Source organism: Gambusia affinis, linkage group LG16 (genome assembly GCF_019740435.1).
Source record: "Gambusia affinis linkage group LG16, SWU_Gaff_1.0, whole genome shotgun sequence".
Classification (NCBI taxonomy): Eukaryota; Metazoa; Chordata; class Actinopteri; order Cyprinodontiformes; family Poeciliidae; genus Gambusia; species Gambusia affinis.
Window position 1 is genome coordinate 3,304,761 of NC_057883.1, and position 144,179 is coordinate 3,448,939.

The window sequence follows — 144,179 nt, forward strand, 5'->3', positions numbered from 1 at the left end:
AAATTCTTCTGGAGAAAGAATTCTTCCTGTATCCTGTTTTTGTATTCGTAGGCGACATGAATACTTTGGAGGAATTATGCACAATTCATCAGAAACTACAACGATTGTCAAATGGCTAAAAAGTCCTGGATGGAAAATGAAACATCATGTGGTGCTCTCTCTGCGATAGTGTCGTAAGCAAAACAAATAAAAGCAGTGGAAAAAATACTTTAATGTCTCCATTTGTCATTCTGTCTCGCAAAGCAGACTGGAGTAAATCATGACATCCCTTTGAACACCAGAGGATTGTAGTCGAAATCATCAAAAATATTAGTTTTTGAGTCCAATATCACATTTTTATTTAATTGTGGTCCTCCCCCAAAATAAAGTATTGAATTGAATGGTGTGATAGTAAAATATTCCCATTGTTAAAGGCAGCCTCAATGTGGATGGCAGAACCCAAAGTGTCCCTCTTCCAGTCCAACCTGGTGCCACGTGTTCCACACACAGTCATTCTTATGGCCTCTGCTCATATCCCGATCCCTAGTGGTCATAATGCTATGCCTGATCAGTGTATATTCTGATATAAACATGACGGCCTATAGTTTTTGCTTCGCTGCATTCTTGCTGCTGTAGGCATGAATTCCTCCTTATCCTCCATCACTCATAGTTCCTAAATCAAAGCGCTCTACCTTGATGTGCGTTCTTTCATCATCGTTTTAATTACACTTCCTGAAGAGTGCTCCGGGTGCCTCTAAACGCCGTGCTTCCATATTGATCGCAGTGAACAATAGGGAAACTGGAAGGGCTTTTAGTCTAGCTCTTAAAAAACGAAGAAGAAAAAAGAATAAGTTCCAAAAAGCGGCACACAGTGCAGAGCTGCCGGACTGAACTGTCACTGCACACTGAGGGGCGTTTAATCTTCACCACGGCTCATCCATCACACGACGACAGCACAGGAGACGGCAGCCATGTTTACATGCACAGAGTGTTCGATTCTAAGTAGCCCAGTTACTCGACCGTGACCAATTTATTATTTTTTTTATTCTCAGGGTAAAAAATACTTCAGAAAATATATGAGCTAAAATATGTAATAAAAATAACCAGGTTGGTTTAACTGGAAGAAGTTAGAGGAGCAGGACGTTTCATTCGGATGCACAGACAACCTGCTGGTTTTGATCAGCAAATATAAAAAGCGTGACTTTGAAGGACCTTCACAAGCTTCTGATTTAATTACGGGTCACAGGTAGATTTGAATGTCAATAAAACGACATGGCAATCCAGAGGTACTGACGATCACAGCTGCCATGGGAACCCTCATTTATAGCCCCCCTGGGGGCAGTTAGAGGAATCCTCTCTCTGGCAGCCAAACCCTTTCATATTTTCTGTGGAGCAGCATGCCGGAAGCTGACGGGAATCTTCTAATAACTTGGTTTTTTTTGTATACAAGGGAAATTCAATCCCAGATGATCAAAGGTTCTTGTCGAGGCCCAGCATTTTAACCTTAATAGTGATTTAAGGACCAAAAAAAGTTCTGTGAATTTATGCCTGAAACATGGGTCTATATGTGCAGTGTTATATTCTGACATTATGACGGTAAAAAAAAAAAAAAATAGTTTCCACTGTTATTTCCCTGTTCATGTATTGAAACATGCTGGTAACAGGACAGATGCCAGTGTTTTATATAAGCTCAGTGTCAGCAGAAGGCATGGATTGCGCACATTTGCCAGGATGCACTCCAATGTCAGCAGCATAAACCAACAGTTTATCATTTTTGTCGAGAAGAATCAGGGTATCTGTGATCAAACCAAAAATGAAACTGACTGACCGTGTCCTTTACGCAACTCCTTGGACTGTTTTAATTATTCCTTGTTCTGCGAACAATTAAATCCAACATTAGCATATTAATGAATGTGCTACTGTTACTATCAGTTTTAACTTGGTCACAATAATAGCTCATCTTACACTCTGGAATCCCTAAACACAAAGCAGCAAGTCTAAATTTAATAAACGTAACCTTACATAATCATAAATATAGAACATGACAGAAAAAAACCAGGGTACAAAAGTGACAGCAAAACTAGAGCGGCAGCTAGCATGCTGGCGTCAAAATGCTAACACGATGTAACAGTATTTTCCTCTCAAAACAGAGTCTTAAGACTGGTTATTATAATAACAAATACACTATTTGATGACAACTTTATGACAATCCTATTTCTGGTGCTAGATAGATGCAAAAGATTTACCCAACTGTCTTGAGGGAACCACTGCCACCCTGTGGTGTTCCTTAGTAGAGCACCTCAGCGACGCTGATCACACATTTGCGTGCATCACAAACTGAAAACCGACATGCCAATGTCTCATATCCTGGTCACCCTTAGCAAGTCAGCAAGGATAAAAAGCTACAATAAAGTTTCAGACTGTTTGAGCATCAGCTGAATGCAAACTAACATGCATGCAATGGGGTTTTTTTATGACGTAAAGCACTTCACACTCCCTTGTTGCTTAAATACGCTACAAAAATAAACGTGGTTGATTGACATGAGAAATAAAATGCCTGCCATCTTGACATATGGAGTTTTAAAAGCAATTAGTAATTTGATTTCAACCAGGGTTGGCCTATTCAAAGAGGAAATCTGTTCTAACATCAGGTCACAGCTGTCTCAGATTGAAAACACAAACAGATCTGTCAAAATCTGTTCTGTTCCATTTCTATTTGGAACAGAAATTACCTTACTTAGCTCAACTGAAAATTGATTTGAACATTTCTTTACCTGCATTTGTTTGATTAAAAAGGGCGCCAAGCAGGGCTGCATATTGTTGCTATTAGTTATTTCATTTTATGCTGTTGGGTTTTTTTCCTGGAGTTTTTGCAGTAGTCCTTCCCTTTAATTGTTGACTCTCTGGATAACAGCCCACATGGATTCTTCCAAGAGTCAGAAGTTTATGTATGAGTTTATTCTGGGATGGATGGGTGGAAAATCTGAACAATGTGTCCGATTTGCCTTTTAGTTTGTAAATCTTTTGCTTCAAAATAATGTTTGATGGAGTTTTTTTTTTCCTTTCCTCCAGTTATTTTACAATTTGCTGTCAAAAATGAAGCCTGCATGGCAATTTCCAACACAGACCTTGAAGTATTTGACTCTCCAGTGTCATTCTGCATCACGTTTCTGGAAGCATCCTCCATCGAAGAGCCTGAAATACGTCAGTGCTTCCTGCTCAGGCCTTCTACCCGTCACGCTCCCTCTGGTGCTGCGTAAACTGACTTCATGATCTCCGTCTTGACCGGGGGCAGCGAAGTTTAGCGGGACCACTCGAAATTCCACACGGGCAGCATAGAGCCACCTTTGTGTGGTGAGTCAAGCTCATTTCGGAAAAAGGAAGAAGTGTTTCTTCGTCCTTGGAGATTAAGAAACATTGTGCAGAAACAAGCAAATATGGGAAACCTGTGGGGGGAAAGGAGGATGCACAGATGGTGCTGTTAGGTTTTTCATTGATGGAACTTTCTAGGTCAGACGTCTGGTGTTGGGGGTGGGTTGGAGGGGATTTGTATTCTCAGCGGGGACTACCTGCAAACAGCTTAAGGTTCTAAAAATAAAAAGGCAGCAGTAAAAGAATTAGCAATAAGGCTCCCTTTCTTCCTTTCTTGGTTGCTTACCTTAAACATTAGAGGGAAGGTGGTTTCTGCATGTGGAACCATTTTCCCCCCAGCCTTAATGACTCCTAATTTCATGGCAAATAAACTAAACAATGATGCCTTTGAGTCTTGCTTCACTTGTAAGCGCTACAAGACAAAATCGCATTCTTTTCCGGTCAAAGTCCAGCTTAAATGTTCCTTTCTTATCTACCAGCCGACCTGTAAATGCACCCCGGACTGTTTGGATTTAGTTTTTTCAGGCAGTGAAAAAATGTCTGATTCCATCAAACTCTTTAAGACCGCAGTGTTTGACTTTTCATTAAAAAAAATAAAATTAAAAAAATTTGTTGTTTTTTACATATTTGACCAAACTGTCATGTCATGACAGTATAATATATGACAGATAATCTGTAGAAAAAAACATCTAACTCCTTGTGGTCCAATTGCTGTCTGCAGAAATGCATCACTCCAAATTAAAAACCACCAATCAGAGCTGGGAGGAGGGGCCTACTGCTGTCAATCATCCTCATGTATATGCTTCTCAACGTGCTAAGTGGATTAGCTATTAGTTAATCTGCTAACAGCAGAGAAACAACTTACCGTTACAGAAAAACAGTTTATCTGCCGTCATCTGTGGCAAAGCTAACTAGCTTAGCATTCACAACAAGGAAACTAGCTGTAGATTATATATGAGAAAAGATGAGTGTATGTCAAGTTCTGCTTTAATGTGTGCAGTTTCCCCCACTTGAACAGGATGGATGCGTCTCCAGTTCTCCACCACTGGATTCCACTCAAAAGACCGAGCACTTACCTTCATTTAGCTCCTATTTATTTATCAGTGTGATGGGAAGTTTTCTTTTACATTTTGTCAAATCCATCGGTTAAAAATTATGATGCAAAACACATTCCAACTATCAAAATCACTCATTAATATGCCAAATATTGACAGGATTTCATAACTACAGTATAATTAAGTTCAGACAGCATACAGGTGTTAATGGGCAACGTCAGTGTATAATCTATCCGGTGGCTAAGCGGAAGCTAATCCATCCAACAGTGATTGTTTACAGTAATAATAAAGTCTCTGTTACCGGCTGCTTCTGTGCTTCTGTGTAGCTTTATCGGGCTCTACGCAGAGCCGCCACAGCAGACCACTGTTGAAAAGTGACACCAAACTCCCAGTTGAGTCGTGTTACCTTTGTCTGGCGCTTCTGATAGTTCCGTCATTGTCCGTCCCTCTTTATGGTCCGTGTAGGTGGACCATTCCTTTTTCTTTTCACTTTATTTATTTTCTTCCTTTTTTTCTTTCTCTGTTTGTCTATCTTCTTCTGATTTGACAGATTATCTGTTTAATATTACACTGTCAGGACCTGGTGACAGTTTTGACAAATGTGTAAAGAAAATCATTTTCATAAAAGTTACATGCTGCCGCTGTAGAAACAGCAAAAAATGTTAATGCTAGATTTTTTTTTCAATTTTTTTCTAAAATAGAAATTTTAAAATTCTATAGCTATGGATAAAAAAAGTTGCTATTTACAAAATGAAATTCTTTTTGTGTCATTCTAACAGTTTAATAGTTAATTTTGGTGTCAGCTATAAAGACTGATGATGTTTCAGGAGTTATTAATCCTTTGCACGACACTATAACAATAAACTCTGAGGCGTTGCTATAGAAGAAAGTATTATGTGATCATTTCCACTCTATGCACTATTAGGAATTCATTTTGCATTACCCGTTTCTTTGCAAGTGCACCGTGCCCAGTTAATGAGATTCCCCGGCAGAAAGCAACCATGACCTCCTTTCCCTTGAGTCGTTCCAGAAATGCAATCGAACCCTGAAAGATTTTGACCTAGAGACGTTTTTTTTTTCCTTTCATGATGGGACCTCATGGTAGAACACGTCAAAATAGCTCAGGAGCGACTCAGCAACCACTGGCTTCCTGTCAACCTCTAATCCAGCAATCACGGGGGCGGGGTGGGGTGACCCAGATGTTCCATAAATGGGAATGGTTGGTGTTGCTGTTCTAATCTGTCCAAGAACAATGACCAAGCAGCCTAAGCTAATTGCTACCATGCTACTGATGCTAATCGTTTGCAGCACCTGGTTTATGAGTCAGGGTTTACCAGGAGGACAGACCTGAATTCTTAGAAAGTGACATTGCTTCAAGTAATAATGCATCTAATAACATTTTAATTAGAGTTCAATTTAGATTATTTATATGGTGGCAATAGTCAATAAATTCTAATCTTGAGGCGCTAAGCAAGGACACCTAACTTATACACAGAAAATCTACAGTAATGTAAGATAAACTTGACTCGGTTGGCAGATTAAGGTTCTTAAAAATAACCTTTAAGCAGATATCAAACATGCTTCTTAATAAGCTTCAATTTCTTCATTAAGATTGTTGTTCATCTGATGTGATTTTCTAATCTAAATCTCCTGCCTTTCATTAGCTGCAAGCAGAAAATCGGATCTGAAGCATCAGAGTCACTTAAAGACAGTTATAAAGTCGGCCTTCTGTCACCTGAAGAACATTTCCAGGATTAGAGGACTAATGAGAAACTCATCCATGTGTTTATCATTTGTCTTATGGATTAGATCAACAGTATCCTCACAGGTCTGCCTAAAAAAAAAAAAAAAATCCATCGCTGCTGCTGCTGTTCTGACTAAACCCAGGAAGATAGAGCGCATTACCCAGTTCTAAAATCCTTCCACTGAGAGAATAGACATTCATTATTACTTTAGTTTGTAAATCACTGAGCGACATAGCACCACAACACATTAAAGATCTGCTACCGTTGCATCGACTAGAACCAGAACCAAACATGGAGCTTCAAAGCACCAACTTCCAGAAAACTGCTGAAACACTGAGCTCCTTTAAATCAAAGCTAACAACTCACCTGCTTAGAGCTGCCTTTGATTAGCAGCAACAGGAACATTGATTATATTTGATGTGTATTTGCTTGATGATTTTGATGATGGTATTTGTAATGTTTATTACTTGTTTCATAATTGATGAGTGTACCATGTTTTCATGACATGAAAGCACTTTGAACAGCCTTGTTGCTGAAATGTGCTACACAAATAAACTTGATTGGACTTTATCTAATCTATTGTAGGGATGTAAGAAGAAGGTTATAATCTGGAGGGATCACTCTACAATCAGAAACCAAAGGGGGAAAAAAATCAAATTATATTTATCTTCAAACTAATCAGATGTTTTAGAGTTGATTTTCTGGAAACAAACAAACTGATCCAGTTGTGACTGACAGGAGAAGAACCTTGATATTTAGGAGGCCAGTGTAACAAACATGCCTCCGCTGGTCTCCAACTATCATCAGGTCTATTCCTGCAGCCGTTCTCCAAGGAGCTCCCAAAACCAGATAGCTTTACACGCACACCTGTTCCTGGATGTCACTCCTCCACACGGCTGTCTCGGTGGAGCGCCGTTAATCGCTGATTTGGCACACTTACAGCGACAACATACCGAGGTCCAGTTTCAGCTGCCCAGCGCCCCACACATAAGAAAACACGCTTTCATTCTTGTCCTCACTCACACACGGCGGGCACATTTCACTTTACAGACAGACTTGCACAAAAACCAGAAATAGCTTCTTTCAGTCGCACTGCAATCGTGCAACGGCCACGGAGGACGGCCACATCTGACTCGCATCTCACTGCTGATTCACCAAGAAAACTGCCTTTTCAAAGCCAGCCTGAAATGTACAATTATTGCAGTCTGGCGACAGCTTGTGTATGCTGGAGCGCTCTGAGTTTTGTGGCTTTTTCCTAAATGGGAAACAATTAAAGAGGCTTTTGGCAGCTCTAGACAGATTAAAGATGGCTGAGCTTTTCAGAGAGAGAGGGAGGGAGAGGTCTGTGTCGAGTCATGGGAATCCGTAAACTTTATACTTCAACGTTCGATCGGTTTGTATTTGTGTGTAGTTAGAGGTTGAGTTTTTCAGGTTGTTTCAATGAGGAGGGCCTTGAAAAAGTGTTTAAACTTGCTCACGTTTTCCCACGTTACAACGAGAAGGAAACTTCCACATGAGCAAAACTGGATTTCAAACTGCTGTCGAACGAAAGACACACAAAATCCAGCAGAAAAAAAAAAAAAGCCTTCAAGATTAAATTCATCTTATATACATGAAAATGTGTATTTAAACAAAGAGATGATATGAGTATCACTGTCAGGATTACAGTTTTAAGATGATTAATTATACTTTGCTGCTAATTGTGAATCCATATCAACTTCCAAAAATAATGACTTAACAATTTTTTTTTTTGCCAAAAATATGAGCAAAAAAGTAAATAAATAACTGAATAAAAATCACCACCTCTTTCTTTCTAAAAGATATTCTGGGCAAAAAAAAAAAAAAAAATCTTTGGCGATTATCTTAGGATTTGTATAAATAATGCTCAGATCTTTTCATTCATTCATTCGCTGATCATTCATGAACTGGCATGTCCCGACACTGAGGGGTCACCTGACACTGAGGGGTCACCCGACACTGAGGGGTCACCCGACACTGAGGGGTCACCCGACACTGAGGGGTCACCCGACACACCCTAACAGAACCGTGAGCGGTAATGATTACGTAACGAGTCGGATGCAGCGATGTGATGCAACGTAAAGACAGCTGCAGGCGCAGCAGGAGGCTGCATGATCCTCCACAGCCAGGAGAGAAGACATGTAGAGGACGACACGCTACAACGATCCTTTATTCGAACAATAAATGGATTTGAAAAGACTGCACCCCGTTTCACACACCTGTGAATGTGTTTCAGGGATTTTAACTGGGTTAAAAATGTGGAATGAATTGCTGAGAACTGAATGCATAACTGCACTGATTACAAAAGGGCCAAACAAAATGAGAACAGAATAATTTAATAGCAGTTTCCCATGGCAACCACTCAGCTGTATAAAATGCCTGGGTGAACCTAGCCCTGCCTCAAAGGACAAAGCTTCTCCTTCAGACTAGCCAGCAGCAATTAGCAAACACCAAGTGGAACTGCATATCAGCTGAGCTTGTCATAAGAGCTACTTCTAAAAGCAACGCTGGTCAGAACTTTTTAAAGGGTTAATAGAGGAGCCATGTTGAGATGGCTTCCTGGAGGCGGAGCTTCAGAAAGAGCAGGTGTCTCTTAAAGGGACAGAGACACAATTTCAAGGTGTTGAATTGTGCAGTAAAATTTCTGTCAAGTCATATTTGATATAAATACCATTTTACTAACAACTGGAGGTAACATAGTTAGCTGATTGTGCTATAAATGGCACTATGTGCCTGGAGACACACGATACTATCTATTTAAGCTGCAGAGGGGAGGTGCAACTCAAAGTGCTAAGAAAAGGGTCAGGGGTCATGGAGACTTTGATGTGACTCACCTTCTTAAGTAACGCCCATATTTTCTCTCCATCACCTCCTCTCAACTCTTTTCAGTTGAGAGGAGGCTACAGCAGATAGCTGCAGCTAGCAGAAAGGGAAGTGGGCAGAAGGAGAACAGAGGAGAAAAGAGGAGGTATGGCGGAGAGTGTGTGTGTGTGTTGGGGGGTCTGGCTGTGTGGAAAGCAGCCACTGCAGCAAACACCTCTAAAACAGAAACAGCCATTTAGCGGAGAAAACAAGCTCCCCTCACAAGACGACCATGAATGGGGCACTTCAGCCGGCCGAGGAAGTTCCATCGAGGGGCAGGATGTTCTCCTCAGGATGCTCTTGAGGCGGGACGCGGGCCAAAAGTATGTTTACATAGACCCGTCTCTCTCTCTCCTTCTGTCACCGTCCAGCTTTGCCCTCCTTCTCTGGCCGAGTAGAAAAGAAGGAAGAGAGAAAGAGAGAGAAAAGGAGCAAACTCTCCCCTGCCTGCTTTGCCCACTCCATCCCCTCCTACCAGACGTTTACAGAGCAGCAGCCAGCGAGGCGGCGAGGGAGGGCGTGGAGCTGTGCTCAGCAGACAAAGACAGAAAGGCAAAGACTCTCTGTGATTAAAGAGCAGTTAAGAAGCTATGAGAGACTAATTTGTTCTCTGTGTGACTGAAAACAAAACAAAATCTGGGGCTTACGCTTCCTGCACTAGCTTAAAGTGAAATGCTAGCTACTTAACACTACAACAAAACTCCTTTCTCTTTCTAAAACCTTTACACAAACTGTGATGTGGAAGCATTTTCTTTATCCGTTCTACATGCTTTTTAGATAGACACACACACGCGCGCATGCACGCACATACACACACACACACACGCACACACACTGAGCTGCTTCTGCTCACCAGCATCATGGAGACTGAAGAGCGCAGCAGACAGGTCAGGGATGAGTTCGTCTGAAGCAGAGCTAGCTTAGGAAATAATATTCAGAGTTGGTGTAAATTTAATTTTTAGCTATTGGAGTTACACTTAAGAGAAATTAATGTAATCATATAATGTCATGGATATGTGTGTAGAGCTGCACCGATTGCAGTTTTCTGGCTAAACCCAGTTACCAATCTTTATAAAGGCTGACCTGCCAATTTTGATTTTGGACGACACCAATTTTTTTGTCTGAAATGTTGCTAAATATAGCAAGAAAGTCACTGAGTTGTCAACAGTGGGGTGAATATTGTTAACTGTAAATGTTCAGACCTGACCTGGTGGGTCGGTCTGTCAGTCAAACGTCTCACTGCAGAGCAGAAGAGGACAGAGGCTGATTTATAAACTTTTGCTGATAAAGATAAGATCAGGGGATAAGATGGGCTTCACATGTAAGTATAGGCTGATCACGATCCCCCAAAATTAAGGAAATCGGCCCCCAGAAATCCACAGGGTGATAAATGTATCCTATATTATATATGCATAGAATATGATGTAAACAGCAAAGGTGCAATAATTTTACAGCAGATGTGTCAGTCATCTAATATTCTAACTGCTGATTCCAGCTGGTCCACATTGTTAGCAGAACTAGAGGGCCCCAAAACCAAATTTCGCTTAGGGCCCCATGGAGTCTCACAGAACACTGTCTCATCATCAGCCTGAACGGTTCGGATCAAAGTATGAGTTTGTTTTAGAACCCCAATTAAGAATTTGTCGAAAAACATCAGTGCCGGTGTTCACGAATAAAGAAAAGATTTGAGACGGAGGTTCACCTTCCAACTGCCACCATCATGCTGCAGTTTTGACCACCATGATGTCTTCTGTTTGCTACTTCACCCCGTCTGTGACCTGTGTTCATAGATATGTCTCTTTTGTTAACCCAACAGTTAAACAAGAGTAAAAAATAAAAATAAAAAATCTTAATCTAGGAAACATCAAAAATGAGTGCATAGTGGTAAAATAAGAGCTATGAAACTGTATTTACTAATACATGTTGAGATATGTCTGCAGTACAGTCAGGTTCAATAAACTAAAATATACATCTCAAATTGTCTCTTTTGTCAGAATAAAAGTACCTTTTGAAAACAATAGCCTTAATTATAAAACAGGCGTTACATATATTTTTCATTAAACTCCTATTTCTGTTTGCAATTATAGTTTTTTATTGGTCTGATGCAATATTCTCATTTCAAATGTTATATTTTCATTAGTTATAAGTGAGAAAATCATCATAGTTAAAAAACCCAAAAACCTGTCAAACATATTTGTCTAGTTAATCTATATGATGTCTTTCACTTAGTGATAAAGTTGCTCAAAGAAATTGAATTTTAAATAATATTCCAATGTATTGACTGGAACAGATATGGAACATGTTGGATTTAGAAATACTGACACATTTTAGAAAACTCAGAGTTTCAGTAAGGATTTACACTCTTTAGGAACACAAAGAAGAAGCTACTGTTTGTTATGCTAACCATGCTAACTGCGTTACTTGCTAATAAAAGCCACTAAGAACTGTTCCAAATGTCAATTCTGTATTTATTTAGCCTTTGCTTTAACATAATTATTCTTCCTTATCTAAATAATTATTAACCACTTACTGCAGGAACACTAGAAAGCAATTTTAAGATGTGGTTGTCGCATTAGCTTATATGTAAAGTCTTAAGCACAAATCAGAACTAGCCAGCATTATTATCAGCAGGACAAATCTTCACAAATAACATCTTCAGTCGCTATAGCAACATGATTCCCCCCAGAATAATGTTGAATTCATACAAAGGCAAACAGAGTCATCTTCTCCAATCAGGACATAAAGGTAAAATCCCAATAAATGAATAAACACATTACATCACCCCATAAATATTAATGTGGAGCGCCACTGAGTTTACGTTTTGAAAGTCTTTTGGAGTTATTTTCTGTTCTCCTCACTGCATCAAAGACTTTGACCAGGAATTTGTCATCCTTTTGTTCTTTTATTATTTTTTTCCATTCATTTTCTTTGTCAATCTGAATGTAAAATCTGAACGCAACAACATATTGTAAATACTCCCCCCCCCCCAAAAAAAAAAAAAGCCCCCAAGCCTTGTAGTGATCCACTTCAACCCAAACAGTTTGTGCGGAGCGAAAACAAATCATGTTACGACACGGCCGAGACGAAACAAACAGGAACAGACCGACTAACATTTGCTCTCTGCGGTGTTTTGGTTCCAGTTCATTTCAAAATTCTTCCAAAGTTCAGGATCGCAAAGTTTGCCAGAGTTTTTTGTTTTGTGCCAACAGAGCAGTTCGTGTTTGCTTTTGCAAATCCGCAGTGACAGAAACAGGGCTGACAGAAAGTTCTGTTGTAACGTGTTTATTCAGAACCGGCTTTGACAGCAGAGAAAGAGAGGGAGACTCAGAGATGTTGTGAAACGGTTCTTTTTTTTTTTTTTTTTTGCTCTCCCATGTGGGGGGAAATGTCTGCCCCAGAGGGGTTGTTGTTGTGGCGGAGTGTTGCATCGTGAGAAAAAAGATGAAGACTGAAGCAAACAAGCCGTGAATGCAGACAGAATAATCAAATAATGCCAGTTAGTTTCACTTTTCTGAGTTAGAAATCTGAATACAAGCGGACAGAAATAATGACCACAAAACTAAACGAGATAAACTGAATCAAAATGACAAAACAGCTCACAGAGACACATGCATATCTCCTCATGCACATAAAAACCGTGTTTCAAACTACAGACCAACACAAACCTGACTGCTGAACTATTTCAACATCACTTAATCACTTGAGGCGCCATGATGGATGTCGGAAGTGAGAGATGGGAGAATTGAACAGCTACTGAAATTGTTTTCCCGAGTTGTTTTTGCCATTTTGTTCGTGGCGTCTACTTGTTCTCGTCGAGTTAACTTGTCTGTGAACGTAACACCTGGTTGGGACTCAGACGGCGGGATTTACAAAACTTTGAAATAGCTAGTTTAAAAATCGATATGACATGACCTCGTGACATGTTGATTAAATTACCGACTGTGCCTGAATTCACACCACATCATTTCTATCACTATGTCATAAACGGCGATTCCCCTCAAACCGGAGCAACTTTAAAACGACTATGGAGGAATCTGAATTACGGCAGAAAAACTCCCCCATAGATGAGACGCTAACCAGTTTTCTTTTCTACATGTTGGTTGGGCACTGTTTCCATGGTTACTGATGATTACACACGTACTTTCGCCATAATGCGACATTTGATACATTTCTACTAACGCTTAATTATAAAGTAGGCCTATATGAACGTTAATCTTCTTACCTTGTAACAAGTGTTCGCTGCAAATCCGCCATTAGACTGAAGGCTGCTAGTCAGAATGATTGACGGCTTCTATCCATCGCCGCCATCTTTCCTCATCAAAGTTTATTAATAAAATGACAAGTTTGGTTTCTATCATTGTCTGTTTGTGCAGCCGACCGCGCAGCAACTTATGACCATTTTTAAAGTGAAACGAACCAGATAAAAGTGATATTAGGCTACCACAGCTGTTGATTTTACAGGAGCGAATAAGATTGTTGACGTCCGTCATGGCGGAGCGGATGGAGACGCGTGCAAAAAGTCAATATAAAATAGACAAAGAGCTGCGTGTAATAAACAGTCAAGTATGTTTAAAAATGTAATAAAAATATAGTTAAAAACATACAAACAAAAATAAAAACCCTTCAAGAATCGTCTTTCAAATTCCCTCTTCCATCCTCCTGATTATTATGTGGATGAAAACAACAGAGGATGAATAAATCAGAACAGAGATCACAGAGCTCTCTGCTGAAAATCTGGGATTTGTCAGTCCAAAAGGAATGAAAAGCTGTTAATTTTTTTAAAAAGCATTTATAGTAAAAAAAAATTCAAAACAAACAAACTAATAATAATAATAATAATAATAATAATAATAATAATAATAATAATAATAATAATAATAATAATAATAATAAACAACTCTACCACATGGGGCTCGTGGCAGAAATTGATGTTTTTCATAAAGAGAGTGTTTGTAGTTTGTAAGTGCGGCTCTGTGGAGAAGTTATGAGCAGTGACTGTCTTCCCAGACCTGACCTGATTTTATTTTATGTTTTTAAACAGAAAAATGTGCTGCAGCCTCCTTGATACAGTGGCAAAAAAATAATAATGAAATTACAAGATTATTCCTATTTGTACGCCAAAAAATATTTACCTGTTACCTTCATTAGGTTTCTGTTAAACTCATACGAAACACATTTTGGCTCATGTTGTTAGCCGACACATTTAGAGACCAGGAACGGTGGGAGATCTTACTTGTGATGCCTTTCATGAGCAGCGGAAAAAGGCAACGTTGACATAAGACATTGGTTCACTTCAGTTTATTTATATAGCACCAGTTCACAACATGTCATATCAAGGCACTTTACAAAAAGTTGATTCGATCCAATATGAATACTGGTTTAGGAAAGGATGGAAATGACCTACTGGACTTCTCCATTTGTAGAAGGGTTACTGACATAGCACACAGCAATACTCTTGTAAATTGGACTTAATGCTCTTGTGGCGCCCCCTGTTGGAGCAGGGGCCAAAGCTGCTGCTTAGTTCACTTGTGCCTCTGGCTGGCTGCAGTTTATGAAACAATTTGCATAAATTACTATGATATTTTTTAAAACACTGGAAACAGTCTGACGTGTTTTAGACGTCAAGAGAGTTCATACAGTTAAGATACTTACTGCTGGTAACTCTCAAGAGAACCCCTCTTGAAAAAGACTTCAACAATGAAGTTTAAACAATTCTTATGAAATACTTGACTTTGATCGGAGCGTCCCTGTTTTAAAGGATTAGAGTAATTCTCCAGAATGAATGTTGTGACGACGAGACAGAGGGAAATATTCTTTTAATTTCATTTTAATGCAGAGAAAACAATGTAAGTCACAAAAAGTACCTTTGATATGTAATGAAATGCATTTGTTTCCAATTCTGCCGCATAAATAAAACTATGTATTTGGAGTCAGTTCTAATGTTAGTAAGCTATGTTAATTCATTTTCATATATATATATATATATATATATATATATATATATATATATATATATATATATATATCACAAAAAATAGAAAGTGAGGCAAGTCTTTAAATTTGCTACCAGAACAGAAAAAAAAATCAATTTCAAAAGAGACCTAAAATAACAATAATAATAATAATAAAAACAAACAAAAAAACAAACATAAATGAAACTAAACCAGAAAGAAAGCTTTTTAAGGACCAAACAAATTTCCCACTCTACATCACAATTCTCTTCTTCTGGCTTTTAATAAAAACACTGAGAAGCAAACAGCTCTGAATAAAATACTCTCACCACAGGGAAAGCTTTTACCCAACATGGAAGAATAAATAAGAACAAAACACCACTTGTTTCATTATATCCATCCGTTCTTTACAGAAGTGCTTTTTTGTCTGTTTGGCTCACTTAATAATATTAATAACATTAGTGAACAAACCAGGTCAATTAGCCCTAGAATGCATCCTTTAAGATCTACATTTTTCAAACATTTTAATTAATAAACAAAAAAACAACAAAAACGCATTTATACATTCATAATGTGATGAAAAAAAAATACTAATCAATCAATTCCCCTTTTGCTAAATCATGTAATCGAGACACAACTGTGATAAGAACACAAAAAGCATCTCTTATAAAAGCTTTCACTGAACTGTTTTTCTTTTTTCCTGACAGAATTTTGGTGCCAATAGCAAAAAAAAAAAAAAAAAAAAATCTAAACAATTTGGACATTGTCGCAAAATTGTAGTCCCCAAATTTGTATTTTATTTGAAGTCCTTCCAATATAAGAACGACTTAAGGAAGTACTGGCGCTGACTTATTTGTGATTCCAGCTGGTTTCTGGTTGCACAGTAACGCGTTCCCACCGGTTCCACTTAGCAGCGAGTAAATCTGCGAACCCTTCAATGCCACGTAAAAGTCCTTTCCCTTCTGTGACTTTGCAAACATTTCAGACTGAATGCTTTTTAACTTTATTGTGAAAAAAAAATTTAGAAAAAAAAAAAATGAGAGAGAAAGCCTCACTACTAAGAAAACCCATTTTGTAATTCTCTTCCTAATACTTCTGGCCACTTACATTCACCGGCGCAGGATTTGGTTCAGAGATCGGATAAAGTCGGGCTTTTAAGACTAAATTTGGCACTTTTCGCAACACAATCGAAGGACATACACAAAACACATGTTTGATTTTATTGCTGTGCGGCCCGAGTCACACAACAAGCCTTCATTTCATTCGGTAATAATAACACTATAGAGAGGCAATAAAATGGGCAGGTTTTGCTCCATCAAAAAAAAATAAAATAAAACATCTATTTAGCCCTTAAGCTAAACCTTTACCAGTGAGTATTAGCAGCGTTGACCTTATGACCTTTGAATGTTCTGTCAAATTGCACTCCCTGGAACTTGGATGCTTTTATGTAATTAGACTGAATGAAAACCTTTTTGAAGAATTGTGAATTACATGAATATTTTATGGTTATTGCTGTAAAAACAGCAGGAAACAGAATTAAGCAACCCACGTCAGTCACTGTATTTGAGTAAACTACATAGAACCTCAACAGACAGTCTGAAGTAAAGAAGTAGTGTGGCCAGAGGTTAGCTGACAGCTAGCCCTGTTAGCTAAACAGGGTTAGCTAAAAAACGCAGGCTAGCTAACAGATTTAGCTAAACAGCCTTAGGTAATGGGTTAGCCAAACCTATTTAACTAACCCTTAAAAAGGTAAACAAAGTCATTTCTTTATTTTAGAGATGCACCGATCATCTAGTGACCGGTATATGTAACAAAAGCCATAAAAACCAGTTTTAGAAATTAAAACTTCCACTTTCAGACCAACTGCACATCAATTTTTGTTTCAGAATTGCTCACAGCTCTTAAGTTGTGATTTGGCTGCATTCAGCATTGACAGGTAAGGTTTCTGAAACAAAACAGGACTGGAAATTGGACCAAAACATTCTGATCGGTGCGTCTCTAATTCCTCTGTCCTTTAAAAACAGATTGAGGTTGTCAGAAGGCTCTTGTGTTTCACAGCTCGGAGTAAAAAGAAAGAACGCCTGCTGTGGATGCTAAAGTTTTCCGTAGTTTACATATGTTGGATTTTGGGAGAGAGAGTTTTTAAGGCCTAGTCCACTTGTAGCCAGATAAACTCAGTTTCATATCACTAAAAACAATTTTAAGAACTCAGACCAGGTCAAATTTGACAAGACAAGAAGTATTTGTGTGTGCATATGGGAAAACGGAAATTTGGGGTTCCGTGAGTTACAGACCGCAACAAATACTGTGCTAAAATATCCACATATATGTTCTGACATGATTCCCAATCGACAACTAATTTAAAACTAATAAAACCTACATACCTGGCAACACAAATGCTTTTTAATTCCAAACAGGGAGTAGTGATCGTTTTGAAGCAATCCGATTGGCTGATATATGTCTTAGCTTTGTGCTACGCTGCCCCCTATGGGTTCGGCATGATGAAAACAACTTTCAGTAGCGAATATGTGCAGGTTCCGGTGGATGAAAACGATCCCAATTGTACAATATTTTTTTTATTGGTCTTCATAAAACACCCGGCTACGTGTGGACAAGGCGTTTGAACAAACCCTAAAACTCTGATCACATCTTTGTTTAATAAATAACTTGATGGAATCTGCAGTGAGTATATTTGCAAAGTCAGATTTACGTACTTTTAAAAGTCAAATTCATGCTTTAAAACTTTAGGATTGACAGAAAGTGCACTTTATTTTGAGAATGACGGTCTGTGTGAAAGGTCTCTGTGATGCGCTGCTATTTCTTGCCCAGCAAGAGTTCATCATTCTTTCCTTAGTGCAAATGCCAACATGTGAAACCAGAAGTAGAACTCGGCAGAACCCAGCAGCACCTCCGGGTGGCGCTCCGGAGTCACAGGTCAACGTCCGGCCGTCGCACTACACTCGCTCTCAGAAACGTCGTCTCCTGCCATACATTCTCATTTCTCTGTTTCGGACAGTAAACAAACCAACAAAAAAAAAAAAAAATGGTGGATCAAAAAAAACAAAACAAAACAAAAAAAAAATCGTCTGCCAGTTTGTGACAAAATCATTTCTGTTGCAAAATAAGTTACAAAAAGTCGAAATAAAAATCTTTGTGTACAGTACTAAAATACCTAAACCTAGAAGTTTTCAAACTTAAGAACCGCATGTTAAGTCTATAAATACCTTTACAAATATACATGTTAATTATTCAAATAAAACCTTTTTCCACTCCCCCCCCCCCAAAAAAAAAATTTAAATCAATGTTTTCAAAGCATAGACAGTGTCTTCCATTCTCAAATAAACTGTGTTTTTTTTAAATGTAATTTTTTTTCTGTTTTTGTCTTTTACATACATGGCTGTGGACAGCGATATGATACATATTTGCATTTATATATTTACAATAAATCACTTTCTAGATATAGAAAAAAACCAAAAACGTCCTCCAAGTGGCGCTGTTCTTATTACTGAAAGGGCCTGACATCCTCCTCGCCAGAAAAAAAAAAAAAAAAAACCAAACTGTTCTTAGGATGAAAAAGCCCCAAAAACGTTAACACTGAGGAAACCCGCTGCGGCTGGAGGGCTTCGCCTCTCACAGCTTCTCCTCTGAGTTCTGCTGGAAAACGTCTTCCTGGATTCTGTTCATGAGGGAGCATTCTGCTGTGATCAGTGCAGATCTAGAGGAGATAGATCCGCACCACTACTTGGTCGCCTTCGAAATGCCCTTCACGTCCTTCGCCTACGATTTCTGAATTCAGTCCCGGGAGGTTTAAATCCCAGGAGGCACGGAATGGTTTCACCACACCACTGTTTGTAGCAAAAGACTGGCCAGAGTATAAAAATAGAATTTCATTCCTGAAAAGAACGCAAACAGCCAAAAAAAAAAGAGAAAAAAAACTAACAAAAAAAATCCTTCAATGTTCGAAGTGTCTTTTTAATCGGAGGAAAAAAGCCTGGAGAGTTTAAGACGAGCTGCAGAAGTATTGCATGAAGTCTTAATTTCCATATCTTGAGGAGTCTTGACTCTATGAGACGTGATTATTTGTCACAGAGTGTGAGCGGAGGTCGTGACCTCCGCGGCCGGGCTCTTATGTCCGTATGACGGCGTTGCTGGGAGGCTGTTTGGGAAGACAGGGCTCGTCGGGCAGCGGGTCGTGGGCGAACACGGAGTCGTCTCCGGAGGAGCAGGTGCTGTTGGAGTCCTGGCAGGTCGGGGAGTACTGCTCGAACGGCACCGACAGGTCCAGGTACTCCTGTCAAAGGAAGGGTCAAAGGTTATCTATGGTCTCTTCTGAGCTCACATAAATACAGGAAAATCACATTCTGCCTGAAGAGAACCGCTCAGATTTCAACACATCTGAATTCCAGTCACTGTGGTTCCACTGACCGTCAAATTGCTCAAGTTGAAATGATGAAAATAAATTGAAAAACGTCAATAAAAAAAAAATAATAAACTCATGTTTTTGAATATGAAGCTTTTACACTAGGATGAAGTGGCTTTTCAGCCGTGTAAAAATAGTTGTATTTTGCGAAAATTGCAATGTTTTCACATCACATGAGTCACATGATCATCAACCGGATGTTACTACTGGCAGAAACAACAAAGACTATGACAGGAAGTACCGGGAGGATGATGGTTTGTTTTTGGATTTTTTTGGACAATCTGCAACGGTATTTATTTATTTATTTTTAACCAACAGTTTGAACACATTTGAAGCATTTTTAAGCCAATATAACAACAGAGTACGGGAGACAATTAGGGCCACTAATTCTGTCCTTCATGTCAAAACTTTAATCTAAGAATTTTGATGTTTTTTCTCAGAAATGAATATATGGGGGCGTGCTGTGGTGGCGCAGGGGGTTAACACGCCCCACGTTTGGAGGCCTTGTCCTTGACTCGGACGTCGCATGTCCTCCCCCCTCTCCTGTCTGCCTACTGTCGCAAAAAAATACGGTCTACTAGTGCCACAAAAACTCTTCAGAGAAAAAAAAGGAAAAAAAAGAAATGAATGTATGAAAGAATGTGAAAAACCTCTTGTCCCAGAAAGTTAGTTCTACTCCTGCACAACTCCCATCTTTGTACCCAAGACTGGTTGATCCTAGTTTACCACCTGCTTTAATGCCTGGATTCTGAGATTAAACTGGGAATTCTGAAAAAAATAAATAAATACAAACTTGGGATGCAAATATCTGGGTCATAATTCGGAGAATAATTTTCGAATTTTCCGATCAAAGTCAGAATTCAGAAGTGAGAGACATAATCCTGTGAGTAAACTCTTAATTCTGAGAAGAAAAAAAAATGGAACTCTGAGGAAAAAGTCATAATTCTAAGAGCAAAGTTGGAATTCTGAGAAAAAATATTTAAATTCAGAAAAAAATAAGCATATAGAGATTAGGGTCATAATTCTGAGATAAAATTAGGAGTGTTGATGGAAGTCATAATTTTGAGACGACAGAAGATATAATTCTGAGACTAAACCCTTAATTCTGAGATAAATAAAATCAGAATCCTGATTTTATTTGTCAGAAATTTAAGGAAAAAAACAAAACAACACATGGCAGCCCTGAAACTCTTCTGTAAGTTCTTTGATGTCAATTCAGTAAAACTTTATGACGAAATGTAAATTTGTTTAGCAGAACAATAACTTCAAAACCAAAACAATCCTGGAGCCATTTTTACTGCTGCCTGCTCAACATGACCACCGTTCATCCTGAAATAAAACCATCACTTTGACTCACATCAGTGGAAGTCATGGACAGAATCCGGTCCAGGTCTTCCACCAGCTGTCTGAAGGTGGGCCTCTGAGACGGGATGGCATGCCAGCACTCCCTCATGATCATGTACCTGAAAGGTCAAAGGTCAAAGCCAGCCCCAGCCCGTTACTCTGCAGCCAATCAATTCAAGTGACCCAAAACGCAGTAAAACGACTAAACGGATCCAGTGTGAGGGTGTGACCGTCGTCGGTTCAGACGCTTACAGCTCATGCGTGCAGTTGGCAGGTTTGTCCATCCGGTGTCCTTCTTTCAACAGCTTGAAGAGTTCCTCCACTGGGATCCCCGGATATGGCGACCCACCCAGGGTGAAGATCTCCCACAACAAAACCCCGTAAGACCACCTGAACAAAAACACACAAACAAAAACCAAACACTGATCAGACGGTGTTTATCGGGTTATTAAAACAACACAGCCAGGCGGAAATGTTTTCCATCAAACTCTCTTCCAGCTGTATAAGTCACAAAGTAATGCAGCGCTACCCCTCCCCCACCTGTTGCTGCCAAGCTTCCTCACAGACATGACATGAATTCAGCCGTTAGGAAATATGTTAGCTTAGGAAACGCATGAGACACGACAGACCAAAACACACGCACACGAAGGGAAACAAGATAGGAATAAGTATTAGTTATTCATAACTCAAGTTTTACTTATTGGATCAATACTAGCATGTTGAAAATAGATGAAAATTATTAATGCTGTACATTGTTAGCAGAAACAGTCAAAGCTCACAAAAGAATAAAAACAGTTTTTCTTTCTCTGTGTGTTTCAGGGAGATGATTAATAATCCTGAATAATCATAACTCAGTTAAATCAGTTATGATTTAACTAATTTAACTGATTTAAATGCTTCTGGTAGCATTTGTGAATGCAAAAGAAGAAAAAAAAATGCAATCAAACAGATCAGAACATAAAACCAAAGATAGTTTGTGTTTGTCCCGTTCTCCAGTTCTCCACAGAAACAGCTAGTTACAAAAATAACTCTAGTCCTCTAGTCAACTAAGAATACAGCAGGTTCAAGAGTTTTTCCCTAAAGTCTCCTGTATATAAAATACTAATCTATAAAAACTCATTAAGTCAGTGACCTATTAGCTGACATTACAGATACCACTCAGTGAAAATGGGTTGTGCTCCAGCTGTGAACTGATCTATCTCTCCACCCAGAGTTTTCTGCCATTTTTTTTTATATGCTATATTATCTTATTCTAAAGAAGAATCAGAGACTTTCTACCAGGAACCAACGCTGACCTGGACTCTACTGTGAAGAGGAGAGTGTGTACTGACAGCCTGAACATTTCCATCCCAGCTGCAGTCCAAACCAAGCCATCATCTCACTCCCTTTCTCTCTCTGTGGCAGCAGCTTCAGAAAACTGCTGATTCACTCCGAAATGGTAAAAAAACAAAAAAAACAAAACAAAACAGGGGATGAGGGGGGTCATCACACAATGGGCAGTCAATTAACCGGGTGGAGCATTGTTGAACGGTTCCTCCTGTGAATCACAATAAGACCCCCTCCTCACTTTAATCTAATTATCTACGCTGCGATCTGCAGGGCGGAGAACGGCCGAGCCGACTGGTCCACCGCCTGAATGAATAAAACATTCAGAAAATGGCTTCCACTGACCCCATCTGTGGGCCTTATCTCATTCTTCTCTCAATTTTGGTTCATTTCTTCAGTTTCAGTTGACTTTTAAAACTGTGGCCACCTTCAAAAAGCTGCAGTGCTTCATTTTTTTATTTTATTTTCAATTCGTTCCAGTCGGAATCAGTCCAAGTCGTCACAGACAAGAAGTCAGGACTGGAACAGTTCATCTCCAGATGCAGACAACATATTCAGCAGCCGCCTTTCGACTGGGCATGAATTACCATAAACAGCAATTTAGAGCGAGGGCTTTCGAGCTAGAATGATTTAGTTTTTCAGTTGTATCAAAATGTTTCTATTTCGCAAAAGTGCAACGGAAACTTTTTCCACATCAAACGAGTCACATGATCAAGAGCTGGATGTGACTGCTGGCAGAAACGTCGAAGAAGACAGGATGATGATGATGATGCGTCATATTTTTCAAATATTGCGTAAAAAGACAACATATTCTGGTGTAATTTTAATTGTGCGTCTTATGCAGCGGTAATGAAATTGAGTGTTTTTGCCATTAAAATATTGACAAAGTTTTGTAATGGACACGTAGGACCAACATCCACAGGAAAAGAGGATCAAGTGTTTACAAATACATCGTAATTATTTTAATTTTATATGCTTTGCAGATGGTGTCAAAAAAGTTTGCCAATTTTTCTTTTTTAATATAAATTTTAAGAAATGTTTTCAGTCAGCGGTTTAAAACCAATAACAGTGCAGGCATAAAATTATGGACCTCCTTTAGAAATATGTGGATGCTGGGGATGTCTGCGCTAGCTGCTACATGTTAGCATTGAGATGCTATTTTAGCCTTGAATAGCTTCACTGACCTTCCTTTTAGCGTATCTGCAACGTGAACATGACCATCGTCCAGCGTCCAATCAGATTATTTTTTGAAGCGGAAATTAAATGAACCCTGACGGGAAAAGAAAATCAACTTTGTTGTCCATAGCTGTTAGCTGAAGTCGCTTGTGTGTCAGATTTACAACCGTACCAGAAACGTAAGAATAGAGAAGTTCCGCTTTGAACCTTCGTACGTACAAAACAAGAAAAAGCAAGTAATTACATTTAAATTTGTTTATAATGAATTGAAATCGATGCGATAAAGTCTTGATCGTACTTTCTGGAAATCAGCAGGTGGAAGCTTCACAAAAACTGGAGATCAGCCACAAATCTCCAAGTGACGGATCTCTGAGTAAAATAATTACTCTCATGGGACTAATAGTGGGAAGAGCTTCCCAAGGATTAAGCACCTTTATCTTGACTTAAAGTCTTACATTTATACAAGCTCATATAAAACATCCTGCAGAGACTGCGCAGCAGTAAAAACTGAAATATGACTAAACATTTTGCAACTGTGATCCTGCCGATCATTTGTTCTTTACCGTTTGGAGTTTTTGACAGCTTAATTTGAATGTTTAGAACCGTCGCCCTAGCAGACCGAAAGCCAAACAGTGGAAGGCCCTCCGCGGTGTGAAGGGGATAAACTGCCTCACAGTGACTACTGTATAAAGGCAGGCGAAGATTTGGAGTCTGTAATCCAGACCTGCTGAAATAACAGAGCAGGCCGGTTCTCCTCTCGGCCCGTTCCCAGTCTGCAGTGATCAGACGGCCCGGCAGCGCTGACAGGGGCCCCTGTTTGGCTTGGACGGCTGTGCTGGGGACACAGCGTCTGGCTGTGGCTGGCTGGGGGAAAGGCTGCTGGAGCTACTGCAAGTTACATCACCTTGGTGACCTCCCCGTCTGACAGGGCCGCCGGCTTTAGATCAGAGGAGGCGCAAACACAGACCGGACGGGGAGAAAGGTGTGAATGTCTCAGAGAAACACACAACCTGAGGGAGCACCTCGGCTTTCTTATCTTTTGGATTGAGCCTCATAAAATAACAATGTTTATTTATGAGAACAGAATTGCACAACTTGAAAACACAAAAGTAAATTTTCTTAATGGAAATACAGCAATTTGGTTTTTTGTACTAGGATGAGGTGGTTTTTCATCCGTATTGAAATGGATGCATTTTGGAAAACTGCAATGGAAACACTTTATTCAGGTCACACGAGTCACATGATCTACAACCGGACGTTGCTACTGGAGGAAATGAGGAAGACGGCGACAGAAAGTAGTTGGAGGATGATGGCACAGCAAGTGACTTATCGCCTGAACCAACTAATATACGTGAGATTTTAATAGTGTTTTGTTATTTAACCTCTAGAACCCGACGGACCCACCGGTGGATCCAGCTGCCATGTGATCTCGGCTCGCTTAGGGTGTAAGAGGTTAATGGAAACACCACACTGCAAATGTGTGTGTCATGAGTCACATGATAAACAGCCGGATGTGACTGCTGGTGGAAACGACAAAGAAGACGACAGGAAGTGGTAGGAGGATGATGGCTTGTTTTGGATTTTTTCCAGACAAAGTGCAGCTGGCTCCACCAGAGCTCTCACATCCTCACAGTTCATAAAAAGTTGTGTGTTAGTCCAACATGTTTAATCCACAACACTTCTGGAAAATCAGCGGCTACAATTTGCCCAAAACTATTTTCCTAATAGCCTCTTCTAAATAGAAAGAGCTTGTTGCTTTATTCTGTTTACATCTGTTGTTGCCATGATTGTTAATGATTTATTATGTGGACAAGCTTATTCATGTGCAATTTTAATTTAATTTTTTATTTAGTGGAAATGTCGTAATTGCAAAATTGTGTATTTTTGAGATAAGCAGCACATCGACTAAGATTTGCACACATGAAAACGGAGCTGCTGGGACTCCAGTGTCGTATTGGGGAGTTAGGAACAAACTCCACCAGAAAAGATTCCCAACTGAGGGCCGGTTGACAGCATACTGGAGATATTTGGTGCGGGAACCCATCGGTTTAAGTCCTGCGCTTGACACTAACAAGCTCAGTCACCACATTTCAACAGCCGCATTCCTCCGCTGTACACATCAGCGGACAGCCGGCATGAGACGGTCAGCCTGCGGAAACTCACACGTCGCTCTGGTGCGTGTAGACCCGGTCGAACAGAGCCTCCGGAGCCATCCATTTCACGGGCAGACGACCCTGGAGCAAAACAAGCACAACAGAACCGCTTTGGTCAGCAGAACTTTTCTGTACGGATCAGACAGGACAAAACTCAACGCCTTCACACAATGTTTAACCACCTCCTGCCTCCGCTCCATCACAGTCAGAGCAGGACAGTGTAGACATTCAGCAGCATGTATTTAGATTCAGATTGTAGTGATTTACTGGTTTTCACAAAATGTTATTTCAATTCTTCATCTTAAAATGATTTGTTTAATATATATGATCACAAAGCTTCATAAATACTGTTAGGATTGATGTGACAGGCCAACACAAAGCAGTGCATAATACTGTGAATGCACCGATTGCAGCTTTCTGGACGAGCACCAATCTTTACAAAGCATGACCTGCTGATTTTGTCTGAAAATGTTGCTGAGTTGCAACAGTAGGGCAACCATTGTCCATAAGATTGATGGATAAGATCAGTTTCACATGAAACTATTGGACAATCTGGTCCAATTAATTGGTGCCCCCTACGTTGTAGTAAAGTAGTGGAAGGAATGTTTTTTTTCTACAAATATATATATATATATATAAAACATACTGTTATTGTATTGTAAATACAAAAACAGTGCAGAAATATATACATGCTACTACATGAAATGAGACCACACATTAAATATTTAGGATTTATTGCTGCGATTAAATAAAAAAAAGCAAACATGTAACATAAATGCACATTTTTCTTACTGTCCTGAGTTTTTCCCCAACATTTCAGACAAAGTACCGATGTCATGAAACTCACATTTGTGGTTTTTTTGTAGTAGTCTATGTTGTGCACGTCTCTGGCGAGACCGAAGTCGGCTATTTTCATGACGTTGTCATCCGTCACCAGAACGTTTCTGGCTGCCAGATCTCTGTGGATACACTGCAGGGGGAAAATATGATGAACTCAGGTTAGCTTTACATTCAGGAATGTGGATAACGAAAAGATTTTTGTTGAAAGTTGACCAAGCAGTACGAATCTAAATGGAGAAGAAATAAGTTTTTCATTTCCTGAAAAATGAAGGTTTTGGGAATATGAGATTTCTGTTTGACAGCAAAAACTTTAGAGTTTTCCACTCTGGTCTGTCATGAAGAGATTGGAGTTAATCTTAGAGTTAAGGTAAAGATCAACATGTGCAAATTGTTAATATAAGGCAACGTTCAACAAAGTGTTGAGCAGGTCTCGACGTTAAGCTTGGATCTTTTTGTTGAAATCCGATGTTTTTGCCCAATTGTTCATGCTACTATCTAATTGTGACTGCAGTCAGATTGCTGTGTGGATGGTTTATAATCTGCATGCGTAGAAGAACGTAGACATCACACAGCAGAGCGTTATTTAGAGGAGTAATAAAGACACAAACATCTTTCAAGTTTATAATTCTAATTTTCAGCCATTGTTTGTCTGGATTGGCTGCTTCCGGCTTCGTCTGGTGCAGAATTTTGACGCATGTCACATCGATGACATAACGGTCGGATAAAATGTGACGTGATTGTCCTAACTGCAGGAAACTTTTGGATAAGTATCCAAATTAGTATGGAAGTGGGACAATCTGGATTATTTTATGGTGAAAGAGTTCAGCTGGATATGGGTTTGCTCTGTGATATCCAAGATACTGAAAACTGTTTAAAACGGCATGTCAAAATCATTCCACCTTCAATTTTAGTAACACAAAGTTTTAAAGCCAAATCAAAAAAGAGCATATTTTGTTATGCAAAAAAATGCAAATAAATTGATGCCGGTTGTTAAAATCTTGGTTACAAATCTTTGATCGATGCCTCTTTACTTCCTGCCTTTAAGAGAAAATACTAAATCGTTAAAAGTCTAAACCTTTTCCTGGTAATTATTTGAAACAATTTAAATTCTAATCACTTCATTCCTATAAAACAAAAACTCGTACATTTACAAAAGAAGATATAGAATCTATCTTTTTATCTGTCTGTCTGTATCCTTGTATATTTAGGTTTTAGGAGGTGTGACCTTCTGTGAAGCCAGGTACTCCATGCCTCGGGCGACCTGATAGGCGCAGGACACCAGGTCTTTAAAGGTCAGCTGCTCGTCAGGGATTTTGCAGGTGTCAAAGGAATAATCCATGCCTGGAGGACGGCGCGCCCTGAGGTACTCCCTCAGGTTCCCTTTGGAGGCGTACTCCACCAGGACGTACAGAGGACCTGGTGAGACAGAGAACATCCCTTTAAAGATTCGTCTTGGTTCGCCTTTAATCTTCTCTTCCTCCTTCTCTGAGGCTCACCGTCCTGAGTGCACGCTCCCAGCAGGTTGATGATGTTTTTGTGTTTGCCTATCATCTTCATCATCTCCATCTCTGACACCAAGTCTGATAGATCTTTATCTGTTGCATCGTCTGGGGAGGGAAGGCAAAGCTAAATCAGAAACGGTGCTGATTTCTTTGGGATTATTAAAAGAGGGAGAATGTAATTTGGATAACCTTTCAGCATCTTCACAGCGACGGTGAGAGGCTTGTTGGGCTTCTCCTTGTCAATGCCGACCGCCTCCGCCATGACCACCTGACCGAAGCAGCCCTCCCCCAGAGGTTTACCCAGGGTCAACCTGAAAACAAAATCGCTTTTAATCTTTAAACTCTCCACTATGGAGGGTTTTAGGAAAACTGATATTGAGGTTGTAACGTGACAAAATACCAAGAAGTTCAAGCGGTCTGAATATTCTGAAGCGGTCACAGTTTGTGCGGACTGCTCCTCTCTTACCTTGTGCGAGGAAACTCCCATTTGGGGTCAGAGGGCAGCTCCAGCTCTGAGACGTTGGCCAGCATGGGCCCGTCGCTGGACGACAGCCGAGCGATCCGAACCAGAGGCGTGTTGGAGTTCATGGAGGAGTTAGAATCCAAGGAAACCTGCTTGGGTGCAAAAAAAAAATGTATCTGTTATAGTCTCTGAAAACAACATGGTGAAATTTGTTTAACAAAGACATAGACGGGAAGGAGAAATATTATATTGTTCACTTTGGATCAAACTAGATTTATTAAAGAAACAGAAATGATTAATCTCATAACCCAAGGACATGACAGCTGAGACTACAAATCTAATCCTCAGAGGCGTAACACTGCCCCTTTAAATTTTAGATACTTGAGTATTGTCTATATTTAAAAGAATCCCTAAACTTTGAATTCAGTGAATTAGATATGGGTCTTTACGTTTTATATAAAGTGCAATGGAAAACACGTATTAATAAAAGAAAAGAAGAAAGTCTGGGCCTTCCAAATAAATTGGCGCCCTGGGCTACTGCCCCGATCAGCACGTTCTAAAGGATGGACATGACTGCTGGACGCGACTTTTGCAGCCTGAGGCTGTGTGCAGGATGAAGCCGTGGCTGAAAGGGTTTCAAGCCTAGACATCCATCCATCAGTGACCTCCAGCTCCAGGTCCGTGGTTCTGCCTCTGAGTGAGGGGGCTGCAGGGGGCCCCACATCCTCCCACCATCTATCTACCCACAGGGCGGAGCCCGGGGCCCACTCCTGCTTTTTTGATGGATATCTTGGTGTCAGTCTGCCGATTCTGGCCCTCTAGGCCTGCAACACCAAGCCTACTTACAATGACTTTAAGAAAACGAGGAGTATGATGTTAAGCATAAAAAAAAAATAAATCTCAAACCCCAATTTGAAAAGCATAAAAGTAATATCTGACAGAACATGCCTGGGGGTTACAGGAGATTTACTTTGAGTTATGAAAGAGAGAGGAGAAAACTGGGAGATTAGCCTCCCAAAATTGAAGATGAGATTATAGAAAAATGCAATAAGAACTTTCCCTCCGCTACCTTATAAGACCATGAAGGTGGAAAGAATTAGAGCAGAATTACAGGCTGCTATATGAGGATCTACTGGACTCAAGCAAGACTTCATTATGTACCAAAAGGACAATGGTTACAGCTAAACTCTCGGCTTTGTTGTTTTCCACGAACTGATTTGTGATGTCCAAGCTTGTGCTCCTAGAAGTACGCAACCTTTCAATTACAAAGCTGGAAGGCTGGAATTGGATCAAAACAGCCTCAGAGTCGACTTTTCCAGCAAACAGAGTCCAGCAGGTAAACGAAGCCGTTGAATTGGGTGTTTGTATGAGTGGAAACGTTCGGATTTTAAAGGTTCTCTTGCCTTCATGAATAGTGAATAAACAACCAAGTTAAATCTGCCAAAACAAATGACGGAAATAACTTCAAGGCTACTCTTCGTTCCACCTTCTTACTCTCATAGCAACCAAAATGTTAAAAGAGTTGCTGCAAATTTGAACTCCATCTTGTTTTCTAAGCAGTTCCAGCAGAAAAAGACAAAAAAAGGAGAGAAAAGGCTTGTCCAACTGCAGGTTGTGGTGAAGCAGCTGCTCCACTTCGTGTTTCTCTAAACAGTTAAGTGTGAGAGGGAGAGTGTGTGTTGTTACACTCACAGTGAAATCTAAAACTGACACTGACAGTCGGAGGAGGGCATGAATATCCCTGCACTGAATCTGCTCCAAGATAAATGTGAACACATGTCAGCAGAGTGATGCCTTACAGGATCCCAGCAGGACAAGAGGAAGATCCATGACAGACAGGTGTGTGATGCCCCTCTCACTTCATTTGTGCCGCATGTAGTATTTTGTACTTTGACTTTTTCGCACTTTGTCATTTGCAATGAACCGATGTGAAAATTAGTGATGACATCACTCGATATTGTCATTAATATCGGACTATTTGTGTTTGTTGGAACGATACTGATGCGTTACAAAAATGACTAATAACGGCCGATGCTAATGTCGTTGCCGATGTATTGTGCTGCATGACCATGCAGAATCACATTACAAACCTAACCTAAGCAAAATAGAGCATCCATCTAACTGTCATGGCGAATATTGAGCAAACTTTTAAAATGTCACAAGGAAGAAGAAAAAAAAGAATAAAGAAAATTAGCCATGTCTCCATCTACTGGTTTAGAGCAAACCAACCAGGCTACGACAAAGGGTAATTTTGTCAGATGATGATGTGATGCATGGCTACAAAAAAAACAGAAAGTATTTGTAAACTAGCATGGACCACACGTCTCGGAACAATGGAGAAAGGTTTTCAGGAATGTGTTGCTATTGGGGAAGTTGTCATCGTTCTCTCAGGTCAGCTAGCATCGGTGATGTCACACGTTGTCTGGAGATGTAGAGAAAGAACGGGAATTCTTATGTTTATAACAGAGGGAACACAGAGATAAATGTTGGTAACGTGAAAACCTATTCAGTTTCAGCTGGAGGAAATGGTTAGCCCCTCTAACCTGGAAGGAATAAAGGTCTTATTCATAGACAAATTGAAACAAATCAATAAGACTTGGCAACCACTTCCACAAGTATTGGTAACTAATCGACGATGGTTTGTCTTGATTGTTGGTGAGGCAAGTCGTTCAATAATACTTTTTGTCAAGAAAAAAAATACTAACTATTATTATTTATGGGTATCAAATAAAATGTGGTGGAACATACATGGATGCCATGTGTTTACTTTTTGTTTTATGTCATATAAAATCTCAATGAAACGTTTGTGGTTAGAGTGTGAATACGTTTGCATGTTGCCATGAAGTGAATCCGGATCAAATCGGCTCAGCTGGGCGTTTTGGCGCCCAAACCGACAAGAGAGAAAAGGAAGGGAAAGCACTGTGCAAATCTTGTATCTACTTTCTGTTACCTGTCTCTTGAGGGGGAACTTTGACAGTTTCTGCACAGGTGGTGTGGGGAGAGTCTTCGGCGTGGTCATTCTCATGCGGCAGAGGAAGACGATGACCACGGCGAAGACGAAGAGCACGCAGCCCGTCAGGTAGATGAGGATGTCGGCGTAGTAGTCGTCTTTGCCCGAGTTCACTGCTTTCGAAGGGAGGAGGCCGAGAAACATCAAAGGCACAGTTTAGCTTTTTATTAGCGGCACAAACACACCAGAAACTTATTTCTGCGCAATAAAGACACATGCATCATTTTAATTTCAGAGCTGCGGCAAGTAATTGTAGCCGTTTCCAAAAATGGAGGCAATTATTGACATCAAGCGTAAGAGATGTTTTACACTGTCTCTTATCCTTAAGATGCCTGAACAGATGATTTAAAGTGATCAAAGAGCAGCAGAGGCGTTTTAATTTCATGCCTCGTCTTTTCAAATGAAGACATAATAACATGTGCTAAAGAAATTCAAATTGTTGGTAATGATCCACTAAAATACACAGTAAGTTACAGACACTGCACCGTATGAATACTCCTGTAAACATTTGCATGAGAGGAAGATGAAAGAGACAAACAAGAGTCAACAAGAGAGCCTGTGTGGTGAAGAGGAATATACCTGGAAGCACCGTCAGCCAGGCGGAGTGGTAAGCAAAGCCGATAGAGTTCCCCGCCAGACAAGTGTACTCGCCCGCATCCTCAAAAGTTACATTGGTCAAGAAGAGAACCTCTAGCTCCTTATCTGTTGTGTTAATACCGGCCGTCTGTGGGGGAGGGAGGGGGGATAGAGATGGAGCAGAAGGATGTAGAGAGGAGATTCCATGAGCCCAAAAGGTTTTATTAAAATAAACACCAAACACCGCCCTGAAGAAGAGGAGAGGGCCGAGGAGTCAGCTTTGCCACCACCAACAGCTGAAAATACCAAAGAAGCACCGTTACCCAGCTGTGCTTATCTCAACAGAATGAAGCTATTTCTTTAATGTGTGTGTGTGTGTGTGTGTGTGTGTGTGTATGAATGTGGGGGGGCTGATGCTAACTTTAAATTAGAAAGACATTTGAAAAAATTTGTATTTCACAGCAGCATTTATTTCTATAAGGCAAGTGGTGGGCACACTTCCACTAATGCGCTAGTAACAGAGCTAATTTTTCATTTAGTGCTTCAGCTAACTTTGGAAACATTCAGTACCCTTAGCATTCCCTAAATTAAAGTGCTAATTTGCTTGGCTGTTTAGTAAACATTTAGTTGAATAAAGTTTGACATTTGTGTTGAAGTTTTGGTCACTGGCACGCATTGTGAGTATCAACATGGTTGAATGTAGCTCATTAGCATTAGTTTCCGCTACATACTGTGTTGCTACAGCACTTTAGCGCTAGCAGAACTAATATTTGTGATTAGTGTTTTAGGGTTCGCACAACTAACTTTTTAATTTGCGCTGCCCACTGCTGGTGTAAGGTAAAGGTGCAAGTATCTGTGACCAGCTGACGACACAACTTTAACGTGATATTTTTAATAAGACAAAGTTGTAATAGCGGCTTGTGATTGTAAACTGAGCCACTAAAAATGCTCTCATTGTCCATTTCCAATTCTGCCAGGACTATGGCTGCACAGAAATCCCCAAATTTGAATCCACGTTTCATTGATATACAGTACAGACCAAAAGTTTGGACACACTTTCTCATTGAATACAATGAAAGTGTGTCCAAACCTTTGGTCTGTACTGTATATGAAATACATTTATTAATATTGTAGAATTTGAAGCAATTATAACAATCATCACTAAAAGGACAGTCCAAGTTTTCGAAGTGCATGAAGGTTATACATCCTCCCTGCTGTGAGACAACTTTTGTTGTTTTCATTTGGTACAAATTTGGATGCAATTTTTGAACCTTTAAAAATGTGTTTTGAACAGACGTTTACATGTAACCTAATGTTTATTTAATGGAAACAGAAACAAGAGAAGGTTTGCCACCATTTATCTGACTTGTAACTTAATACACCATTCCCATGGTGACATATGGTGGTGGCAGCATCATTCTGTGGGGATAAAGCCCACTTGTGAATTAAGTAAGAACTACAGGCAGAAAATGCTGTGCTTTACACAGAAAGATAATCAGTTGTGTACCACTTCATACCTCTCCTGTTTTACTGTCTCAATTTATGTTCAGATATGTATAAGAAAATCAATTTTGTGCTTTTTTTACAAAGAAAACTTCTCTTCAATAATCTTGAAAACTTAGGTTGACACACTGCACTTTTATCAAACTGCATTATGAATACATAAATAAATAAAAAAAACACTTCAATGATGATTTTTCCTACTTTGACTAATGCTACCGCAACAAGGAGCAGTCAAAGTGCCTCAGTGATATCACAGCCCCGTGCCGCATACTCTGATATAAAACGCCATTAATATTGCGGGAGAATGCCCTCCATGGGAAATCAATAGCAATCTGTGTGTTTGAGGGAGGCTTGGTCAGTGAGGTTTTAGATTTATGGCATATTTGTGTGCGAGAGTGAGACTTTTGAATCCATGGCAGCAATTAAGAACGCAATGTTGTGTCTGCTATTGATCAGGGTCAACATGGCGCTCTGAGTTAAAATGAGTGATAGCTACTCACTAGCCAGATGTGATTACTTGAACCCAGTAGAGGAATGTGCGTGCGTTTGTCCTATTAGCAAGTCAAGCAGACCCACAACCAAGAGGAACCCTGCAGGCAGCGGAGAGCGTCAGATCAGGTGAAGGCGGTTCCTGCTAGCAGCTCAGTATTTACCTGGTTTGTGTACCATTAGCCAGAAAGCTTTTTCCGACATGCCTACAAAGTTTGAGGCACGACACCAGTACTTCCCGGCGTCTTTCTCTGTCACGTTGGACAGTTTCAGAATACTGCGAGCCACGGTGTGTTTACTGACATTACTCTGCGAAGGGAAAATTGAGAGGTACGATGAGGCCTGGGAAAGTCTTGTAAGAACACAGTAGCTGCATTATCATTGACCATATAATTGTGCAACTGGACATGTCGAAAATAAATTCACTGGGTGGAAACAGGCTAACTATTTTTTCAATAAAATGTTTTGGTGGAAGGATGAGGTGGTTATTTAATTCACAAAACACTTTTTCTCCATCACACGAGTCACAACAACTGAATGTTGCCACTGGCGCAAACTACAAAGAAGCAGAAGATGGCAGGAAGTAGTTGGTTTTTAATGTTTTTATGAACTGTGATTTAAAAAGACTAATACCATCAACTAATTCACATGCGAGTTCCACAGCATTTCTTATTGAATGGAAACACTGCAATTATGAAATAGTATTTTTTCAAAGTCTGTGGCGCCTTCAGTAGCTGCGTTTGCCTCAACCACAAAATTACACAAACTGAAATTATGAAAATGAATGTACTTTGTGGAAACGCTGCAAATTAGAAAAAGAAACTCTCCTTTTTCAATAAAAAGTTTCGGCAAGCGGTGAGATGGTTTTCAGTCGAAATTGGTTTACTTAGCATAAATGCAATGGAAACACTTTTTTTCTGCATCACACGAGTCACACAATCAACAACTGGATGTTGCCACTGGTAAAAACCACGAAGAAGAAGACAACAGGAAGCAGTTGGAGGATGATGGCCCTGAATGTTTTTCAACTTATTTCAACTTATTCACATGTGATTTTAATTGTGCTTCTTACTTAATGAAAACACCACAATTGCAAAATTGTGTTGTTGTTTTTTTTTGCACACATTTTTAATGGAAATGAAGTTTCTGTAAAAAAAAAAAAAAACCCAACAAAAACAGCAGCAGCTTAAGAAAACCTAGTCTTTTTTTATTCATATGTGAGCTGAGTTGACTAAAGAGTAGAAATAAAAGTGAATTTCACTCGCAGTCTCAAGAACTGATGTGTGAACATCTCTGGTGTTAAATCTCTTATGCATCTGTGAATGCATACCAACTACTGGCTGCCCTAGATGGGATTAAATTATTAAACAGCACATAAAAAGGAAAGCAAATCAGATTTTAATGTAGCTAAATGAACATCCAGTGTTTGACTCCTCTTCTTCGCCTCGACGTTAAGTCTTTTTCCAGGCACTACAGATCATCTCCCCCACCCCCTAAAAACAACAACAAAAAAACAGAGAGAAAGAGAGACACTCCTCCCACCCCGAGCTGTGTTTAAATGCCACACATGAGAGAGAGCATATCATGTCTGAATGAGCTGTGGTGAGTCCTCATAGAGAGGCACACACAAGTTTCTGTAAATACTGTTTCAATTATGCGGCGGTCGAAAATAGAGCCTGGAGCCTCAGTCTGGGCCGATGGAGCCGTTCCCCCCCACTCCTCCTCTTCCTCCCCTTCACACTCCATCTCTCTGCCCATTCATCTCTCCATTTCAGCTTGTTGTTTTTTTTTTTTAAATTAAAGTAATCAGTTTTTCACACACTCTTCCCGAGTCTGCAGGATGATTTATATACTAACATGTCTTCCACAGGATATTTTTTTCTATTAAAATGTAACACAATTAAGTTGCTGTGCTAAAACGGCCGGTGAAAGAATAACCAGCTGCAATCATGGTTGAATAAAGGGAGCATAAAAAGGCCAAGTGGGACAAGCAGCTTGCTAAATAAATGCAGGATGCCAAGCACTTAAAAACTATTAGTGGATATTTATTATCTGTACTTGTTTTCGTACCAAAATCAAAATAGCATCAAGACATAAAACCCTCCTAATTGTAATAACAAATAATTTTAGCTGCTTTAGTTAGAATTGGTAATGTTCCGTTTTAAGTGATAAAATCATGGAACAAGATTTTGCTTAAAATTATAAACATTTGTGTTAATACCATGAAAGAACATCATTTTTAACCAATTTCATCCTGTGAGAACACGTAAAATGCAAAAAACAAAGTATTTTCAATAGTAATAAAAGGTTCAACGATTGCATTTCACTGGCCGATCCCCATTACCGATCTTTAAAAAATTTGACCTCTAAATACCAATTTTGGCCAATTTTTTTTTGCTTGAAATGTTGCTAAATATAACAAGAAAGTTGCTGAGCTGGTAACAGTGGGTTGACTGTTGTTAATTGTGAACCTGGTGGGCCGGTCTGTCAGTCAAACCTCTCACAGCAGAGCAGAAGAAGACAGTGGTTGATTTTTAGACCTTTGATGAGATAGAAAAGATCGGCTTCGCATGTAATTATAGGCCGATCACAGATCTCCTAAAATGAAGAAAATTGGCGCCAATTTGCATTATTTGAACTGTTTCTTTTTTTGTCTCCGTAGAAGCCACATCTGGTCTGACAATCTGGCTGTGATTCCTTCACGGAGCCAACAACTCTCCTGCTGTTAACTTTTCTTTCACATAGAACGTATTCCTCCATCATTTCTTGTTTTTTTTTTTTATGTCTGTGCTCTGTTTTCTCAAACCTCCAGTTGCTCGTAGCAGACGGCGTCTTGTACCAAGTCAGGTTCTGGTTCTGCTGGAGGTTTCTTCCTGTTGAAGGGGAGGTTTTCCTCTCTACTGTCGCCACATGCTCAGTATGAAGGATTGCTGAAAAGCCAGCAACCCAACACAAGTGACTGTTTACTGTCGCTACATCTTCAGCAAAGAGTGAATGTGGAAAGTTTAATTTGAAAAATAAAGTGACTGGATTGAAATGACTTTTTTTTTGGTAAAGCGTCTCGAGACGACATTTTTTGAGAATTGTCGCAATGCAGATAAACTGAATTGATAAAATTTCATCCTGTCTTGTAAAAAAATCCCCCCAAAAATAGTGTTTTGGCGACTTGATGTGCTGCTATGACAAATTCCTTCGTAGGTGAGACAATTTATTTGACACATAAGCAGGATAAGAGATGACTGCAGCCGAAGAAAGTCTTTCCGTCTGTTGCTGTTTTTCTTTTTTTGTGTTGTTGCAGAAAGATGTATGAGGATAGATTCAGGGAAAACAGCCCCATGATCTTCCTTCCCTCTTATTCCTTCCTTCCATTCTCTCCGTTTCTATCTCCAACTCTTTGGTCTTAATATCCCTCTTCTGCCTCCTTTTCTTTTTTTTTTTCACACACAAGCCTTCATCTAACCCCGGCACTCTGTCACACGTTCTCTCTCTCTCTCTCTCTCTCCCTGCTGACTTTGCCCTTCCTTCGGTTCCCTCACTCATTTTTTCCATGGCTTTTTTTGGGTGCCTCTTTGCTCTCTCATTCCCTCCTCCTCCTCCTCAAACCACGCGACGCAGCACATCTGACGGCAGCGGTGGTTAGCTGAGCCCGTCTCCCTCCCTGCGTTTGCCGCCACCACAGCAGTTAACTTAGTCCAAACCAGATGCTTGTTTTTATTCCTTCTCTCCAGAGGGACAAGAAAAGAAAAGAAAAAAAAAAAAAAAGCTGGAGGGTGCAAAAGCCCTGTTGGTTTGCAAAGGGAGTCTTTCCCTCATCAACCAGAAAACATTTGAAAACCCCCCCAAAAAAACAATGTTTATGGTGGAATCCAGGTGAAGTTGCTTCTTTCAGTAGCTGTGTTTTCATTAAGCATAAAATTGTGCAAGTTGAAAGTGGGAAATCAAATTTGCTTAATGGAAACATGCCAATTTTGAAAAAAACGTATGTTTGTGCTAAAAAGAAAAAGTGACACTAAATGAAGTGGGTTTTTTTTTTGGCCATATCAAAATTTGATTACTTCACAAAACTGCAATGGTAACACTTTTTTCAGATGTTGCAACTGGTGGAAACGTTGAAGAAAACCTCAGGAAGTAGCAGGAGGATGATGGTTTGTTTTTGTCTTTTTTTTCCTCACAGCATCACAGTTCATCAAAAGTTGTTGGGCTGATTTATTGGAGCTGGTTTCCTTAATTTCGGCTTACACGCTTACAATCTTATCCACTGATTATCACTTAACAATACTCACTCCACTGTTACCAACTCAGCAACTTTCATGCTATATTTAGCAACATTTCAGACAAAAAAACATGGGTAAACATGGAGTCGGCCATTGGCGGGTCAGGCTTTTTAAAGATCGGTAATCGGCGATTGGTCAGAAAACTGCAATCCCCTAATTCCAACGTATTGAGTCCATAGCTCCTCTGTAAAATGGCCGACAACAATTTTCCCAAAACGCTGCATACGTAGCCGCTCCAAAGTATAAGAGGCTTGTCACTGCAGCACCTGAATGAGACCCCAACATCTCCTCTGATGGCTGAATGATGAGCATCTCATGTAACTGCATGATTTGTAATTCAATTTATTCACATGATTTTAATTTAATTCCTTATTAATGGAATCACTGCAATTGCAAATTTTATTTTATTTTTTTCCAACATCAGCAGAATATAGAGAAGGATTTGCGGACATTTGCAATGGAGATGCAGCTAGTGATGAATTTATTTCATGGGTGGAACAACTCTTCCAAAATAGCAACAAGATGCTTCATCACACGCCACACTCGCAGTAAGAGCAGAAATCTGCTTTGATTTACAGTGATATCATTAGCTTAATGGCTCTACACTTCCACACGCTCCAGTGTGTAGCAACGATGCTTTACCGTTCGAGCAATGAGCTCTTCAATTAAGAGCAGTGAAGGAAACCCCGTGGCCCCCCTTCTGCAAAGGCTCATTAAACACGACATTTAGGAAAGATTAACAACGTGTAAAATTATCTCGCGCTGAGCATGGCTCCAGGCTGGCTCATTAAGACGTAAACCCACCACGGTGTGTGGCTCCAAACCCACCTTCAGGACGTTGACGTAGGGGGCGCCGTCAGGGCCGTAGCGGCTGCCATTCACCTCGATGTGTTTGAGCCACTGGATGTGCGGCTGGGCGTCGCTGTAAACCTTGCAGTGGAACTCCACGTCATTGCCCACCACCACTGTCTGATTGGCTGGCAGGCCCGCCTGGAGGATCGGCCGGTGGGGCGAGCGCTCTGAGGGGGGAAGCGTAGACGGTAAGTAAAAAAAAAAAAATTTTAACCAGATCAGACAGATAAATTATTCCCTGGATATTTAAGTGAGATGCTGCAATTTAAAATGAATTCTGAGCACAACAGGAAAGCAGCGAAACGCAGACGAAGCAGGAGTCGAGTGAGCTCTCTTGTTAGAACGAGCTCATAATCTGGCCGCAGAATTTTAAAGGACTTGTAAATGTTTAAGCGAACGCTTTGTTTAGGCCAGTAAACAAGACTGTAAGCATGAAAAAAACATGAGCAATTTTGTCTAGTTTAATAGACAGCAAAACAGGTCTGAGTTTAGCAACATTCCTCACACTGTAAACAAATGTCAACAAAGTGACATTGAATTTTACAAGTTCCAAAAAGGTTGGACAGACAGATGATATACAGGCTTATGGAGGGTTAAACAGGACAAAGTTTAGTTTAAAAAAACTTTTTTAAATGTAAAATGAAATAAATAAAGGTTTAACTAAATATTTTAATCATTTATTTAATGTAAAATGTATTTATGAAATATGTTATTAAATTATTAAACCTAGAGTTTAGGGAAAAAAATTGTTTGCATAAAATAAATGATAGGAACTACAAAATAAAACATACAAACTTATACCCATCTAATTAGATAATTTAATTATTTCATTGTTCCTGTTCCTGCAGCGTTACAGTGAAGTCATTTTATCTGAAACTCCACCATAGAAATCAAGGGGCGGTGCTGTGGGCGGGGCCAACACCGATCTGTTTTATTTACTTCACATTACTTTACTTAATAATGTACTGATTGATTTTATATTGCTGCTAGTGAAATAGTGATTAATTAAAAAAAAATAATAATTTTGTCCCTTTTAACTCTCCATGTCCGCTTAGTTCATACTGTTGTAGGTGGAGCTACAATCTGTTTCCGTTTTACTGCAACTTTAATAACTGTCGACACAAGAGGCTCACTTTTCAAACTGGTGTTGCTTACAAACACGTTCAACTGAATATCATCGGCATAAAACGTAATAAAAAGACTGAATAACGGGAGCTGAACGTGGGCAACTGAAGGATAACCGTTAGCTTTGGTGAGTTAAAGTGAAAGTAGATGCTTACCCAACACGTCCAGCTGGTAGGTGTGACTGATGGTGCCGTACTTGTTCTGCACCACGCAGGTGTAGTTTCCCCGGTCCGACGGCACGGCGCTTTCCATCACCAAACTCCACTGCTGGTGTCTCAGCTGAAGATAGAAGGAATGTGTCATTACTACCAGGACTGTCATGATAACAAATATTGCTGGACGATACAGGATATCGGTAATAAATATTGCCGATATTCTGTATCGACAGTAATTATTGCGATACAGGATAATATAGTTTTGAGGTCATTTTCAAAAATAAAGATGTAATACTGCAAGTTTGCTCTCCCAAAGACCAGTAAACTCTAATTTTGTAAAGAACACTTCACACTGGAACATATTTTAATTACCCAAAAGTAAAACCAAAAACAATAAATAAAACAGAAATGAAAACCACCACATTAATAAAATGGATTATTAAGTCTTTGTACACCAATTTTCCTTCAAAAAATATTAATCTGGATGGAAATCATCCAGATCATTTAATTTATCATCCAATTAACTGACTAATTGCGACAGGCTTACTTACGACATGTTTAAGTTAGAGAACCAAAGTCCATTTGAAAACATCTAAGGAGATATTGTGGTGATTTTAAGAAGCAATAATAAAACAAGAAGGTGCGAGCGTTACAAACTGAACTCTACAATGCCAGAATTTGTTTGAAGGTATGCATGTGCAACAGAATGTCATCTGCATAAATTGTAATCAAATCACTGAATAACACCAGCTAAGGAACATGCGTAACAGAAAGATATGCGCTGGATTTTTCACTTTACTGTGGATCACTCTAATCCTCAACTTGATAACAAAGCTAAAGTTAATAAACAATGATGGTTAAATTATCATCATTCATCAAGAGAAGCCATTTTCACACCGGGTTACTTTCACAGGTGTTCAGCAAAGCAAATGTCTATGAGGGCTGACAAACTTTTTCTTCTTTTTGCACCTCCAAAATTGGTTCCACTGTACCACTCAAGAGCAATCCATCGCCGGAGACTTGAACGCTAAATTTTGCGCAGTAATTCAAACCAGGTGCGGCTGGAAGACAGATACTAAGTTGACAGCCTCAGAAGGCAAAGGGAAGGGGAGGGAGTTAGCAGAGGAGCGGCTACGGCGTCTCCCCAGGCCGGCGGGGGCGACCTGCGCCGCTTAACGGGGGGAAACGGTGAACTTCACTTGAAGAGGTCAGAGTTTCTAATGAGTGATGTCGACAAGGTGTCTTTTCGGGGTGGACCACTTCACCTCAGCTGCGTAAGAAAAAGGTTTTCACAAACAGGCTTTATGGGGGAACCAAACAGATATACGCGTCACATTTGCAGGCAACAAACCTCTCCCACCACCCTTTCTTCTTCTTCTTCTTCCCTCTGGCGCACACACTTCTTCACCCTCTCTCTTGGAGGTGCATTCGGAAAATAAAGCAACAGTGTAAATATTATGCCTGAGTGTGCTTTTTTTTTCATCTTCTTCTTCTTCTCGCAGTTGCATGGTAACATAAACCAGGCCGCCCGCTCGGTGTTGGCAAATGGTTTTTCTGTGGAATGGCTGGCTCCACCCCGTCTATCCCGTCTCTGAGATGAGGAGTCAAACTCAAGTCAATGGCTGCTCTCATGAGCAGATGAGTGACGCCTTGTGCTGTGGTCGCTGAGGGGAGGGAAAAAAAAGTTGGTGCATGAGAAGGGAGGAGGCTAAAATGTGGTAAAATATGAGCTGGAGCTGATATTCAGTGAAAGCCAGGACCACCAACAGAACCAGGGAGACTATAATCACAGCTATGCCATACATTTACCACTGTCTCTCTACTTCTGGGACTTCAATGTGCAAACGTTTCATTTCAGATGTTACGATTTTGACGGACTTTGTAAAAAATCTGAACTCATGTTTTGTTTCTAAATGTGGCATTTCATGAATGCGTAAAGTCCTGCAAAAGCATCTACACCTTGGTAGCTTTTTGGACATTTTGTGTACTTTGTTGAGATTGTAAGTGATAGAGAAAAATAAATTAGTTGATACTGGGCAGTGGTAGGACACAGTGGGAGGATTTGTTCAAAAGTGTTTACACATAAAAACCTGAAAAGTGTTGCTTCCCCTCTTAAGTGAAACCATCCTGTTACATTCACAAGTTCCAGTGGGAACCTTTTTGTCTGTGCGTTTCTGGTAGGCCTGTAAATCTGACGTACAGGCAATATCCGCAACAATGGACGACAAAGACGCTTCTCTTCATCCACTGCGGGTTCATTTCTCCTTCACAAATTGTTTTGATTGGACATTGGAAAAGACAATTGTTCTGCTCAAGTTGTGCTGAAAGCAGTTGGCCGATCAGCAAAGCCATTTAAGCCTAAAATATCATCTCAATGCTAGACATGTAGCAGCAGCACAGACGTCCCCAGGGCTAATGTCAGCGTCCACATTCCACATTTCTACAGAAATCAATCATCAATAATCAGGAGTTCCTGAAACACTGGAAAGATTGAGTAGAATAACACTTTGCACCAACCTGATGGTTGAATAACCTAAATAACAACAAATATCTGTCTTGTTGAGCTCAAATATCAATTTATTCAATAATCAGGTTGATGGATCTCTAGTAATGACTCAAGTGATTGCCCCACTTTTCAGATATTCATTTGTAAAAAATAAAATAAAATTCAAACTATCCTTGTCCTGGTGTATGACATAAAATTCCCCCCAAAAATGCTAAGAAAGTTTGCCACGGCGAGACACTCTTATCCAGCTCTCGCTTTCTGAAATTGAATTTTTGCTGTTGATTAAATATGAACTTTCAGTGACTTTGAGTGTTAACATTCCTCCGCCTTTCATTGGTCACTTTAATTATTTTCTACAAGCGGGCCGTTGGCTTTTATTAACATGTTACACTGGCCAACCCCTGGTGAACCTGTAGCATTAGTCTCCAAACGTGATAATCCCATCCATTTCAATCATGCCAGATTCCAAGCAGAATTAAATTATTAAGCAGCTTATGTTCCAGTCATACGAGGCTTTAAAGGTTTTAGGGGCTTTGGCCGCGGCTGTACAGAGCAGCGCTAGCTATGGGAATGGTTGGGGGGGTTCACACCGCAAGGAACCGCCTGCATCGAAAGACGACAAAACTAGAGATGCACCGATCCCACATTAACACTTATACCAGTACCGATACTGGAACAAAATTCTAGATCTGGTTTCTATAACTGCAAAATCCATAAGGGCACATCCATTGTAATTCTATGCTTTGTGCTCTGAGCAACGTCCTGGTTTATCATTTATTTTTTATGTTATTTTTAGAATTCCTAATTGAACTTTGTGAACAATTTGAAAGAATGTTGGTTGCAGCTTATTTATTTTTATTTTTATTTTTTACCAAACTAGTCAACTTATTGTTTTTCTCAGTTTCAGTTTCTTTATTATGTATTTTCCATTGGCTATTCTACTCCTAAGTACACTGACTGAACAAATTAAAGCAGTTTTTTCCATGTTTGACCAAGATACATGGAAAAGCTATTGGTGTATTGCAGAGAGCTGTACTGGTCTAGAGTTAGCAGACACATTTGTAATCCAGCACATTAATGTCTGTCTTTTTTAAAAAAAAGAAACATTTGTAATCAGCTCAGTTGAGCTGTTTTCCTGTATGTGATCAGCCGACACTAAATCTCAAACAGGTATCGGTATCGGAAGTGGAAAGAAGTAAATTTGTGCATCATGAGACGAAGGTATTGTTGCTTCTGGTGCAGAGGGAAGACACAGAAGTACACTTTGGTTATCTCATCGCAGCAGCTGGCTATTTCACGCATCTCAACAGACAAAGTGAATTATTCTTGATGGACGTTAAAAGAAATAAAATTGAAAAATAGAAATTTTTTGGTGGTGCAGTAGTTGTTTGAGAAAACACAGGAAGTGCCGTTCCCCTTTATAGTCCAAACCCTCTGTCTTCACCTCGCAAAATAGCCCTGTCAGAACAAGTGGGGCCAGTTAGCAGAATTTATGAGTGTGTCAGAGCGGACCAGCGGCCCGGATCCGCGCTACCGTCTAATTTGACCCGCAGAGAGGGCGGAAGCAGGAAGACGCGGCCCCTACAGGGCTCGCTATTAAAACCGGGAAAGTTTTGTTCGTCTGATGCCCGACTTTGGCTCAGCTTGACACTTGCATCAACGAGGATGAGGTCGTAAAACGGGATGTGTGAAAGCGACAAAATCAAACCCCGTTAACGGCGAGTCCTGCCTTTCAAAACCATAGTGTGTTTTAATTAAAAAAACAAAACAAAAAAACAGGTGAGGAAAGTGAGCGTTGAGGCTACGGGAGGTCTAAAATTAGATGAGGAGTTGAGGGGGAAAAAAAAGGAGTCTAAAAATAATCCTGCAAGCGTATAAATTGTAGAGGAGGCTGTGCTACAAACAGTAGTGGAAACTGGAGGATTTTGAAGTGCTTAAAGTCTTAAAAAGTAACAGTGGAGGCAGATTAAAAGCTCCTGCTTTGGAAAGCTGTCAAAACAGAGGGTGAAAATTCTGAACGGAAGAAGAGAAAAGACCCAACACAATGAAACCCCCGCTTCCGCCAAACAGCAGCTTTATGTGTTGGAAGAGAAAAGATGGCTGAATGGGCTGATGGCACGCCTATCTCCTGCCATGTCCATCTGACAGCTCAATAGAGGGTTAAACTTTGACCTTCAGGCCCTGGCCTTGGAGTGCTCCACAGTTGTCTGGGAAGCAGAGCGGAGATGGAATCTGAGTTTTAATAAATGACGTACACATCTTATTAACAACTTCATGTAGTTTACCGTTTAGTTCTCCATAGTCCCTGAAAGTGCCTGAAAGTAACTTAAATGCCTCAAAAGAGACGGAGATGAATAATAAAATGTATGCTTCAGAGCAAAACGTGGACCTGGTGCATGAGAAACAGCTGATTATGCTGAAGTTATACTTTCTTATTAAACCGGAAAATGACCATTTGACAACAACATTGTCAGCAATTTAAAAAAAAAAAATTCTAGCTTCCAGCGGATCCGTCCAACTCATCAGTAAAGGTTTTGTCAGCAGCTTTTTAACTGTCTCCTGTTTTTGCTTTTGAACATTGCAGCTGAAAAAAAGTAGTGTGGGTATCAAGTTTCTACATTTTCTTTTTGGTTTTTTTTTTTTAGAAGTTCTTATTGACTAAACTTTCCCAATATTTCTTATAGTACATTTTCTTTTCAAATATTTTCAAATTCAGAAATACTTTGATCCCAAAGGGAAATTAGATGTTGTTGTAACTCATATGAATTCAAATTTCTCTAAAGAGTAATTGTACATGGCTTCTCTTCAAGAGGTGCTATCATTGCTGTGTCATGAATTCACAGCCATTCAGGCTCACAATGGAGCTGACGATCTGGCAGTGAGCGAGCTGCTATCTGACTGAAATGATTAAATAACCATCTGATGGACTTACATCGAAAAAGTTTGATTGTTCAAAGCAGGCCCAAATGCCTGACGCATCCAGGAATAAGTCAAATAGAAATGGGTCAATGATTAGAACTACGCCACGGGTCGGTTAGCTGCTCCTTAAACACGCAACTGACGTGAAGAGCAAAGCGGTTCTCAAAACCAACATGGCTGAGATTCATTCAGCTAACATTACACACAGCTGTCAGTACCAAAGATGATGTTGTCAAGTCAGAATGGATGCAGCAGGAAGATGGCTTCACCTTCAGGACCCTGATGGGAATAAAGTCTTTAGAATGTCATTGTTGTGGTGACAGAGCTGAGGCCACACCCCCACGTGAACCATTCACCTCCAAATGGAAGATGGGGTAAGACGGGGTGATACGGGGTGATACGGGGTGACACGGGGTGACACGGGGTGACACGGGGTGACGGAACGCTGTCTGCATCTGTCCATCGCTCACGCTGACGTGGAGACAATTCAATCTGGGGCCGATTTGTTTGAAATACTTCATGTCTTTATTTCTGTGTTTATTCATTCCATTTCCGCAATTGAAAGAAACGGAAGTGTCTAGCTGGCAGAGCTCAGAAGGAAATCCAAGAGAATTTCTTGAGTCAAAGAGAGAAAACTTTCCCGTTATGACGATATGCAAATCTCATCGTTATAATGAGAAACTTTCCCGTTTTTACCAGGTATTTAAAAAACATGCTTTTCTGACAGACTGCGACTTGTTAAAAGGTATAAAGACACCCGGTTTCCTCAAGATGGCTTCTAAAAATCCCAAGAAGTGTTCATGTTTTAATGTGAACAATCTTTCATATTTAAAAGGGGAGATATTTTGATTTTAACGAGATATGAATCTCTGTATAATGTGTTTTGCATCTCATTATGACGAGAAAGTTTTCTCTTTTAAACAAGGCACTGCTCCTGAATTTATTTCCAAACTCTGGCAGTTTAATGCTTCCGTAGGAATCAAATTACACACAGATAGATAATATTTATCACAGATAAATATTATAGATAATATTTACTAATTTGGTGACTTCTGAATGTAATTGGTGGTTTTTATTTAGAGGTACTACAGTAAATTGGGGGAGGAGGGACTGAATCAGGATTTGTTTGTGTAAAAATATGGTTTCACTGATAATTATTGAAACAATTTATAATCAGCATTAATTTATATTTTTAAAAAAGTCTTGAAAAGAAATATTTTTGGACTTTTTGGTTAACAACTTTGATTTGTAAAAGGCTGGAAGATTTAACAAAAAATAAATAATGTTAACCAACCATTTTTATTTCAATTTCTTTGAATTAGACTTTAGATCTAGAGACGACAGACAACGAGATGTTTGCTTAAATATTACGTCACAGTATAATGAGCTGTGCAGCAGAAACACAAAAAAATTAAAATTTTGGATGACAAGAAAAATCAAGTGTTGTTAATATCAAAGACACTAAAGTCCAGAGAAAATAAAGATATTAATGAGGCGGTGATGTGGTCAGAGGTCTGAAATTCGGATGGGTTCAAGCTGTTACGCCTGACGACCCCGAAGCCTGACCGTGTCACACTGGTCTGTCACCCAGTGCCATGACCTTTCCCTTCACCTCTGTGAGGGCAAACATTGCCCGCATGCTGATCACTAACTGGATCCTGAAACAGTTCTGGGACAGAAGGGAGGGGTGGGGAACGTGAATATCACTCAATAAAGACACGTGGGAGAACGTCTTCATTAACCAACACAGACATAAAGGAAGATGTTCCACTTTTTCTGCCATGTTCATCTTAATAAGTCATCAATCACCCCTGAAGGTTTAAATTTAAATTACAGCTAAGGAGAAGTAAAGCAGCTTTAATACACCAGATGGAATAGTAGGTAAGTGAGTAATTAAATGTAAAAATAAACGTGTTTATACGCTAATGTTAGCAAGAAAGAAGAAAAGCACAAGGTGCAATTTCTAGATTACAGATTTTTCAAAAATCTGTAATCTAGAACCAGTTAGGCTTTTCGGAATCAAACTAGAATTTTGACGTCATTTCCAAGTTGTCACCACCTGTTGGAGCAGGGGAGGTATTACAAGGTTGTTACTAAAAAAAAAAACCCCAAAAAAACCCAAAAACGTAATTAATGCAAATTGTTCTTAATTCACAAGAAATACTCAAATATTTTTTTTAAGTAGAACTGATGTAAATTCTTTCCAAAGAAGGACTTTCACAGGCATTTAATGAAGAAGTTGAAGATTGGACAAACAGGTGGAATAAACATGTTGTTCTCAGCAGTCAGTTGGGGATTAATCTGCTGCTAACAACGTGGAACCAACCTTATCATCAGCAAATCATCATGTACACTACAGACGCTAAAAGCTGCTGTCGGGGAGCCTCTTCAGTCCAAGTTAGGGTGTCCTGAGGGCTGCTGACAGGTGTGTGTGAATCTGTGCGGGTTGATGCGTGTGTGTGTGTGAAGTGGGGGGGATAGATAGATAGATAGAAGAACAGAGAGTGGGGACAGAGCGAGGGAGACAACTGCTGCTGGTCTGCTGGGAGCAGATGTTGGAAATCTCTGTAAACTGTTAATAGCTGCAGGATCTCATTACATTTAACTCTTTAAAGGCCAAAGATCCACTTGGGAAGAAACATGTTTCAGTGCTTCTCTGCTGAGACATTAGACGACGCTATAACCACAGTGATGTTTTAGAGCCAGTTTTCCTATGATATTCTTCAAAATATAGATTATTTGGTGTAAAACAAGATTTTTAAAAAAGATCCTATTATAGTATTATTACAGGTGATTAAATAATGTCTCCAACGATCAAAATCTGCTGTAAAGATTATTCAATAGAGAGCAAGGTAAAAGTGACTCGGACCAATTGAAAATGTTTAGCAGGACTTTTCAAACTGAATACCAGTGAGTTCCAGTATTACCGTACATATTTGGTTGTTAGTTATTAGCTAAACAAACCTAAGGCTGTGACAGAGAGCTCAGCTTCAAGTGAGTCTGACGACAAAAGTGAATACTGCAGCTGTTTGCTGCTGTATTCACTATCTGCACTGGACTATCATGTGAGCATGCATGTGTCTGGTTTCAGGACTGCAGTTTGACCCCCCCACCACCACCACTATTAAACTTATTTTGGTCGTTAGGTGGTAGAGTATGCCTCGGTGGCGTCTTTCACAACATTTATACACCGTGAGAAGATCCGCTGGGCACGGCGTTCTTTCACCACTCAACGTTTACGCTCCTTTAATTAGGGAAACTCACGTCAAGGACCAATCCCGGCACTAACCCTATGGATGGATGGACAGCGGTGTAACTATCCTCCCAGGGGGATTAACATGCCTTGCTACGCGACACTCTGGCAGCACCTTAAGGGGTGGAGATTGCGACCTCCGCCTGGCAGAGTTCCGAGTGTGAAAGTTTGGATCTAAAAATCTCATGAACTCCTCTACCCTTTTAGGTGTCAACATGCTCTTCCTCTCACCTTGATGCCTCCCATTCTCTGCTCGCCCTTGAACTCCTTGCCGTTCTTGAGCCAGTGGATGGTTGGCATCGGGTTTCCGTCGGCGGCGCAGCGGAACTTGACGGTGTTGGCTGCAGGGACGGCCAGAAGCTTCTTGTCCATCCGTTCGGGCTTGGTCCAAAAAGGAGCTTCTGTGGGTTCAAACACAAAATATTGTTACAGACAATAAAGGAATTCCCACAGAGTTGAAAGGACTTAAGAGAAAATGCTAAACCGGCCCAGTGGTCATTTTCTGCTCCTGTTTTCTTTAATATTCTTAGATCATATAACATTTTGAGGAAAGACCCTTTGGGAATGTACATATACATGTTCCTATAATTGCAAAAAGATGGCGCAGAGGGGAAAGCTTGCTCTCCTGCCCTGTTCTGAAAGTGATGCAGCTTGGATGAGTTACGCACTCTGCCAGAAACAAATGGGAGATTCTGGATTCCAAAAGATCCTCCGACACAACAATGTAAAGAGCAGGAAACATGAGCTGGCTCTTCTAAGTTTCGGCTTTACTTTTGCAAATTTGGGCACATATTTGTTCATATGTAGTCACACCTAGCCTACAGGCAACCAGTCAATTGTTCTGAGTGTCGCTTCGTCCAGAGAAACTGGACCATCGGCTATTGAGAAACGATTGTTTCCTGGAGGTGTGGAGTCTGTCAAAGTCTGCAACGGTTTTACTCAATCATTAACGTTTAGTTGTGACATATGTAATACGCCAACTTGATGAAGTTTACTGGCAATTGTGTGCGCTGTAAACAACTTAGAGATGGGAATCCAGCGGAATTGTGTAGGACAATGGCCAAACATACAACCACAAACTTTTACTGGGATTTAATGGGATAGAGCAGACGCTCTACCTTCTAACATGTCTGACCTGTGGCTCAGTATGGAAAACGGTCATATATTACTGTTAGAAGCTTACAGGCACCTGCGGACAAAGTTCTAACTCAACCCTGTTTTCATCCAATTTCAAGCCCCGCTTGGTTTACAAAGGGATGTTGTTCAGTTCATAACAGCGTCGCAGAGAAAAACACAGTTTGACAGAAATTGAAAAAGCATTAGAAGTGGAGCCTGAAGCTCTCCGACGGTCCGAACAACACTTATCATCTCCTTCGCCTCCGAAACAATGCGAGGGCTCATCTGAATTGCGCGATCTTGGGAGTTTGAAAACCTGTCAGGGTCGATTTATTGAGTTGTATTGAGGAGACGCTGGACAAAGGGAGTGCAGCCAGTCAGACGAGCTCTTTGTCCCATCTGTGAGGATGAGGAGGGTGAGAGCACCGAGGCATGGTACGCTCATTCTCTTTACTGGTCTCTGTGTGTGTGTTTCCCTGGACAAAAGCTGGGGAGGTGGCTGACCGGTCATCAGATGTCTCTTTTACTTTTCCAAACTCCGGAGGGGAGAGAGGAGCTAATTACCATCTGAATGCCAGGACTTCTGTCCGTGTGTGTGCTCCATCAGGCGTGCATGAGATAATAATTAAAAAGTAATCCGAACCCCCCCAATCCTCCACCCTGCAACAGCCGAAGTAACGCTTTCTTACTTCAGGTGGGACGTCAATCACTGCTGAATTACGATCTCGACGTCAGATCTGCTACATGTGCTTTTATCACGATGCCTGCAGTGTTCCGATGCATTTCTGATACACAGTGTTTTGGCTCCTGCTTTCAAACACTGGCATCAGCTTCACAGAGTAATTGCAACCAGACTGAGGGAGACACTGAGTGTTGAGAGACGCAGACGTATCCTCTGAGAAAGCAAACAGAAGGTTCCTAAAAACCTATCAGACAAACAGTAATTGCGTGGAGCGCAGACTTCCACCGTCGTCAGCTTGCAAAGACAAACACTCTCCCCACATCCAAGCACTCGCACACCATCTCCACTTCCACCTCCAAATGAAGAAACTCTGAGGCTTCCTGACTCCCCCGCTCGCCCCCCGATCTCCCTGTAGCGTTAGCGACTTGTCACTCCCGCTCGGTGTGGGACAACCCTCTAAAGAGTCTGAACACATTGTTTTCTTGGCATTGCAGTAAGCCACACACACACAGTCCAAAAAAAGAAAAGTAACACACACACACCCACGCACACTCAGGGTTTTTAAACAGTCGCTTTCCCAATGTGTGGTCCTTCTGCTTCTGAACTCATCCGAGCCTGAAAACGCTTTCCTGCTGTCGGTCCCTCAGCCACAATGATGTCTCCAACCCCAGAATAGACGGGGACTCAATACGTTGGAGGAGGCACCATGGTTTCCTACCCAAGTTTGGTGGGGTTTTTTTCTCTTCTAACATCTTGTTCAGTCACTGAGATGTCCCTTATTGTAATCGAATTCCAGTCCAAGTACAACATCTGCGAGGAGTTTTCCCAAACAATATCTTGCTCTGATATACAGACAATAAAAACTGTAGAGGTGCACCAAGAATTTGACCAACGTTACCGCAACTGTCAGATTTCCAGCAGGCCTCGCAGACCGATAAATGGACGTCTGAAAACGGATCTTTTTCAGTTAATTGAACACACCATCACAAAGAGCTTCCAGGTCACGTTGACGGCAACATTCATTGGTGTTTACGATGGTACTGAGCACAGAAACTTCAAAGTTAACTATTTCCAGTAAAGGTTTGACCTTCTGGTTGTGATTGTGATCAATCTTGGACTAATGCATACAAAAATGTGTGGTCAGATCTAATAGGTGACAGTTTTGACAGTTTTTGCATTGAATGCATACTTTCCTAGGTTTTAACTTTTAATAAAGTTAATAAGATGCATAAAAGAAGCTGATGCATTTTTAGAGTCCTTTGTCTTTTATTTCTTATTTTTGATGCATTTAATAAAATTGAAAAAGCAGAATCTGATTTTTCAATATTTGAGAAGTGAATAATCTGATTCAAATCTCTTCGTGACTGATTGGCACATCTTTGTTTAAACGAGAACTGTCACATGAACTGTTCATTTAGAGTGAACAAGAGAGCAAGAGTTTCGCCTGATAACAGGAAAGCTGTTCTCTGTTGTCCTGAAATGCTTCCAACCTCTGAGTGTCACCAAACAGTCCAGGACTGATGCGTAAGGGTTCTCTAGAAAATACGGTTTGTTTTGGGAAGTGTGAACCCGTAATCGAACTCTGATGCGGACCCAAAAAGCAAACTGTGGTTTGCCTACAAACGCAGGTCTTGGTTCATCTCTGCTGCTGATATAAATAATTAATGACAACTGCCAGAAGGCAAGAAAACAAATTTCTGTGGTTCTTATATGTTTCTGATAGTGTTGAATTCAGAATCGGATGAAATCGGCATAGACTAAATATGAGAAATTGATCACAGAATAGTGATTAGGGCATCTTAACATGAAAGAAGCCAAAATACAAAAATAAAAGTGAACAGAAGAGATGACAGTTGAAGCTATAAATTCTATCACTACACCAAAATAGTATAGGGTAATTTTTCTGAATTTAGATTCAGAAGATGTAGCAGTAAAAACATAAAGCCTTCCTTCACTTTAAAAGCAGCAAGCAGTAGCTGTTCTGATTGCAACATGACTTTCCTTTCAAACTGCAGTCCGGCTCCATGTGCTCTGCCACACACAGGAATTCAATCCCATGTCTAATTGGCAGGATGGTATTTCCTCAGCAGAGGCGGGATTTTCATGGGGGGGTAGAGGGGGGCACCTCCAAAGAGACACATGGTCCACAGAACCCTTTCCTGCCTGGATATTTGCTGTAGTGGAAACTCTTCCACTGCAACAGAATGATTCAGCCATGCCGCTGCAGAGATGTGTCCGCCTGACAGCTACGGAGTGGGGAAAACGCTCCCAGTGCCTAAAACTACACCACTGGCTTCCAGCGTGTTTGATAACTTATTCCAAAGCGTGATGGAGGAAATCACTGAACACAGAAGGAAGAAAGGCCAGTCAGTGGGAGAAGCAATGATTTACTGCTCCATTACAGGGTCATATTGCTCTGATTTGACAGGAAAGTATAAAAATATTTCACTTTCTTTTGTATAAAATTGCATGATCAAAATACTGCTTTGAAAACAATGGTAAACACAACTCCCTGTGTTGAAACATAAGGATGGCAGATTCATTATGTGGGGACACGTTGCAACATTAAAAAAAAGATGTACATCCTTTTCCTCCTGCATTTGTGCTCGAGTTTCTGTTGGTTTATCAAATAAAATGTAAATAAAAACGTTTATGTTTGTGAGGGATGCATCAATTCACTTTTTCACTTCTGATACAGACTCGGATATCTAAGGTTTAGTATCGGACGATACGATACGATACGATACAGAAAAACAGCTGGGTAGACTTAAAACATTTCCTTTTTCAAATGCAAACATAAATGCGCTTAACTACAAGTGTATTTGCCAACTCTGACCCAGAACAACACACTTTACTACCAGCAGCTTCACTAGCTTGGTCAAACATGTAAAGACAACTTTTATTTGTTCAGTCGGTGTAATTAGGAGTAGAACAGCCGATGGAAAATAAATAATAAATTGACAAAAACAACAGATTGACGATGTTGGTCAAATATCTTAAAATAAACTGCAACAAATCTTTCAAGTAGTTCAAAAAGTGCAAATAGGAATACAATGTAAAATATATGACACATGACATCACTCAGAGCACAAAGCATAGAATTAGACTGAACAGATCTGCCCTTATATATTGGGAACATTGTCACCGATACCTGAGCTAGAATTCTTTTCAATATTGGGACTGATCAGATATTAATATGTAATTTGAACGACATCAAAAGGCGTGTAGATCTTTTGTTTTTTTTCTTCTAATGCTGCTCCACATGCAGATGAGCCGTTTTTACATGAGTAGAAATAAACTACAGAGGTTAGTGGAGCGTGCAGCCCCAGCAGGGTTATGCACTCTGTGGCTGTTTTCCTTTAAGTCCTGCTGTTCCCACTGCTCTACCCTCTCCGACCACAAACCCCTGCTTCCGTGTCTTCACATTCCCTCTGACTTCCGGCTCTGTGCTGCGTGACTGCATTACTTCTGTCTACCAGGCTCGAGCGAGGGGGCAATTAGACGGGGCAGGATGTGGAGGGCGGCCGGCGGCTGGGGCGCGAGGCCCGCCGGTGCCGACACGCTGCACCGGGTGAAGTCGAAGAGGGTGTTTTAATTGCGTAATTGTATAATTTGCCCTCGCTGACGCCTGCGAGCTCACAGGCAGATTTCATTACAGATTACACTGGGGCCCTTTGAACGCGCACTGCGCCGGAGGGCCTGTGGGGACCGAAGGAAAACAGAGCTGGAAGAATGGCGGCTGTGGAGCAGCGTTGCGTGGCCCGGCGTCCGGCTCTCTGCTCTCCTGCCAGGGTAAATACGGAGGCTGCATAGCTCCAGAGCACGGCACAGCACAGATTAGGCTCTGTTAACATTCCACCCTCCAACACACACACACACACACATTGGACTTTTTACTCACCACAAGCTAAGAGAGTGGGCACTGCTTGTCCACTCAAGAAAAAAAAACCTCACTTTCAGATGTCCTGTTCACTGTGAGAGACTGGAAGATAACTGAACGCTTACATTAGTCACTCTGAGATGCCTCAACCACTGAGGCACTTCACAACTTCAAAGGGTGGAAGAAGAACCAGTACATATGGAAACATTGAGTCTTAATCTGCTAAGTAATCTACAGTAAAGATGAAATGATTAATCAAATTAATCGTAATTAATCGATTATTGAAATAATCTGTAACTAACTTAGGAATTGATTCATTGTTAACTGGAGTTTACAAAGTCTATAAAAAGGTAATTTCCTGAAAGAAAGAGGTAGAGATAACTGAGCTTCTCAACTCATGGGACAGCCCAGACACCCTATGGAGGAAACTCATTTCACACACTTGTGTCTGTAATCTCGTTCTTTCGGTCACTAACTGGAGCTTGTGACCATAAGAGAGGGTCGGATTGTAGACCGACCAGTAAATCCTGAGCTTTGCCTTTCAATTCAGCTTGCACAAATTTATCTCTTGTCTTCCCACTCATTTGTGAACCAGACCCCCGAGATACTTGCCCTCCTCCACTTGGGATACGACCTCGTCCGCAACCCAGAGATGGTACTGTACCCTCTTATAGCTTAAGAATCGGAGGTGCTGATTTTCATCCCAGGCCGCTTCACGTTCGGCTGTGAACCGATTCAATGAAGGCAGGAGATCACGGTTTGATGAAGCCAACAGAACCGCATCGTCTGCACTAAGGAGACATTCGATCCCGAGGCCATCAAAACGGATCATCTTACCACGATGGTCTCATACTCCAGTCCCCAAGGTCCGGTGTCCTGCAACTTTTAGATGTCTCTCTGATTCATCTCATTAGGATCCAATATTAGCCTGTTAGCAGAGCTTGTCTGCATGCTATTGAGGCAGTTTAGCCATTCAACTAAAGTGTGTTGGATGAGGGACACATCTAAAAGTTGCAGGACTCTGACCCTCAAGGATTGCAGTTTGAAACTGCCTTAACAACTTTGCATTGACTAGAAATTCTTTCTGTGAAATTCTTAAAATTATTTGATTAATTTACATTTTTGATCTGCATGAGTGAAAATCCCCCTGCAACCGCCCAACCAGTTTGACCAAGCAATACTTCCAACTCGTATTTTCTTCCTTGACAATTCTGGACGACTGGGTGATGTCATTAGAAAATGTTCACACTAAAAACACATTGAAATTTGTGTTTTCAGCTCAATATATTTTAACGTTCAACTTGAAATCATGCCAGCCCATATTTGCACTCCACTTGCACTAAGAAATGTCGACTCTTTTGCTTTTCGCTCACAACAATTTGCTGCTTCTTTTTTTTCTCTTGTGCTTCCAAGGTAAAAAGTCTTTCGTTCACTCCGCTCCCTCTTCCTGGAACTTGCTACAAGAAACTCTGAGACTGACTGAATTCATCTCATTTAGTCATTCTGCATCCAAACGACATGACATGTACTGGTTTTTATATTTTATTTGAGTTGCATTTGTTGCTGCCTCCTGGTCGGGGCTCCCTTGAAAAAATCAAATAAAATAAAAGTAAAAGGGGGTATGAATAAGTTTGGAGACCACTGCTGTTGTTAAGCTCAATTCCTTATCTGTTTCCTTTTAGCTGTATTTTCTGATTTGGTTGAAGGCATTCACACGGAACTAAGTTTACAAAGTCAAATCTTCAGAATGCCTTCCTACAGATTCTTCCACCAGGTGTGTTAATGAGTCACATCCCTGGTAGAGTCCTCTCTGTGTGTAGATGTTCTTCCGCTCACCATCAGGGACTCTCCGGCTGGCCGTGTGGCTCGTCACATGGCTCCTTCCTGCTGCAGCCCCGCTAATTAGCAGTGGCTTAGTGGACATTAAGCTGTGATAGGGGTTTAATGTTTCTGAGCTAATCCCTCTCCTTTTGGCCGGGAAATCGGAGCCTCGTATGTCATGAGGTAGACTTACACCCAGAGATTAAGTCTGGCAGTCAGAGGGTATTTACCGGAGTGCAGGATGTCTGCCGAAAGCTGTTGCCTTTGCTGCCACTTATGTCCGCTTGGAACACGGTCCAGGCTTTTCCTGCTGAGCAAAGGCTGTGCATTCAACATGTTCGGGTTTAACACTGAAGGTGTTCCGCTTATCCAGTCGGACATGTGGCAGAGAGACAATGACAGGAGGGTTTCTGCAGGGCTTTGGGGATAAAGGCTTCTGGTCCAGTGAGATCAGACTGAAAAGATGAAATATTTTCACCCAGACGCTGCATGTTGACGGGCTGTCCTGTCTTCATAACATGAGAGTGCCTAAACAAATTCAGTTTTTTAAATTGAATTTAAAATTAAAGTCTGAACAAAGAAAGTGTTTGATACATGTTGAGGTTGATCCGCAGGTTGTCAACATAATAAGCTGATAACGCACGTTGGAGTGGAATTGGTTGCTGAATGACAAACATTGAATGTACAAAAACAGAGCAAATATGTTGAGACTACGGCTGATATAAGCTTTTCTTATCTATAGATTTTGATCATTCTTGATTAGTTTTTTGTTTTAAAAATATGTGAAATTTCTCTCATTTTTCTCCACACCATTACTTCTTATTTTTCAGCAGTTAGGAGGCACAGTGGCAAAACCTGAAACCCAACAAGTTGTTGCTAGGTAACGAAAGAGTGAGTGAATGAGTTGATGCCACCAAGCTTGCTTAAGGACTAAAGTCTTGCCTCTGCCTACATCCCCCAGAATGCAGTACGGTTCTGAATCAGAGTTCAATGAATGGTCCATATATTGAATATTATCTTTTGACAGTGTTTTATATCAATATTGCGATATATGTTATGATTTATTGTCCTGCCGTAGCTGAGACATGGCTGAGTTTAGTTCAGGCTGCAGGAGAGCAAGACTTCAAATATTTTGTTGTTCTTACATTGTCTTAATTTTTAAAGAAAAATTTCAATCAGCTAAAATTGGAATAGCCAAAGAAAACTATGCCTATCATGTAGAATTACAGCATGTATAATTCTATGTGGCAATGCACCATCTTTCCAAAACAATGAAATGTTAAGACATTTTCTAACAGAAGCTTCCCTTGCTCCATCAACATCTGTCTCTCCCCATATAATGATTATAATTAAAAGACGATAGGCTGTATGAAATATTAATGACGACCATGAGGAAAACAGGCTTTTCTTAACGTCACAGTCTTGCTGTTTTAGTTTGATCTGTGTGTGACGGTGTCGTCGGGAGGTCTGAACAGCCTGGAATGGAAATCTGATTTCAGATCGCTGTCCGCCCTTGGCTTTGTCATCAGAACAGTTCCACGTTTTTGCTTCTGGCACCAAAATTATTCATTTTTCAAGCAGTGGGTTGTTTTCCAGTTGTTTAGTATGAAAACGGCGCATAAAAATATTCCCATTTTGACCTACACCCAGGGTCAACAATGCACTGATGCACTCATGTCTTACTTTTGTCTACTGTCTCTCTCCGTCCTGCTTCCTGTCTCCCTTTATTTCTCTCTGTCTGCCTCTCATCCTTCACAGTATTTCCATAATGTCAATTCCCTCTTCTGAGTCCCCTACACCTGTCTGCGCCTCACCTTCCTGCTGTCTCCCTCCATATGGTACGATAAAAGCAGCGCAGTGTGTCTTCTGGCTGGTCGAGGGCTGTCAGAGCAGAGGAGACGCTCTCAGTCTCTCTGCAGCCGTGCTGGCTGACAGAACGGAGTGTGTGAAGTCTGTGAAGTCGGCAGAAGCCGTCCTTCATTGTTCTTTGTTACCCTACACCTGAACTCGGCACGCTCCTGAATGCCAAATCAGCTCTCGTCCCGACAGAGCACTTAGAGGGCTGTTACCTGCTGGAAAACCTCGGAGCTTTTTGATCTGTGCACCGGTGGTATTTAGCTAAGTGCTGTGGGGTAAAGGTTTATCTGAGCCCAGCAAGATAGTTAGAGATTATTACAGCCACATAATGATAAAACTCAACTAACAGACAAGTCATGGACCAGAAAAAAACTCTCACTAAACACAACCTTGCTCCTGCACAAAAGACACTAATTAGGTAATTAGGTCCTGAAATATAATGGAATAAACAAATAAGTAAGGATGTAAGTCTAAATAGCTGCATTTCCATAAGAAATGAGAGCAAATCTTTGTGTTTATTTGGCTAATGTAAGAAACAACACAATTTTACAACTGCGGTGTTTCCATTAAAAAAAGAGACAAAATTCAAATCACATGTGAATAAGCTTGTTCACATGAATCATTAAAAATTATGGCAGCGACTGATGTAAACAGTTCCATGAGATATAATTCATAATTCAGCCATGGTGCTAACGTTCATCATCTATCAGCCAATCAGAGGAGACGTCAGCGTCTCGTTCAAGCGTTGGAGCGAAAAGCCTCTCATACTTTGGAGCGGCTAAATATGCACGTTTTTTTTTTAAACATTTTAAAAAATGGTAGTCAGTGATTTTACAGAAGAGCTATGGATTCAACACGTTGGAATGACACACAACCTTTTATGAAATCTTGGGAGCGGTAAAAACGTACAACTTGAATGTATTTTAAAAACTAATTTTGAGCATTTGGAGTCAATTCAGAATCCCCAGCACTAAATAAATACCAGGAATTTTTTAGAGAAACATTGTTTGCCCTGCACCTCTGATAATATTTAAACAGAACTGACACATTACAATTTGTTTTGAAAGAGACCAAATCATGGAACATTTTCAGTTTGTCACCATTATTTAGATTCTGCCTGGATAAGAAATACATTCACAACTGTGAACCTGAATTATCAAAACTTCTTTAACGGATATTTCACGTCAAACAAAGCAAAACAAAAAAAGTCTCTTCTCAAACCCAAAATGTTTGACATTTGTGACCATAAAAAACATCTACATTACACCAGCTATTACTACACATGTATTAAACAGAAGAGTAGAAAATAATTCACCATTTCCATTACCTGCATCTTCTGGATCTTCATCATAGTCTTCATCATCACCAGATGACAGAGAATCTGAAAAATCAGAAACACCAGAACTTCAGAATGACACCGGTCACATAAACTTTTGACTCAACGATTCCTACGTGCTTTGGACCGTTACCTAAACACACAAACAACTCACCGATCACGTCTACAACGTCTGCCCCCCAGAAATGTGTGTGAATTGGAGATTAAATGGTGTGTGGCCATAAACACTTACGATGGTGCAAATGTTCCTAAACCCAGATCCAGAGATGCATGAATGCACGCTGCAGCTGGCTGCTCATTGAGAAAGTCCTGAATGAGGCTACAGTTCTACTGATATTACAACCTAAACATTTCCGTAGACGATAGGAATCTGGGGGTCGTTAGTGCTGCAGTCCCACACTCCTACAAGTGGATCCACACACACACTTCTCTAGCTATAGTTGCAACATACACTTTCTGCTACAAACTCTCCTTGTCAGACTAATTATTTTGCAGCCATAGATTCTGTTTAGATTTGCTGTGCCTTTTTTTTTAAATTTATTTTTCTATTAAACTTCTTATTTTTTGCCAACAGCGTGGTTACTATTTTCCATGTGACCTTGGATTTTTCCAGTTCAGATCCTCAGATCTGGTTAATGAGAGCCAGCTGTTACCTCGACGGCCCCGGTGAGCTAAAACTGCTCCTCAAACTCCTGACTAGCAGGTTTTTGTTTCTATTATTTGACACCTGAGCCCAACGACTCCGCACTGCTGCGGTACGACTCAGCAGACAGAAGGCGTCCTAAAAATACTCACCGAGGAGTAGCAGCAAAAAGATGGGGATTATAGCTGAAAACAAGTTAATCATATTCCAAATGCCATAATGTATGTGAGCAGATATGAAAAGGTTTAGAAAAGGAAACATGGCGAATAATCTGTGGGAGGTGTGTGTGCTTGATAGATGTAGCAAGCATTGGGTATACAAACCCCCCAAAAACCAGAATACTCATCTGAAAAACCTTTCAATCGGCAGTTTTCAGACTTCCGTCTAAAAGAACATGTAACATGGTCAAATATTTGCTTTTTTTAACTGCTTCAATGTGTCTGACGGCAAATTTGATCAATCATAAATCATAAACATCACAATGCCCTTTCCACAAAAAAGTCATGGTCACATTAAGGCAAGTTTTTCACGGCTTTTGTTGAAGACACACCAGCTGAGGTAGTCACACACATCCTCAGTGAATAATGGGAAAGACTTATTGTTGACAGATGGAGTCAGTGACCAGTCTCAGAATATGACAAGGTTTTAATAAGTTACAAAAGCCTAAAATTGCTAAGATTTTCTGTCATGTCTTTCCAGTAGTTTGAAGTCGTTTGAATACGATGCCAAAGTTTGGTAGACCTCTTGCCAAACAAAACTGCTAGTCAGTGTCGGTGCTAATCAGCTAGTCACTGTCTGGGAAAAACATGGAAAGTAATAGTGTGAAAACTAACTATCACTACAATCACTGATAATTAGAGATTTTTGGATGAGTATTCTGTCTTTACTAATTTCCTTACCTGTATTGAAAATAATGTAATATCACTATTAGCTTGAGCAGAAGCTCAAGCTAATGTCAGCATTCATTTCAAAGCTTAATATTGATGCTAAACTAAGACCTATATCCAGTTTTTTTTTAAAAAGAGTTTAAACTAAAATTTAAAATAACATGACTCGTTAAACATAAACTGGATTATTCCTAACCGAATTGAAGATCGTTATACATCTGCACCAAAAGATGGTGATTTCTAGCATCCTTTCATACCTGATATTTCAGTAGAATTGGTTCCACTGGGAACCGAAATGGAATATTTTGGTACATTTTCCCTTTCACACTACACTGTCTTAAACCAAACAAATCTTTGAAAAATCTGTTCCCCTCCTTGCACCAGAAACCACTGAGACCAACATGAAAACCACCGAAGAAGATACCAAGCGCAACTTAGCAAAAATGGAGTGGCATCAGATTTTAGAGGTTGTCGGATTTCTCTTTTGTCTTTGGTAAATAGCCACGTGCCCGTTCTCCCGCTAGCAAACTTTTGTTTTGGTCGTATTTACCCAGAATGCCCTGTGCTGCAGTCTGCTTCCTACTCTTGGAGCCTCCTACAGTGGAACCGCAAAAGAGTTCACTTCAATCAAAGCGAGAACTAGGTTTTTAGATGGACCAGAGTTCACCTTTTTGGTCCACTTCAGAGTTTGATTGAACATTCACACTTCAACAAACAAACCGGACTTCCTGGGCAAAAGAACTATTTTGGTTGAAGCAGATTTAAACAGGGCTGGTGTGAATGCGCTCAGTTTTCTCAAAAAGTCAGCCAACGTCTGATCTTATTTCCATGAACCCAACACTGTTTATCTTTTCTCATAGGCAGAAGTTAGCAGTGCACTCCTAGCTCTTAGCTATCTGCACCTAACTCAAATATTTGAGGACCAACACAATAGTACAATGTGTGTTTTCAGATAAACCAAAGGCGCAGTGTTTAAAGTAGAGGGAGGAGAACCACCTGCACTGCAGGGGAAACCAGGATATTGTCGCCTCATGCTGTTCAATGTCAAACTTCTAAGGTGATTTGTGCAGGCACAGGAGCGTTAAAATTATTCACTTCATTAAAGACTGCAATAAAATTGCATCAACTATGATCTTAATCCCTGAAGCATGCTGAGCGGAGCTGGAAGCAAATGTGCTTATTTTATTTTACTTGAGAAATTAAGTTAAGGAAAAAAATATTATGCCAGACTCTAGCTCAGAAATCAGTGATGAGGACAGTGGCGCACATTCAGTGTCTGGAAAAGATACTTTGGACATAAAGGAGACATTATCCACCTCCGATTAGCGCTGGAGTTGATTGCATCCTCTCCAGCTTGTAACCAAACACACTTGTGTGTGTGTGTGTGTGTGTGTGTGTGTGTGCGTGTGCATGAGTGTGTGAGTGCTTGTGAGGAGGTAGGAGGGCGAAGAAGTGAGAGAGAGGAAACTCACGCATTTATTGCCACCCCATCTGTTTTCAATGCTGAAATGTTTCAAGCTAATTGCTTTCTAATTAGTTGTCAATAACAGACTCAGCTGGTGTCCCGGGTTTTACGGTGAAACGCCTCCTGACTTTTAAGCTGCTGCTCGCTAGCCTTCTGACCCCCACCGCTGCCGCCACCGCCCACGGCCCCACCCTCACTTCCTCTTGGTCTTGCGCTCTTATTAGCGCTCTGCTTTCGCCACAGAGCCATGATAATGAAATTCACCTTTAACTGTGTGGCTGAGAGTCTGTGTGAGGCGCGTACACAGAACATGCTCCAGTGTATCTGCGTAGAGTTCTAAACCTCGGCTGCTAGCATGGAGCATTACTGGATGTTAGGTAGGAAGTTACTACAGTTTGCTGGACAAACAATCAGAAAAGCAGAATAGATGGGAGCTTTCAGAACGCCCTCCTATATCTCACCTGTCACCCTGATGGTGTAGTTGTTGAGCAGGGTGTTGGTATGGGCGAGTCGGCACGTGTAGACGCCCGAGTCTTCGTACGACACGTTGATGATGCGTAACATCCGTTGGCTGACTCGCGTCCGGTTGCCTGACGAGAGTCCGATGCCGTCTTTGAACCAGACGACGGGCTCTGAGGAGTCCTCCCGGTTGCATGACATCTCCAGGGTGTCCCCCATGCCCAAGATAAAGTCCTCCAGGAAAGCAGTTTCACTGGACACAGAGTCTGCAAACAGACATGAACAAAGAAGAGCAGTTTAAATTACAAAGTCAGCTAATCTGGATTATAAACATCATATAATATACCAACTAGCATGGGATGTTTACCATTGTCAAGGTCTACTAAAGTTTTAATAAGTCGTGCTGGTATTTCCATTCATACATGAAATTTGTTTGTGTGCATTTACCGTAGAAACGGTTGAAGGAAACCGCAAAACTTAACGTCCTTAAGGTTACTTTTGGCTTTTCTGAAAAAGACTTAATGAGCTAAAGTGGGAGGTGGAAACACATTTGCCAAATAAGTTCTGATGTAGTGAACTTCCTATATACTGGTGGGTCTATGTCTTTCCAGAAAAACTCTGAAAATATCAAACCTTTCAGCGTGGAGTTGGGTACTCTCCAAGGTACTAGTGTGGTCCATGCTAGTTTCCAAACTGTACTTCCTGTTCAGTAACGTCAACATCTGATGACATTATGCTTTACATAGCCCAGTTGATTCACTACAAACCAGTAGATAAAAGCACGCCTAATTTGAATTGTGATTTTTTTTTTCTTTCTTACAATATTTCAAAAGTATGCTTTAAATTTCTTTGACGATTGCATGGAAAAATAGCTTGTATTTCGCTTTTTAAAGTCCATCTAATAAAATACCACTATCAGTTTCTCTTAGCTACAATAATATCGATTACACTTTCACAGCAGTATCTAATTTTTGAATTAAAAAAAATTAAATCACCTTAAACATTCAGCTTCCATACACCGCAAATCTGGAACAAACTTCCAGAAAACTGCAAAACAACTGAAACACTGAGTTCCTTTAAATCAAGACGACAAAACTTTCTGAATTTGCTTCTGAACAGAACATTGACCAACATATTTGATGTGTATTGATGATTTTAATAATGACATTTGGCAAAATGTAATGTCTGTTATTGGTTTTCACAAGCGTCGACTATAAGATATACTGTATATATATATATATATATATATATATATATATATATATATATATATATATACAGTATATAAATATATATATGTCTTCACAATGTAAAGCACTTTGAACTGCCATGTTGCTGAAACGTGCTATACAAATAAACTTGATAGAGTTTTACAAAAGGTGCAAATTTCTTTTGGTGTTGAATCTTAAATATGGCTTTCAGACAGAAGACATATTGAAATGCAAAGTACCCGATTAACTCAAATCCTGTGACCTCTTGATGAACCTCCATGTGTGATTATGTCAGCCACACCCACAGTTTGCTTCACAAATGCAGCCTCAGTTGGGTTTTCCACTCAACAATCATAGTCTATTTTCTGGAGCACAGCTAGTAGAACTGCATTTCAGGCCTGGCAAATTCTTCTGTTGATCTAATAAATCTGGGGTTTCCCTCCAACAAAGTGTATTTCACTCCATACAATGATGTTTCACGCTCTGTGTCTGTGGATGTGACCTTGAAGAAAGGCCTAAAAGAAATATGGTGAGCACTGTGCCTACGTCTTCTGTTCCCCGGCTCTCAAGCAGAAATATGCCAGAGTCGTGGTTTTAGAAAAGCCTGAAATCATCCACAGCAGTCTGACAGCCTGCACATCTCCAGGTGAGTTCAACAGACACAAACACAATACAAACATAAACCACACGCATCTATTTAGCATAAGTTTCAGACATTGCCAAATGTTTACTCCTAAATTATTTGCATCAGTGTGAAGAACGGAACTATCCCAACTCCCACATTCCTGTTTTTTTTTTTTTATACTAATTTACGTAAATCCCTCATTTTTCTTTTTTCCAAACCCTGTTTAAGAAAGAAAAGTAGTCACGGTGTTTGGCTACAAACAGGAAAAGCTGCTGTCAGCCCATCAGGCAGAGAGCACAGACAGATGTGAACTGTGAGGAAAGCCTCATTTATTCCTGCTTGGAAAAACCAACATGTTTACCGACTTCGCTGAGGATGCCGACCGGAGCGGAGAATGGAGGAAACGGAGCTGCTTGGATGAGACACTGAGGCGCTTTGTTCATTCATCAGAGGTGTGTCCTCTTATTCATATTTCAAATACACAATACGGCGACCATAAATAATCAACGTGGCCTAATGGCAACAATTGAGGTGAATGTTCTGTTGTACACAAAGGCCACTTGTACGGCAGCTAATGCATGCATACTTCCACATGTCTTCGACAGCTTCTGTAACAAATTACTCAACATGCACCTGTTTGCACACAAAACACAAAACCCATCAAGCCCCCTCACCCCCCGAAGCCTCATCACCCCCTACCAGTACTGAATATGTTAAATGTGTGATTTATGTTGGCAAAGACACCCACTCCCGAAAATGGGAGAAAGGACAAAAACATCCTTGAGCAGCCATTAACAAAAGACAGTAAGTGTTAGGCAAGCAGAAAGTATTGCACAGTTGCAAAGTGGAAGAAGTGGAAGGTTATTTTTACAAATACACCATGTTCCAAATTATTATGCAAGTGATATTTTCTCAGATTTTCCTAAATGGTCAATGCAAATGATGGTCAGTATAATTTTCAAGTCATGAACTATTACAGCATGAATCAAATTTTACTGAACAAAACTCCCAATGAGAACAGGATTTTTTTCAAAAATCAAAAACTCAAAATGCTCTGTTCCAAATTATTATGCACAGCAGATTATCTAAACATTTTATGGATTATAAAGAACAGCAAATGGTCATTCTTTGAATGTGCAGCATTACGTGGTCACATGTAATAAAATCAAAAGCTGTTTCAATCAAAAACATGTTAACAGACGAGTTACATGTTAACATAGGACCTTCTTTGGTATCACAGCACAATTCTTGATCCATTGAACTTGTGAGTTTGTGGAAAGTTTCTGCTTGAATTTATTTGCAGGTTGTCAGAAAACCTTCCCAGAGCTGTTTTGATATGAACTGCATTTCACCCTCAGGTCTTCTGCTTGAGGAAACTCCACAGGTTCTCAATAGGGTTGAGGTCAGAGGTCAGAGGAGGATGGTGACCACACCAAGAGATTCTCCCCTTTTATACCCATGGTAGCCAATGACACAGTGGTTTTCCTTGCAGATTCATTCTCATGCATGAAGATGATTTTGCTACTGAAGGTTCGGCTCTTTTTTTGAACCATGAAAGAAAGTGATCAGTCAGAAAGTCCATAAACTTTGCTGAGGTCATTTTCACATCTTCATAGACTCTGAAGGGTTGACCAATGATTCTCTCCACATGATTTTGGCCCAAAGCATGACTCCACCACCTCCTTGCTGACATCACAGCCGTGTTGGGACATGATGACCATCCACCACCAATCCACTACTGTTTCCATCTGGACCATCCAGGGTTGCACAGCAGTCATCAGTGAACAAATCTGTTTGAAAATGAATCTTCACTGAGAGCGTTTCTGCTTGTGAGCTCTGGTCAGGGGCCCAATAGTAGGTTGATGCACCACAAGCCTCTGGAGGATCCTCCACCTTGAGGTTCCTGAGGCACCAGCAGCTTCAAATCACTGTTTGCTGCTTTAAGGGCATTTTAACAGCTGCTCTCTTAATACGATGAATTTGTCTAACAGAAACCTTCCTCATCATGTCTTTATCTGTACAAACCCATCTTTGTTCTGGATCAGCCACAAATCTCTCATGGATCAGAAAAAACAATTGTAATTGTGAATTTTTCACTAACATTTTGGAGTTACACTCTACAGAAAAATCTGCAAGTGTGTGAATAATGAACGGTAAAAAGGCGAGGTTACATTGGACAGGTTCAGCAATGAAGAAAATGGTGAAGGAGAGTATGTAAGTACACAATACTTTTATGGAAAGTTTAATTTCCTTCCACTTTCTAATTACAGATCCCTTTGAAATGGACCATCATGTAAAGTTCCAATAAATCCCAAGTAGGAGGTTGCTTGGAAACAAATAAAATGTGAAAAAGTTCAAGAGGCACGAATACTTTGGCATTATACACAATATACACATTAAGTCATAGAGGAATTAACTCAGTTAATATTTACCCAATCTCAAAATGTTTCTTCAAAGCGCTTGAAGGATTAAAAAGACTTCTTTTTCTTTAGCCATGAGATGCTAGGTCAATAATAAACCAATGGGGCTGTTCAGTGGCCTCCGGCTTCCACAAGCAGATTTACAACACCTCTTTTTGTTAAAACAAAAAGCTCCATTCAGGAGGAGAAAAACCAGTGAGGCAACAGCGCACAGCACATAAATTCAAGCCCAGCATGAATGACTCTCTACCTTTGTGTACGTCTGAGAAAGAAACCTGAGAAAAAAGGGCTGCAGAGTATTTTCAGGTCTTAAACATGGAGAAGTGGGCTCTGTGAGATAGATATAAAATTCTCCAGAGAGTCAGCGCTGGTAGTGGACTTACCGGAGTGAAACCCCTCTGAGTAGACAGCAGCATTCTTTGTATTCATCATATGTTTTCTTTATTAAACGCATTCTCCTGGAAAAGACTTTCCAATCGTGACAGCGTTAGGAGCAGCATATATCCAATTAGCATTTGTTAGCAGCGAGGCGGGACGCCGAAATGCATTTGTGCATCTTTTGCTTTGATCTTGGGGAAAACATATAAGAAGAATATTCATTCACAACTTTGATGTTTACACGCTGCCAGAAGCTGAACAAATGCAGCAAAACAAAGCTACACCCGACACGTTCTAAAGAATCCCAACTTCTCAGGTGTTGCACAGAAACGCGTCTGGAATGTCTGTCGTCCAAATTTTGAAATGCGGATTTTTAAAGTTGCTGTGCATTAAAGGTGTCTTTGGTTTCGACGGGCCCACACATTTTGCGATCGCTCGAATGCTCTCTGGCAGATCTACAACTCGCGGAGCGTTGGTCCAGACGGCCTCCTGGTGAAAATCCAGTAGCGTGAGGCAGCAGCAGGGTTGAAACCAAGCCGCTGCTCTTTGAGAAACAATGCAATGCGCTGCTCTGTCTGGGCCAAATATGCATAAAGGAATTCCTAATTAGCATCTGGGCACTTTCAGTCCCTGTAGGAACTAGAAAAAAAACAAAAAACAAAAAAAAAACCTAACTGCAGCTGTGTGGCCAGCTGTGCCCATCTGTGTTTGTACTGAGGAGATCCAAGGTGGGAATTCATGGAAGAGAATACATTAGAACCGGACACTCTTGTGTGGCTAAATGCAATACAATACACTTTAACAGTTCAAAATCAAACTGTACATCTAAAATTGATTACTCAGATTTTCTGATGTAAGGTATTTTTCAGGGATGAACCCATCCACTGTTTTCACTTCCGATACCAAAACAGATATCTGAGGTTTAGGACATATACGTACTTAATTACAAATTTATTTGCTAACTCTGCACCAGTCAACTCGCTGAAATACACCAACAGCTTCAGTAGCTGGTCAAACCTGGAAAAACAACTTTAATTTGATCAGTCAGTGTAATTAGGACAGCCGAAAGAAACTGAAGCTGACAAAAATAAACTGCAACAAACGTTCTTTAAAATGGTTCAGAAAATGCAATTAGGAATTCTCAATATAATGTAAGATAATATAATAAAGCATGATGTCCAGAGCACAAAGCATAGAATTACACAGAATAGATCTGCCCTTAAGGATCGTGCATATTGTCATGATACCCAATCTAGAATTAATTTTTTGCCAATATCAGGACTAATACAGATATAAATATTGGGTCGATGAATCTCCAGTCTTATATGTTTAGGTTGTTGGTTCATTCTTTTCTCTTTAATTGTCTACAAACTCACCAGAAAAAGATGAAATTGCCTATTAAAATCTTTAGAAACCTCACTTCAGAAAAAAAAAAAATTGGAACTATCCCTTTTAAGTGTCTCTGAGCCCAAAGTCGACCCGACAAACACTGGATCTGCTACTTATGCCTGTGCTGAAAACGCAGCCTCAGCCCATTAGCAGAGTTCAGACTGTAAATTGCCGATGCCAATGATGTCTGATAGAGAAACAAAGGTGAAAAAAGCCTAAGCAAAGCTTCCCGTTCTGCCTTTGTGGTGACATCCAGCTTCATATCGACATCTCCACATTCCCGCTGCTCTGCCGTCCGGCGCAGCATGTGTAAGCTGTTTGAGCAGAGCGGCTGCAGCGCTATCGCCGGAACCCAACGCCAGCTGGAAGCAATGTGTGAGATCTGACTTTTCAGTGTGTGTGCGCTTTCGTGGGTGTGGGTTCAGATATGCGTGTGTGTACGTACGATTGTAAACGAGGTACTTCTGTGTTTTGTATGCGCGCCTCCACGGCCCCGGCAGGACAGTCACTCCATAAATCAAGGGGGCCCATGCCCTTCTGGCCCCTCTGGCCCTTTCAGAGCAATATCATAACAAACAGCCCTTCAGAATAGTACAGCGTCTGTCTCTGAGATACTGGGGTGCGTTTGTCTGTTAAAGTGCTGCTCAGAGCCTCCGTCTTTTCTGTGTGTCTGAAGAGGTTTATTTATCCTCTACAAACTTCTCCAGGGGCCAGTGGGCAGGCCACAGCCCTAGGGATAAATAGCCCTCTTTATGTGGGAAGTCTTTCCAAACTTATCCCGCTTATGCATACACACCCTTTTACGCACGCACTGAAGGATTGTGTAAAAAAAAATTTCTGAAGGAACAGGAAGAAGCATAGACTCTGTCATGTCAGGTCAAGTTAACAACTTATGGTTGTTAGCATATTTAACTGAGTCGATACTTTGTCATATTAATTTCAATTAATTAATGAAAGATTTAAACATGTTAAAAATTTTGACCCAATTAATCTTTTTTTTTTCTTTTTTAAAGTTCAAGCTGGAACTTTTGTATTGTGTTTCTTTTGTATTGTGCTGCATTTTGTTTGTGCTGCATTTTGTTTGTGCTGCATTTTGTTTGTGCGTTACAGTTACATACAGCAGCAGTTGACAAAGACGCTCCTCGTTACCCACGGGGGGTTAATTTCCACTTCAGAAACTGATCTGATTGGATATCGGAAAAGACTGTTGTGCTTAAATTGTGCTAAAAGGAGTTAGCCTGTCAGCGAAGCTATTCAGGCCTAAAATAATGTGTAACTTGACAAACTGTAAAGTTTACTGGTTGACTGTATGGCTTTTATGATTTGATATTTTTGTGTTTTTATGATGTAAAGCACCTTGAACTGCCTTGTTGCTGAAATGTGCTATATAAATAAACATGATAGATTGAACTTGATTAATTATAGTCGCATATCAATGTTAAACGTAGCAGCTAATACAAACGTCCCAATGTGAATGCCAGCATCTCCAGTTCACAATTTTAAAGAAGTTCCAGGGATGATCAGGAATCAAACACTGGAAAGCTGAAAGCAAATAACACTTTGCACCAATGGTTGAATAACCTAATTAGACATTTAAAAAGACAAGTATTTTTTTTTGGAGCTCATATGTCTATTTATTGAATAATTTAGCAACAAAAAGAGATTCTGAAATGAAAATTGCTGTTTATTTCCACTTATTTTCAATTAAATTTACTATATGAAACATTGTAGGGTGTACGGTGCTCTGCACATGCTTCCACAGCAGCTACCAACACATTCACCACGCAGGCAGAGCTTTCAACACAAACGTAGCCTAGAGGCCCATGCCAACTCACTCTGCCTACAAATGTGTTCCTTATGGAAAAGTGGTAAGAAGAAAGCTCTTGTTAAAAGACATCAATAAGCACCAATTATTGTTTTTGAAGAACACTGATGCAGCATCATGATGGGAAGATGGATGGAGCTGGTAGAAACCCTTGTAATGTGACATAATGTCTTGTGAGCTAGATCTATAAGCTATTGATTAAGGTTGGCTGGGGAGTCAATACAAATGCAGAGTATACTTTTTAGATTTTTATTTGTAATAAATAAAGAAAATTATGCCTATTTTTCATTTCCTGTTGATCTATCAAACAGAATCCCACTAGGATACATTGAAGTTTGAGGTTTTACCTTGACAGAGAATGACACTTTAAATCATTTTGCTAGCTTTGATGTTTATTAATGACATCTGCGTTAGGTTAAAAACGTTCTTTGTAATTGTTTTAGATTTAGACGTGAGTATGAGGGATACTGATGTGCTTCTTCCTCTCCTTTCCTAACAGGTACTTTGAGTGAGCCGGGGAGAAAAGCAGGAGCACATGCCTTATTTAAAGCCATATCAGGGATTAAGCTGCTTTGAAAGTGATGGATTCCAGATGCTCTGGAGAGACATTTATCTTTATCAAGCTACCCCCCCTCCTTTTTCCCCCTCCTCCTCACTACATTTGACTAATCATACAACAAGGCTGTGTTTCCCACATGTGCGGCGCAGGCTGCTCCCAAAGCAGCGGCAGACAATTCAGCAACAAATGGCCTGTTGCAGGTAATTAGTTTGCTTCCACTACTGTAAAAGACTGGATTCCCTGTATCTCAGCCATCACTCGTGGCTCCGGGTGCGTGCGGCGCTGGTATTGGGGATGACATGCTCAGTGCAGATGAGTGTGATTTGTATGTATTGATTCATTAATCCTTGTCGAGCTTCAAATATTTCACCTCTTACAGAACAGACATGGGATGTCCTGCAAATATCAGAATTACAGCTGATCAGCTAGCGCTGTTTGGCATAGAGGGGTTCCCAATAGGGCTGTCACAATTCCTTTACATTAAGTTTTATATAACCTAGAAGGATGAAATGACTTCAATCAAAGCATAATTATGCGTTTGAATCTCCTGATCAAAGTCCAGATCTGAATGCAATTAAGAATCTGTGGCAGGAAGTGAGAATTGATCTTCAAAGAAGTGCTAAATTCAATCTGATAACAGCTCGAGGTTTTTTTGCTGATAAGAAAGGGCAAATCTGTAAATGCCTGGATCAGGGGTCTCTGACTCTGTAGGCCCTATGCCAGGGGTGTCCAGACGTTTTTGTCATGCTGTGGGCCAAAAGTGTTGAGTCAAAAGTCATCACAGGCCAAGAAAATATTAATAATAAATAAACTAAAATCAAGCAAATACAGTAGTCAGATTTGTTTTGTTTGTAGGTAAACTGGATCATAGATCCAAAACATAAAAGTGGTATATATATATATATATATATACGTATATATATATATATATATATATATATATATATATATATATATATATATATATATATATATATATATATATATATATATATATAATCAATAGATCTGATTTATAGTTGCTTGACGATTTTGATGATGGCATTTGACAATATGTAATGTTTGAGGCTTCACAATTGGTTACTGTATTATGTTTTCATAATGTAAAACACGTCTTGATGCTGAAAGGTGCTAAACAGATAGACTTAATTTGACTTGAGTTGATGATGCACTTCTTTGTGTCAAAGCAGAAAACTCCTGAATGAGAAAATGTAAATCTGCTCAAGCGGTGTGAATACATTTGCCAGTCTTTGTGTGCATCTTATTTTTGTTTTATATGTCTAAAAGACACCATAATTCACTACAAATATCCTCCAAGGTGCGTCAGCCTCATAGACGGACTGGGACGTCCTCAGCAGCAGCGGCTCGTCTGCTCACTGCTCCCGCCAACAGATTCTTTAGCCTCTACTTCCTCTGCTGAAAAGCGGCACCGGCTGCCAACCGTTTGGCACGCTCAGCAACCCGTCAGACTAGCCAGTATCACATGACCTTCAAACAGGATCTGTAGAGCCACCCCTCACCCCCACCCTCACCCTCACCACCCACCAACAACATCAATCTCCTCCCCGTCGTCAATAAAGAGCACATTTTTCTTCCTCCGTTTTCAAAAACTACTCAAATTGTAAATCTTGCTCGTCTCTGGAAAGTTTCCCAATTCTTTCACTCCTTCCTCTATTCTCCTCTCCTTTCTCGAATGAGCAGTGAAAATCCCTAATCTCTGTTTAATGTGGTTTGGCCGGATGTAAATACCTTTGGACAATGCCTTTAATCTGGGCCAGCCCGACAACCTCACACCGACCTAGAGAAGACTGCCAAGACGAGAGGGGCTATTGGGGGAGAGATGAGGGATGGAGATCAAGGAGGAGAGAAGAAGGGTGATGGAAGGAGGAAAGGGGGGAGGGTCTCTCCACCAAGCTGTGGCGCTTCATCAAAAGAACCCCCAAAAATCAAGTTAAAGATAGACATTGCCTCTAAACATCCCGCCCTGGCCTGTGCCAGCATCAACCCCCCCTCAGTCCTCCCTCCACTCCCGCTCAGGCCTGGACTTCTGCTCAGCTGCACTAACGAGCATCGGAAGCGACTGTACGTCCAGAGTTTCTTGGCAGAGACCGGCCATCTTCGCTCCTTTCAGACCCTCATCGTCGCCCATCGTCTCTCCCCACCCGCCTCGGAACGGGTCTGGCCCATGGTAATTGTCATTCAGAAGACGAACTGGCCTAGTTTCAATTCAGCAGACAAAGTGGAAGAAGAAGCCCACCCCCCATAAAAGCCAAGATGTCGGTGGAGAGACTGTGGGGCGGGGGCTGCCGAACAACATAATCACACAACAACACGGAGGAACCAATCTGATTACAAGGTGGCTTTTACTAGACACGACTGTGGAGCCTCTCGTTTAGGCAACGGGTTCTCTTCGTGTTCTGGGAGCGGAGGTGATTTTACGGCATGCAGTCAGTGATTTGAGCAAGCGTCACAAACAAAAGTCAAGACGACCTGGGAATGTCAACGGCAGAGTCGAATGACTTACAGCTTGAGACGATGGAGGGAAAACAGAACCCGATAGCGACTCGCAACCTCGACCGAATCTATGTGACAACTTTTGGAAAACTGTCCAGCGGTCATAAAAATGAGCTCTAAGAAGGTTCCGGCATAGAATTTGCGCTCTGGGTGATCTGAACTCTTAAGAAAGAAATGAACTTCTCAAAGTTCAAAGCACAATTCAAAGGCCTCTTATCTGGAACTCCAGAGACGAGAAGCATCTGATGGAAACCATGTTCAAACACACTGACACAGCATGAGGAGATGGCTGATTGAAATGTTCAACTCTGACCTCTGGTGACCTCAAGTACAACCCTGCCCTGACCTCCCAGGGTGCCAAGTGTGACCCCCACCCCCTCACAAATGCACAGAGACCTTCTAAAGTACCCACAGATAACGGCAGAGATAGCGGTGTGCGTCTGTGTGGAAGGCGAAAGAGATGACGGGTTTATGAAGTGTGATCAGTGGCCAGAAGAGCTCATACTTAGAACACACACTGACACACAACTAAAATCTGAGATCTAGAGTGGAGTTGGCATTGTCTACACTCTAACAATGAGTCTGTCTTTCAGAGATCTTGGCAACAAAACCGAAGTTAAGCCTCAGCAGCCTTTAGTTAATTAATCTGTCAGGAACAACAGATTTTATTGACCTGTCACCTGCTTTTTATCAATCTGAATAAAAGCTAAAAGCATATAAAAATACTGCTGGGCGTTCTCATTTATATTAAGCCTAGTGTTTCATCTCTGTTGGGGAACAATGTGGTTACCATTAGAAATCCACAACATCTCCATATTTAGGTTACAAATTTATAAACTGTAAAATAAATATGAAGCACATTTTACTGACAGAACAAATGTAGTAAAAAAAAAAGAAATTTTTTTAGCTTGTTTTGAAAACCTGTTTGTGCATGATACTGAATGTCTTTGACAGAAGTCTCAAAAGGCCTTAATATCCTCCAACTTACTGAGCAAAAGAAGCAAAAGAAACCAAGTCACTGGTGAAAAACTTGTTGAAAACTCAAAAATCTCATCCTTTCGTCAATCAGGCAATGCGTAATAAGTACAGCCACCATGTCACGATCAAAACAATACTGCTGTTGGCAGATGTTTACTGAGTGAAGAAATGTATAAGGTGCAGAAACAATTTTCTATGACATGTTGATGTTTGTATTCAGATTGAGCAAAAAATGAAAACGACAGAAGGAAGGCTAAACAACTAAAGTGATTTGTTATTTCTTCCATCTAGAAGTATTGTCATATTTGAAAATGTTGGCAGTGTTTTGGAACGCTTAAGAAAATTGGATTTTGAGCATCCAGACCTGCATTGTGAACGTAGCATTAGCGCTCTCTGGTTTCATGGTCCTTGTCAGTTGGAGCCCACTTTATCAGCAGAGTGCCAAACAACCAAACCAGCTCTATCACAGATGTTTAAGTTGCTCCTCTCAGATAAACGCCAGCATTGGCCTTTATCTTAAGAGCCCTGAGTGCTTCTCCAATCTGAAGCACGCTTCGTGAATTAGGACAACCTCTTAGCTCGTTCTGATTTAGTTTTTCAGTGATACACACCAAACAGAACGCTGCATGAGGAGAAATCTGTCACATTAGGAAAAAATGTAACCCATTACCAAATGCCACATTCAATAATAACAGTTCTCAACTATTAAAAAAAAAAATACAACAACAAAAAAAACAAAAAACAAACCCACATCTGATGACGGTTACTTAAAAAGAAAAAGAAAAGGGAAGAAAAAAATCCAGTCAGCTCTACTGTCACTGCGCCGCTGTCAGCCACCACAACTCCACGTCTCTCTCTTCTTTCCAGGGTGAAGAAGGCTTCCATTACACTCTGCAGACGGTACAAGGGTTTATTATTTTAGCTCTCCTGGCAAAATAACATAAGGGAATACTGAGGGGGGAAGCCGAGGGAGGGAATTTGGTTTCAATATTAGATGTGTCAGCTGTTGCTGGATGTGGGGGAGCGTGAAACAGAAGCACACATGAGGGTGAGAGCACAGGCCTCTGGATCGTTTCAGCTGTGAACAAAGATAGATGGATGAAGCGCTGCAAAAAGAAAAGGAGGCTGGGGGGAGAGAAAGGAGATAAAGATGGAGAGAGAAGTAGGTGACCTAATTAGACTGTATTAAGGGGAAGGGTGAAGGCACAGAGAGCAGATGTGTGAGAGTGGAAAGAGGAGACAAAGAGAAGGATGGGAAAGAGGAAGGAAGGAGAGTAGAGGGAGGATGAATATGAAAGAGAGCAGCCACACATCCAGGCTAGGGAGAACATGAACGTACCTGCCTCGCTGCGACAAGTAGTTAGAAATCACGGCCGTGACAGATGTAAAAATTAACATGAGACATATTCATAATTCAGCCATGGTGCTAGCGTTCATCACCTTTCAGCCAATCAGACTTTGCGTCTCATTCAGGCATTGGAGTGACACGTCCCGCCCACTTGGGAGTGGGGAAATTGTAGTTGGCGATTTTACAGGAGAGCTATGGATTAACACACAGCCATACACTGTCCAAAAGAAGACAAACTTTTCAGACAAACAAACAACACAAAAAAGTTGAAAATATTCAACTTTTGTAGTCGACTTCAACCTCGTCTCGTGTGTTCAGTTCACCTGGACTGGAGGAAAACTGCGGGGGAATTGCTGCATATTTCAATAAGCTGGAATTCGGCAATTAGTGCAATAAATCTGAGGTTGTCCAACAATTTAAGTCAGCCAAGTGCCAGTAAGCGGGTTTGTGTCATCACATCAAAAAATCGTGGTTTACTTGGAATAAAACAATAACAACTTAAAAATGCTCATCGTTTTACATAAAACGGTGCAGACATTTGAGAATTTAAACCAATTTGGAGGGAGCTTCCTTTATTTTACAATCAAAATTATAAAATGTTTAAACTAAATTTAGGAGCACAGGTGTTGTGGAATCCCATCTGGTCAGAGGAAGTCCTCACAACAGCACAAGTCGGTTACAGCATCTCCTACGCTGTGCAGCGTTTTGGACTGATTAAATGCCCCACAGAGCTGGATTTGTCTCCAGTGACGTTTGCGTTCTGACCGACCACGTTTCAGGTGAGTAATTCAGCTCAGTGCAGAGAGAGAACTACACACCGCATTGCTGCTGAAAGATGCGTACACTGACATGGATGGTTTTGGTTTCGTCCAACATTCTTCCTCTCATGTAACTGCATGACAAACCTTAAGGTTCTCAAATGGCAGAGTTTTATGAGAGCTGGAAATCCTCTTTGTTTTGCCCTTTGCCCCTTGTTTTGAGGTACAGAACGTTGTATTGTACGGAGCCCTTCTACAGAGCAACATGAGAGAAATGACTTAATGACTCATGGGAACGATTCATTCAATTTGTGGGAACGACTTAATAATGCACGATAACAACTCTTATTTTGTGGTAACGACTTAATTATAACAATTCTTGGCCACAAATTAAACAGCCTGTGGCCAAGAGTTATCAAGTCGTGGGCAGTTTTTTTTTTGTTTTTTTTTGTTCCATGTCACCGGCGGACTTCGTAGAATTGAGTATTTAGTCCCACTCATAATAATTTTGCATGATCTAAAGTAAAAAAAAAATAACGCACCAATTATTTGGTTAATGTGCACACTGAACCAACAGCAACGTACAAATATTAGCACCGTTACATTTCTACCAATAAAATGTTAGACCTGTTAGATAGAGTCCCACTACACCAGATGCAGTGGGACTTATCGGAGTTTATCATTTATCGTGATAAATTTGTTATAAGAATTTTGAGTTATGGTTGTTAACATGATTTCCAAATAATGGTGTTTAAACCCCCCAAAACTGTCTGTATTGTCGGGATTGATCATTTTACTATTTTCTTCACCGTTTGTTCAATGAAGACAAATCAATAAAAAACAGATATTTCAAAAGTACTCTGTGCAGTTTATTTATACAAATCACATTTCTTTAGAAGCGGATTACAAATAGGAACGTTTCTCAAGAGCAGTATTTGTGTTTGTGGGGCTTTAATTGCTGTGACACGTGGTCACAGTCATACAGTTACCTCAAAATGAAGAATAAAATAGTCCTTATGGTCACTGTTTCCGTTAGCTCAATAGTACAACAAAATATTGTTCTAAAACTTTAAGTCCTTATCGCCCAGCTTGCATTGAAGACAGCAACTGTCATTGAGAGTGTTAACAAGAAAAATGAGATTTTACCCAAAATTGACTAAAATTGTGCCACCCAAGTGGACAGCACATATTAATACAGCAAAGGGAACTGATAAGTGGGTTGACACGACATAAATCTGAAAATGAAACACTTTTCTACTGAATGTAGGAGGAAGCATGGAAACCTGTGGTGAACAGCAGGTTTGAACATGCATAAGGTATACTGGCTGCATTTTGCAACTGCAAATCCATTCCGCAGCTTATTGAAGAACATGCAGCTCAATAAACGGTGAAGGTAAATCAAGATGACAGAGGGACAGATGCAAATAAAGATAAAACGGATAACTTTTAATAGAAGGCAAAGCTGAAAGAGACACATTTACCTCCAGTTTCAGCTGCTTAAAAATAAAAAGTGCAGATTTTCAAATAGCAGTCCGATACGACACAACGAGGCCTTCTGTTCCTCCGTGGTGTCTGCTTGATCTGTTAAGTATCTCAACAATTGCCTTTAGGGGGAGCTTTGTAATTAAAAACCCGCCGTATGTCAACACCGCTGTCAGCCTGTGGGCCGAGAACTGCCCTGAACCGCAGCCAGGGGTAGAACAGAGGGCATGTACAGGTGTGTATGAAACAGAGAAGAGTGTGTATATGCCTCAGAGACATCATTACGATGTAACACGGTACATGCAGCTACGAGAGGGCCTTGAAAGCTGATGGAAACTTCAAAACATCTCCAAAAAAAAAAAAAAAAAAGAGAAAAAGAAAAGAGGGAGTAAGCAGATTCCTGCGAAGATCTAGGGCTTACAATGCGATTCTTATTTAATATCCCTGCATATATGTGCTGAGAACGTGGAGAGAAACACACCGCAACATGAAGATGGCCGGGGCCAGACACACAGACCTGTCTTTTCATCCATAATTCATGCAATTCTTCTCACAGAGGATTTCAAAGGGCATTAATGAGGTATAATAATAATAGTCAGACAGGTGACAGCAGCGACGGGGTCGGTATGAGTCCTGCTGGGTGACAGTGACCCGCTGATCTGCAGCCGACAGCTCCCTTTTCAGAAAGTTTTGCCTAAGTGGACATTTAAAAGCAGGTGATTTAGACTTTACAAAACTAAAGGAGTTTTATCACCTGATAGTCAGGTAGAGTCGGATCAACTGGGGACCAAAACTGCAACATTTGTTCCATTTTCAGCTGGTGGTGTTTTTCACTGAGCGAAAAAAACCTAAACCATTTCAAAACCTGTTCCCCTCCTCGCCTGTGGTGGCGCTGCAGCAGAATTCACTGAAGGAAACAACATGAATACCTTTAAATCACCCAGCGCTACTCGAAAGCTGCATTTTGTATTTGCTCAGGTGATTTTTCTGTCGTATTTCGTATTTATTTATCTGATGAATGTAAAACTAAACTATAAGGGTGCAAATATTTTTCAAAAAATATTGAAAAAAGATTTACAGCATAACTATATTCTATCACAAGAACTCCTGTGATGGTGTACTAAACGAAAGCAGTGTTCAGCGTTTAATTCCTCCACTAAAAAAGGGGAAAAAAAAAAAAAGAGTGTTGGGTGTCTACTGGATTATTTACATCACAGAGTCGACACAAAGCAGCCATTGTTGCAGAAATCAGCGCTCTCTCTAAAGCTTGTTTGACCTGTATGCTTCCCACGCTTGCCAAAAGATTTCCTGATAACGTTGCCAGGGAAATGTGCATCATCGTGTCTCTGCTGAAGAGGAGGAACCGCTTGCAGCGCCATCAAGCCCGGGTTGTGATGAACGGCCCGGTTCCTCGTGGCTCTTGTTGAGCCCACACATGGGCTCAACATATAATGGGATGATTACAGGTCAGTGAGGTCGGGCGCTCCACCGTACGGACACGCGTGATGATATTCTGGAAAATAACCCGACACATGCAAACTGGAAGGGAGAGAGGAGTCCCTCTACCACCCCCTCCCCCCAAAACAAAATGCGCAGATATTCCTTGTCAGCTTTTCATTTTTGTTTTATTGAAGAGGGCTGAATAGCTGCACACTGCTGGTCAGCTGGCTTAAAAAACCCCAAACAAACAAAAAAAAGATTTGTTGGTTTTCTTTCTGGTCAAACTTACTACACCTAATTTACTCATGACGAGTTTTGATGTGAAAACTAAAGGAGTGGAATATTGAAGCTGTGGTTTGTAGCTTGTATTACATGCTTTTACTTATGTTTTATTGTTACAACATGAGTAAAAAAAAAGTTATTTTACGTATTTGTTAAAATTGTCAATATGTATTGACAGTTTGTTATGAGGCTGACAATCTATGATAATCAAGGGCTCCTCTGCTTTGTCCCAGCGCTACTATTGTCATCCGAAGAAATCTGCTCAGACACAACCAATCAGAGCCAGGAGGAGGGTCTTATCGCTGTTAGTCACCTCATGTACACACTGCTCACACTCCTACCCCCTCGCTACGCTACAGCTTCTCTCCACAGCGGAGCCTGTCTTGAATGCTAAAGCTAGTTAGCATGGCCACCGACGTCAGCAGATAGACAGTTTTCCTGTAAAGGCTGTGATTGGTTCTTTTTGACTGGGAGTGCTGCATTTATTCATATTGCTATAATATTTCAGAAAGGAGCTTGACTTTGTTTCACATCTACAGGGATGATTTTTACAAATATGTAAAAAAAAACATACAAAAAAAGCAACATAATGCAGCTTTAAGTCTATGTAAATGCCATAATGCTGAGGTGTTTCTCCTCAGGTTTATGTCTCAGAACAAGATGATGGGAAAATACATCAAATCTTTCTTATTCTGAGCTAAAGGGAAGAATCATGTCTTCACTGAAGTTCTTCAGAAAAACTGCTTTCTGCATAAGCTGTCGGCTATTCTGAGACCCACACACACAATCATACTTACACAAACACACACGCACACACACAGTACCTTCAAGAAAACACTGTGATCATCAAAGACTTCGCGAGCGCAGGAGAAGCTTTCAACCGGTAAGATCGTGCATGTTCATGTGCTGGACAGAGGAGAATAAGATATGCAGCCAAAAAGAAATTTGACAGAGAAGAAGAAGAAAAAAGGGGAATGACTGTGTGTGTGTGTGTGTGTAGGTGCATGTGAGGGTGTGTGAAAACAAATTTGTCGTTGACCCAAGCAGCCCCTGCTGACACAGACTGTGTTTAGAGGAGTCACGGATCTCACACACGTCTCCGTCTGAGTCAGGAATTCAGCTTCCTTCACTTTAATACCAGCAGACTGGTCAAGTTCAAACCAGGGTGGAGTACTAAAACAAAAAGATACAAGTGACAAGAACTCCAATATGTAAATACACAACAAAAAAACAAAAGAAGAAGAAAAGAGAAGTCAGATGGTGGGAGGGAGTAAAAATATCCATCATTTGGAGATCCTTCAAGGTAAACGTATTTATTTGATTGTTGATTTTATCTTTAGTTATTCATTTATTTTAAAAGTATGCTCCAGTGTACGTGATTTCAGGGACTGTAGGCCTATAGACACACCGCATGTTACTGTGGTACTATTGGACTTTGTTATCTAGTGTTTGTAGCGTTGACAATGAGTAACAAAGCACTGCATCGCTTTTTCTTTTCTACGTCACACATTTAATATTCACCGCATTACATTGTCAACTTGACAGCTAGAATCACCGGTAGTCATTGTCAGTGAGCAGCTTTTTGGCCTCCAGCAGGGAGATGGAGGGCGTTACGTCACGCTGCTAGACAAAAGAAATGTGTTTTCAGAAGTTATTGTGCAGTACATAAGTATAACCTTGCTAACTTCTCTGTATTGGTACTTGAACCCGGCAAGTACATAAACTGAAACACTTGCACTGGTACTCTGAAAATTTGAATAAGTATTTAAGCTCGCGTGAAGTGGTTTTTAGCTTTTCCAAAAAAGATTTAATGCAATAAAAGGGCAGATGGAAACACATTTGCAGAATAAGTTCAGACATTGCAAACACTGGTGGGTCTGCTCCTCATCAGAGGCTAAAAATTTACACGCTCTTCTCATTTTTCTGAGATGTGAGGTTCATGCTAGCTTACAGCCACTTCCTGTTTACTACAGCCACTTCCTGTTTACTACAGCCACACGTAGCACCAACGTCTGTCCAAATCATGTCTTGCATATCCTGGTCCAGCAGACGGAAAGACGTCTAACTTGCATTTTCCCTTTCTTTTTGTCTCTTTTTTGCAACATTTCAAAAGTTCGCAATGTATTTGCGTGATAACTGAATGGAAACAAAGCCAGAGAAAACATGGTAGTGGCACCATGATGCCGTGGGGGACGATTTTATTCAGAACACCTGAGAATATGTGGGAAAGACAAGGGACTCAGTGGAGAATCTTCTACAAAGAAGAAAGAAATGCGAATGGAATACATCATAGTTTGTGTCTTAATGTGACAAAAGCTCACATGACAAACCACAAAAAGCCACCAGCAGGAGGTGTGTGTGCATGTGTGTGTGTGTGTGTGTGTGTATGGTCAGTGACTAAAGGTGGGAGAATGACCCACACAGACATTCACCCTCTGCTCTTCGACATTAATCTCCAGCATCAATTCACCCGGCTCTCCAAAACGCTACTTTCTCCTTCATTTCCAACATTTGGGAATGCCACCGGCCTTTGGAGAAATAAACAACGGCACAGACTTAATGGAAACAAGGGGACCGCACGTCACACTCGCTCGCAGACAGACCACAGAACCGCCTCGCTTTACTAATGCACACATAAAAAGCAGGGAATAGGTCTGGAAATGACTCTAGAAGCCTTTTTAAAGCTCGTTTTATGATTATTTTTTAATGGGTAGTTCTGTTCTTCGGGTGAGTTTTTTTTCTCTCTTTTTTTTTTTTTTATAAATGAAATTACATGCTTTCAGGGCCTTCAGTGGAATAAACCCTCCACTGAAATAATTACAGGTTTTATATTTAAAATCTTCCATAAGTGAAAGGCGACCATTAGGGGTTTATTTAAGTAGAAATAGCAGGGAGAGATTTGTTTTCCAGTCAAAAACATTCATCAGCCACAGTCAGTGGTCAAAGACATAAACAACACAAAACGTGGGCAAATGCATAAGACAGCATTAATACAGCTGCTGTGCAGATTTCCAGCAGCCTCACACCTTTGGGTTAATTATTATAACATGTAAGCTTTCAACAACATTTCACCACCTTCTGGTTACTATTCATCACACACACGTACACGCACATCCACATCTCCATCTACCGTTCACCTCCTCACACACACACTGTAACACACACACAGACACAGTCACCGACTGTTAGCATACAGCTAAAGCAACTTCCCAGCTCAAGGCTGTTGTGGTTGAGGGGACGTCACGCCATCTGCCAGTAAATGACAGTCGTTTTGCCCCCACTGGGGGAACTCTGTGGGAGGACAAAAGGCCGACAGGGAGACGGGCCAGAGGCCGGACATGCCTACTGGGCAGGGGAGGAGAACGCCAGCCTCTCCATGACATGTAGCAGTGTTGCAGCTGGATGATTCACTTGGGGATCACTTCCAATTATCATTAAAATAGCCACAAAGTGTAGTTTTAAAGTAAAGTGAATCAAGGTTAAAACTATTTGTTGTATATAATTGTGATGAATCAGGATTTTTTTTTGGTACCCCTCCAGATGGTCTTTTTGTGGGCTCTAGTGTCTCTTATATGAAAGTAGGCTGAAAGAAAAGAGGGGAAGACATGCGGCAAATATCGTCACGTCCGGGAGTCGAACCCGCGACGGCCGCGTTGAGGACTCAAGGCCTCCAAACATGCGTCGCGTTATCCCCTACACCACCACGACACGCCCCGAGGAATCAGAATTAATTGTGATTTATCGCGACTAATCGATTACTGAAATTGTTTTGTAATCTATTGCAAAGCGTGTTTTCCAGCTTCTACTTATTTGGACTTTGAATTCAAGTCAATTCATAGAAAGGACAATTTCTGCCATTTGTAATTTCTTTCTAAGAAAAGGGAATCAGACATTTCTCTTAGTGTGAAAGAAATCAGAGATTTTATTTTTAAGCCATGTCACCTAGCCCTACTTGAGGCCTCTTCTAAAAACACTTAGCTGCCTATTTTAATAGCACACACAATGTTCCTTGATACTACGGATGCAAGTTATCAATTAATGAGTTAATCTAAAGTTGACTGATCTTATCAATTGACTTACGATTAATAGATAAGCTGCAATTTTCTCAAAAACCTGAGTTTTATCTTGTATCACGAGGGACGGCTGACTTTATTAACCCGACAGGAAAAAATTTTCATAATCCTGAAAACCCCCCAAAACATTTTATTGTTTTGTGTAAACTGTATTAAATACTGACTAAATAAACAATAAATTCTGTTTTTTCCCCCGCATTATTAAACTTAAGACGTATTTATAAAATATAACAAAATAAGAACCTCTTAGGTTACTGAACAGAAAAAGAAAGAATAACTTGTTGAGTGTTTATATTTTAAAACAGAACACAAAGCGTATTTAGCATCCCAAACTGGACTTTGTTTGGACTGTTACTTTCCTGTTCTGGTATGACACCACCATCTTTATTTCTGTATCAACTGGTTCCGCTTAGGGATGAGCAACGGCGACATCTTCTGGATGGCTGCAAAACTATGTTAAAATAATGTCTAAACAGACTTTATTAGTTAATCAGTGGGAACTAATTACAATCAAATACGATTTAATGTTCATTAAAGGCTTTCTTAATACACATTACTACACTCAGTGGAAATTGTCTTGGCAATTCAGCAAAAGCTAACATCCTCAGTCTTCCTTGTCTCTGCTCCTGGGGACACAGCCAATCAGTGGCGAGGAAAATGAATGGCGCTCCTGGATTGGTTGCTTTACAAACTTCAGCCTGTGGTGTATTAAGGTGTGCTGCCTTTAGCTTTCTCAGCTTCTCAAGCTACATTTTCTTTCAAATATTTAAAATATGCTTTCTGAAAAAATTCACAGTAGGCAAATGTTCTAATGAATAGATGTGGAGTCACAAAAAGAGCAAAGTATTATTGCAAAAGTTGCTTATTTCTGTACTTTCATCTCTAAGCTTAGACTTTATTGCCACACTGTAATATCTCTAAAAGGGCCCCTTTATGTTCCACTGCTGGTGTACAGTTGTCTGCCTGGTTTACAGTATCCGTGAGATAACATCTTCGATGCAGGCCGTGTCTTTCATTTCAACCAAATTGAAAGTAAGCAACAATAGAGACACTGATAGTGAGATAAAGTCCCATCATTTCATCAGAAAACACACTTTCATCCATATCAGCTCAAGCGAACCATCACACATCATGTGTCGAACCAGCAGCGACGTGAAACTACTTCTCAGAGTTTCTGCTGCATTTCTGCAAATATGTGAAGCAGTTTTAAAAAAAAAAAGAAAAAGCAGAAACAAAACCAAGCCCAACGTGGTTGACCAGCAGATGCACAGAATCGCAGCAGCTCTGTCGTATCATTGGGGCTGATCATGAGGTCGGAGGCCCCAAGCAGCTTTTTCACTCGTTTCATTTGTAGTGATGGAATTCCTCAGATGACATCATATCTCTAAAGCGCGCTCTGTCAGGATTTTCACTCCGCAATCACACACACACACATTATGAAAGCATATTAGATGTAATCCACGTCCCCTCCTGTGAGCCACGTTATCTGGAAGATAGCCCCGACGTGTTCCTACACACACACACACACACACACGCACACACACGCACACACACACACACACACGAACAAAGTGGGAAAGACAAATCTGGATCCTCTCCAGAAAACACACAAGCCCTCATCTTTCTTAATGCAACTTCACTTCAGCATGTGAAGAGTGTCAAAAGATTGCTTCAAATGGCTTTTGACTTAAAGAGAAGAAAATAAAGAGGAGAGAGAGTGTGAGAGAGGGGGTAAGGGGTGCAGGAAGGAGGGAAAAAATAACTCTTGGCTAATGCCTCAGGAAAAAAGAAAAGAAAAAAAAGATTACAGCGCTCTGTTTGGGGCTTTTTTGCGCAATATGGAGAGATTAAAGAAAACACAGTTGACGTTTACTTTGGATTGATCTCTGGGCATGTCTGCGCCTCGAGAACAAAGGCAAAAAAAAAAGAAGAGAAATCACACTGAGCTCAGCAAACCAAAAACAGTCCAATTAAATCCCGCTGGGGGAATCAAAAAGAAGAACACATTTACATAAACAATAAATGTCTTCTGACACAGTTTTGTTTATTTGAAGGTAGAGGAGCGCTGAGATGTGACGGGGAGGAAGAAGCTGCTCGGTGTGACGTGTCCAGAAACAGAACATTTAGTATTCACACCTCTGTGAGTGTCCCCCTTCTGTCACATTAAACTATCAAAAAAGGTGTTTTAGGAATGGACTAATGACTGCAACTAACCATTATTTATTTCATTAACATAATCAATAGAATATTAGATTTTTGTCATGATTAATTGATTAATCAGATTATTTTTAAAAATCACATCATGCACATTTTTTCATTTAACCATTTAAGCCTTCTTAAGAAATGTTAGAAATACATTGAAAGATGCAAATAAAAAAATAACTTTTTTTTTTTTTTTTTAAATAAGAAAATAAATATTTAATTGCCTAAAATATTTGTACAGTTTTGGCTTGTTTGCTGCTCAGAGTGTGTTGTTCTTTAAGCAAATTGACTTTCTTTGAGCCCGTACACTCCAGTTAATGATAAATTCACTTCTAAATTAGGTTACGATTATTTCAATAACCAATTTAACACGATTAATCTGATTAATCGTTTCAGCCATGGAAACCTCTCGATTTTTTGCCCAATGTCTCAAATTGAACAATAAAAAAAAAAAAAACATGCCACAGAACAATTTTCTACTGCAGAGCAACAGACACCGGCTGCCTGTTGCTCTGCAGAATTTAAAATCTCCTTAACAGTTTACAAACCACTTCATAATAGAAACCCAGACTACATTTCTGATCTTCTTCAACCCTATATACCACTCAGACCTTAAAGATCATCAGAATCAAACCTACTAACTATTCTGAGAGTCGGAACTAAACATGGTGAAGCAGCTTTTAGTTTTTATGCTCCAACACTCTGGAATAAACTTCCTGCTCACTGTAATACTTGAGTTTATTTAAAACAAGGTTAAAAACCTTCTTATTAGAAGTTGCCTGTCCTTAAATTTTTTAATTCTATTCATTGACTATATTTAAAATGTTTAATGTTTACTTTGTCCATTTTCAATCTGCTTGTTTTTTTTTTTTTTTATTACCATCTTCTTCTTGTAAGTTGTTTTTAACTTTCTTGTACAAGCACTTTGAATTGTCTTTGGCTGGAAGGTGCTGTATAAATAAAGTTGTCTTGCCTTGTATTACGGAGGGAGCACCTTTCACTTGTCACAGATTCTTAATTAGTTTTACATCTGGACCTTGACAGGCTGTGAAGAAAGTGACAATCGTTTTCATAGGGATTCATACTCACAACATGATGCTGCCACCACCATGTTTCACCACGGGGACAAATAAACTGCACTGGAATTTGTGGTTGTGACGTGACAAAAAGTGGAAAACTTCAACAACTATATGTTTTACCCACTGCATTATAAGCCTGGCAGGACACCAGGGTTTACATGCCCCATCAGGCTAAGCACTTGTTTGTTTGAAAATTTTCTTTTCTTTTTTTATTTACGTACCAGTAACCAGTAACAAGAATAAAAGCCTCAGCGTTTGCTTGGCTTGCTCAACGCAAACCTGTAAAAGTGCAACTCATAGAGGTTTGCCCTGAGAGCGCAGTGAGACTGATGAGAGAGTATATATGTTTCCTTCCAACTTCCATACTTTTAATATTAACACAACAACATGGTGGGTAGGCCACTGGTGACCAGGCTTACCAGGTTTTCTGGGGGAAACCCTGACCTCCAATGTTAGCAATTCAGACAAGCCTCTCATCTTAGCAAAAGCAGCAACTAAAACTTCAATGTTTGTCTTCTCCAACAGCTCCATCAGTGTTACCAGAGATAACAGAGGGCAGGACCCCACATCCTACCTGTGGGCTGAGCGGTGGGCAGCCTGGCCGGTGAGACGCAGAGCGGCAGCAGGAGGGAGAGCCAGAGTGAGCACCACAGAGCCGTCATTCCTCTGGACGGAGGGGCCCGACGCAGAGCAGCAGGGACCGACTCCAACTCAGGGCCCATCCTCCACCATCCGCATGCTGTCCCGCTGAACGCCGGCCGCAGACAACGGAGGGCCCGACCACTTCCCGCCTCCGACCTTTAAAAAAAAGAAAAACGACAAACATGGAGTCAGAAAATCAAGCCGTTTTAGACGTCTGGGTGTTCACTGCGAGAGAAATCAACATCACATCGAACCAAGAGCTGAAGAAACGCCGCGGGCTCTGTACGCGCCATCCAATATTTTGACATAACATTCTGTACAGATTTTCAAGATTAGAGTGGAAATCCCTCCTCGCTGTTTTGCTCTTGCAGCACTTCCCACTGCTGAGGTGGGTTGGCAAAGATTCGACTCAGAAAAAACCCCCCAAAAACCTACAAAACGAGTTTATTAAGTCATCTTCAAACTGCGCTAATAGAGCGGATTTGTGTGTTTTTGGAGCTAAATAACCTTTCGCAGGACTCCGCTCCTGCTTGGGGGAAATTCCTCTCCGTGGTCTGGCAGCTGATTGATGAGAACCTGCGGCTCGTCCAGCAGGAATACCCAAGTTTAGAAGTCAGTGTGAGTTAAGTGTGATAAGCAGGAGGGAGGCAGAGACACGGCAGGTACAGAGCGGGATGATGAAGGGAGCTCTGCCCTGTTTGTCTAAGCGGGGAGAGGCTGGAATGTACCGAAAGCTCTGAGTGAAGAGCCCAGAAAAAGCAAAGTACAAAGTCAGAGCAGTCTTACTACCACTGGTAGCTTTAACCTTAGCTGGTCTCCCTCCATGCTTAGAATGCTCTACTGGTTCTCACATGTTTTATGACAAGACATCAAATACAGAAAAGAGAGGTGCAACAGAGATGCTTTAGTCTGTTGTGTTAAAAATTTGAACACATTTATTTCCTGCGTGATTTAAATATGTGTTGCATTTTAATTCAAGACGGTTTCCAAGTTAACGGCTAAATATTCTGCTAGGCTAGGCTGTTTTCTCACCTAATACTCCGGTAGACTCTGTTTGATTGGGGACCATTTTTCACACTGTGTCAAACAAACCAAACCTTTTTTAAAAAAAAACCTGTTCCCCTCCTCGCCTGCGGTGGTGCTGCAGCAAGAACAACCGGAGAAACAACATGAATACCTCAGAAACAGACATGAGCGCAACAAAATGTTAATTAAAATAGAGTGGCGTCAGATTGGAGCAGTTTTAGGTTTTCTCTGATGATTTTGGTAAAAAATAAAAAAATAAAAAAAAATAACAAAAACAACAATAGACATTCCTCGCGCTACCGCTAAACTTGCGCCTTTGTTTTGGTTGTATTGACCAAACCGAAGCCCCCTGACCAATCCCTTCTGCTCCTCCTCCAGAAATACAAACAGCAACAAGATATTAATAAATATGGGTTATTAATATCAGTCCCGTTTTACTTATCAAACTGATACCAATGTATTAAAAAAAATCCCAAACAAGAAATCAGCCAATACCAATACTAATATTGTGCATTCCTAATTTCGTTTTATGTTTATCAGCTCTATATCACTGTTTAATGCTTTGCAAGCAAATTCATTTAAAGATTTTCACATCATGAAGAATAGCAGAAAAGAAAACTACTTTTAAAGGAAAGAACGAAGAAATGAAATTCTTCCCTTTAAACAGGAAACTTTTTAAAACAGAAAGTTTCCTTTATGCTGTAGAAGAACAAGCAGGTGCCTGAAAGAAAGAAATGTTACTCTTTGGCTTATGAAAATGCTGTGTTTGACCGCACTGTGAAACATGGTGGCGGCAACATAATGCTGTGGGGTTGCTTTGGCTTCCACCACAAAAGCTGAATGGAGGAAAACCTACAAAAAAACTGAGACCAGGAGGAAGTTGACCTTCCAGCCAGAGATAAACTGGACTTAATGTTGTGGACTGAAACATGTGAACCGTTCAGAATGGCTCAGTCAAAGTCCAGAGGTGTGAATACTTTTTACAAGGTGCTAGAACTGCGTTTGCATTTCCCTGGTTAAAAACAGACACTAACTTTTCTACTGAGCATCACTTAAATCAGCACAAAAAAATAAAATAAAGCCACAAAGTCTCATAAAGACACACCAACACTTTGGTGCGCACATGCAGGTGTGTTTTCTACACACACACCGTCCAGAAAAAAGCTTGTGTTGTCGTTCCTCCTAACTGCGCTGTTTTTCTTTCCCTGCGGAGGAACAGATTCCTTACTCAGCACAAACTGAGACTTTGGTTGCAACTTATCAGTTTTCTGCACAGAAAACACCAACTTAGACCACTTAACAAGACACACACACCGAACACACACACACAGTCCTAATCTAAGCACTACACCTTTCATGCTTGCACATCCCGCAGCCTTTCATATTCTCCACACCTCTTCTTCTCCCCTCAAAGCCCATCGAGGGTTCGTGATAAGACCCCACGTAAGGCACTAGGAACGCCGCTGCCTTTGTTCGCTTTGGCAAGCGCAGAAACTTCCATGCTGCAATATTAATAAAGATGTAATAGTCTTAGCTTTTCTTTACATATACATTTGCCGTGACTTCAGAGATCTGTTTGGACAAGTTGCGTGGCAGCGTCTCAGCCATGTGAGACGGTAACAGCTCTGATTGACTAATGGAGGCAGTTTAGATGAAGACGTGGAGGAGAAAGCAAGTGTTGCGAGTGACGGATGGGGCTAAGTTGAGACAAATCATCGTTCCCTGGAAGAGGAGCGGCTGCTTTAAGTCTTCTTTTGACTACAGAGGAACTTCTCACCAACCGTTACGAGACAAACAGAGAAGCAACAACCGGACAGAGAGCTGGCTTTTTCTTTCTCAGCTCTGACCTTTGACCAGCAGGTGAAATGTAAAAAAATTTTTAAAAAGTCATTTTCTTTCCCCTATTTAATAAATCAATCCTCTTTTTTCAAAGAAAGTGTGAAACATGGTAGAAAACCCCCCAAAACTTTGAAAAAAATACAAATAAAAATCGGAAATCCATACCGGCCTGATTGGTGAATCTTTACTGATAAACTCATCAACTTCTATTGAAACTAGATCTCAGTGAGGAGCTCAAAAGCAGTTGTTATGCTAATATTGTCTTAAAGCGTGGAAAGACAAACAGAACCAGAGCGGTGAATAAAACATGAACATTAATCATGCAGAACTATTTTCACTGTTAAAGCTCAGGGGCAGAAAAGGGGCTTCGAGAACAGTTCAGAACTCCGTCACTACTGCCCACCGCCTCCGCCTCCGCCTCTTTAATGTGGATCAATTCAGCAGAGTCACACTTCTCCAGAGCAGGAGGAAAATCCAATAGTTGGGCAGCAGTCATCAGCTGAAGAGGCGTTTGGAGGAAAAATGGTGTTTCAAGGTTCCAAAAAGACCAGAATCAGCCTCATGTCAGAACTGCTTTCTGTCATGAACACTCGCCTTCCTGACCTGTCGCCTCTCCAACCACTCAGACAGACACATCAGAGCGCCAGCCTTCAGCGACAAGAGATATCGATCAGCTGAGAGGCAGGGGGAGTGTGTGTGTGTGTGTGTGTGTGTGCTTTCTGCTTCAGGCTGCACAGAGACCTCCGACTGAGGAGAGTCAGGCTCACCTCAGGCTGACACACGTTCACACACACACACACACTGAAGAATGAACAGGACGTCAACTAACTAAATCACACTCCTATAAACTATGCCGCCTCACACATACGTGTGCATACCCCCGCACACCCACACACACACACTGTCACCTTCCTATAATAATGTTCCATACCGTTTTGTGTTTCTTTTTTTTTGCCAAGTTTTTTTTTTTTTTGCATTACTTGTCTTTTAGCAACAAATGACTCAGCCCATAACTTTAGGAAAGTGACCATACTTGTATTTCGCATGAATATGAATTTAGTTGCCAAACTTAAGTGATGGAAAACGCACCCTGAAACTATGCCGAGAAATGGTAGTGGCAGCACCATGCTGTGGGGCCGATTTGTTTCAGCTGATCAGAAGAGGAACAGAGCCGAACACTGACCAATCCCAGGAGATTTAAACAGACATGTTTACAATGGCCTAATCAAAGTCCGAACCCAACACCTACCGACAACCTGTGACAAGAATGAGAAACTGGTGCTTACAGAAGCTATTTATGAACTTGAGCTACTTTGCAAAGGCTGCACAAGAATGCAAATTCACTACACACTTTTCAGATTTTCATTATGTTTTTAGTTTTGATTTTATTTTTCTTCTATTTCACAGCTATTTACCACTTTGTGATGCTCTGTCACTTAGAATCCAGATGAAAAATACATTGAATTTGTAGCTGTAATATATATATGTAAATAAAATAAGGTGTCAGTTTCATAAAATTGCTGAAATTGTTTCATAGCTCTTGGTTTTAGAGTTGCAAAAACGACAGATACCAGCCATTTTCCTTTTATGAATAAGAAACCGTGAAGCCATCTAATTCACAAATAGAAAGCAAGAAACGATGAAGCGCCATTACCACGAGCTAAATGAGGGACTGAAAGCAATCCCGGCAACAAAAAGAGGCAATTAGTTTCACATTTGGAAGCGAAATGTGTCTGAGTAAACCGGTGGGTGGCATTCCTCGGGTCGATACGTGAAATTCATTTGCACAATCAGTTAATCAGTCATTATCCGTTCCAGCTGCAGCATCCAGGTCTCTTATGGAGTCCAGTCATTTTCTGGACTTTGCCAGGACCGTGAACCAGACCGAGTGGTCAAGAACCACCCGGTCCAGAAGCCTGCACTATAAAAACTGATTTTTGAAGCCATTAAATTTTAGTTTGTAAATATAACGTTCAGCAGGGGCTGAGGTCTATTTTGACAAGAAATCCTTATCAGGATTTCAGTCGAATTCAGCCAAGTTCATTCTGCTCACGTTGGGTTGCAAGGATTAACTTTGGAAAAGTTAGCTCACGATTGAGAAAGTTTTGCGCTGAAGCACAAATCTCAGCTAGCATGCAACTTTTTAAGTCAAACTCTTTGGCAAACTGAACCGTTGCCAATAAACGGCACAGTTTAGCTGCGACTGACACAGATTTAATACGTTCACCACTGTTCCAGTAACATTTTATTCCCTAATGGCCAACACATTCTTCTAAAAACATGCCATTAAAAACCAGACGAGAAGAGCGATCAAAAACGTTCAGAATTTAACTAATCTGCACGGGAAAGAAGCCTTTTAGAAATTGGTTGTACCCTCATTTAAGCACTTCTCTTTTTTGGCTGTTAAACTTACAAACTCGACCCAGAAATGTTGACTAAAACTTATTTAAATGCAAACTGCAACACAACTAATACTGCTTTAGTTACATTTTAGACCTCTATCAAAACCAGTGCCCTTTTTTTTTATATATCTCTTTTTTTAATTTTTTTTTTTTAAACATTTGAACATGAGGAGCCCAGGTTCTTGTTGGTCCTTATTGAGGATCCAGCAGGAGTCAGTGTGAAACCAGGGATTCTGAGCATCCAGGTAACTTTGTTGTGCGCAGTCATTTCTGCAGCTGTGAAACTTGTTGATTGATCCGAGCTCGTAATGTCTGGAAAACTTGTCAAGGAAGAAGATTCTGTACATAAAAAAAGAGTTAAATATAGGCTGTCAAACTGTTGATTCAGCAGGTTTTGTACTTCCAGTTGAATATTAAAACATAATGTGACAAATACTGTTTACTTTCCCCCCCACATACACGTTTAAGCCTGTAAAGAAGAAACAATTAGAACTTTTGAGAAATAAATTAATTCAGCTGATTAAAACATTTTTTTAAATAGCCGGAATTTAACTCTTCTATCTGAACGTTTTGAAAACTAGAGCAATTTTAAATGTCATTTAGCTGCAAAGCTAAAAAAAAACCCAAACAAACAAAAAAACATATCGCCTAAAATCTAGCAGAATTAAATAAGAGCAAACAGTTACAGCAGAGTTATTGGTGAAATTCTAACAAATAGTTTTATTAGTGTTTGTGTTGCTGTCGGGGGAGAAGAAACCTTACATGTAAGAGATGGAAAAACCGGGGGGAAAATTGCAGCTTCTGGAGAAACTTTAGATTGGATCAAGGAAAATATGAAAGAGGAATGGAGGGGCCACAGGGAGGAGGGGGGCCCGGGAAGACGTCACCGCTGCAGAGAGGAGACAGCTTCACCCACCCAGTGGAGGATGCCATGGCGCTGTATACTTTCTGAAAATAATCACTATAATTTTCTATTTCACAAATGCATGATTTATTTATCACGAATAGAAGCTACACCAATATTTTAACGCACACATAAAGATAATTAAAGATGTCTCCTAATTGGAGTCTAAACCTGCACAATTAAACTTCAGCCACATTCCCCATATATTCGCGGTTCGTGGGTTGTCCACGTTTTTTTTTTCCTCCCTAGAACCAAAAGTGGGACTTTAACAAATAAAAGAAATGTTTTAGCTCAAATCAATCAACATAAACGAGAAAAATGCATTCAAATATGTGTTATTTTCGAAACCCCGGGTCAATTTTCCTGCAGACATAAACCAAAATCAGAAGGGTATCCGAATCTCGTCCCCGAACCAAGCAGACATGAGAATATAATGACGCACAAAATGCGCACGGACTGCGATAAGATTGAGCCGCTGCCTCTGCGCCGTTTGTGCAGCTTTGATCCCGTAAATTCAAGTTGGAATCGGAATAGCGCAGAGTGAGACGCTAAGAGCTCCAACCTGTCACAAACCCAACACAAAGAGGCGAAGCGGTGTCCAGCTAGTCTACCTGTAAATAATAACAGCAAACTCTTACTACTAATAAAACAGTAATAAATCTTACCTAAATGAGTCAGTTTTGACAGAAACTCAGCCTTCAGGTTCCAGATGTCCCGCAGTTTTCATGAGAAAAAAACCAACCTCTATTGACCAGGGAACTTTAGGAAAATCCACTCAACTGTTGTCAGTTTATGTCGTTTTCAAAATACACACAAAACCCGCCACGGAGCCGTCCGAAACACTCCTCGCGACTTTACTGAAAGTGTAGCTCGCGCTGCGCCGCTGCCACAGCCAGCAGCTTGTCCTCCACTACATCCAGCTCGGGTCCACGCGCTGCTGCTGCTGCTTCTCACACAGCCCAAACGGTCCAAAATACGCTCATCTCCTCCCGCGCGTGCAACGGACTGGAAGACTGGGAAAGCGCGCTCGAGGAGAGTTGAACGCGACTCCTCCGCTTCTCTTCAGGGAGAATGACTCTCGCGCGCTCCGTCGCCACTGAACACTCAACTCCCGACTGGCGAGTCTCCGCCGACTGCTCCTCTGTCAAGTAGTGGGGAGTTTGCAAGGTGTTGCTGTAAAGTCGGCTCGGTTCAGGCACGTGCGGCACTTCCGTTGGGTACTTTCAAAATAAATTAGTTTCGCTAAATATCTTGGCTCGATTTCCCGCCCTCCCGACTGAAGTGTTAAACGAAAATTCAGAATCCAGGTATAGCAAAACAAAAAAAGTTTCGGCTACTTCCAGAAAATCGTCCGCCCAAAGGCCAATGTTTTATCGCGTATTTCCGGTTTTCAGGGAGTAGATTTTTCTCCATTAGACAAAGTGAAATTATACTTATCCATTCATATATTTTGCCCCACTTATTTCGGGGATTCTTTTAGACAGCTTTATTTTATTCTATAGACCAAAATGCCAGAAAAAAAACATGGAAGAAAACCTGATAAAGGCGATAAGTTAACTAAACACACAACCAGACCAACGGTGGTTTACAACAGTCTATTCAGGTGCTTGCATACATCGAATCATGCGTATTGTTATCTTTCCATACTGTTCCATAATAGCTAACCTGTCCTTATACATTAGGACTGAAAACATTTTGTTGGACTCTTTAAATAATTACATTTTTATGTTAACTATGCAATATTTTTGTTACTCTACCTAGTCCGATATGTTTCTGATTGAAAGAATTTTGGTATATAAAAAAATGTGAAACTACTCTTCAGATAAATAAATAAATAAATAAATAAATAAATAAATAAATAAATAAATAAATAAATAAATAAATAAATAATGACGTCATCTATAGAATCCCTTTTCAGGGTGTCAGGATGGGCAATTATTTATTCCCTTTAACTTTGAAAAGGGAACACGTCGATGTCAGCGGGTGCTTGGGGGTTTGACGATTCTCGCGCTCGCGACACCTCTCGCTTTCAGCCGTACGCACGTGCATACGCCGGAGGGCAGGACCGTTAAAAAGAGCTCGGTTGTCCGCCTCGGACCCCCTCGCGGCTCCGCTGAGGGCATGAAGTGATGAAGAGGTCTGAGGGATGAAGCGCCTCCCACGCTCTTCTTCTTTCACTCAAGAAACTTTCCCTCCAAGCCTCAGAGCCCCGAGCTGTTATAATGCCGCATATCATGCCTGGCTCTGGCTGGGGGGCTGCTGGTTGTTTTGGGATTGATCCAACAAACAACCTGTTTATCTACTTAGAAATATTTCTAAAGGTAAAAAAAAAAGGAACAAATTAAATTAGTAAAAGCTGAGAAATACGTTAAGGCTGAAAACCATTATATATGTTTCATTTTACTGTTATAATAATGATAATATCCAAATATTTAACTCATGACGAAATAAAACAACAAAAAAATCTTTTTATTTTTTCTTTATTTCTTTTCCTTTTAAAACCACAAAATTTTATTTATTGTAATTTTTTGCGATTTTACATCACTGACCAACACATTGAGAGCAATAAATCTCAAAACCTGACATCTATTTGTACTCATATCCATTTTCTCTAACACCCTTTAATAAAATCCAGTACCCTCAAGACTCGCCTAAAAGTAAATGCATCTTATTTAAAGCTGCAGTGTTTTTTTTCCATATTTGTTAAAACTGTGGCTATATAGTGACAGGGTAATATGAGACTTTGTTCAAGTGTTGTTGGTGGAAGCATCATAAAGTAGGACAGTCAGTCTGGTCCCAGCTGATATGAGAGTAAATGGTCCTAATTAAAGTCCAGTCCTCATAGAAAACCTCTTGGAGGCTTGTGACTGTATCAGACGTCCAACATGTTTACGTACTAGAACTGGCCTAGTGAAAGTCCAAATGTAAATCCAGCTGGGAATTTGTGGCAAGACCTTTTCTCCGGATCATCCAATCTGGTCAAATTTAACCACAACACCAACAGGAAACAGTTCAAGCTCCACTTCACCGATTCAGTGAACCAAAGGGGAAATTAGTCGGTTTTATTTACTGACTGCCCTCAGCTGGTCCCTTCACACACCAACAGCGTCTCCAGTCTGTTTGTTTTTGCTGCCATCCTTACAACTCTCCACTTCTTTAAGCAATTACGCAGAATTGCTGTTAAAACCCATTTAATCTGCAGTGTAGTGCAGCCGCCGGGCTAATCGCTGCCATCAGGACCGACACGACAGCACCCAACAAACCTTTAGGCAGCACACTAATTACTGTCGTCTCATAAAACATCACAGCGTACTCGAAGTGTTTTGAGTACGCTGCTTTATGGCGCCATAAAGCAAAGCAGCCCACTACTAAGTGACCATCAGGAGGGTGAGGAAGTGTGCCGCTGTCGCCCAGGTTGTGGCGCTGCCTCCTGTCAGGCGATTTATGGCAACCTCTGTCGACGCATCATGAATTAGGCAGAAGAAGATTGGCATCTGCATCACTGTGTTGATGTTGACTCATTAAACCCTACTTGAGAAGAGCGAGTTTCTCCTCTGTGCCTGAATTGATGTTGAGTCAAAAACATCCACATGAAGTTTGGAATCGATCAAATCAAAAATAGCATCAACACTTCCTGCTAACTGGGCACTGATGGTGCTTCTCTAAATAAGTCTTTTTTTGATTCAAAGAGTAGCAAATGTCAATGATGAAAGTAAAATTCTAAAGTATCGTAGCTGCAGTCCAATTGGGGGCATGGTGTTAGTTTTGATGTGGTGGAAAAAAAGGCAGTTCTGGTATCAGGAAGAGTTCTGTTGAAATACTGTCAAAAGCTAACTTCTATTCTCTGTCTTTGTTTAGTAGAACTCCAGATCAGATTGAACCCAGAGACACGGACATGTCCATCCAACTAACCCGACAGGTAAGCAAGGAGAGGGTTAAATGAAGGGAGCTTATTTTTGTCATGATATAAAATGTTATGTGTGATGAAAAGCTAACATTCCACATCACCCTGAACGCATCATCAGGTCAGCCATATCGTGGTGGATGGAAGCCGTGCACTTCTCCACACTTCCCTTGCACCGGGAGATCTTTAGGAGCTTATTAAAGAGACAGAGGCTAATTTTAAGGCGTCAGATGGCAAAGTCTAATTTTTTTTTAAGTTGTGTTTGATATATATTTAATAAAAACTAAAGTTAACATAGTTACTAGATTTTGCTAAAAAAAAAAAATGGTGCCTGGAAATTACATGATACCGGCCCTTTAAATAGCCACTCAATGTAAACGCTCCAGAATTGCATTTATATAAACTTCGAACAATCCAAAAGACTTAATACTGAACTCTAAGCTTTATCTCAAATTACCTCTTGAAATGAGCTGGTTTTATCTGTGGGGATTCATTCTGCCAGGCCGGTGCCCCATGCCTACTAAGTCCAGGCATACTGCATCAGTGCTCAGCATCATGGGAAAGTGTTAGGGAGGAAAAGCAAAAAAAACAAGCTGTACGAAGAGGAGAGCGGGGCGATGAAGACCGGGCTCGGCGACCCTTTGGACAACGTGAGAGATGTTAGTGGGAGGGGAGCCGAGGCCGGGAACAAAAGCCGGCCGGTCAGGAGGAGAGGTCATACAGATGGTGAGAATGCTCACTCAGACAGCTCAAGTACTGATGGGCAAACTGACCAAATGACCCCTACACACACACACAAACACACACTAACACACACACACACAACTGCTCATGTTAATGGGAAAAACAAAACTCTTCCCAACACCCCCTGCAACACCCTAACTTCTAATGAATTCTCACAGCACAGACAAACACACACACCCACGCCCACACACACACACACACACACCACTCCTCTCACCCTTCTCTTGCATTCCTCCTCCCGCCCCCTCAAGCCCCCCAGGGAAGTGATCAGCAGGAGATGAAAGGTGAAGCTTTTTCATTTAAAATGGAGTTAAAAATTAAACACAAAGAAGAAAGGCGCAGAGTTTAGTTTGATTATCTGGGCCTGAGATGTCCAGAGGAAAAGAAACCGCGAGAAAACGTGTGAGAACCTCAGTAAGGCCGTTGGTGCCGGGGCAGGTTGCGTGGCAGCTGACACCACGGTTCACGTTAAGCCCACAAAGCCGCCGGCGTGGAGCGTTTTCCCTCTCCAGCTCTCCTGTGTGGTGTGGCCAGCTGCCCACCGACTGCGGAGCGGGGAGGACAAGAAAAGCACAGGAGCTAATCATTAACACCAGGCAAAGATGCAGCACAAAGAAGAGAGAGATGATGGCGGAGGGAACTTTGCACCCGGCCGCATGTGGCTCTCTCCTCTAACAGAGGGTGACGTCCACTTGTCCACCCTAACCCAGCATGATGCAGGCAATGTGTGCAAATCTTTGTTAATATTCTGCTAATGTAGAAAAAAAAAAAAAACTAAATTCAGAAATTGCAGTTTTCCCATAAAATACAAAATGAAATTAAAATCACATATAAACAAGCTATTTCACATGATAAGTCATTAAAAATCATGGGAGCAACGGATGACAACAGTTACATGAGATATATTCATAATTCAGTCATGGAGCTAGCACTCATCACTCTATCAGCCAATCACAGGAAACGTCTGTGTTTCATTCAGGAGTTGTAGCGACAAGCCCCGCCTACTTGGGAGAGGCTATGTATGCGGCATTTTGGGGAAAAGATGCAAAAATATTGTTTAAAAAAAAACAAAAAAACATTGTCAGCTTTATCAGTTTCAGGAAGATCATTGTGTTGTTGGAATCGTTCTGTTGTGAAATGCTTTATTACAACTCACATTAAAACAGTCCCACATCATGTCCCATATCAGCTGTTGAGCACCACTGTGCTCAACAGCTGATACAGTGTTTGGTTCCAACTAGGGATGCACGACATTGGATTTTTGGTTATATACCGATATACTAAAAGTCATTTGGCTGATAACAGAAACCAATACCAGTATTTTGTTCCTATATCTACTGACTGAAACCGTATGGCTTTCTCTACTGTTGAATGAAAATGCTGCATTATCTTTGTCAAGTTAGCCTGCTGCCAAATGCAAATGCTAAAATGGAGGCTGAAAATGATGCATCACTTTCAACTTGTATTATGTTTAACGTCAAATTTATTCATAACGTCTGCATTTTCTAAGACAATGGCAACATTTAGACGGTGCAAATTTGACGTTGAGCTGCAGGCATCATTTATATCGGTGAGTTATTTTGATGGAATGGCCGATGTCCAATATTAAGTTTTGCAGGTAATATCGGCCGATACTAATACATGCAGATAATATCACACATTCCTAGTTTGAACACTTTATTTTGACTCATCAGTTCAGACCAACGGGGATGGAGGGGGGTCAGGGGTGGGGGTTCTTTCTGCTCCTTTTCCAGGTAATGGCAGGCTTGACTAATTTCCTTTTATCTGAGGACAACAGAGTGGGTCGTGGTTAATGTTTGGACAAGACTGGGAGTCCTGTTGCTATGAGAACTTGTTCACAACCCACAACTTAATTTTTATCTTAACTGCCTTACACATGAAAGAATAATATGATAAAAAATTAGGCAGTTTTAACATGATAAAGCGGCATTGGATGCTTAGGTGTAGCATCCAGCACATCAAATGCAGTGGAGCTGGTGATTTCTATCTCCTTTTTCATCAAACTTCCACTCATTTTCCTCCCTAGTTCTCTAAAGAATGACGTACAGTTGACTTTCGTTTGTGAAAAACTCCACTGAGTGAGCCGGACGGCGCTGAGGTTCTGGAAGGTTCCGGCCCACGTAGAGAGATCAGGGACCCAGGCGTCTGCAGACAAGTGAGCCAGTTCACCTGCACAGTCACTTTCATTTTACCTCTTCTGAAAAATCAGTGAACCGCAAGACTTTTTCGCTTCGCAGCTGCGAGTGGGCACAGGTAGTCGGCGATGTGACAAAACACTTTAATAACTTGACTCTGAGATCGGCGCCGTTTGACGAGATGGGATAAAGAAAGCCGAGGCAGGAAATGGTAAGGAGACGCAGTGTGACACTATGCCTACAAAAGTAACAGGAAGGTATTATAGTTGACTCAAAGTAACAAAAACTGACAGAGGAAACAAATAAACTAACTAACAACTAGATGGAAGTATATTGTGTGTTTACAAAACTAAAACATTCTGGGATTATATATTATCCTTCATTTTTTGTGTTTTTGAATCTATATCCTTTCAAACTGATGTGAAATATTTATGTTTCTTTTTGGACAAAACACCAGAGTCAGTTGTTCAGTCAATATTAACTAAATACACTTTCTGAAAAATATTATCTTCTGTTGAGTGTTCATTACCCAATCAGTGAATACATAATCACAATAAAATAATTTGACCTTTTTGAATTCTGTACCAGAAAATGAACCAAAGTATGGAAAAAAAAAAACCCTAAAACTACTGTTATAACTAATAAAAGCTAAACTAAAACTATACCTTCAACTAATACTAACTAATAGAAACCAGCAAACGCATTAATTACAGGCTATGCTAACCTGTAAACGTAGTTTCATCTTTTCACAGACTAGAGCAAAGGGGGAGGAGTGTGACAAGCTCATATAGAAAGATGATTGGCAGCATTAAGGCCCTCCTCCTGGCTCGGATTGGTTGTTTCTGACTGAGTAGTGTTTTCTTTAGCTACCACTGGGAGCACTCAATTTTTTTCCCCCACAAATTATCTGTGTCATACTGTACTTTCAGGACATAGTGACAGTTTTAAATACACAAAAAACATTTATTTTAATACAAGTTACATACCACAGCTTTCAATATCGCCCCAAAAGGTTTTTGATAGCTACAAAAAGTGAGTCTGTGGACATTTCTCCAAACGTTACCTCAGTTTCCAGTGCGGTTTATAGAAGTTGCACCAATTCACAATAAACTGGCTACATGAAAACAACGCCTGTTTAAACCTACATGTGTAGCTCGCAGCCCGTTAAAGAAAACAGTTAATACATTCAAACCGTCTTCTTTCACTGATTCACTGGGGTCAGTTGAAGCTGCGTAAAGATTTCACAATGAAATACCAGCCATTCAAATGCATCATTGAGTCTAGAACTGATGCGCAAAGGTGTGTCTGAACATCTGTAGTCTCTACAGGATATTGGCTCCATGTGTGAATCTGCAGCAGATTTACAGACAGGATGAGGATGATCCAGGTGCCGTTCAGACACAGGCTGGAAGAACCCATCCAAGCTGTTTGGCAGAGAAGCAGAGGGACTTCAGATCTTCTCTCCTTTGTGCCTCCACACAGTGGCTGGTTGTTCCATGTCTCGGCCTTGGCACTGTGTGTGTGTGTGTGTGTGTGTGTGTGTGTGTCTTTTCTAACTTTGCCTTTACCTCCCATCTGCTCTGATTACAAGCTGAGGAAAGAAAGCAGGGAGTAAACACAGAAAAAAAACACCATACACACACACGCACCCCAACGCGCGCGCACACACAAAAGAAAACCCCAGCTGCATTTGCGTTGGAACTTGATCAAAAATATAACTAAGACAATTCTGCTAATCAATAATGAGTTCCATTAAGCTCCCCTTAATTCTGTCAGGAATAATTGGTGCTTAAAAGGAAATTAAAAGATGCAGCAGCAGAACTGCTGCCGCGAGTTCAGACGACAGGTAGACGTCTTCGGGATTTCAAACCGTTTGATTATAAAATACGATCAAATGAAATGAGAAATGATGTAAAAATGTAACGTGTTCAAAACCTCTGCAGTCATTCATCAGGTCAGGGTGGTCAGTCTGCCGGCTGCCTTCAGAATCACTTATAGGAAGCACTGACTTTTTTATAATGCAAATTAGCACTTGCGTTTCATTATTTACAGTTACCGTAATTTACACATTAAGCTGACTAAATGAAAACAATTCTCACAAGCACTGATGAAAAAATTTTTTTAAAAAGCAGAATCAGACAAGGAGAAGCAGCATTCAGCATCTATGCACCACAAATCTGGAACAAACTTCCAGAAAACAGCAAAACAGCCAAAAACTCTGAGTTCCTTCAAATCTGGACTAACAGCCCAGCTGGTTAGAGCTGCTTTTGAACCATAATAAATGAAACATTGACCGACATATTGATGATTTTGGTGCTGATGTTCATCAAAATGTAACGTCACTCACTTGTTTCTCAATTGTTGTATGATGTGAAGCCCTTTGAACTGCTTTGTTACTGAAATGTTCCCTACAAATAAACTTTACTTTATTATATTATATTATATTAGTTCCACTGACAGATTTTTCACATATAACATGGGAACAACAATTTGTTTTAAGTGAAAAAGGTCTGCCAATGAAACAAGCGGAACACGATCCGTTTCACTTGGGTCCCGTTGAGGTTCTGAGGCATCGTTTGGGTTCTGTGTGGTCGACTTTGTGCCAAAGAAAGGAGAAAGGAAAAGTGCGAGCCACGCCACAAAGACAGATGAATGGCTATTTTCTGCCTCCGTCTCATCCCACGTCTATTTTTAGCCTGATATTTTATTCATAACCCCTCCCTCAGCGGCTGACATCAAAAACCTGCTGCTGCAGCCAAGAGTTTTGGAGACCAATAAATTTATGAGTTACAAAGGATGTGCTTTTAGTTGTGTGTGTGTGTGTGTATGGACACTAACCCAGAGGTGCTGCAGCTTACAGGTGAGCAAACGGGAGGGTGGGGGAGCTGCACTGGGTGGGTGCAGGTCAGTGTGTTTCACTTCATATATGTGTGTAGACACAGGAGAGGTTAATGAGGATGAGTTCAGTTCCACAGAGCTGCACCTTTGTCCCATAATGCAGTGGGGCGCCCCTTTTAACTACTGCCAGTTCTTATCGCAGCAACACATCAGAGGGTATGCTGCCTTCATCTGACAAGAGTGAGATATTTTTCCCTCTCTCTCTCTGCCTGCATGAGGCGCTTTTAATGACTGTGTGGGAGGGCAGAGAGGCACCACTCTCAACTTTTAATTTTTTTTTTTAAACAGAGAACCACGGGGTTTGGCCAGCAGACTGCAGCAGCGTAGGTGGAGGGGAAACTCACGCTGCCGGTCAGACCTGTTGGTAAAGCCCAGGTCAAAGCGGTGCATGGAGCGCGGCGGTGGCGGACTACGTGATTTACTGTCTCATGTGCAGCGAAGGTGTGTTTGAGTCGCTTTGATTCCTTGAACGTACAACCCAACTTTACCGAACTGTTCGCTCCGGTGAAAAGCAGCTCTATACGTTTTGTTTTGTTGTTTTCAATCGCGCTTTTCGAAGTTCTGGATATTTAGAGGGTATATTTAGGGAAGCTTCAAGAAAGTTTTATAAAGGCGTCCATATTGGAAGCGACTAATAATCTTTGAGTGACATGCCAAAGCAGAATTTAAGGGGTTTATTGCATATGTTGCTCTGATACAACTGATAAGTGATCAATTATTTGTTGCTTTAAAGTGCCTGAGTCGTACTTGGTGAATTAGAAAAACTGTTCCGATGAAGTGTATACATTTTCAAAGGTACTTTTTAAATATTTTTCAACATTTATACATTAAAAATGTTCACATTACTGGTCTGATGAATAATTCTAGTTAAAAAAAATGCCATGTCTTTCTAATTTTGAGCAGAAAATAATCACAGAAATAAAGGGTTAAAAATAGTTTGTGGCTAGTTAATCTATATCAGGGGTCCCAAACTCCAGTCCTCGAGGGCCGCAGTCCTGCAGTTTTTAGATGTGCCACAGGTACAAAACACTGGAATGAAATGTCTTAATTACCTCCACCTTGTGTAGATCAGTTCTCCAGAGCCTTAATTATTCTATTCAGGTGGTGCAGCAGAGGCACATCTAAAAATTGCAGGTCTGCGGCCCTCGAGGACTGGAGTTTGAGACCCCTGATCTATATCCATCCATCCATTTTCTAATCACCCTTCGTCCCTAATGGGGTCGGGAGGGTTGCTGGTGCCTATCTCCAGCTAACGTTCCGGGCGAGAGGCGGGGTCACCCTGGACAGGTCGCCAGTCTGTCGCAGGGCAACACAGAGACATACAAGACAAACAACCATTCACACACACTCACACCTAGGGAGAATTTAGAGAGACCAATTAACCTGACAGTCATGTTTTTGGACTGTGAGAGGAAGCCGGAGAACCCGGAGAGAACCCACCATGCACAGGGAGAACATGCAAACTCCATGCAGAAAGACCCCGGGCCGGGAATCGAACCCAGGACCTTCTTGCTGATAGGCAACAGCTCTACCAACTGCGCCACTGTGCAGCCTTAGTTAATCTATATACTGTACTTAATATTGTAAGCTGAGTTACTGAATTAAATTACCTTTTCAGTAAGTGAATGGGTCAGTGAAAACGCCTTTCATACTCAATAAGTTCTAGCATCTGTAATTGTTAAATAGTCTGTCATTATTATTTTACCATTATATTATTGTCATTGTTTGATAGCAAACATTGACAATTAAATCCAAATTGAGAATCCGTGGTAAGATTTGAAAACTGACGTTCAAAAAGTGTCTCCATGCTTTCTGTCTGGGCTTTCATAATATTTCATAAAGATGATTTCCAGAACGAGTGTAAGAAATTCTGTCTGTAGATAATCAAAGCTGGTAGAAACATACCTCAGACTAACAGTAGGTATTGACTCCAGGGTTGAGAATTCAAATACATAAGTAGATTTTCAGACTTTTACTGCTAAAATATCTTAAAAAAAACATCGAAGTTTACGGTTGTGATTTGACAAAATAACAAAACAAGTTTTTCCTTGTTAATAGACATGAAAAGGTAGAAAGGACATACGAACTCTTCTTGACCAATGTGTGAGAAAGATACATGATGGCTGCTGTTGGGATCGACCCGTATGATGAGACTGGGAAGGAAAATATGTCAGACAAGCTGCCTCCGATCTCCTACTTCAATATAGTTAACTGCCAAGTGAACACTTGGAGTGTGTACTGGACACCAGGGAGGAGCTTTGCAACCAGAGACCCATAGACGGATACAATCAATGTTTAAAACAACCTGCAGTGCTCTCAGTGTGATCTCACGAGTGTTAGCCCACAGTACAATACGCAATCAGTTCAAAGTTTCATAAGAGCATTCCAGATAGTGTCGGGTCACACTCGACGACGTCTGATTGACTTTGTCAACCTATTGTTTGCCGTTCAAACAAACCAGGTATGCTGCAAATCTCGTTGCTGACGCAGACGTGTAAACAACGGTACAGGTAACGATTCAAGCGCCCTTTCTGCCGCGACAACCTCTGAACAGATAAAGTCTGGTGTTTGCATGAGGGAAGACAGGCAGTAGATGGTTTGAGCCGCCTGCTGTTAGCAGCGTACGGGCCTGTGAAGAGAGCGCTGTTGGCAGACTGCAGGTATGTCACAGCACTCTTCAGTCATCGCTGCTCCTCAGACGGCCCCCCCATCTGCCATAAAAACACAGAGAGAAATTCCTGATGCGGAATTTCAGCCAGTCGAGCTGACGCTGTCGTGTTTGACAAGCTGTGCTCACGAAATAGTGAGCTCTACCTAGAGTAAGCATTTTGAGAATTCAGACAGGTTTTTTTGTTTGGCCTGATTTTGTTATTTTTGTTCAGGTGTTGATGATGCTCAGCCATAATAGTAAGGAACGTTGGGTTTGACTGATGACGTTGAGTTGCAACGTTTCTAAGCAAAATATCTCATTTCTCAAACCTGTTTGGAATGTACTGAGCAGTAGAGCTGACTGACAGTTTTGCCAAATTCACTCTCTCAGTACCAGACAGCTTTTGGTGGAGGTAGTGTGATGGTGTGTGGTGAGGACATTATTACCTCTGAGCTGCTTCTGGCCAGTCAAGAACCGAAAGCGGAGACAGGACGGCCGTAAGCCCTGAGAAATGAGTCGCTTGGTGAAACAGGTCGCCTAGATTCCTCCTTACAGTGCACTGCATTTGAAGTTGAAACTTGGAAATTCCGACTTCTCAGTCAGAAAAATCAACTGGAGAGCTCCCTGAAGTTGGACTTCCCATCACCTGTTCTATTACCCCCAGTTACGATTTGTAAGATCAGCTTTGCATTTCAACATGGCCGCTACTCGTATTAACAGTACTGACCTGTAGAGGAAACATGTTATTTTACAAGACAATATTGTAAGAATGCTGTGTTTCCATTGACTGTATAATTGCACAATTTGACATTTTGAACTGGATGTTGCCACTGGCAAAAACCACAAAGAAGACAATGACAGGAAGTAGTTGGAGGATGATGGTGAGGCATATTTTATAATGACATATCTTATTTAATGAAAACACTGAAATTGGGAAATTGTGTTTTTTCAACATTAACAGAATACAAAGTTTTGAGTAAATTTATAACAGAAACACAGCTGGTGATACACGCGACTATAAGCTGACCGAAATAAAAGTGGTGGTTGCTAATGCCTAATTACACTTTGACCTGCGAACAATGTCTAACTAGGCGTCGCCATGTTGAAATAACACATTTAGCTGTACAATAAGAAGTTATCGCAATAATCAATAGTGTTGAGACAATTTTAAAGTAATAAAATACTAACACAGGAACTGAAGAGATTTTAAATATCCAAAATAAATAAGCAAAACAACCCAAACAACAAATAAAATGAATTATGAAGTAAATTCTTCTCCAGAAAGGGGCTGGTTGAGACCAAAGCACCAAACTGAAGTGTTTGGTGGAAAGAGAGAGAGAGAACAGAGATAAACAATAGAGCTTGTTTTAATTAATGCCGATTTCACAAGACTGATCAAGATTCACATTAACCTATGTGAACAATGCACCAGGATACTGAAATTCAGCTGACAGAATAAAGAAAAGCCCATCACACAACTCTATCTGTGGGGTCAAACATACCGCTAAGGTTTAACTAAACAGAGACAATAGGAATCTATATGGGAGTTTTCAAAGTTCGCAGAGCAGCAAAAGTAATGAGTGAAACACCAGGGTGTTTATTGATTGCTTAGAGACTCGCCATCCTTCTTTATCGCTACACGGCCGCAAATGATAAACAACTCTTATCTGCCTCGCGAGTGAGCGACGAAATCACATTCTCCACATCTGCCTGCCTGCACTCACATATACACACGCACACACACCCACGCACACACACACACACACAGGCTCAGCAGCTCCCTCTGTCACTTAGTGACATAGAGAAGTCATGCTGATTATGATCTCGACTCTCTGATGGGGGAATGCTTCCCTGAGGCCACCGAGCCAAAAGCTCAGGCTCTTGCAAAAAGTATTCAAACCCTTTGAACTTTTTCACATTACAGCCTCGAATCTTAATGCATATTACTAGGATTTGACGTAACTGACTAGTAACAAGAGGTGCTACAGAAAAATGATGCAGACTGCGGATTTAAAATTTCTTTACAAATAAAACTGGGGAACTTTGCTCCAGTTTCAAGTCTGCTGACAAGTCTTCCAGGGTCAGGATTAAGCTCTGAAGATGTTCCTAGTTGACCTGTTGGAAATTTTTAAATTGAGTCCCACCACTTATTATTTTAAGCCAAAATTGAAATTACTTAAGAACTTAGTCTTCTTGAGTATTTGGTTTGTCCCCTAAAACATGTCAGGAGGTATTTTACTTGTTTCAGGTTGTGTTTCTACGGCTCTGAAAGAAGCAAACAAAGCTGTGAAGTGATGGGTTTGTTCCAATCTGACCAGCCTGATGCTGGTTGCCTTCATGCTGGCCACTGGGGAGCACGTTTGATTCAGCTGCTCCTTAAATCTGTGAATGGACTCGGAGAAGTTGGGAATTGAAGCTCTTAGCTCACCCTCTTTCCACCTGTCACACTTTGGTGACTTTATTTGGACCCGCCTGAACCCCCGCCGCCCACAGCTTGGAGGCATCTCCTCCATCTTAAGCTAAACGACTCCAGCGCATGTCGCAGCCCCTCCTTCCCCCGTCGACCTCTCGGCACCTTGGCCTGCCTTAGGAGCAGAGGTCTGGGTCCGGGCGAGGTGAGGTGGAGCGGAGCGGCCATGGGAAGAACCAGAGACCGGCTCAAATACGTTTGGTCATGCAGAAAACTCTGGGAGGCGAGGTGACGACGAATACAGATACACACAAGGTGTGTTTTATTCACACCTTTTTCTTTACCTTAAAGGGGCACTATTATGTAGTTTGCAGGCACATAACGCTGCACATTTAATGATTTAACATCTTGAAATTGGGCCTTTGTCTCTTTAAGAAGCTCTTGCTTGTTCTGAAACTCTGCTTCCAGGAAGTGATCACAACATGGCTCCTCCATGAACCCTTTAACGTTTTTACCAGCAGTGCACTAAGAAGAAGCTCCTATAATGAGCTCAGCAGATTCCATCAGGTGTTTGCTAATTGCTGCAAGCTAGTCTGAAGGAGCCGAGTGGGGGAGGGCTGCTCTATGAGGCGGAAGCTCAGAGGTTTGGAAACTGCAGTAATGAGGAGGAGCTGCGCCGTTGAAGGCGGGGCTAGCTCCACCCTGGTGTTTATTTTAAACTGGATGGTTACCATGGAGATGAAAGCATTTCTCAAACATCCATGAGAGAGTCAAAGTAAGACTCCAGGTTTGTTTTTGAGGAAACAAACTATCACAGTTTTACATAATACTGCCCTTTTCACAGTGTTTCCATCTCAGATGCTTTTTTTACTTAACATTTTTCACTTTCCCTGTCACACACACACACAGTAGCAGATGCAACAAGGCTCGCTGCTGGATAATCCAGCCTTTGTTGGCAAAACACAAATTACAAGTCTTTTAGTGCTGGCTCCTCCTTCCCCCGTCTGTGTGATGTGGCTGAGAAAAAGAAAAATGTGTGTGTGTGTACATCTGGGAGTGTGTCTCTCTTCGATATGAGGTGAAACATGCAGAGGGCTGAATGTGAGTGTTTCTGTGCTTGTCATGCCATGCGCAGGCAAGCGAAGCAGAGTGTGTGTGTGTGTGTGAAAGCGAGTACACAACGGAGCGTGTGCGTGTGGAGCGGCGTTTACAGAGAAAGCAGGCGGAGAGGAGCGTGTCCAACCCAACCCAGCCGAGGGCCGGGGAGGGGCCAAACGTCAATTAGAGACGTCTCTCTTTAAACCGCGTCTCTGCTGAGGCGGCACTTCGTCTCTTTCATTAGAGTTCGGAGTCTTTACGGCCTTTGGACGGCAACTCATGCAGCTTGCACTCTGCTCTGAGACTGAATGGCTGAAAGCTACTTCTCTGCAGTTAGAGTTGGTTCCAGTCTGAACCAATAGCAGCATCCGACACATCAGTGATGTCATGTTTGATTGGGCCTCATGTCGAGGCCACTGGTCTGTCCATCAGTACAGACTTCACTGGTTTGCTGCGGTTTTCAGGTTTTACCTGATTTCACTTTGGAGGTTTAAGGATGCAGAACCAAAGTATTGTTGCACACTTAAATATTAATTGCGATAATAAAGTTATTCAATAACCTATCAGTTCCAAAGAAGCTCATCTGTCAGATTGAAAGTATCCTTTGAAAACCAATAATCTTAAAAGATGCAGCATGTAACTTTTATATAAAAAAAAGTTTTTCACAAGTTCTCATTATGTTGTGACAGAAAATAAGACAGATGAAATGTGGAAAAAAAAACCCTCAAGCTTTTCATCCTTCTCCCAGTGTTAACTGAAGAAATACACAGTCAGAAGAGACCAATCAGAGCCAGGAGGAGGGTCTAGGCGCTGTCAATCAATCTCACCTCTTCCTGTTTGCTACACTACAGCTGATTCACCACAACACAGCCTGCCAAGAATGCTAAGGCTAGTTAGTATAGTCACCAATAACGATGGCTAAGCTATTTTTCTGTAACAGTAAGTTGTTTTCCCCATTAGCACATTTAACAGTACATGAGTTTGATTAGCAGTGCTAAGACCCGCCTCCTGGCTCTGATTGGTTGTTTTTGACAGGACGAGGTGTATGTTTGCAAAAGCGTCACTGAGAAAAGGCAGAGGAGCTCCATTTTTTTTTTCATATATTATTTGTCTCTTCTCATACTGTCACAACATTGTGACACTTCTAATAAATATGGAATAAAAAACACATTTTTTGTAAAACTTACATACTGCAGCTTTAAACGTTAGACATTCTTTTCATGAAGGCTACATTTCTGGATTAAAACAGTTTTCTATGGATCTGATGTAATATTCTAAATTTAAATCTCAAGTGGGAAATCATGACAGCTAAATTAAATAAGGGCTTTCAAACACCCACCAGGGTGTAATTCTCCCCCACTCAGCCTTACATTAACAACTATTTAAAAGCAAAGTCAAAACGTCTTGATTATTGTTACTTTTTTTCTCTTTTCTTGATTTTATCTTCATCTTGCCTGCATGTGGTTTTAAGTTTCTACTTGTGTAATCCATCTAAACAATGTGTTTCACTCAGTGATAATGTTCCTGAAATAAATGGATTTTTTTCAATAATAATCTGACTTCATGAAGCCTAGAAATATGTGCTTCAAATAAATGTTTTTAGAGCGGACAGCTTCCTAGATGCTACAGAATGAGCCTGTTGCAGGAGGTCTGCTGCAGAGTGAGCAATCTGCATGCAGTGTCTATGAGATAGTCGTTTATCGTGGTTATTAAGGAAAAAGGATGAAACTACATTTTTCTGCACGCATTCCCTGAACAATGTAGCTCCTTATCTTGACGCTAACATCTCTAAAACGACTGCCAGCATTTTCAAATCCGTCACGTTGCGCAGCCGACAGACGGAAAGCCCGAATGGATAAGCCACAGCAACTTTGTTGTTGTCTGCTCAGCGTTACGCTTATCTACTCAAAGTTTGCTTTCCCTTATTGCCTTAATAGCAAAGTGAAATGCAGTATTTTGTCAGATACCAAGGATTTTCAAAGCAGAGCTCCACATTTTTCCAGAAATGCCCATTTGGTGGTTAGGTGAGCTTCACAGAGGTAAACATCTGTGAGATGTTAGCGGTTTCAATCAGTTTAGCAATAAGGTCAGCCATGCCAATATTTTCCTGGATCTGCCTAACGTAGTCTCCTTTATTTACCTTCCCGCTCCCTTTTTTTTTTTTTTTTTGGAAATAACCTTTCACTGAGATCCGGATCACTTAAGCCGCTGACCATGTGTCATAACAGTGGACAGGATTAGGCACATTCTCAGCTTTATGGGTTACGTTGTGGGAAAGTGTGCTTAGCAAAAGAACAACCGGCATCACTCAGAGAAGGTGCAGCTGAAACGGACGAAGGAGACGAAGATTTGATTCAAACGTTTCTCCAAATACAGAATTAGAAATGGAGTTGAAAGCAAAGGACGACTTGAGAAAATATCACAAAGTGGGATCAGCGATATCAGCAAAATCTTGACTGGTTTTCATAGTCAATTAATTGCAAATAAACTTGGAAGGACGATTTTCATGCGTATGCCAGAGTAAACACGTGTCATGCAGTCTTCAGTATTAATAAGGCGCTGATGCGTCTGAATAATCATCTTGGTAATTCATTGAGTGAAACTTTTGTGTATTCCTGTTTGGTTTGGTCTCCATCTTTGTTGCTAAGAGCTAATCCCTGTTTCTGTGCTTCATTAAGACGTCAGTCACACAGACTAGATGCTTTAGCGAAGTCCGACCGTTCTGCTCTTATATAAAGAAAAGCTCTAAAGCAACCATTACTTTTTTTCCTCTGCAAAGTTTACAGAGAGTGTTTTAATCACGGGCCATAAACGGCCACTTTAACTCTGATAATCACCGTGTTTGTGACGCCTGTTGGCAAAGAAATATGGTTTAATGGATTAACTGGAATGAAATAAAAATCAGGGTTATGGAGTGTGAAAGAAAAAACAAACTGTTAAAGCTGCCTTGACCCTGACACTGTTGGTATGCATAATGTTACTCGCTGTAGTCGTCTAAAAATAATACTCAGGACCTTCTATCACAATATAGTCAAAGGGCCAACAAAGAAACACAATGATGAGCCCACGGCTAAGGTTAATTTAAGAATTATTTAGAAATGTGTGGTAAGAAGCTGGAGCATCTGGAGAAAAACTAACATATAGACAGCATGAAAATCAAACTACCAACAGAGTTTTAGAGATTTAAACCCCCTTTAGTAATATTTTAAGCAGTAGTGATGTTCTTAAAAAAAAAAGTTGATAATAAAATTTGGAATCTAGGGGAGCAGCGATTAGTTTCCTGGCCTATCACTGATTTTCATACTTTAAAGGAGCAGTATCAAATAGTTATGTTAACTTTAATTGTTATAAATTGTTATTAACTGGAATAAAATAAAAATCAGGGTTATGGAGTGAGAAAGAAAAAACAAAATGTTAAAGTTTCCTTTAACAAGTCAGCTTATATAAAAGTCACATATATACATGTATATATACATATATGTGACTTTAAAGAAATTTGACTTTGTAATTTAGCACCATAAAATTGGGCCTCTGTCTCTTTAAGAAGCTCTTGCTCTTTCTGAAGCTGACAACATGGCTCCTCTATTAACCCTTTAACGCTTTCGCCTGCGTTGCTCTCAGAAGTAGCTCCTATATTGAGCTCAGGAGATGCGTAGTCCCACCAGGTGTTTGCTGATTGCTGCTGGCTAGTCTGAAGGAGCCGAGTGGAGGAGCTGCTCTATGTGGCAGAGGCTCGGAAACATCAGCTCTGAGGAGGAGCTGCATCTCGAAGGCGGGGCTAGGGCCACCCAGGCGTTTTTGCACAGCTGGTGGTTGCCATGGGGATTAAAGAATTTCTCAAACATGCGTGAAATAATAAAAGCAACACTTCAGGTATGTTTTTGATGAGGGAATAAAGTTATAACACGACCTTGTATGGGTTTTGAACAAATCATAAAACATTAAGAAGTTTCCACACTCCATGGCACAAATGTTTTGAATTGTAAGAAACATTTTGTGTGAAAATGTGACTTCTAATTGATGGGTTCAGGGTTATCGCAACATAAAGAACATAGAATATCACATCAAGTAGAACATAAATAAACAAACAAGCCTCCCATGCTGAGCTCTAACATCAGAGGCGTCATACTGTAGATTCCAGGACCTTCTGTCAGCCTGAAAAGAGTTAAACCAGATATGTGACAGTCATTAGATTTTTTCATTTTCCTGGGGAACAAGCTGCTGTCTGGAGCCATGTGATCACTCAGACAGAGAAAAGTTTACTGCTCTGAACGTGGAGGAGAATCACTCTCTGGCTAATGCCGTGATTTTTCCTCAGACATTTCTTGCCAGCACACCTGGAAACATTATGTGCTTCTAAAAGCTTTTACCACTCATTGGCAGCGTTTACGTAATAACGTATTATTTTGTATAACTGGAATGCTTCAGCAAACAGCCATCTTAAGTTGATTGCACATCTGATTATCACCACAACAATAATCACAATCAGCTCCACAGCCTCCCACTGGGGGGATGGTCTGATTAACGCTGGATTTTCCTTAAGTGGAAATCCATATGAGAGATGTATGCTTATATTGCATTATTTCAGAGGTTTAGTTGGATGGCAGCTCCTGGTTACCTTGGAAACAGAAGGATTGGTCCTTTAAAATAGGCTGGAAATTGGACTTTAATGCGCCTGGCTGCAAAGAAAATACATAAGCATATCAAAAGCATTTCAAAAAAAGTTAGATCTGTTTTTAAAAGGTAATAAATTACATACACTTTCTAATGGATGAATAGCTCTTGAGCTTTTGACGACTTACAATTTGTCACTTTGCAAGGACCAGGGCAGGTCCAAGCCTTTTTGGGACCCTAGGCAGATTTTCATTTGGGGGGGCTTCCCATAACAACAGGCCAGCACCAGATGACTTATCATTCCTAAAATACATCATTTGTAATTAGATTACATCATACCAGTGTTTTTATGGCTGCTAATTTTAAACTTACAGAAATAGGAAGTTAAAAAAAATATTTGGATTTTGCAACACAGAGTGGGATTTCAGTGTGCCATATTATTTTAACTGTTTGAAAGTAACACAGCAGGAAGAAATCAACCTATTTTATGTGTAACAACTATAAAAATAATGATAGTTTGGTGCTCTTGGGGTCCCCCTGGTGCTGTGGAGGCCCTAAGCAGCTGCTTAAGGTGTAATCCCACTAGGCATGTTTATTCCACTTTAATCAGACTCTCATTTGTTTGAGTAGAAAGTCCAGTTCATTTGGGGAAGTATGAATACATAATCAAAGAAAAAAAAGCAAACTTTAGTCAGCCTACAAACCTAGGTCTCAGTTTGGTTGAAGCGTACTATAGTGCAGGGCATGCTGGGTAAATACAACCAAAACGAGCAAAACGAGTCCAGTGACAGCAGGAGAAATGACTTGTGGTCTTTTGCCAAAGGCAAAATCCTAAAATCTTATGCTACTCCACATTTGTCTACATGTTGTGAAAAAAGGAAATTGCGCTCAGTGTCTTCATAGACTTTAGTGTCATTTCCTTCAATGGTTATTGGTGCAGCGCCACCACATGCCAGGGCAGGAGAACAGGTTTTTAAAAACTGAAAATACAAGTGTTGCAGTTTTTGGTCCCCAATCAGTCTGAACTATACGTGTGAAAACCTCTAGTCCACTATTATAATATGAACTGGTATAATATGGAAGGGTAAAAGTAATTTGGAAACAGTATCACTAGTTCTGTTTGTGTTGACTTAATAGTTCAGAATTAAATATAGTAAAGTCGCTGCTTTTTTGTTTTATGAACTTTGCTTATGAATTTTAGACTTCTACTAGATGTTTTCTTTTTTTTCAGAAACTTTGACTTACCAGCAAGCTATCATCATAAACAGCACAATGATAGTTTGGTCAGTGACCTTTAAGCTTTTCATAAGGGAAGGAATACTTTTTTTGTTAAAGTCAACAATTTTATTCAATGAGAAGAAACGGAATGCTAAAATACTTCCAACATTCAGGCTAATTACTTTTCCCCCTTGCTGTAATATAGAAGCTGTTGAATTATTTTGAATTTCAATCTAGAGATGCAAACTGATGCCTCATTTAAATTTTTCGTGGGTTAATACACATTTTTGCTTGCCCACAAATAGCGCGGCTCTGCTGAGTAGAAGCTGGGATACAGATAGCATGTTTTCAACATCACCTACCGTTAGCTAACAGCCGGGAATCTGCCCTACAAAGTAACAACACCTCAGCGGACTCGGCTTGATGGAGCACAGACAACAGGATATGGCTTGAAGGGAGCTAGTACGTTAGCTACCGGGAAGCTAACGTTAGCTATCGGGTAGCTAACGTTAGCTATCGGGTAGCTAACGTTAGCTATCGGGTAGCTAACGTTAGCTATCGGGAAGCTAACGTTAGCTATCGGGAAGCTAACGTTAGCTATCGGGAAGCTAACGTTAGCTATCGGGAAGCTAACGTTAGCTATCGGGAAGCTAACGTTAGCTATCGGGAAGCTAACGTTAGCTATCGGGAGCTGCGTCCTTTTGCCATTCTCATTCTGACTGTGTGTCTTCTCTATGCCTGATTTTTATGTCTCGCTGCCTTTCTGGGGAATTTTTATTTTTTTGCAGCTGATGTCTGCCGTTGGAAATCTAAAAAGTGATAAACAATGTTCAAAAGCGTTCTTTGAGGGCGAGTTCAAAGTCAAGTTTTCACAGGCCTCCTTTTTCTTCCCCTGCCTCTCCACACGCAGCTTATATATCAATATATTTATCTCCTCGCCGCTTCTCTTTTTATTGTCTCTCCAGAGTTTATGGTAGTCTATTTCATGCTTCTTCCTGCTGTCAGCGGTGGCATACTGCAGCCCCGGCCAGCTGCTCCGGTTAAACATGGCTTCGCTGCGTCTGCTTAGCGGTTTTGTTCAGTGTGACCACCTCTGCTGTCCTCCCGGAGCCAAAACATTTTGTGTTATGACAGCTAAAAGTAAGCGAGCATAATTATGGCAGCATAGTAACCTGAGTATTTCTGTGTGGGCAACGGCAAACACACACATGCACACGCACACACACACACACACACACATTTAAATAGACTGCATCCAAAATAGAAGACCACAAATAACACAGAGTAGTAGAAAGAGCTTTGAGAGCATTCTGGGCAAACAACTCTCTTTGAAGGATTTGAGAAACTGAGCGAAAAGTGATTTGAAAGCCTTGGTTTTTCTTTAGACTCTGTACAACAGTCAGGCTTTTGACAAACACTTTTTAGCTGCTACAGCCTGTCTGAAGACCCTCTTCGAACAGGCTACAACTGTTTGGAAGGAAGAGCAGTGAACGGCTGCATTAAACCATGCCTCCACACACATCTAACGCTCAAATAAACGAAGCTCGTATTAATATAAATCTGATTTGAAAGACCACGGGACACACCATTTTTTATTTATTTATTTATTTTAATACAGTCAAATGTTAAAATCCAAGTCCCGTTAAGAAAAAGTATAAAGGCTTTCCATTTGTATCAGTTACATGGTACCTGACCCTTTCTTTGTTCCTACTCCTGTTTACAGCTGTCAACAAACTCCCAAGTAAAAACTAGAGACGCACCGATCTGATAATATCTGTATCGGTACCAATATTGGAAAAAAATGTCTCGATTGGGTATTGGTGTCAATGTGCCCGATCCGTAAGAGAAGATCCATTCATTCAGCCTAATTCTATGTTTTGTACTCCAGCAGCATCATGTTTTATTATTAATTTACATTATATTTAGAATTCATAACTGCAATTCCTGAAACATTTGAAAGATTTTTTGCAGTTTAGTTTGTACTAAATAAAACAATAGGTTGACCAACTTATAATAAATTGAATAACATTTCAGTTTATTATTTATTTAAAACAGCCTGTTTTAGTCCTAATTGCACTGACTGAACAAATTAAAGTTATTTTTATGTGTTTGACCAAGCGACTGAAGATGTTGGTGTGTTTCAGTGTGCTGTTCTGGTTTAAACTGTATTACCCATTTTGGGAATTTTTACTCAATTTGAACTAAACTGATCTTATATCATCATTTCTCTCTCTTTTAGAGCTGGGCCTTCCATTCTCACGATAGTCTGTTTGGACAGGATTTCTATACTCCACACCTAAACCTCTAAAGGCGCCGGGTCTTACATTCGATGGTCCGCTAAGCCCCGGACCATAATATTCTTCAATATCAACTCCCTCATTTTCACTCTCACTCCTATCTATCTATCTATCTCTGCCTCAGTCTCATCCAGACTCCGACTGAAAAAAACCCCCAAATGAGATCACTGGCACCCAGGTCTGTGTGTTTTCACAAGTGCGTAGCTGAGCGCTCGGCGCAGCCTCTTCTCTCCGTTCTGTCCGCCACAGCATGTGTAAAACAAAAAGCAACTTTGAAGACGGGCCGTTAAAGTCCGTCGGGGCGACCCACTTCAAAGCCGTGGTGGTATTACATTTGAATCCTGGGGGATTTAGCAGGTCCTGCTCGACTACTGTTGTTCAAAGACCAACTCCAATCTGCCTCACAAGTGTCTCTCCATTTCGGTCTGCCTCTTCCCATCTTTGCCTGTATTTAGTTATAATTTGCTCAAGCTGGGTGCGCTCTTTCAATAAAACATTTCACTTAAAATGTCTCGACAAAGCATCTGTTTTTGAAACCCCAATTACAGATCAGAGATTCCAGTGTTTTTGTTTTATTTGAGTCCAGACGATTCATCTTGTAGTCTAGAAAAAAAAACCCAACTATTTGATGCAGTGCCTTGCAGAAGTATTTACACAAATTGATTTTCTTCCCTGCATTTTATCTTGATTATACCATAAACTACAACATATTTGTAATTATTGTTGTCCCAGACCGATATTGATACCAGAAATCGGACTGATATCAGGCGGAAAACGAGTATCGGATTATATCGACCTCATCGAAAACAATATCGCAGCTTCAGCTACATTCAGACATTTTAGTAAGTTGTTCATAAAATCTCAGATGCCTCATATTTTCTTGCTTTATTTGACTTTGTATGACAACACATTCTTGCCACCATCTCTTTACTTTTAGTTCACACTATCACTTTCATTTTTTTAATGGACTGTAATGTGTTCAGCAATGCTTATGCACCATAAACAGAAAACAGACAAAATCTGCGTTCATGTCAGTTGATAATCTTGTCACAACTCATCCTACGGCTGAAAGCCACAGAACGAGGAAGTTGTTACTCCTCTGACAATAAGCCCTGAAAACATACTGAAGCTGTGCTGCCACAAGCCTTTCACACAAACTTGGTTGATGACACATATTCTACTGCATAATGTGAACTTCACAGAAACATGTAAAATAATGCACGCTCTGGTCAGATGAGACCAGAATTAAACTTCCTAGTTTGTGTGGAGGCAAATTAGCAAGGCACACAACCCTGAACACATGATGTCCACCATCTGGTGTCAGCACGTCCTCTGTACCTCTGCATAAGTACAGAGAGCTCACTGATGAGCACAATAGATCAAAGAAGTTCTGATGCTTGAATCTCTGTGCATCAGTTAGGATCCAGACGGTTCTTGGAGAGTCAGTGTTGTGTATCTTAAGGATGTTCAGTATTTCGAAGGCGCTCGTCCCCTTCTTTCTCCCGCTTGGTTTTGGCCTTGGATACGCGGTGACCACGGGTTTGAAGAAAGTATGTGACCGTTACTTTCCTGGGAAGGATTCTGATGAAGGTGGCTGTCAGGATGATGAGAGCGATTTGTTTTGGAAAGGATTTTCATCTGATACCAAAGAACAAACCGACCGGCTGGGGAGGTTTGTTCTGAAAAGGCGACCACAGACTCTTACCTGACTAATACTATACGAGACAGTACTGAGAACGACTGTACCGTCTTTGGACACACTGACCCGGCTGGGGAGGTTTGATCTAAACAAGTGTCGGACTTTGACATGACTGAGATCTCACAAGACTCTAAGGATCAAACTGACCTGGCTGAGGAGGTTTGTTCTGCAAGTCAGACTGTCCACAGTCAAAGCAATATTAGTGGCTGTACAAAGACGACGGTACAACCCAATCTCAAGTGTGAGAGTTCAGCCGCAGGGAACAATTTTCCAATCGTTCCCAAAGAAAAATCTAACCCGGTTGGGGAAGATTTATCTGTGGCTGACCTCACAGCCAAAGCTTTTGCTGAACTGACAGCACAATTTTTGGCTCCATCGATTCCATCTCTGGCTGTGCCAGAGAAGAGTTTTCTGAAAGGCACATTTACGAGTGTCTGTCAATTATCGACAGAGATGACAGCCTCAATTTGAATGAATAACTAGAACAGGTCCATTAAGTAACGGTGTGAGGTTGACCAGTACTTGCTTTAGAGTAGTCTTTCTCAAACTGCGGTCCTGGACCACTGGTGGTCCGCAGGTTCCTCGAGTTACTTCATGTGAACAATTGTTTATTTGGTGTGACGTGAGCTCAAAGTGCGACGCTACAGTTAGCTTACCAAAGGATTGTGTTTAAGTTTGTTCCGGTGTAAATAGAAATGTTATTTATCACGTAGTAGCACGAGTCTGTGCCTGCCGTGAATTCAGGTGAAGTCTGAGACTGGATCAGATCAACAAACATGGCAGGAGGGTTTCTAAGCTAGCCGTTTCCAATTTCTACAAATTCTACCATGTTTGAGCCCAAACTAGGCGTGATGCTTCCAAACATAAATTAGTTGGACTTGTAGAAATAGAAGCCATGGCTATGCTGACAAAAACCATCACAGTCAATACTACAGTCCCTAACTTCTGACGTCCGTCACGTCGCCTCGGGTGGCTAAGGGTCAGTGCCGTATCTAATAATAATTTCTATTCTGGTGTTCAGTTCCCAAACAGCTGCAAATAAAACAAAAAAGATTTATAGCTTTGGATTCCTTCTACAGAATATTTAAGAATATGGCCACCGACTGCTTAATGTGCAAAAACCTCGCCTCATGATCCGAACATTAGGTGCCGACTTGTCTCATGTATCCCTACATGTTTTGTTACACCCCTGCTAAGTGGTGTAGTTGAAGCCTGTGTAATGCTGTTACCTGGTTTCACTCAACCTTAAACACTCATCAGACTGAATTCCTTCCCAGCATTTAAGGTGTGCCAAAACAACTTATTGCAACACACGTGGGAGAGCGCAGCAGCAGTTCTTTCTGCGGCCACACCTTGGGCTAAAGGGAGACAAGAAATGACGGATATTAATTGCTGATCAGCTCAGCTGCAGACTGCGGGATTTGCGCAGAAGTTCGCCCCCCATCTCCAGGTGTGAAATACCAGCGGAGAGAAATAATTAACACAACGGCAGAGCATGGTAGGACCGAGGGGCTTTCTGCAGAACGGGAGTGGTGTTTTCATGACGCTCCGCTCACCGGTTCCACAGGTTAGTTTGGTTCAGTTTGGTGGTTCTAAAGTAAACAGCTGCTGATCTCTGGTCTACTGTGACATGCTCAGTCAAGTTCTTGGATTGCTGAAATCTTGGCACGCCAAATAATTGGTGATTAGCCACCTTTCAGAATAAAAACTTAAACACAGAAGCTGACACTGTTTTGTTTGCGTGGTTTGACACACAGTTACCTGTTGTCCCTTACATGAGCTACAGGAGTACAGCAAAAACCATTTCCAGGTCTTTCCACTGGATTAGAGCAAACATTTTTCACCAGCTGCGTTGCTGTTCACCATATAATTGTGCAATTTGACATTTTGATAATAAATCTGCTTAACAAAAACACGTCAATTTTGAAAAAAAAAAAAAATAAAATCTTGTTTTTCAAACAAAGTGTTTCGAACCTAAGATGAGGCAGGGTTTTTTTTGCCGTATTGAAATTAATGTATTTCACAAAACTTCAATGGAAACACTTTTTTAGCATCACACGAGTCACATGATCAACAACCAGATGTTGCCACTGGGCAAACCATGAAGAAAAAGAAGACAGCAGGAAGTAGTCGGAGGAGCACGGCCCGGCATGTTTTTAACGCCTTATTGTGTGAACAAACTCATGTACGTGTCATTCTAATTGTGTCAAATTTAATGGAAACACTGCATTTGCGAAATTGTGTTTCTTCAACGTTAGCAAAATATCGACAAAGTTTTGTTCACATTGGTAATGGAAACAGCCTTCCTGTGCCCAAGTGGAGTGAAAGGACTCTGGTGCTACACGCAGATGGAACCAAAGCATTGCACGTTTTGTTTGTCCACATTGGTGGAGCTATACATTTCTTTTTTAATTAATGGTTCTTTCAAGGTTTGCCCATACTTTTGGCATTATTTATCTTTCCACCAAACCAAACGTGTCATGATGTGAAGTGTTGATGATGGACAGAAGATGAATAAATTAACTGAACTTAAAAAACGTACACGGCAAGAGAAAAGAGAAACCGGGTGCATCAAGATAGCAGGAGAAACCAGCAAGGAGTGAGTGAGTGGAACACAGGTGGTTAAATGCTGGTTGGTAGATTGCTGGAACAATGTAGAGGTGCTAATTAGGAAACAAGGTGCAGCTGAGAGGGGAGAGCAGAAGGCGAGCTGAGGGAGAGAGAGACGGAGGCACAGTGGGGTAGAGATTGGCAAAATGTAATTCTAATGGACTAAAGAATAACTAAACACAAGGAATAAACATGAACAACAATGAATAAGCACAGAGTGAAGTGCAGTAAAACAGAAACAACCATCAAAACCACTAACCCGATGAAACACGGATCTATAATGTAACATTTTGGTCTCATCAGATTTCGAAAGCCTTTTCTCAACGAGGCCTCTGAGGTCTTCACAGTAATTACACTCAGCTGGGCTTGATTTACTCATTATAGGACTTTTTATTTTGCGGTGTTTGGGCAGAGGGGTCTGAACACAAGGAATTTAAAAATGTTTTAACCCTAAGAGGCCCGCAGTCTCTTGAACAAATTAACTTGGGATGATTGTTGTGTTCTTTCCATTTCGGAAAGATGCCCGATTTTGCGTCTGTCGCAAAAAAATGCCAATAAAATCAGCTGAAATCTGGTGTCGCAATGTGACAAAATGTGACACACACACAAAAAAAAAAGAGTTAGGAAGTATGTGTCGTTAAAAAAAGGTTAAGTAAAAACACATTCACACTTAAAAATATTTGATGTTCGGGCGTGCTGTGGTGGCGTAGGGGATAGCACAATTTGGAGGCCTTGAGACCTCGACGCGGCCGTCGCGGGTTCGATTCCCGGACCCGGCAACATTTGCCGCATGTCTTCCCCCTCTCCTTCCCCCTTTCCTGTCAGCCTACTGTCATATAAGAGACACTAGAGCCCACAAAACACTCCCTGGAGGGGAGAAAAAAAAAAAAAAAAAAATATATATATATATATATATATATATATATATATATATATATATATATATATATATATATATATATTTGATGTTCTAATTGTTTTTCAAATAAATGCTTATTTTTTTTCCTCACAGAACAAAACTAAATGACACAACTGAAGAATCATGACATGCACTTATTTTTTTTTTCTTATACACACCCTAATGGTGAGATACACACCCAAACAACTCCCAACAACCCACACTGAACCACAAGTCCTGGCTGCGGATGATTTCAGCCACTAATTTCTTGTTGGGAAGCCAGATTTCTTCCCTGCACATGCTTGCGTGAAGAGAGCCGCGAAGGCCCTCCAAATGTTGGGCTCCATGGGGAAAAAAACCAGAGGGCCCCCAGATAATGTGAGGTCACCAGAAGCCCGACAAACCGGTCCTGTTTCTGTTGTCGCCAGGAGGATTTCTGTTCTCCGAAACGTCGGCTCCTCTCATTCCGCTTCCAGATGAGTTATTGCAGATAATTAGTCTTCGTTTTAATCGACATGAGAAGTTTACACAACAAAACAATAGCGTGGGAGGAGGGGAAAAATGTTTAATTCATGGTATTTATGCGACTGTTGACTCGAAGACAATTATTGCTCTGGAGGAGCCGTCGCTTCCTGCTGTTCGGCTGCATCAGATCTTCACGGCTGACGCCGGCCTGGAGGTGAAGCTTGCATGCTTCCAACATCCAATAATTGCTGCGTACTCTCGACGCCGTCCTAAAAATCAGAGGAACCGACGTCGGGCGCACGACTCCAGCAGATGAAGATTGCAGTTGCAGCTCCTGGCAAAAAAAAAAGAGATTATTACTTCAAACTGCAAAGTTAATAACGCGGGACGGTGCCAGCTGGCTTGAACCAGTGACCCCGACGTTCAAAAGGAAAACCGGGGAGTCAGGGCAGTGGTGAAATAAAAACACGGGTCCTTTATTGGAACGTCAGGAGAATTGCTGGGCGATCTTTGAGGTGTCACCAGATGCCTGGCAGCGCAGTCGTAAATGCTGTGAAGCTGCTGTAACTACTTTAGGTGAGGGGAAAAAAAGCAAACAATTCCCACAACAATTCCAGTGTTTTTTAATGAACACGTTTTGAGCTAACAGATTTTACAATGTTCTGCCAAAGTATTCCTACCTTTAGTCCTTTTCAACATTCTGACATTGTCTCATTACGACCACAAACTCTGCTCTTATTCTGCCGCTTTTGTGTGTGACAGACCAAAAAACAAAGGTTTGTCTGTTTCACCCTCATACCACTGAGTGCATTTCTGCACTGCCAACTGCTTTAACATGCCATCTAATTAGTGAAAAAAAAAACAAACAAAACAGTTAAAGATTGTTTTAATCAGGAGACATTTCACCATATGTCACAGAAAACATATCTGCCACATTCACGTCACAAAAGTTCACTTTGAAACATTTTATATACAACTGGTGTAACTGTTGTTTCTTTCAAATGGTAATGATTTAAAGGCCATCTACAGAGGTGGATGGACTCAACTGTCTTCAACTAATGGTAGCACTGCTTTACGCAAGAGTGAGTAAAAAGTACTCATCTAAGAAATCACTCAAGAAGGAATAAAAAAGTGTTTGATTGAAAAGTTACTAAAAGGGGCAGTAGTATGCACTTTCCAGGCATATAGTGGCATTTTATAGCACAATTAGTCACTATATTAACTTCACTTGTTTTCGGGCTTCTGTCGCTTTAAGAAACTCCTGCTCTTTCTGAAGCTCCACCTTCAGGAAGTCATCACAACATCGCCCTTCTATCAACCCTTTAACAATGTTTTTAACCAGCCTTTCAGGAGCTACTTCTCATTACGAGCTCAGCACACACGCAGCTCCACCAGGTGTTTGCTAATTGCTGCTGGCTAGTCTGCAGGAGCTGAGTGAGGGGAGTGACAGGGCAGGGCTGCACTGTGAGGCAGAAGCTTAGAAAGAGCAGCTCATCGCCTTGAAACAAGGAGACGCTGTGTCTCGAATGGTTGCCACGGGAGATTAAAGGATTTGTTCAAACAAAGTTTTTTTGAGGGTGTTGTTTCTTATTTGGGGTTAGAAAAAGTCCATTAAGCGTCGAACAAAAACGTACTTTAATTTTTCGTGAAGGAGCAGTGACTCATCTTTGTAATTAAGTTGCACTGAAGGAACACTGAAGAACGATGCTCCAGGGTTACCCCGATCGCAGCTGAAGGGATCAATATGACTTGTCTGAACATGAAAGGTAATAAATCGAGGAGGAACAATAATAGCCTGTTAGAATGTCATTTCACAACGTACCTTCTTTATATTACCTGTGAGAGACGGAGCTCATAGCTAATAATGAGAATTAAGAGTTCTGTCATTTGACTCATCTGACTCTTTTGGCTCATGATTTGCTCTTAACTACTGTGTTATTATTCTTATTTCTTTTTTACATGTGAACTTACCGGTACACAATTATAAACTGGAAGGTTTTGGCACAGCCTTGTTGGTTCTGTACTCAGATGTACCCAATGAATACAGTGCTGTGTTCAAACTGAGTCTGCAGAGAAACTTTAAAACCCGACACCAAAACTAAACAGTGTGAACTCCCAGTTGTCACTAAGTACAGTAAAAGTTTCCCAGTAACCACAATAGCAGCATCGCCATTAAAATTACGAATTCTCCTATAACTTTAGCTCACTTTAGCTATAACTTTAGCTCACTTTAGCTATAACTTTAGCTCACTTTAGCTATAACTTTAGCTCACTTTAGCTATAACAAGTTCACTTTAGGTGAGCTTGTTATAGGAGCCACTTCTCAGTGCAGTGCTGGTGAAAATGTTGTTAAAGGGTAAATAGAGGAGATTTATTGTGATGACTTCCTGTAGTAAAATCAAACCTATGGGCAAGTGAAAGTGACCAACTTGAAAAAATATGTATATGTTTTAACTTTAGCAGGGAGTCAGTATCCTGAGATAAAACCTTACAAGCCCAAAAGATGCTAACTCAGCACTTTGCTGGGATTTCAGAATAACGTGCAGCCATTGAAGTGAGGCAAGAAATGTAGAGTATTTCAGTTCAGATGTGAATAATGAACAGAGGCGGTAAAAATACAGATATGAAGTGTGTATGAATAACCCTTTTTTTTTTATTTTAAATTCAGCGACATCTACCAGACACAAGAATTTGGGTCAGAACACTTTGAAAAAGTGCGGCTAACCGAACTCCTGGCTTTCAGGAACTTCCAGACTGAAAATAGTCCAGCTGAAAGACGAAGTAAATCAATAATGTGGGAACTCGCGCCACATGAAATGCATGTCATCCTGGAAGCAATTCCATCCGCATCCAGAACCAGCTTTTGGAGATGAAGGAAGGTCGTTACGCTGAGGCCGCTAGCTGTCAATGCTGTGATGCATATGGGCTAATGTATGGAAAGTAGAAGCTGTGTGAAACCGCCTTCATTATCTGACGTTGAACGGGAAGTTGCCATATGTACGGCGGAGCAGCAAATTGGTGGGGGGAAAAGGAGGCGGAAGATAAAAATCCATGCACACAATGAAACGTCTCGGGGGAAGCAAAGGCTTTTAGCTCCTTCTCTTTAGCTGTCGTTTAAGTGGAAATGTAGTGGCACCGATCCAAACTTTTAACTCTAATTTTACTAACTTGAAGGAAGCCTGGGACGTCAGAACTGTTGTTTTTCCTGCTTAGACTGGAGCCAGTTTCTAAAATGGATGACTTGGCAGTTTCAGTAAGCAACCAATTTGTCTGCTGCAGGAGTTGTCACTGTGCGGGTTCACAGAACGGAGCCGTAATGATTCCGGGTTCCAGACAGCAACATTCTGCGATCTTTGGAGGATTTTGAAAGTTGAGGTTTTACACAGTTAACAGGGACGACGAGTACGGGTTTTCTATGGCTGCAAACGCGCCGCATCAGCAGAAAAGACGGGCTGTTTAGCACATCTTGCAAACTCAGCTGGAGAATCGTAGGAATCTCTTAATAGATGACCCAATTCTGCATCCTGTAGTCTGTAAGGGGGCATTCACACCAGCCATGTTGAGTCAAACTCTTGTTTGTTTGTCTGAACAGTCCGGTACATTTGGGGAAGTGTGAATGCATTGTCAAACTTTGGTTGGACCAATCCCTGGTCCACCTAAAAACCTTAGTCCTGGTTTGGTTGAAGTGAACTCTGGTGCGGTTGGAATGCATATGTGAATGTAAGTGGACCAGAGTCCACTCCAAAAGCAGGAAACCGACAACAGTGCAGGGCATTCTGGGTAAGTACACCCAAAACAAACGCATGAGTTTGGCACTAGTGGGAGAAATGACTCGTGGTCTTCAGCCAAAGACAACAGAGAAATCCTACGAGCGTTAAAATCGGTCACCACTCCATTTCTCTTTACATTTTGTTAAGAAGGAAGTTTTGACCAACTCCTACGTTTTCATTGACCATAAAATTGTGCAATTTGGAATTATGAAAATGAATGCCACATGTGTAAGGGACTTGATTAAAAGACGCCAACGTGTCCTCTGGTGGCTGACGATGAACGCTGAGAAATAAAAATACCTCATGGAACCGTTTACATCCATCAGCATCGTGATTTTTACTTATTGCGTGAACAAACATTCTAGTGATTTTAATCACATTTCTTATTTAATGGGAACACAGCAATTGCAAAATTGTCTTTTCGATATTAGATTACTACATGGTCATAGTACATAAGTGATATCAAAAATATTCATCACGTTACTTGAAAACTTGGAAGAAATAAACTTGAATTGCCTCCCGACACGTTTCCAGAAAGGTGTGCAGCTGAAAGGATCCAGCGGCTGGCAGAGCCACACACAAACACCAGCGAAGAGACAGGCAGTCATTACTCCTACAGCGCCGGTGATCAACACTAATTATCGTTTTTGACCAGGGGAGGACCGTCTTCCAATGCGTCCCTCGCCGATGACAGTTCATTACTCACCAGCAGCTAAGGCGAAAGGGGGCCCAGCTGTCAGGAGTTAGAGCAGAAATCTGCTCCTGAAACTTTACTACCTGAAGAACGTCAAAAATAAAACCACACACACACACACACACACACCCACACACACACCGTGTTACAGAAGTGGCTGCTCCCTCGCATCTACAGCATCTTGGCAAAGTAATAAAAACCTGAAGTTTTTTCAGTTTTTGACTCATTACACCTTTGACTCATTATTTTGAGACAAATGTCTTGGACTTCAAAATGGACAACAGTCAGAAATGACTTGCTGAAAACCATAAATGCTTTGTTTAAATCAATCTAAAACTTATTACACCCACTAACTTCATGTGTTTTCCTGGGATTTAACGCGGTAAAGATCAACACCAGGTAGCACAAAATCTGCATGTATTTTGCAAAACTGCAATGAAAACACTTTTTTTATTTTTTTTTTCGAACAACCGGACGTTACTACTGGAGAAGAAGTCGACAGGAAGCGATTGGAGGATGACGGTTTGTTTTTGATTTTTTTTCAAAGTGCAGCTGGATCCACCAGAGCTCTCAGCTTCACACAGTTAATAAAAAGTTGTGTCATTCCAGCATGTTGAATCCACAGCTCTTCTGTAAAATCAACCACAATTTTCACAAAACATAGCATGCATAGCTGCTCCCAAGCAGCTTGTCGCTCCAATGCCTGAACGAGACACAGACGGCGCCTCTGATTGGCTGATGAGGAACACTAGCTCCATGACTGAATTATAAATATATCTCATGTAACCGTTTACATTTGTCGCTGCCATGACTTTCAATGACTTATCCCATGAACAAGCTTATTCACAAGTGATTTTAATTCCATTTCATGTTTAATGGAAACGCTGCATTTGCAAAATTGTGGGGTTTTTTCGACATTAGCAGAATACTGACAAAGCGTGGTGCACATCTGGTGCACAAAGCTTGGAACGTTTTAAAGTGTAGCTTTCTTTTGCCGTGCTCCGTTCTCTTTCTTTTTGTGCTTTTGTTGTTTTGTTCGTACTTATTCTAATTTATGTAAAAAACCCTGAACTGCCATGTTGCTGAAAACGTGCTATATAAATAAAATTACCGTACCTTACATTTGTCATGGAAACGCAGCGTCTCTGGGGTGGCTACTCTGACACTCTATCCACCTGCTACTCTGCACATGCATACATATTCTTTCTTTTTTATAGTCATATTTTATTTCATTGTTTTGCATCCATACATCAAAACAATTTCCTAGCCTTTTGACTCTGAAAGTCTAATGAATTTGTGTCCAGGATGTGTGGGGTCTGCAGAGAAGTTAGCTGTCCTCTTTTTCTGACCCTGCCTGGTCTGTGACATTTCTTGATGGAGGAAATTTCAAGAAAGAGCAGAGCAGGAAAACACATTGAAGTGCTTCTTGTGTAGCTCACAGAAATTACTCCAGTTTGTGGTTGGATATGACATAATGTAAAAAGGTCAAAGGGCGTACAGACCTCCAGAGACTGGTTTTCTGAATGTTGGAAGGGGGAAAACAGTGTTCATAGTAACTCTTATCTACTATACATTCTACAGAGACACTCACTGTTATCGGATAAGAACAACCAAAAGTCTGCTTTTCAGAATAAGGTCGCAGGAATTGTACTCAGTTGCGTTTTAGAGTAGAACGTTTGACATTTGACAACACCTAATCTGGAGATGCCGAATATTTACGTGATTGATTCCTGCAGCTTTTTGGTGAGGATTTGAAGCACGGCTGTGAAATGAAGAACCGGAGCATTGAGATTACTCAGAGGGAAAAAAAGAAAAACAAACAAAAAAAAAAAAAAAACTATCATCCCAGGAGTGGATGATGGTTCACCAGCAGGTCAGACGGTGCACAGCTCAGAGATGTTGCAAAACACTTATGATCTACATCTCCGATTCGAGAGGCCTCCATAACTGAGATGAATGTTAAAGTTCACGGCGGGACGGTTAGGAAAGGGCTGGAGCGTTCGGTACGGTTACCACGACAACAACATGGAAGCACAGCTTAGGAGTCTGATCTGAGTGTGTTATTAATACACAGCAACATATTTGATTGAAAAACTATTTTATGTGCAGAATTTCTCCTGCACATAACATCTAAAGTAAGCATGTTTGTTTAAAAAGTTTTGATTTATCAGAAATAATTTTCTACACTAAGCTGAATTCTGGTTTAATGTTTTCTGTTGCAAACTGGGAGAGATGTTCTTCTCCACTGTCGCCACATGCGTCCTCAGGAAGAATACTTAGCTTTTTACCAATTATTACATGATCCACTGACTTTGACAGTTTTGCTCTCTAGTTACCTTCATATTTTACTGTTGTTTCTGACCTAAATATGATGACATGGTTGGTTCATATAGACATGAACTGAATAGAGACTTCTGTCTTCTAAAGTTCCTCATAACATTTGTTGATATTTGCACCAATATATGGGAAAAAACTGCATTTCATGTTTTATTCATTAATACAATATATATATATATATATAAATATATATATATATATATTTTTTTACTTTATAGATTTTTTTCTGTAACACTTTATTTGAAGAGGGTGTGAATAAGACTGACATAACGCTGTCACAAACATGACATGACGCCTGTTATGAACATGAATGTTTGTGACTGTTGTCATGACGTGTCATTCGGTAAATAATGAGACTTAATGTAAAGTTGTTCTAAAATCCTGCACTAAAAGTCTATTAAAATCTCTACTTTGTATTAAAAATGTCATTATTATCATAACAGGTGTTATGTCCTGTTTATGACAGCGTTATATCATAAGTGTTACTATTATTTCTAAATACATGGATTACTTTTTGTTTCTAAATGAAGACTTTCTATAAGAAATGGTTAGTATTTGTGTGTGTGTGTGTTTTTCCTGGTTTTGTTTATATTAGTGTTGCAAAGAAAAAGCTAAAAACATGACATCGTCGTCTGCTGCAGGTAAGATAGTTACCGTTCAGAATCTCTGAACAGAACCGCACTTGATCTTGGAGAAAACGTGCTTTCAAACACAAACAAGAAAAACGTTTTTGCCTCTGAAGACGTTTCGATTTGAGCGTTTTGTGAAATTTGCAAACACAAAACAAAACCAGAGCTTACCTTTTGTGTGAGCTCTGTGTACCTCGTCAGCAGCATGAAGGCAGAAAGCAGACGTCACGAGAGCAGCTGGTGGTTCTTCTTTGTAACCGTGCGTCCGTCTGTCTCTCCAGTTTTATCACCTGAAAGCAGAGGCATTGAGTGAGGACTGAGGTCTCACTTCAGCGCTGGCCTGCCAAGCTGTTTGGCAGGCCAGCGTCTGCATAATGACGGTAATTCAATTCCTTCTAACAGCCAAGGTGTAATTGTTTAACTCTATAGTGATGTCTTGGATCTTAACTCACTCCGTCAGACAGAGGGAAATAAAAAATCATGTCGCAGAACTGGAGGTAAGTCATTGTACAAAAAAAAAAAAAAGAAGCATCCAGCAGCTGCTTTTCAGCACTTCTACATCTGAGTAAAAACACAGAGGTTTTCTGCTGACAGAGAATAACACACATGAAAGAGCTTTTAAAAGAGCCCTGCTTCATTATTTTATTACATAAAGTCTCATGAGTCTACATTTATTTATTTATTTATTCATAAACTATGCCGCTATTGTTACCACAAGTATGTCTAACTGTTTGTGTAATGAATGTATTTTTTTTAAGATGTGGAAGAGTAGCTACTGTCACGGTAACGGCTGACGGGCATCCCAAAAAAAACTAAACAAAATAAACAAACACATTATATATTTTTGTTTGTTTTATTCAGAAAGAACTGATTAAAGGGGAGTTTGAAACTTTAATAAAAATATTGAAACATTTAAGAAGGAGAATGCGGACGGACATCTTTCCCTCAACTTGAGTTTCAGCAAGAGCAGGAGCTTCTTAAAGAGACAGAGGCCCAATTTCAAGGTGGTAAATTACAAAGTCAAATTTGACATATGTAGCCTTTTTTTATATAACAACTGAAGGTAACATAGTTACTTGATTATGCTATAAAATGATTGTACATGGCTATACAATACATAATACTGCCCCTTTAATAAAGCAGACATGTTGTCACTAATCTGTTGTAGTTTTCTTACAGTCCTGAACCCTAAACCTCGTCTTCTCTCTGTCCTCCTCCTGAGCTGAACTTTGGGTGACACCAGACCTTTACGCCTCACTGCTTTGAGTTTTCATCTCAGGTTGACATATATCGTTTTTAGGACCCAAACGGAAAAAAAAAAAAAAAAAAGCTCAGTGTCAAAGGATTATTGAGTCACCTCTGAAGTGAACAGAATGCTCCCATGATGCGGGACTCTGTCTGTGCACCTTACTGCGCACAAAACCTCTTTCAGGCTGTGGATGAGCCGCAGCAGTAAAACTGCCTTCTCCTGTTTCCTGTCCATTCAACTCCACTTCTTTGGCTGACGTTGCTTTTCTATTTTTTTTCCCCTCCTTCCTATTGGAATATAAAGGTGTTATTCAGGCATCCCAGAAGCAATATTTGCCACATTAGATGTGAATACGTCCCTTTAATGGATTTTCCTATCCACCTCTCTCGTTTTATTATGTCTGCTTGGAACGGCCGACGTCTCCCGAGGCTTCCTCTGCGCTCCACAGCCGCCACGGCGGCGGCTGATGGGGGTGAGCGGGAGTGTGGGGCGAGAGACGGAGGAGGACGATCTGGTGACGGAGGAGAATACGGGAGTGGGTCAGATTGGGGTGAAGGGGAACGGCGACGGCGTGAGGGGACGAGGCAGAGGCGACGAAACGGCAAGTAATAAGAGAGAGAGAGATAAGATGGGAAAATGGAAGAACAACTTGAATCTGAGGATGTTGGCAGCAGAAAGAAAAAAAATGTAGAAAGTGAAGCTTTTAGTTGATTTACACTGTGGACTCAGATAATCGTTTGAAATGACACAACATGGTTGACCTTCCTGTGACTCGCAGCGCTCTAAGTTGCTGAAATCTGTCATGTTTGTGCAACAGAAAGACAGAGATACTCAGAAAGAGAGGCTGCGACCTCTGATCGCCCTACCAGCAAAGTTCACTGGTGGAAATCAGCAAAATTATGTTTGGAAAAAGTATTTTTGTGTGGAAACGAAGCAACATAAAAAAATTTAAAAAAAAGACAAAAAAACCGAGTCAGATCCCTGACCTGTCATGTGTAGTTAGGCCTGTCGCAATAAATCCAATGATCAATTAATCACATGTTAAATTAACATGAGTTCAATCATTTCTATTTGCCTATTTTGTATTTCTTCTCTTTTCTCTTTTGAGTTTGGTTTGGTGTTTGGCTCTCAACCGGCTCATTTTTGTTTACAGAGACTTCATGATTCATTTTAGTTGTTGTTTTATTTGTGTTGGGTATTTAAAATGTCTTCCAGCTCCAGTGTCAAAAAGTCAGAAAGGTCACAGTCATTACATGACTTATATTTTTACTCCTAAACAAAATATTGTCTTTTATCATAACAAATTCTGCTTCAAGTAAAAAATACAGGTCAATTCTGACGTAAAATAAAACAGAAATTACATTTTTGATGGCAGCTGGACCTTACTCAAGCATCAAACCAGTCACATTCAATAAGTTAGAATATACTTTCCTGTAGGGCTTGTTTGTCAGATTAAATTAATAACATTTAAGCAAGTATTAAACATATTTCTCATTAAGTCCACATTTCTGTCTTTAAATTATTTAAATTTTTATTGCTCTGATTGTCAGGAGCTGGATCAAGATCAGAAGATCAAGATCTAGACTGGATAGAAGAGATGATGGAGAATTCATGAAAAAAAACACACAACAAAAACCAACTTATAAACAAGAAAAGTAAAATTTAGAACAATGGGATACACCAGAGCGGGACAAAATGGAAGGAGTCGATATATGTAGGTGATAAGGAGGTGATATATGTAGGGACTGAAGACGACAAACGGCTAATGAAGCTGGGGAAGGGAGAGAGTGAGAGAACGACAAACAGCTGGGAAAGACGAATAAACACAGAATGGAACGGGGAGGAAACCCAAACAATGACCTAATATCTAATCTAACTAAATAAATCCGAAACTCGGAAGGAGTAAACTAGAACAGGAGGATGAAGATAAATACCAAATGCCAAAGAACAAATCCCAAAATAAGAAATAACTGAACTAACAGCGGGAATGAACTGGGATGAGAAGACCTGATGAAAACAGGAAGTCAAAACGGGAAAAAAGTGAAGAGAAAGACCAAAACAAGAAGCGATCCCAAAACACTGATAAAATTAATAGAAATGGAAAGTATGTTTAAGGCTTTTTTTTTTTTCAGGAAAAGTATAAAAACAACATTAACAAGCTAAAATGTTCAGATTTATTTTCTAAATAGTAGTACTCATAGTAATAATAAAAAGTATGTGTCAGTTTTCTTCCACTTCACAGGAACAGCCTCCTTTTGTCGCTGAAAGTTAGTGGTTGCAACATGACAAACTTCCAAACAGGAAATCGGAGTAAAATTGAGAACACAGAGGACAGCGTTCAAAGAACACTGAGCACAATTCTCAGAAGAAACTGAACGATAATCAAATACAGTTAATAAAATACAAGAACATATGTCACCAAGCTGTATGAAAAATGATTTTTCTTGAATTTTTTTCTCACTCTGTCGTATCTGACAGCGTGAATAGTTGTCTTAGTGCCAAGGTGAAGCTCAACAGATTTACTTTCACAAGTGGAGCGTTACAGTTTCCGCTGCCATGCTCCACAGAGCTTCATTAGAAACCGTAACTTGTACACTAAAATTCCTCCAGATCCAGTCTTAGTAAACACCGGCCAGCGAGGGCAGCAGGTAAAGAATCGGGAGTTTGAAACGGTTTAGACTGAATTTGGTCGTGGAATGTTTTGTTGGACCTTCTGACTGCGTGCAAAGCTCCAATTCTTTTCTTGGCCGTCTTTTCCACAGCAGTTCAGAGCTGAAGCCGGACTTCTCTCCGTCCAACTCTTGTGTTTTCTTGCACCGTGTCTCACCGTGGGGGACCTGGGGGGGCCTTTGTCTGCTTCAACCCGTCAAGATCCTGTTTGCGAGTTTCATGCCTTCCTCGTTTCGTCTTCCTGGACGCATGATAAACTCCTGAAACCACGCCGGTGGAAAGAGGGAGTGGGGGGGCGGCTGGGGGGTGCGTGTAACTTTAAGGGGGAAAACAATGAAACGACTGTGATTCAGTTATTCTCGTGAACTGTGATGGACAAATTCCTCTGGTGCCAGAGAGAGGAGGTATTTCAGTAAAAAAAAAAAAAAAAAGCTTCTAAATGCCTCTGTGTGGAACACAAGCAATAGTGTGGTGTTGATGGAAAAAACAGTTTTATGTCCCAATAAAAGCTAGTTTACTGACGACTGACTGTGTGTATGTGTATGTGTGTGTGTGTGCATCAATAAAAAAAAAAAAAACTAAAAAAAAAAACACAGAGGGAGGGCTCAGAGACATGCACGTTTAAAAAGTACGAGAAGGCTGAAGGGCGTGCTAGTGCGTCCAAATGAAGTGGGATCGGTAGAATAGCATCAGCAAATGAGGATTTATATTTGGACTATATTTGATTTGTCCCCTAACAGATTATTAATTATTTATAACACCTAATCGCTTCAAAATCATCAAATAGATGAAAAAATCAACCAATGAGAACCCTACTAACGACTCATTCATTAAGCTAAAGACATTGTCAAACCGGCTGTGTTGGAAACTGCAATGGCGTTCTTGTTCAACAATGATCGACCCAACTTTTCTGGCCTGCAGATTTAAAAGCGCCATACATGACACCGGTTTGATGACATGAAGCAGGGTAGAAGATCTCCAACGCAAACACATTATGAGTCAGTCGAGAGAGATTTGAGAAGAATTGGAAGAAACAGAGTCGCTGACATCTGTCTTATCTGGAAGAGGTTAAAAAGTCATTTCTACGGTTTCGGGTCTCCAGTAAAACCCACACTGAGAGCCATTCCCCCTACAAATGGAGGCGTGGTGAAACCTTCGCAGTAAGTGACTAGGTCACTGAAATTACTCCCAAGACCGCATGCAAATGGTCTGGGATCACGTCTAAACCGCGGGAGGCGGCGCTTGCCCCAAATAAGGTCAGTGTTGATTCAAAAAATTTTAAAAATCATTAAAAGAAAAACAAAAACAAAAACCACATTTGTGGGAAGTAAACACTGGTAGCAGGTCAAATTAGCCTTCAGAATATCTTGACGGTTGAACATGCTGAAGGTTCCCAACACTTTGGAGAAAATATTGTGGACTGAAGAAGGTGGAGCTTTGGTTTTCGTTCGGCAAACCACCAATAACAAGACATACCTGAGCCAGTGTGGCCTAGTCAAAGTCTGGAGTTGAATCTAATTGAAATGCTGTGACATGATTTTAAACAGACGATCTGTATTTGAAAACCCTTACGTGTGGCTGAGTTGAAATCATTTGCAGAGATTATTGGGTTTAGGGGGGTAATTGCTTTGTCTCACGGCAACAAGTTGGTTTGTTTTTCCCCCCTTCTGACCGTTTAAAAATGATACATTAATTCATATGCAGTGCACCTTGTTATAGTTGTAATAATAATAATAATAATATCTAGGGTTCAATTCAGAACTGACACTCTAATAATACAACCTGTTTACCTCAATAGAGCTTAATGAAACTCGATTTCTTTCTGATTCCTTCAGACGCTGTAGTGTCGGGCCCAGACGGTACCGGGACAGGGTGTGTTCTGTTCTGCCCAGAAGGGCCCAGGGGGGCCCAGAGGGGCTCACTGGGAGACAAACAGCCCGAAACTGGTCTGTGCAAACAACCACCCTGTGGTGAAGATGCCCGCGGTGCAGCTGCTGTTCTCCAGAATTGCAGTGCAGAGTCAAAAAAAGCTACGCTGGTTCTTGTGTGAAATTATAGAGTTGTTTTTCAGGGACGCAGGATCTCTGAATTTTTTTCTTTTCTTTTCTAATGTGTAGGTGCGTGAATGTGTGTGTGTGTGTGTGTGTGTTTGGGTCAGTATGTTTTTCTGGTTTTTAACAGCTATAACAGGACAGCACTTTTACCGTAAGCTCAGACCAAAACACCGGCTTGAGTTTACTGGATTCACTGTACAGTTCCCAACATCGGGCAGCAGAATTAGAGCAACCACACCGTAGAGGAAAACAGCCTCCTGCAGCTGAGGGCTTTTTTTTTTTTTTTTAACAAACCAGGATATAATAAAATGATTTGGAGTTCAACAGGTACTAAAGCTTACTTACCGTTGAAACCAGATATTTACATACACTGAATAAAAACGATGGACACACACACACACACACACACACACACATCTTTTTCTTCCTCGCTGTTTGAAGTGAAATTAGAATCACCGAAATGGTTTCCATTCGTTACACGGCAGAAAACTTTTGTTTTTTTTTGTAACTTCCTTTGAATTAAGAATTTTTCATACTATGTTTTATAGTTCCCAAGGATGAACAATCCTCTTCCTGATATTTTGGGTCACTTTCCAATAGTGTCAAATAGGAACACAGTGTGTTTCAGGTGTGGAATCAAAAGACATCCACAGGTGTGACTCCCGTTAACGAAGGTGTCAGTCAACCAACCACAGATCTGTGGAAGGAAACCTGAAAGGTCTAACCTCAGTCACAGGTTTTCTGGGATTTAGCAAATAGAAATAATGTTGGTAATTCCAAATGACTGAACGCAAGAGACGTTTAGTCTAACTTAACTTCAAAAAGTGAGGAATAAATGTGTCTTTTGCATGTATCTGCATTCAAATGTAAAAGTCAGTCAAACTTTTAGAGTTCATCATGCAAGGAGGCTGAAGTGTAAAAGCCATGTGTTGGCGGCTGGATTGTGTGTTAAAACAAAAGTTTTTGCTGTTCCACAAAAAAAGTTCAAATCTCTTGAACATTTTAATGCTTCTCATATTTTGTCAGCTGAAAACTTCAGCGCATTTTCTGTCCCTCTACTTCCTGCTTTTTCTCTCCTTGCTTTGTACGTACAGATAGTGAAAGTTATGCCTATTTTCCTTTGCGAAATAACTTGAACTCATTCAGTAACTTTTATTTGTGACTCCCATTTCCATTGCTCTTATTATATGGCAATTTGACATTTCGAAAGTAATATGCTCAACAGAAACACACCAATTTCAGAAGAAAACCTTTCTTGCTGAAGGTTTTGGCACTGAAACAGTGTTTATTTCTTTTTTTGGCAGTATCAAATTTGGTTTATTTCGCAAAACTGCGACGGAAACACTTTTTGGCATCAGACGAGTCACATGATCAACAAACGGACGCCGCCATTGGCGCGAATCACGAAGACGACGACAATAGGAAGAAGTTGGAGTATAATGACAAGGCATGTTTTGAAACAACTTATGTGACCAAACTCATTCACGTGTGATTTTAATCGAGTTTCTTGTTTTATGGGAATACTGAAATGGCGCAATTGTGTTTTCTTTTTTGGACATTAGCTGAATATCGAATAAGTATTTGCAAACGCAGCTGCTGTCTTGCTGAAAGGTAAACTTCAGTCCCAACAAAATACACTTAATAATTATTACGGCTGTAAAGAGTTACAACTGCTGCTGCGTGACACTATAAAGAGAAAAACTCTAATAAAACTATTTTACAAAAATATTGTAGCTGTCTGATTATTCTATTTCGATCCAGTCTGGGCACCAAACCCTCCTGTTTAAAGGGTCCGCCTCATACGCTGCCTCCTTTGCTTTGTTCCTCCCAGCTTTGGAGTCGACCGTAAAGCCAGGCGGGGCAAATGTCTTATTAAAACTTCTCAAAACAGAAGAGAATTGTCTGGTGGGGGGGGGTATAGTAGATTTTGAAATAAGAGAAAACTGAAGTATTTCTGAATTACTTTTCATCAAAACTACCGACGGTGTGTGAGAGATGACAACGTCTCCCCTGTACATGCGAGTGTGTTACATTCAGACCACCCTTAAAATGCCGACATCAGCAGGCAGTTTGTCACAGCAGACTGGGAGGCTGGGGCCTGTCAGCCGGATGAATGAGGACATTTTCATTAAGGCTGTTTAACTGCACAAACAGAGATGCAGCAACGCCGCAAAAATGTCAAACGAGGAAATCGGACAAATCTTTCGCTTCGCAGATTCAACAGAGAAGGTGTGAACGTGTTTATTAAAGAGTTAAACCAGCAAGTGGGCAAACTTTTACAAAGAGCAGATTTGTTAAGACTGGCACCATGTCGTGACTGTGTGTTATGAGACAGAGAATCTGTGAATACATACTTACAGCACACACAGTCTCCGGTTAGCTACATAACATTTTACATACATCACAGTCAAGTGTTAAGGCTTGAGTAAAAACAGACCAAATTTAAAACTTCAAATAAGTCCACAGCTATAGCAAGCAATAGTTTCTCTACAGTTGAGGGTCCAGACCCTCTGGACGAACCAGAGCGTAGGAAGGATAAGGGAAAGGTTTTTACCAGGCTAGTATCGCTAATGCTGCTAATAGCGGTTAGCCGTGAACACAACCATCGATTCCAGTGAATTTCACCTGTTTTTGAGTTACACCTGAAACAAAGATAATGGAAATACTGTTTACATTAACATAATTTACAGGAGATTCCTGCTTCCTTTAAATCAAGACTAAAACTCACCTGTTATTGTTGCTTTTGAACCACAGTAAACAGAACATGGATCAGCATTTTTGATGTGTGTTGATTTTAGCAATGACACTTGACAAACTGTAATGTCTGTTACTGGTTTTCACAACTGTTGATTATGACGAGTTATGATGTTTTCACGTTTTCACAGTGTAAAGCACTTTTAACTAACGTGTTGCTGAAATGTGCTACACAAATAAACTTGATTGATTTGGAAACATGGCAATGCCAGATTTCAAACTTGTGAAATAACTTTGTTTTTTCCCAGCTCAATCTGTCTTAGAGTATGTCTATAGCATGATCAGTCTTACCTCTGGACTGGCATTATACTATTCTCCTGTTTCAGTGTTGGGTCAAGTGACCGAATAAAGAGATTGAGGCCCTTTAATGTGTGAAGATGGATAGAAACCAGAGATCCCGTCCTTTTCTCAGCATCCGCCTCCTCCTTTCCTAAGCTAGTCCTACAGGCTCCGACATTCCTTTGGCCTGACTGCATCAAACTTTGCTGAATTATAATTAATTAGTGGTTGGAAAAAAATAGAAACTCTGCTGGGTTTGAGAAAATTATATAGTGAGCTTCCAGAGAGTAAAACATAGAGAGCAAGAAAAACCTCTGCTCCTGAAGAACAGACAAACATGCTAACTTTAGTCTGTTCAAGGCCGCTACACAAGCAGAACCTGGAAGCTCTGGTACAGGACCGAGGTGTTTTGCAAGTTCCCCAAAACAGAAGGCCATGGCACGAGCCAAGAAGGGTTTTAAACAATACACCTTCACATGAAGCAGAACTGGGCTGTGTTCTTTATAAGTCCCTTCAATTTGATGAATAAAAACTTTTAGTTTGGCTTCCAACTCTTTTAAAATACTGAAAGAATTCCCTAGGGACGCACCGATCCACTTTTTTCACTTCCGATAGTGATACAGATATCTGAGGTTTAGCATCGGACGATACCGATCTGATATAGAAAATCGTTAAATTGACTTAAAACATTTCTTTTTTTAAACACAGACATAAATGTACTGAATTACACATTTACTTGTTTGCTTATTTGCTATGACTTTCAGCACACTTAAATACACCAAAACTTCCCCAGCCTGTTCAAACGTAAAAACAACTTTAATAGCATATGAAAACTGCATTTTATTGTTTACATCCAGAATGTTCATTTTAATGGGATCAACCATGCACAACCTTAACATTGCACTTTCATCCAAAATCGGATTGAAGACTGCTCCAAAAGCAGGAACCAAACCAAACGCACAAGTCTATCATGAGAAATGGATTTAGGTCTTTTACTAAATCCTACAATCTCTAAAATCTGACGGCAGTGCATTTTCATTTTGTGAAGAGGGAAGTTGCGCTCAGTGACTTCTTCTGAGGTTTTCAGGCCATTCTCTTCAGTGGTCCCTGGTGCAGCGCCACCAAAGGTTCGGAGGGGAAGAGGTCTTTCAAAGATTTGGTTTGTGTGAAACGCAGTGAGAAAGCGAACAACACCAGCTGAAAATGCAACACGTTACAATTTCGGTCCCTAATCAAAGGGAATCTATCATTCTATCAAACATAAAAACACTCAATCACACACAGGACGACTGTTGGCTACGGAGGCAACTAAGAAGGTAACTGTTTGGATAAAATTTTAGTTAGGTGTATCAGTAAAGACGGGTAAATACAAGCATACATCACTTTAAATCAAAATGCTGAAAATTTCTTGTCACTGTGTTGTGAATACATTAGCAAGCAATTATTTAACTTTAATCAAACCTGTCCATCTGTTAAAAGTCTGACCTCCCTCATCAGCATGTCCTTCAGCTCTGCAGAGGCCTGGTAGGGAGCCACTCAGATTCAGGTGGGTCAGAGATGAGGTCCATCTAAAAGTTGGCGGATATTCTCTCCGGAGGACAGGAGCGGCCCTGCTGTAGACTGAGTAAGGCGTTTTTCTGCGCTGGATATCTAATTACCTCCTTTTTGTTTCTTTTCTTCTGAAAATAAACAACCGGCACCATCAGGAAGCCTTCCTGAAAGACACAACATTGTGTGCATATAAAGGCTGGAAAAGAATTGCTATTAGAGAAAGCTCTGAATCCATTTGTCTCTGTTGGCACAGGAAAGCTGATTAGATTTGGTTCTCCAAAGTTCTGCTGCTCCTGATAAATTTAATTAAAGACCTGGATAATTCACGACAAAAAGCGTCGAAGCTATAGCGTTGAATGTGTGAAAGACAATCAATCGGCTTTTTAATTTGTTAAAACCATTAATGGAAAAATGGAGTTAACCTTGGGGGTAGAGTGTCTACACCGTGCAATAAAGAATCACTGCAATCTGATAAGAGTCGACGCAGTTCGAGTGGCTCTACGTAGCAGTGAGCCAGTCTTAAATTGAAAAACATATTAATGCAACAAAGTCTGAAAGAAACTGAAGATTGTTCCTCCTGGTTCAGTCAGTGCTGCTAGTTTTTATTTTTTTTTTTAAATCAGCATTATGGAAGCATCATTCCCAATTCAGAATCCTATAAGTGAGCTCAATAAAGAGGCATTTCAGTGCTTTTTTTAAAAACATCATTTAAATTTATGTAAAAATGGCACTAAATTTACAAATAAAACACAGATTTTTAAATCACCAATTATGATCTGTGATGAATGTACTTTCCATTATAGTCAGAGGATTTGGATTTCCAAAATACACGTTGTTACATTGTCTTTGCACAAAAAGTAAAGGAATTTGATTTTGGTTGGTTATTTTTGTGTAATAAAGCAGCTTAGCAATAAATCTCACATCTTCCTAGTCGTTTTACCCTTTTTAAATAGTGCTGTGTTATTAATGAAAATGCACTGAGTAGCAAAGTTTATTTTGTGGATTGCACTCAAGAAAATCTTGCCAAATCTTCCGTGCCAAAGCAGCCGAGTAGCTCATTCCACCAAGAACCCTTGTTTGGTGTTGTTTACTGGATTGAAGTTACAGGAAAGAAAACACATATTGGTATTTCAGGAACTTAGTCATTTAACAAACAAGAGTGTCTGCAGTGGGTGGTAAAACTGTACATGACGTGCTCAGGTTGGTCACTAGTTTTGGTCACTCTGCTGTGGGACAACATCCTGTTCCCTATCCAGTGTTTTGTGGTAAGAAGCCAATGTGGTTGTGTTGGTTGCTCTGCTTTGAACAGCTCATCCCACAAGTGTTCACTGGGGTTGAGGTCAGAAGAAGCGCACTCCATCTTCTCCACTCACTCATTTTTACAGATACGTTGCAATGCGACGTCAATGACAACCAATGGTCTTAGCTGTCAAGTTATCAACATAACGCGGGGAACCTTAACTGAAGGTGTGACATATAAAAGAAAAAGGGATGCCGTGTTTTATTTCAAACGACAACTAGATAACAAGATCAGAAAAAAGATTACAAAATAGCGAGAGAGAGAGAGAGAGAGAGAGAGAGAAGTTGGTCAGTTATGCTAGCTTGACTTTGAAAACCTTAACATGTAGATGTGCTGTGGAATCCGATGTGTAAGAAGCCATTGTGCCAAATAGCACATTGGCTATGTGGCACAAAAGTAACAAAAAAAAAGCGGATCCATACGCCAACTTTCTGACAGATCATCAGCAGAGCAGGTGTTTAAATTAGTTGATCAACCACATTTGAGTTCAGACGATCACCTATTAATAATTGCAAAATAACCATCAAGCCTAAAAACATAATACTGTAGCGAACTGAATGTTCTGTTACTTCTGTGGAAAATTTTTGCATTTTTTGTGTTAAATCCTGATACAACGGTGGAGTCAGTTGCTGTGGCAACGTGGCTATGTTAAGTGTAGTTAACATAAACAGCGAGAAAAAAGCAGCTAACGAGTGGTTTTGAGTCGCTAACGGTTATGCTGGATTAGTTTTCGGTTTACTATGGCACACTGCTGTAAATTAAATATACCTACATCTACAGGTTTCATTTTGTTCATGGAATTGTTCTACCGTGTCAGTGGGGCTATGGATGGCAAGTAAAA

At 40.6% G+C, this 144,179-nt stretch overlaps 1 protein-coding gene across 11 annotated transcripts; it reads right to left on the bottom strand.

The window, feature by feature from the left end:
• Positions 1 to 17,153: 17,153 nt before the first annotated feature.
• Positions 17,154 to 95,507, bottom strand: fgfr3 (fibroblast growth factor receptor 3). Of its 11 annotated transcripts, none has more exons than XM_044142810.1 (18): positions 95,056 to 95,507; positions 88,152 to 88,375; positions 63,017 to 63,280; positions 59,552 to 59,605; positions 49,100 to 49,269; positions 40,191 to 40,314; positions 38,887 to 39,077; positions 31,796 to 31,940; positions 31,157 to 31,332; positions 28,210 to 28,358; positions 27,933 to 28,054; positions 27,738 to 27,848; positions 27,467 to 27,657; positions 26,249 to 26,371; positions 25,412 to 25,482; positions 20,999 to 21,136; positions 20,760 to 20,865; positions 17,154 to 19,273 (listed from the first exon to the last, which is right to left on the bottom strand). In XM_044142810.1, exons 2-18 carry the CDS (start codon positions 88,297 to 88,299, stop codon positions 19,109 to 19,111), a joined length of 2,448 nt encoding a protein of 815 aa, XP_043998745.1. In that variant the 5' UTR covers positions 88,300 to 88,375; positions 95,056 to 95,507; the 3' UTR covers positions 17,154 to 19,108. The 11 variants fall into 11 exon arrangements, with proteins under 11 accessions (XP_043998745.1, XP_043998744.1, XP_043998746.1 ...); XM_044142809.1 differs by having other exon boundaries at positions 28,210 to 28,355; positions 31,151 to 31,332; XM_044142811.1 differs by lacking the exon at positions 31,796 to 31,940 and adding an exon at positions 33,949 to 34,093.
• Positions 95,508 to 144,179: the final 48,672 nt, after the last annotated feature.

Coding starts and splice junctions, on each gene's coding strand:
- fgfr3 (XM_044142800.1), bottom strand. CDS start 88,299: ATGGGCCCTGAGTTGGAGTCGGTCCCTGCTGCTCTGCGTCGGGCCCCT. Junction 27,849..27,932: donor CGCTGTGAAGATGCTGAAAG/GTTATCCAAATT, acceptor TTCCCTCCCCAG/ACGATGCAACAGATAAAGAT. Junction 21,137..25,411: donor TACACGCACCAGAGCGACGT/GTGAGTTTCCGC, acceptor GTTTTTGTTCAG/GTGGTCTTACGGGGTTTTGT.